The sequence below is a fragment of the Leucopleurus acutus genome, assembly GCF_964270905.1.
Source record: "Leucopleurus acutus genome assembly, chromosome: 13".
Lineage (NCBI taxonomy): Eukaryota > Metazoa > Chordata > Mammalia > Artiodactyla > Delphinidae > Leucopleurus > Leucopleurus acutus.
In genome coordinates this window covers 13,784,737-13,920,170 of record NC_139155.1, presented here as the reverse complement: position 1 = coordinate 13,920,170, position 135,434 = coordinate 13,784,737, and the positions used below count along the sequence as shown (strand labels likewise).

Below are 135,434 nucleotides of genomic sequence, written 5' to 3'. Positions count from 1 at the left end.
TGACAGAAGACTAGAGATGAACAAATGTCCTGATTTTAAAAATGAGAAGCCAGTAGATTTTATAAATGTGGATTCCCATCTAGTTCTCAGTTTATATAAAGCCTCTTCAAGTTGGCCCTTTCTGACCACCCAATTCAAAGTAACCGTTGTAATTCCCTAATCAGCCTGGTTTATCTTTTTCATGATTCTTACCAGCACTCATTTTCTTATTTTTTACTGTCCGTCTCTCTCACTAGACTCAGCTCCATAAGAGAAAATGTTGTCTATCCTTTTCAACCAGTGTCTCTCCAGTACTTGAAGAATGGTATATGGTAGGTACTCAACAAATATTGATTGAATGAATTAATGAATTGTTGAGCTTGATATCAATTCTATGCAAGTTTTCCAATTAGATTAAAAGAGTGATTATGAGGATAATCAGAAGTCCCCAAAACAGTATGAGTTTACTGAGACCACATTCTGAACCAACCTAATGTCCTTTTCATAGAGCCATTATATTTTGATCAGGAGAATTGTGTATTCTTGTGCATCATGAGCTCAGCAAAGTATCTGACTGTTTCTCTTAATGTCCTTCTTTATTTCCAAGGTAGAAAATATGGGTAAATAAAAGTGCAGATTAAGAGCTGTGCCATGTGCATATGGCCTAAAAAGCTCTCGGAGCTTGTATTCATATCTCTGGCTCCCTGGGCAGCGCCTTTAACAACAAACCTTACCATGTTTCCTAAGCCATTTGTAAATGTAGGGAAACGACCCCTTTCTAAGGATTATAAAGTCATTCACCATTCAACCTGTGTATTATGTATGGAGTACCTATGTTGTGCTAGGCATGGGATGCCATGAACGAGACCAACAGAGAACAGAGCTTGCAGCCAGGCAAGGAAACAAACAGGTTGAGAGGGAAGGGCTGAGGAGGACTTACCTTAATTAGGGTGATTACTTTGGAAGGCCTCTCTAAGGTGACATTGTACCTGAAAACTAGGAAGAATGGGCTTTAACTATTTTGAAATAGGAAGAGAAGAAAGAGCAGTATATGCATAAGCCTTGGTGTATTTAAGGAACTGGAAAAAGAAGGCCAGTGTGGCTGGAGCATTTTGAAATGAGATGGAGTATCAAAAGATGAAATTGGAGAGGGGTATAGCCAGATCACAGAAGGCCTTGAACACTATGGTTAGAAGTTAGAAAGGGAAGCCTTTGCATAGCTGAAGTAGTAGAATGACTTGATCCAATTTACATTTCGATTAGATATGCTTTGTAAGAATGCTTTGGAAAAGGGTATGAGTCTAGGCTGCAGACAAGCTAATGCAGCAATCTAAGCAAGAGATGATGGCAGCTTGGACAGAAATGGAGGGAAAAAGGCAGATCTGAGATAGATAGATATATATATATACTTTTTTTTGTGTGTGTGTGGCTGTGTTGGTTCTTAGTTGCTGCGCGCGGGCTTTCTTTAGTTGCGGCGAGCGGAGGCTACTCTTCATTGCGGTGCGCGGGCTTCTCATTGCAGTGGCTTCTCTTGTTGTGGAGCATGGGCTCTAGAGCGCAGGCTCAGTAGTTGTGGCTTGAGGGCTTAGTTGCTCCACGGCACGTGGGATCTTCCCGGACCAGGGCTCGAGCCCATGTTCCCTGTATTGGCAGGCGGATTCTTAACCTCTGCGCCACCAGCGAAGTCCCTGAGATATATTTTGAAAGTAGAATTGGCATGACAGGTTGGGTATGAAGAGTGAGGGAAAGAGAAAAACCAAGATGTCACTGAGATTTCTGTCTGGAATAATTTGAATAAATAATGAGTGATAACAATAGTAAGGAAGTAAGGTAAAGAACAAGTTTTAGGAGCGAATCTACAATTTTGTTTTAGATGTGTCAAATTCGAGATGTCTGAGAGTTACCTGTCTAAATATCAAGAAGTTAGTTATACAGGTCTGGATCTCAACAGAGGTCAGGATTGAAAATATAGATTATGGAGTCAACAATATTTGACTAAATCCATGGAAGTAAATGAGATGGCCCTGGGGAGAGAGTAACCGTGGAGAAGAGTATCCAAGTCTGGGACACTCCCATATTTGGAAATTCAGCAGAGCAAGAGGAACTACTAAGAGGTTCAAGAGGAGTGAGGTAGGAGGGAAACCAAGAAAGTGTGGCATCTTGGAAGCCAAGAGAAGAGTGTTCCAAGGAGGGTCAGTTGCTACTCAGCAGTCAGGATGACGATGGATCTGAAATCTGGTGGAAGATTAAAGTCACTGATGACTTCAGTAGTAGTTTCAGTGGATTGGTGGAAATAGAAGCCTGATTGGAGTGGGCTAAAGAGAGACAATGACTAGAGATGACAGCTCTTTCAAGAAATGTTGCCATAAAGGGGAGCAGAAGTACTGGTAGCTAGAAAGGAACATGAGGTCATGTAGGTAAGTTTTTTAACATAAGAAATTAGATCCTGTTCATATGCTGGTGAGAATAAGCCAGTAAATTGAGAGATAGTGATGATGCAACAGCAACAACAGGCAACAACTGCAAGAGTGAAATCCTTGAGAAGGCAAGAGGGGCTGAGATTCAGAGCACAAATGCAGGCTGGCCTCTTTTGTAATTGGAGAGAAAGCAGAGAATAGATACACTTGGAGGTAATTTGGTAGATTTAGTGGTGGGAAGGTTTGGGGGTTTCCATTCAATTTCTTCTCAGTGAAGTATGAAGCAAAGATGTTAGCTTGGCTGTCACGTGGAAAGTATTGGAGGTTTGAGGAGAAAGAAGGTAGAAATGGTTGTCTCCAAGAATGGCAGAGTGAATTGAGGGAATTGTAGGATTGCCAAGCAATTTTGAAAGCCCATTTTAGAATAGTAATTATGAATTTAAAGAAAGACAGTTAACACAGTTGTGGGGTTTTTTGTTTTTTTGTTTCTTCCAGACAATATTAACTGTTCAGGAGCAGATGTGAAGATACACAAAATAAAGTATAACCAGGTCTGGGTTTTTCTAGATGCATAAGAGGAGGAGAAAAGACAAGGACATTAAAGCTCTTGCAAAGAAATGATTACAGTGATGGACCATAGACTAAACTGGGAAAGGGGGAAAATGAGATACTGGAATGAGGGGGGAAATAAATAATCTGAGGGATGGGTCTCAGTAAAGTAAATATGTAAGTAAACTGAAAAGATACTTCCTTTGAGAGTAGAAATGGAAAGCAAATAATATACCTGTTCTACCTCCAGCCTTTAAAGTACAGAGGTTTGTGGGAACAAAATTGAAAAGCCTCCACTTTAAAGAATAGCAGGGAAGGTGATGTCTTAGGGGTAGTCAGCTTTCAGTTAGTATAAGATGAACGAGAGACTCTTCAAGAGAAGAGGTTGAGGAGGTAGATAAGAAAGTTGAAGGCACCATGAGTTCCCATGTGCCCAGTGGGTGGTGGGGAAGGGTTAGAGATTAAGTAACTTTAAGGAATGTTCAGAGTAGCTCAGGGGTAAGAGCTCAGGTCAGAAAAAGCTTGGGCTTCTGATGAGTGAGGTTAAGTGGGTTTGTGAAATGCAGTAGACTGACAGTCTCTGAGAAAATGGGTCCATTGGGCACCTGTAGTCTCTGAAAGTCAAAATGGTTCCTGATAGTGGCAAAACTTCAAGTTACTCACCATGAAGTATGCTAGCTAGGGTTTTCGTAGATATTCTTTATAAAGCTGAGGATGTTCCTCTTCTATTCCTAGTTTACTGAGTTTTTATCCTAAGTAGGTGTTGGATCTTGTCAAGTGTTTTCTTCTGCGTTTATTGATATGATCATGTGGTTTTTCTTCTTTAGCCTGTGAATGTGATGGATTTACATAATTGATTTTCAAATGTTGAGTCAGCCTCTCATACCTAAGGTGAATCCCACTTGGTTGTGGTGCATAATTCTTTTTATACATTGTTGGATTCCATTTGCTAATATTTTGTTGAGGATTTTTATGTCTGTGTTCATGAGAGATATTGGTCTGTAGTTTTCTTTTCTTGTAATGTTTTTGTTTAGTTTTGGTATTAGGGTAACATTGGCCTCATAGAATGAGTTAGGAAGTATTCTCTCTGTTTCTATCTTCTGAAAGAGGTGGCAGAGAATTGATACAATATCTTCTCTAAATGTTTGGTAAGAATTCACCAGTGAACCCATGTGGGACTAGTACTTTCTGTTTTGAAAGGTTATTAACTATTGATTCAGTTTCTTTAATGGATATAGGCCTATTCAGATTGTATCTTGGATGAGTTTTGGCAAATTGTGTCTTTCAAGGAACTGATCTATTTCATCTAGGTTATCAAATTTGTGGGCATAGAGTTGTTCACAGTATTCCTTTATTATCTTTTTAATGTCCATGGGATCTGTAGTGATGTCCCCTCTTTCATTTCTGATAATAGTAATTTGTGTCTTCTCTCTTTCTTTCTCTCTCTCTTTCCTGGTTTGAGGATTATTGGTTTCATTGATCTTTTCAAAGAATCAGCTTTTGGTTTTGTTGATTTTTCTCTATTGATTTCCTATTTTCAATTTCAATGATTTCAGCTCTAACTCCTATAATTTCTTTTTTTCTACTTCTTTGGATTGAATTTGCACTTCTTTTTCTAGTTTCCTAAGGTGGAAGCTTAGATGACTGATTTTATATCTTCTTTTCTAATATATGGATTCAAGGTTGTAAGTTTCCCACTTAGCACTGCTTAATGCTGCATCCCACAAATTTTGATAAATTTTATTTTCATTTTCATTTAGTTCAAAATATTTTAAAGTTTCTCTTGAGGTTTCTTCTTTGGCCCATATGTTATTTAGAAGTTGTTTAGTCTCCACGTATTTTGGGATTTTCCAGTTATCTTTCTTTTACTGATTTCTAGTTTAATTCCATTGTGGTCTGAGAACAGATACATCTAACTTCTTTAAAACTTGTTAAGATATGTTTTATGTCCCAGAATTTGGTTTATATTGGTGAATGTTCCATGTGAGCTTGAGAAAAATGTTTTCTGCTGTTGTTGAATGAAGTAGCCTACAGATGTCAATTATACCCAGTTAATTGATGGTGTTGTTGAGTTCAACCATGCTCTTATTGATTCTTATGCCTCCTAAATCTGTCCATTTTGATGGAGGTGTGTTGAAGTGTGCAACTATAATAGTGGATTAATCTATTTCTCCTAGCGGTTCTATCAGTTTTTGCCTCATGTATTTTGATGCTTTGTTATTAGGCACATACACTTTAAGGATTGTTATATCTTCTTGGAGAACTGACTCCTTATCATTATGTAATGCCCCTCTTTATCCCAGACAAAGTTTCCTTTGTCTGAAATCTGCTCTGCCTGAAATTAATATAGCTACTCTCACTTTCTTTTTATTAGTGTTAACATGGCATATCTTTCTCCATCCATTTACTTTTAATCCTATGTGTCTTTATATTTAAAATGGATTTCTTGTAGACAACATATAGTTAGGTCTTGTTTTTTGATCCACTCCAACAATCTCTTTTGATTGGTACCTTTAAACCATTGATGTTTAAAGTGATTATTGAGGGACTTCCCTGGTGGTCCAGTGAGTAAGATTCCGTGCTCCCAATGCAGGGGGCCTGGGTTTGATCCCTGGTCGGGGAACTAGATCCCTCATGCATGCTGCAAGTAATAGTTCATATGCCGCAACTAAGAGTATGCATGCCACAACTAAGAGTTCGTGTGCCACAACTAAGAGTCTGCGGGCGGCAACTAAAAGATCACACATGCTGCAACTAAAGATCCTGCATGCCGCAACAAAGATCCTGCACGCTGCAGCTAAGACCCGGTGCAGCCAAAATAAATAAATAAATGTTTAAAAAAACAAAATGATTATTGATATAATTGGATTAATATCTACCATACTTGTTACTGTTTTCTATTTGTTGTCCTTGTGCTTTGTTCATATTTTTGTCTTCCACTCTTTTTCTTCCTTTTGTGGTTTTGATTAAGCATTTTGTATGATTTCATTTTCTTCCCTTTCTTAGCATATCAATTTTACCTCTTTTTTTTTAAACTTATTTTAGTGGTTTTCTGAGAGTTTCCAGTATATGTTTACAGCTAATCCAAGTCCACTTTCACATAACACTAGAATGCTTCACGGGTAGTGTGGGTCCCTTATATTAACAAAATAATCCTAATTCCTCCCATCCCTTGTATCATTGCTGTCATTCATTTCACTTATATATAAGCATACATAAGCAATATATTATAATATATACATAAGCACACATATGTATATGATGTATACATAAGCAAACATCGTCGATATTATTTTGAAAAATCTTTATCTGTTAGATTATAAGAAAAAAGTTTTTATTTTACTTTCACTTATTATTTCTTCAATGCCTTACTTTATATAAATCTGAGTTTCTGACCTATGTTACTTTCCTTCTCTCTAAATAACTTCTTTTAACACTTCTTGCAAGGCAGGCCTACGGGCAACAATACCGTCACTTTTTGTTTGCCTGAGAAAGTCTTTAATTCTCCTTCACTTTTGAAGGATAATTTCACTGGTTATACACAATCCTAGGTTAGTGAGTTATTTCTCAACATTTTAAAATGTCTCTCCATTTCTTAGGAGAAGTCAGATATAGTTCTTATCTCTGCTTCTCTAAAGAGCAAAGATTTTTTTTTCCTCTGGCTTCTTTCAGGATATTTTTCTTTATCTTTGATTTTCTATAGTTTGAAAATGATAAGCCTGTATGTAGTTTTTCTGGCATTTATCCTGATGGGTGTTCTCTGAGCTTCTTGGATCTGTGGTTGGGCATCTGACATTAATTTGGTAAAATCCTCCATCATTATTGGTTCAATTTTTTCTTCTGTTTCTTTCTCTCTTTCTTCTCTCCTGATATTTCCATTATACATATGTTATAACTTTTGTAGTTGGGTTTTTTTTTCAGTCTTTTTCTGTTTGCTCTTCAATTTTGAGGTTTCTACTGCTATATCCTCAAGTTCAGAGATTCTTTCCTCAGCCTAATAATAAGCCCATCAAAGGCATTCTTAATTTCTGTACAGTGGTTTTTATCTCTAGCATTTCTTTTTCATTCTTTCCTGGATTTCTGTCTCTCTGCTTACATTGCCCATCTGTTCTTGCATGCTGTCTACTTTATCCATTAGAGCCCTTAGCATATTTATCATAGTTGTTTTTAAATTCCTAGTCTGATTATCGCAGCATACCTGCCATGTCTGGTTCTGATGCTTGCTCTGACTCTTCAAACTGTGTTTTTTGTCTTTAGTATGCCTTGTGTTTTTTTCCTGATAACCAGACGTGAGGTACTAGGTAAGAGCAACTGTTGTAAATAGGCCTTTAGTAATGGAGTGGTAGGTGACAGGGGAAGAGAAACATTCTAATGAGTCCTGTGATTAGGTCTTGGTCTTTGTAAGCCTGTGCCTCTGGACTTCGAACTTCGCAAGTGTTTCTCAGCTTTTTCCTCCCCTCTTACATGGGACAGAATGGCAATAGTGGGCTGGAGTTGGGTATTTCCCTTCCCCGGGTTAGGCTCTGATAATACCCAGCAGCTTAGGCTCTGAGGTTAACTAGTTTTTCTAAGGGCAGGCCTTGTTAGGAAGAACAGAGCACTCTGGTGTATTTCAAAATTGTTTCCTCTCCCCTCCCCCTGCCAGAAGCCCAGGAGATTTTTCTCTGACATCTGCTGTGAGAACCTGGTCAAGCTCCTGGAGGTAAAACTCAAAAACGAGTAGGGACCCCTCTATGACTGGGTCCCCCTGGAGTTTTTAACTCTCAGGCTTGTCCACTCTGGGCCTCCAGCAATTGATCAATTACAGTTGTGGTTTTTCTACCCCTGCCCTGGTTCCCACAGAGGTTACAGCTTGTGAGTTTCTGCTCTGGTAACTTGTGATTCCCTGTATTTGCCTGTCAGTCTCTCCAATGTGGGGGGCAGTGGTGTGCCCTGTGACCTCCCTTCTCTTAAATGGATTTAGGAAGATTCATTGATTTTTCAGTTTGTTCAGCTTTTTACTCATTGGGACAGAGTGGCAACTTCCAAGCTCTCTACATGTGGAACCGGAAACAGGAAGCAGCCCAGATTTTTTTTTTTTTTTAATGCAAAACACAGAAAAGAGGGTAAAAGTCATATGGGGCAGAAGGGGAGATGAGAGAGATTGGGCAGAAATGTTATTTGAAGAGAGAGTGGCCAAAAATTTTCTCAAACTAACAAAAAACATCAAGAAGGACAAGGAACTACAAACAGGATAGATTCAAAGAAAACTAAGCCTACATATGTTACAGTTAATGTGCTGGAAAGCAAATACAAGGAGAAAATCTTAAAAGCAGCAACTGCAAGACTGATAGTTGGCTTATCGACAGAAAACAAAGCAATTATATGTTTCAAATGCTGAAAGAAAATAACTGCCACCCTAGAACTTCAAATGAAGGCAATTTAAGATATTTTTAGACACTGTCCCCCTAGAAAAACGCCCCCAAAACAGAATTTCTTACCAGCAGACTCACACCAAAGAAAAACCAGAAAACGTTATTCAGGCCAAAGGAAAGTGGTCCTAGGTGGCATCTTAGAGATGCAAAAAGGAATATGGAGCAATAAAAAAGATAAATATGTGGGCAAATTTTAAAATGTCTTATAGGATTTAAAATATACACACCCAACAAAAAGAGCACAAGGTGGGGATGGGATGTGATTGATGTTAAAGCAGTCTAAGTTTCCTGCATTGCCCAGGAAATAATAAAAGTACTATTTTGCATTAGACTTTAACAAGTTAAGGATACATGTTATAATCTCTAGTTTAAGTAACCATTAAAAGAATGTCAAGCTTGTAGACAGGAAGAATAGAATGATTTTTTTAAATCTTTTTTTTTTGCATGTAATGGTTTCAAAATATATTAAGTAAACAATTACAGAACTAAAGGAAAAATCATCATATAATCATAGTGGAAGTTTTGTATGTTCTTAACCCACTCCTCTCAGAAGCTGACAGAGAACAAGCAGTTTAAAAATCAGGAAGGACACGAAAGATTTGAACAACACAATTATAAATTTGACCTGATCATCTTATGAAGAAGTCTGTTGCAAAAGACTTGTAGTTGCAAAATACACATTTATTTTCAAGTGTACATGGAGCATTTAACAAATGATGATACGCTGTGTCACAGAGCAAATCTTCTCAACAAGTTTCAAAGGACTGAAATCCTACAGAATATGTTCTCTGACCACAGCAGAATTAAGTTATAAATTAATAACAAAAAGGTAACTAGAAAATGCCAAATGTTGAAAATGTAAGCAATGTGCTTTCAAAAGAAACCATAGGTTAAGGAAGAAAGGGTAATGAAAGTTAGAAAACATTTTTATTAAATGATGAAAATTCAAAAATATCAAGCTTGTGAGACAAAAATAAAGCCATGCTTAGAGGGAGCTGTACATAAGCTTTAGATACATAGATTAGAAAAGAAGAAAGCCTTAAGGTCAGTTGTCTCAATTTCAAGAAGTTTGAAAAGAACTGCAAAGTGGAAGAATCAATAAAGATAAGAAATTATTGCAATAGAAAACTCAAAATACAATATGGAAGATGAACAAAGCTAAAAATTTGATTCTAATTAATTGAACTCTGATTAAACCCCAGCAAGACTAACCAAGAAAAAGAGAAGGCATAAATTACCAGTATTAGAAACTAAAAAGAAGAAACCCCTACAAACACTACATCTAAAATAGGAGATTTTATGAATGACTGTATACCAGCAAAGTTAAAAGATTAGATGGAATGAACATATTCCTATTTAAAGACAAACACACACATGAACTACTTACCAAAATCAACACAAAAAGAAATAGAAAATCTCTGTGTTCTATATGTATTAAATACAGTGAAATTGTAATTTAAAACCATGCCACAAAGAAACCCCAATGCCCAAATGGCTTCATCGGTGAATTCTACCAAATACTTAAGGAAAAAAATAACACCATTTATACACCCTTTCAAAGTTCTTCCATATACCTCAATCTTATCCAGCAAAACCCTGACACCAAAACTTGACAAGATCCAATTCAGAAAGGGAACGACAGGCCAATCTCTCTCACGAACATAGATATGAAATTTCCTATTATATTTGGGTGTCATTATGGGATAGTATTGCACCTTGATTTATCTGTGAGTGAACACTGATTTATCAATGGTTTACTTTTGTTTAAAAGGTTTTATAGGCAAGATGAGTGGAGGAGCAAACCATAACAGGGTAGGTAATAAAAACATTTGTATTTACTAGTAAGCTTTTACTGAAAGATTCGTGAAGTCTTATGTTTACTTAATAACTTTGCTTTTTAAGTGTTTGCTTTAGCTCTGCCCAGTAACTATTTTGTATCACCACGTGAAAAAAATTACATAAGCTGATTAATTCTCATTCTTGCGGACATTCATAAGCATTTCATTAACAAGATAGTGTCTATTTTCATGTGCCTAAATAAAGACCATTAAAATGTAATGCTATAATACTTACAAACCATCCACTAGAAGCAAAAATGATAGCCATATTTTTATTTTACCTTTTTGATTCTGAAAACTAAACAGTTCCTACAGAAGTGGGGAGTAGTGGGGATTTCCAGGGTGAGGTGTGCATTATCCATGTAAAATAATTTTCAAATAAACCTACGATGCCTGTATTTGTATAATGTGTTTTATTTTTCCCCAGTACAAATAAAACAATTCACTGTCACCTGATTACTTTTTAAAAATTGGAAATGTTTACCTTTAATAAATGTTAAAACATCTATTATTTAAAATGAATTTTACATTTATTACATATAACCAAAATTTAATTGTACATGTGCCTATAAATATGGGGCTTATAAAAATCATAAATAACACTTAGTTTCTGTAAATGATGAGCAATCTCTTTAGCTATAGTGTATGCATCCTTCACTTAATAGAGGAAGATAGTATTTGATTTAACTTACTTCCATGTTTCTCATAATAATGCTATTCATATAGGAAAGATAATGTCCTCAAGCTCATTTTAATGGATCTTGTTGATGACAAATGTATTCTACATTAATCTTTATAAAATATTTGAATTATCTGAGTGATAGCTCTGTAAATATAGAGAGTGTTTAAAAGTACTTTAATTTTTTTTCAATTAAACTTGTTTTAGTAGATTTAATATGTTAACATGGGCATTCTGTTGTTCAGAGTGCTTCCAAAACCAGCACACTCACCTCTGGGGCTTTCCAAGCAGAAGTTTTAAGTCCCCTAAACTTCTCTGAAAAAAAAAGGGGTTGATGTTGGAAATGTGCCAGGAGTAACCCTTGGTATTTCTCATAAAGTGCCACAGTGAAAGTACCCTCTCCCACAAGTCAGTTCCTTTTATCAAAATCATAATCTTACACACTACTGTTACCAGAAAGCCTGTCTCCACATTCAAGACAACAGTAGGCCAGATAAATATTTTTTAATCTGTATTTTTTACCATTCCTGTACTTACTTCATCTGGAGTTTTAACATCTGTTTACCAAATTTACAGACCTGTCAGTTAAAATGTAAAAGTACTTTTTCCTCAGTGTAAATAGCTTAGGAACATCAAAAGTTAAAATTATCAGTTTCTCCTTTTCCTTTTGGAACTCACCTAATGTTAAAAATTAGGTGCTTTAACCTAAGTGTCCATCAACAGATGAATGGATAAAGAAGATGTGATATATATTGTATGTATATAGATACATATACACACACACACACACAATGGAATAGTACCCAGCCATAAAAAAGAATGAAATAATGCCATTTGCAGCAACATGGATGGAACTAGAGATTATCATACTAAGTGAAGTGAATCAAAGACAAATATGATATTGCTTATATGTGGAATCTAAAAAAATGATACAAATGAACTTATTTACAAAACAGAAACAGACTTACATAGAAAACAAACTTATGGTTACCAAAGGGGAAAGGGGGAGGAGGGATAAATTTTGAGGATGAGATTGACAGATACAAACCACTGTATATAAAATAAACCACAAGGATTTACTATATAGCACAGAGAACTATATTCAACATCTTATAATAACCTATAATGGAAAAGAATCTGAAAAAGAATATATATATAACTGAATCTCTTTGTTGTACACCTGAAACTAACAAAATATTGTAAATCAACTACAGTTCAATTTTTAAAAACCTGAAAAATAAATTGGTGCTTAGTAAGGCAGAACTCACACTGCAGAGCCAGATAGCCAGGGGCTTGAATCCCAGCTCTCTCACTTTTTGGCAAGTGACCCTAGGGCAAGTTATTAACCTCTATGCCTCGGTTTCCTCATCTGTAGAATGGGACTAATGACAGTATTTTTTACAAAGCTGTTGTGAGGATTCAATGAATTTGTAAGTGTAAGGATGCTGTTAGTGTTTGCTACTATTATTGTCTCTCCAGAAACTTCCTCTGCTTAGGTAAATAAATGTTTCTGATTATTGTTTACAACATGGGATGGTATTACTCTGTAACTTGTTTCCTTTACTATTGTATGGAATTGCTTTGTCAAAGGATATTTGCACTTTTATTTTTTTTTAATCAACACTACCAGACTGCTTTCCAAAAAGCACAGAAGTAACTGGGCAGTGTACCAATCAAGCTGCACAGCAGGGAGTTACAAAGTAAAGCAACTAGCATGATTACAATAGCACAAAGGTGGGAGGGGGAAATGGAAGTATGTCATTCCAAGGTTTTTACAATATACCTGAAGTGGCAGAATTTTATCTGAAGGTAGACTGTGATGTCATAGATACATATTGTAAACCCAGAACTAAAAAGAACAAAACAAGAGGTATATAAAATAAGCTAACAATGGAGAAAAAACAGAATCCTAAAAATACTCAAATCATCCAAAAGAAGGTAAGAAAAGAGGAAAAAAAGGAGCAAAGATGGAACAAACAAAACAAATAGCAAGACTTAAACTTCACCATATCTATAATCACATTAAATGTGAATGGCCTAAACACTCCAATCAAGAGACAGAGATTGTCAAACTGGATAAATTGAAAAAGCAAGACCCAATTACATGCTGTCACTTTAAATAGACATAGATAAGTAAAATGACAGAATTAGATATACCATGTAAATGCTATTCATAAGAAAGGTGAAGGGCTATACAGTATCAAAGGTTTCAGAAACCAAAATTTAACCACCGATCAAGGAGAACATGTAATAATGATAAGAGGATCAATTCATCAAAAAGACATAGTAATCCCGAATGTTTATGCCTCTAATCAGAGCTTCAAAAACATGAAATAAGAAAACTGACAGATCAAGAAAAATAGACAAATCCACAGTTTTTGTTGGAAATTTCCAGTTTTCTCACAAATAGACAGAAAATCAATATGGGTATTTCAACCAATTTAACCTAATTGACATTTATAAAACACTTCACCAGCCACAGTGAAATACAGTTTTTCCAAGTGCACATGGAATATTCACTAAGATACACCACTTGCTGGGCTAAAAGCTAAGACAGGTTGATGCTTCTGGAACTCAAAACAATACATTCTATTGACCTGAGGACCAGTGTTTTCACACAGAAAAGTTATCTGTGCAAAGGCTTGGGTGTACGTGTGCATCCAGTATCCACCTGGCACGTGAAAGCTGACGTACTCCTAAGCACATGAGGCAGGGGGCGGAGACAGCGTGGCGGCTGACAGCTTGGAGGAGGCAAGAGGAAGTGGCTTCTGGCCGGAAGACTGAACGAGGGATATGATGAAGCGTGCTCGACGCTATATTGGGTTGATCCTTTCACTGAGCTCTATGGAATCTCCAATGGAGACCCTCTCCTCGTTAACTCTTGGTCGAGGTGCACCTACTTTGGGAGGCCCCGCAGTGGAAGCCTGAGCGCGGGCGCGAGGCGGGGGCCAGGCCGCCGGGCTGTCTTCCTTCCCCGGGAGTCCGGCCCCAACAGTCCTGGGATGCAGGCCGGCCGCGTCTGTGACCGTGAAAGACACCCGAAGGCAGGTCGCAGGCAAACCTGCGTACAGGGGTGCACAGTGCGGCAGAAGACGCGGGCGGCGGGCGCGGAGAGCACCCCAGGTCGCCCCCCGCGACCCTCACCTCCCGGCATCCTCTCCGTCCCCCCACCCCCCAACAAGGCGCGGGAAGCGGACACCGCCCGCCTCGTTCGGGCACCACCTGGCGGGCGGGCGGGCGGGAACAGGTGCCCGGCGCGGGGCGGGGCGGGGCGGGGCGGGGCGGCGCCGGGCGACGGTGGGGCGGGGCGGGGCGGGGCGGGGCCCGGAGGCGCCGGGGAGGACCGACCCCGAGGCTCCGGGCTGCCGCGCCGCCTGGGCAGCAGAGGCCGCAGAGTGGGCCGCCCAGCCCGCCCCTCCGCGCCATGGCCCCGCGCGCCCGGCGGCGCCGCCCGCTGCCCGCGCTGCTTTCGCTCTGCGCGCTCTTCGGCCGGCTGCAGGTAAGGGGGGCTGCCCCGGCTCCCGCTCCCCGCGCGCCGGGTCCCGCGCCCGACGCCTTCGCGGGAACTGGGGAAGGACGCGGCGCGGCGGCTGCCAGACGTCCCGAGACCTGGACGGAGCCGCAGGAGCTGAGGATTTGGAGGGCGGAGATCTGGGGGGGGGGGTGCGCGTTGGACGGTGGAAGGAGGGAACGGGCGAGTGGAGGGGAACTGGGGTGCAGAACGGGGAGTTGCGGGACCCCAGCACCCGGACACGGGCGCTTCCAAAAGTCCCACTTAATGGCAGGCTTTGGTGGTGCCGTTTATTCTCTAAACATTTCTGGAGTGTCTGCGAGGTGCCCCCGCAGTGTAGCTGCTGCGGAGGCAGCGGCGTGGACACAGACCCTTCCCCCACGAACAGGAGAAGCAGCGAGGGAAAAATTCGGAGCCGCGGACAGTGCCCACGTTAAGTAACCATCCCAACATACGATTTCTCCTTTCGGGCCATTTTGGACCCGCCGGAGCTCTCGGTCCTTCCCTCTAACTGGGCTTTACACGCTCTCCCCACCTCAGCTTCCCTGGTAGTCTGAAGACTAGAGCGATGCTCGCCTCCCGGGCGTGTGGTGAAACAGGATTTGGTAGTTTCTTCAGAAAGGCTGACATCAGATTTCTTTCTTATGCTCCCCTCTTTTTTATGTCTCCCTTCTCCCCTCCGACTCCTCTCTACAGTTTAAGGTCCACCGGCTCAGATTCTGGCCCAGAATGACATAGAATCACTTGTTCTCAGAACCCTCTGATGATGTTAGGACAAAATAGTGTTCACAGTTGGAGACACCAAGGGACCTGGGGTGCTTCAAGCCAGTAGGGGAGCCAGAAACAGCCCTGTCCTCCGTGCGCTCAGCCGGGATGGGACTGGGACGGGCCGGCGGGCACAGCGGGCAGTGGTTAGTCTCACTGGGGCCAGGCCCTGCTGGGGCTCCCAACCCAGGAGGCACCCGGGGCTCCCCTGGCGGCCCACAGGGCTGATAAAGGGCGTGAAGAGGTCTGGGGGGGGGGCCAGAACAAGAGCATCTTCCTATGTCCTGTTGTCCTCCCCACCCCAAGTCCTCTCAGAAGAGATTTCTTTACAAGATCACTCGGTACAGCTGCCAAATAAATAAAACCAGTTACTGGTTTTCTGCCCTCCCCGGAGGAGAGCTGTAGTGTAGGAAGCCCAGCACCACAAATACTATGAAAGCCTTGTAGGGAAGGGTAAATATTGGTGGTTTTCTGGGTTTCAGCAGTTTCAGATTTCCCTTCTCTGTAAAGACTGGCTTAGGCTCTTGTTAACAGCTTTCGGGGGAACAGCTCGAGACTCCAAGAAGACAAGGGGAACAGCACTTGGAGAACTGTGTTTGGAGTGAGGAGAGAGGGGGAAGCCAGCCTGGGATTAGAGCCTTGACAGAAATAACAGGAACGTGCTATAAGGCTGGAGCAGACAATTCTCAGGAAGATTTAGTCTATTTCGTTTCTACTTGTATGAGTCTCTAGGAATGGTTGAGGGCAAAGAAGGCGGAAAAGCCTGCTGGAATTTTTCATTTTAAACACTTCAGGTGTTGCTTAATTAAGTGTTCAACAGGTTGGACAGGGTGCTGCCTTATTTGAACCACAGGACTAGGGCTCCAGTGAACAGCTAGCCACCTGAGAAAGACCTGCTCACTACACAGTTTAAAAAAAAGCATCTCGGGGCTTCCCTGGTGGTGCAGTGGTTGAGAGTCCGCCTGCCGATGCAGGGGACACGAGTTCGTGCCCCGGTCCGGGAAGATCCCACATACTGCGGAGCGGCTGGGCCTGTGAGCCATGGCCGCAGAGCCTGTGCTCCGCAACGGGAGAAGCCACAGCAGTGAGAGGCCCGCGTACCACAAAAAAAAAAAAAAAAAAAGCATCTCACAGTGTTATTGCAAAAACTACATATGTACATATATGTGTAAAATGCAGTACGTTCTAACATGAACTCATTTGCTATCAAAGCATTTATTTCTCAGAGCTATCTTTCAGCAAGTGGTATCTCTCCCCCCCCCCCCCGCCTTTCCCTTTTGGCTACTTATATTATGTGCGTTTTTAAATCATACCTAAACAGGAAACAATCAAATGATATTGGGATGGCTCTAATCAAATGATGTAAGTTTGTGCCTCGTCTCCCCAGTGGAAATCTATTAATTCTGAAAGGTGGAGCTAGATATAATGTTGTAGTATTACCCCCCAAAGATACTGTGGTTACAAGCACTCTGTTCAATTACTGCTTCTTCGGCCAACCTGATCTATTAGTTCAAATAAAAGAATTGCACTGCCGATTAGTTACCACACACTGGGCGAGGCTTAAAGAACTGTTGAGTGTGGAGGATGGAGGAGGTATTGGTTTTGTAAAATAGTTGGCAAAAACAGCTTCTGGAAAGTGCTTTATCTGCAAGTATTGTATTTAGCTTCATTTACATTGTATTAAATCGATTTAAACTTACCTGGGGGGCTGTAAGTTTTGCCTTTTAAAACATCTCTGTGCTTATATCTCTCTGCGCCTGTGTGAGGGAATCTGAGTTCAGACATAAGAAGAGTATTTGCCTACAGAAAAAAACATTTAAAATTTTTATGTTGATAGTTCTGCTGTTTATTCCAAGTAAGAAACTCTAGGAGCAGGCTGTTTTCATTGAGGTAATTGATCACACAGCCATGTTTATCCCTAGATATCCAAGACCTAAGGGCAGATTCACCCCTACCCAGGCCAGCAAACATATTTGGGATGTAAAATCTTGTGCTGGTGAGAAACAAGGCGAAGACATAGCTGGGTCTTCACAGGTCACAGCCCAGTCAAGAGGATGAGACAGGTGAAGCTGTGATAATAATAACGCAGCCTATGATACGAGAAGCGCAGAGGGTGGTGGAGGAAGGAGGGAATATAGTTGGAGGAATCAGGGAGGACTTTTGGAGGAGGGGGCTTCTGAAGCGGTCTTCGGAGGATGGGTAGGAAATCAAGGGTCAGAGAGGGAATGATCCCAAGAGGCTGTTGTGGGGAAGAAAGCTTTCTATCTGAGAGGGTGGCGTCAGTGGTTTAGGCCTAAAGGAATCTTGCCAAAAAGAGAAAACCCACATATGTTTATGACTTTATAGATAGCACAAAGCCATCTGGAAAGCTAGCTTAATTCAAGAAACCCCATGACAGACAGGACACTAAACATTTATAGTTTTTGAGATAACACTTGTATGGCCCTTGTTGAGGTGGTAATGTAGACTAATCAGAAACAGATAAGCCGTAGGGCCCTGGAAGGCCTGTGGGGACACCCCGCAGAGGAAATCCCCTGGGTGGGACTGGGACTGTAGGGTAGGTAGGTGACCGCCCCTGCCCCGGCTGTCTTCCTGCCCTGCCAGCCCATCCTAGTGGGAAGACTTGGCCATAAGTTACTACTTCGTTTGGAGAATCACAGACTTGGGGATCAGTGTCCTTTTCGTTCACTTTGTTGATAAATGTTTCAAATGCCTTCCCTGTTATTTCCTTCCCACCACTTCCCGCGAAAATGGCACATCTGTAATATGAACATATTCTCCGTGTTGATAAGGAAATATGAGCTTGCTTTTTCAGTTATCTACCAGAAATTCATATGCCAGGAAAACTGAAACAATAAAGGTATGTCTTTGAAGGTCAATAAATCAGTGTTTTATGAGGCCATGAAAAGGGGAGTTCCAAACCAGGGCCTCCTTTTCAGAGTATTGTTTGAAGAAGGTACCACGTGAACTTTCTCTGCCAGATCAGTATTAAAATTCCCCCCATGCTATTTTCCTATCTTTGAAGCGCATGGAAAAAGATAGTGGTGTGTTTTTCCACACGGTGTGTCCAGAGGATGCTGTCTGGGCGGACTCCTGTGGATTGGATCTGCATCCCGCCCTGACAGTTGCCCTCTCTACGAGTGAGTCACCCCCCAGGGCATCTACCCTCGGGCCAGGTGGCCGCCAGGACAGCTGTGGCCTGGCTGCTGTCTCCCTGCAGCGGCCGCCCCCCAGCCCCCAAGGGAAGCATACCTGACCCCACCTCCCGGCCCCCAGAGCCGGCGTGGGTGGGATTCGCGCGCCAGGTGATTCTCCCTGCAAGCGCCTGTAAATTCTCCACCTGGTTTGTAGGAAGTTGGGCACCTAATCGTGTTTCCCTCTGGCTGCCGCGTGGGAGCTTTCTGTAGGACCCACTGCTAGGAACACAGATTAAGCTCAACTCCTCCTTTCTATCCCCCAAACCCAAGCCCCGAGCCTGAAGAAACCACGAGAGAGACAGTGGACTGCAGCAAAACAGAAGAGCGGGTGGGTCTGAAGTTCTCAGTGCGCATTTGAGGTTTAACACTGAGTGGGCGGCGGGCTTGGTTACGCGCAGCCCAGCGGTTCCTCTGCCCTGGTTCCGAGAGGCGCCGTCAGGCTGCGTCCTGCCCGCGAGCCCGGCGGGCGCGGCTCCCTGGCGCCCTGCCCTCCCTCTCGTGGGCAGCGGCTGCTGGCCCCGCTCATCGCCCGGCAGCCGTCTGAGCGCGTCTGCGTGCACGTGTGCTAACCTGCTCTCTGTCTTTGTCCTGTGCGCCACCGGCGCCCCCCAGCCTGGGATTTCTGTGGGCTGCCACGTCCAGGGCACGGCGCTCAACAGTGAGAAAGAGGACTGCGTTTGTGTTAGATGTGCTCGTTTAGCTCAACGAAGCGAGCGCCTCCTCCAGGTGGGCCGCCCTGCAGCAGGCTAAGGAGACGGAGAGCAGGGGCGTAGCCCCCGTCTCCCGGAAGCGCCCGGCCTAGATGCGTGCAGACAGAATGCGGTGGGACACTCCTGCCATCAAGAGTGCTTTCAGAGTGTGGTGGGCGCCCAGGACAAGAGCGCTTTAACCGGCCTGGAAGTGCCGGCGGAAAATACCCCCTTTTCCTTACTGTGCGGTTGTGTGTGTCCAAAGCACAGAAAGAGGGGCAAGGGGGCAGCATGTGGGCTAGGGGATCAAGACTGGTTTGTGCTCTGCCTGGTTGGGGGGAACGGTGGGGAGACCAGACCGAGTGCGGCGTTTTCAGGCGACTCGGAAGAGGACAGTGTTCCTGGGCTCCAAGGGCAGGTGGGGGGCGGGGCCAGCACTCAAGGGCCTTCTGTGCAAGGAAAACAGGTTAGATTATATCTCCGTGTATTGTGAGCTGGGGAGGGACGTGGTCAGATGTGGAGGTCATGGGGAAGGGTGCCATGGCGCTGGGGGGAGGAGGGGGTCCAGGGCGTGGTAAGGAGGCCACAGCCCCTGCTTTGGGGAAGAGCTGGTACAGGCTTGAATCGGGTCAGGAGGGTGGCAAGAGAAAGAAGTGCAGGAGCGATTTCAGAGCCAGCAGGCTGTGCTGGGCGCCGAAGATACAGGGCAAAGGATGTGGTTGGACCTATTATTAAAAAAAAAAAAAATGTGGTAGATGTCAAAACAGGACAGCTGACCATTTGATTGTATTTTTTCACAGTTTATTAAGGAAACTTCTGTCTTAGTCCAAATCAGAATCAAAGCAGGTTCAGGTTCAAGTAAAGAAGGATTGTTTTTTCCCCAAACAATAAAGAAGGTCACAGTTTAGGATATGGAATCGCATCTGCTTTGGATTATCTTACTGGGAGGCAAAGGTCCTTAGACCCCACTGGGGTTAAAAAACAAGCTAAGAGCCCCAAGGCATTGGCTCTGCAGGAAATTTGTGTGCTCTGCAATTCAGAGCCATTTCCTGACCTAAAGGTGTCTTTGAATCAGAGGTTCAGGATGTAGGCAGAGTTTTAAAACTCAGGACTAAAGAGATAAGCAGTCAGTGACCCCCACAAAGAGTCCAGCATCAGAGCTGGTGTGGCCTGCACCGTGGTCTTCCCACGCTGGCCTCAGATAGGTCACCTGCCCCCAGCAGAAGCAGTGTTTACCTTGGACCCACAGCTCAGCAAAAACTTTTTGCTTGCATGAGACACCTTTTCCTGGTGGCTATTAGTGCCTCAGCTGAGTGTTTCCCTTCCTCTCTGCCCACCCCCGCTTCTGCTCCCCACTGCAAAAAGTCCTAGGCTAGCAGGTGACACAGAGGCCCGTCTGGCACAAGCAAAGTCAGAGAGCTGCCAGGTTTCCAAGTGGTAGGAAGAACCGACTGCAAAAACTACCCTTTCGGTTCATCAGAGTAATAATAACTCATTACATTTCCTGTGCAGTGTTGAGAGTACAAGAGCCACTTCCTCCAGCTACCAGAAATTTGAAGACTTTCCATTAAAAATGAGGAAGAAAAACTCTAACTTTTTGTGAATGTGATGGTTAAACCTGGCAAGCAGGGAGAGTGGACATGTGCTATCTCACAAATCCTATTAGCACTGCAGCGTTTGCTAGCCTGGGTTCTCGTTACCCACCCCCAGAATGGGAAATGAGCCACTTTTCTAAGGTTCTGAGTTTTAAAAAATATTTGTTCCTTCTTGGAACATACTTAGCAACTAACTTAGAAGTGTATCCTTAAGTAGCACAAACAGCCACCAAATTCATATCCAGTTGAAAAAATATCTGTCGAGGGTTCTCAATTTTGTACCCAAGGTAGAAGAACAGGATCATGTCTGAAACATTCATGGGAATTGAGAATCTGTTCCATTTTTCAAGCCTTGTAGAGATTATTCACACCCACCCTTGCTACTCCACTACATTATTTAACAATTCCCAGTGGCAGGAACTTCCCTATAGCAGAATCTAATACTGTGTCACAATTTGACACAGTATTTATGACTCAAATTTATTCTTTCATGGGGGTAAAGATCAGTTGGCCAACGTCTTCTTTATTTTTGTGTTTCTCTCGTTGAAGATTGTCAGCCCACTACTTCCCCTTGCTCGGGTTATTCATGCTACTTCCTTTAACCTCTCTGTCAGCCTTTTTTCCTTTCAATTCTCTGGACCCTGGTTTTGCACTTCCATAAGACGCTCTGGAAAACGTCAGACTTACCCCACAGCCTGTGCCCGGGAGAGTTCCCCACCTAGTAGGGAAAATAAGACAGCCCCCTCTTCAGTCCTTGCAGTTAAGTAGGTCTAAAGCTGCCGAGGGCAAGACGCCGTGGGAGCGCAGAGCGCGCAGCGTTGCCGTGGAGAGCTGGGCAGGTGGCGCCTGTCTGGGCCTGGAGGGACAGACATGAGTCTGAGGGCAGAGTGAGCAGGGGAAGGGGCAGAGGTGGGACAAGCAGAGCCAAACAGGGGAAACTCAAGTCCTGTCCGTTTGTCCGGGGCCCAGAGCTGGCCAGAGACCAGGAAAGGCCAAGGCCAGCTGGGGATGGGAGGGGTGCTGGTTAGTCACGGACAAACCTCAGGAGGGTGTTGGGACTCTGCCCTGTGGAGGGGGGGCCCTGGACCCAGCATCCGCAGCTGGGAACTTGTTAGAAATGCATGTTCTCGGGCCCCACCCCAGGCCCACTATATCAGACACCATTTAACCACCTCTGCAGGGGATTCCGACGCACACTCGAGTTTGAGAACCGTTGCTGTAGACGTGGGATTCCATAAAAAGATTTTGAGCTCAGCTGTAAGTTAATATATGTGGTTAATGTACTGAAAGCACCTGCCTCTTGCTGACTCCGTCCTGTGTGCCAGGCATGTGCTAGGTGCTTTACATAGATTTTCTCTAATCCTCACTCCACCTTGCCAGGAAGATGAGAAAAGTGAGGCACAGAGAGGTCCAGTTTGCACAGCTCATAAGTGGCAGAGCTGGAACCCCTCCCACGTGTCCGCCCAGTGGCATGGCATTAACCCCTCAGGGAAACTGCTTATGCAGTCGCCTGTACGACAGGTAAGCAGCAGAGAAAGAAACTTCCAGGACGTGGTGGGGGGGTGGGCAGAAGCAAGCTCTTTTAGCGTTTTGGGAAATAGCATAACCAGTTTGCATTCGTGGGGCTCGGCTCAAGGAGGTACATTCATTGAGGCCTTTCTGTTGTTAACTGTCATTGAGCAGAAGGAAGAACACTGTGACTTTAAGGCTGAGTTTAAACAGGCACCCTGAGCAGTCTCAGCATAGGGTCCATGTGCCAGTTGGTCCCTGACTCAGGAGGAAAAGAAATGTGACATTTTGAATCATCTTTGCCACTTCCTGAAGCAAAGGCATCTCTGACTCCTCTATGCCACGCACACCCCCATCAGAAATAAACTGTACTGTACCACTGACTATAGCCCTGCTCCTGCGTTTGTCAAGATAGTTCACAGGCCATGTTTATCCCACTTCTGCCACCTGCCAGGCTCTGTCCTGGACAGGGTGGGGTGGGGGGAAAGTGCCCCTTCTGATGGGCTTAGGTTTTCTCTGTCCCAGTTGGGATCCCTGTGACCAGGCCATTGAGGTCCTACTTAGTTGTAAAATTACAAATAACCAAAGCACTAGAATGCACAACCAGTCATATATTTTTTTTTTTAGGAGATTGCAAGTTCTAGAAGGAGGACTTTTTTTGGGGGGGCGTGCTGCATTGGGTCTTCGTTGCCACTTGGGCTTTCTTTAGTTGTGGCGAGCGGGGGCTACTTTTCGTTGTGGTGTGCGGTCTTCTCATTGCGGTGGCTTCTCTTGTTGCAGAGCACGGGCTCTAGGCACACAGGCTTCAGTAGTTGTGGCTCACGGGCTCTAGAGCGCAGGCTCAGTCGTTGTGGTGCGCGGGCTTAGTTGCTCCACGGGCATGCGGGATCTTCCCGGACCACGGCTCGAACCCGTGTCCCCTGCATTGGCAGGCGGATTCTTAACCACTGCGCCACCAGGGAAGCCCACAACTAGTCATCTTAACTGCATGGAGCAGTCCTCACGGGCAAGGGAATGCAGGTGTGACCGGCACCCGGCTCCTCTGTGCCTGAACAGCGAGTCCAGGGTGGCCTGGTGAAAGGGGCCTCATCCAGTGTGAGAGGCATTCTGTTCCCAGCACAAGGGACAGCATAGGAGGCTGGAGCAGCTGTGTTGTGTGTTGATTAGGCGGACCTGTGTTCTATCCCTATTAGAAAAGACAATTTGAGCCCAGGAGGAGATTTCTGATCCTCATTTTGCAACCCCTTTCTCCCAGGGTGTCTCTAATTTTGCCCCCAGTTGGTGCAACCTTTCCAAGTCCATGCTTGGGAGTGTGAATTTGATTCAGAGCTAGTAGGAAACCATCACAGTTTTCTGTAAAGGGAAGTTATAAGATCACAACAGTCCTTCAGGAAAAGTTATTCATTAATTTACCTAGAATCCGAGCATTTGCTCTGTGTCTGGCACTGTGCCAGTCGGCTTATCACTAACTATCTGAATGGGCTGCCTTGTCTCTTTGTGAGGAAGCAGAGATATGAGGAAGGGAAAGCCTCAAGCATGGTGCCTGGCGCGCAGTAGGTGTTGCATGAGGCCCACTCAAGATAAATGGTGTCTGTCTCCAGTGATGGGCGAGGTTGTTCTCAATGTCCATTACGTAAATGGAGACAACTGTACAGCGTTTGGGAACATGAGAAAGTTCTGGCTCTCGGTCTTTAATGTAATCTCTGACCTTGCTACTCAAAGACCAGCAGTGTCAGCATCACCTGGGAGCTTGTTAGAAAATCTGCATTTTAGAAAGATTTCCCGTTGATTCTTTTTCACGGTAAGGATCGAGAGGCACTGCTCTGTGAACATGGCAGTGGAGGAGAGTCAGATTCCCGTACCTGGCACAGTGCAGCGCTTAAAGGTACCGAATAATTTTGAGTGGTTGAGTTTGTTTTATATATTTTTTAAATTCTTTATTGGAGTATAATTGCTTTACAACTTTGTGTTAGTTTCTGCTTTATAACAAAGTGAATCAGTTATACATATACATGTGTTCCCATATCTCTTCCCTCTTGCGTCTCCCTCCCTCCCACCCTCCCTATCCCACCCCTCTAGGCAGTCACAAAGCACAGAGCTGATCTCCCTGTGCTATGCGGCTGCTTCCCACTAGCTATCTGTTTTACATTTGGTAGTGTATATATGTCCATGCCACTCTCTCACTTCGTCCCAGCTTCCCCTTCCCCTCCCCATGTCCTCAAGTCCATTCTCTACGTCTGCGTCTTTATTCCTGTCCTGACCCTAGGTTCATCAGAACCTTTTTTTTTTTTAGATTCCATATCTATGTGTTAGCGTACAGTATTTGTTTTTCTCTTTCTGACTTACTTCACTCTGTATGACAGACTCTAGGTCCATCCACCTCAGTACAAATAACTCGATTTCGTTTCTTTTTATGGCTGAGTAACATTCCATTCTATATATGTACCACATCTTCTTTATCCATTCGTCTGTCAATGGACACTTAGGTGGTTTCCACGTCCTGGCTATTGTAAGTAGAGCTGCAGTGAACATTGTGGTACATGACTCTTTTTAAATTATGGTTTGTTTTTTAAAAAAGTGTAGGTTAGTTGTGGCTGAGACAAGAGAAGATGAAGCTCAACTGTGTTAAAAAGAAAAAAAAAAAAAGGGAAGAAGAGAGACGAGTTCAAACAAGTCCAGGGATAGCACTAGGTGTGGGGTGTAAAGTCTTGAAAAGCAAGATAGATGAAGGGTGCCGAGCGTGACAGTGATTATTCCGGAGGCCAGGGCAGTGGTGCCTGGTGCCCCAGCCACCTCGACGGGGAGGGTCCCCCTGCTGCATCTCCCCCCAGGTCCAGAATCCTGTGGGCACCTGCTCAGTCGCCAGCACTGGCTTATCCTTCCGGAAGCTTCGAATCTAGTTGATGTCCTTGCATGTGGCCCTGTGAGGCCATCAGAGCGTGTGAGATGTGGGATACATGAGATACATGGTGGGATACAGGAAGGGTGGAGGGTCTCGTGGGTCAGAGTCCCCGGGCAGGGCTCCCCAGGAGAGGTGGGATGGGCCAAGTCAGGAGGGAGGGCTGGCGTTTGGATTGGTGATAGAGGCGGGGAGAGCCGAGCAAAGCATGGGGACAGGGTTGGCACAGGAGCAGGCGTGCTTAGTAGAGTGGCGTGTGGGTGGTCAGCAGGCACGGGGGACGCAAAACCAGGTTAGGGGGCTTGGAATGCCGGCGAGTTAATCAAGGATCCTGAGCGGGGGGTGACCCTGAAAGTGGTGTAGGGCCGTCTGTTGAAAAATGCTGGGGACAGGCGACTGGGGGGAGGGGCGGTGTGCTGAGGGCCTAGTTGCAAGCTTTCAGTCTACCAGGAGGAGCAGACACACGAAAGACAACCGTAGAGCATCAAAGGGATTGGGACAGGAGACAGTCCTGGTGGATGTGAGATCATCTAGCGCAAGGGGCTAACCAGTCCAGGTGTGAGATCTGAGGTTAAACCAAAGTGGCCAGTGTGGGCAAGGTCATGTGTCAGACTGGTTGACTTAGGCTCCAGGGTTGAGTAGGATGACACGGGTTGGCTGGACGAAATGGAGCGCGTGGAGGCCGGGGGCCGCAGTGTGTTTTAGGCCTAGGATCCAGGGCAGGGCTGCTGAGGAGACAGTAGGAGGAGGGGTTGGGGTGAGACTGAGCACACGTGCGGGCCCGGGGAGCCTTGCTGAGGCGCTGGACTTCATCTTGGTCTTGAACGATCTCTGACCTTGCCACTCAACAACCAGCAGTATGAGCATCACCTGAGAGCTTGTTAGAACTGCAGGGTGAGGCCCCACCCCACACCTACCCAATGAGAATCACCTTTTAATGAGATTTCCAGGTGATTCTGTGCACTTTTAAGAGGCGGGCGGGGGGAAGTCTAGTCCCTGCCCCGGCCACTTTGGGGGCTAACCACCTTATTAGCTTGGTCCACCCCCAGTATGGAGGCAGAGCCTAGGAGGGTCCTTGGCATCCAGCAGACCAGCACACGCTTGGAAGCACAGGGGCCATTAGCGCTTACTACAGGAAAGAAGAGAAAGCAGTTCTCATCTCAAATGAATAAAAGTTAAAAAAAAAAAATTCAAGAATGGCCAAAAAAAAAAAAAATCCTTTCGCACTAGGAGAATAAAGGGGCATTCACTGGAGCCTGTGGGGTGACGATGTGAGGACAAGGCAAACCCATCCTAATTACTGTGTTTAGGAAGCTAACCTTCCTTGGACCTTCATTGCAGGTAGCTCACAGCTGCAGACTTTTCTCACCCTTTATCTCCCCGGAAGACAAAGAAACTTGCAATTAAAGTTTTGACGTGCAAAGTTATTTCTTCATTTTCCCTTAGGCCCTATGTTTTCTTGTCTAGGAGCAGAGATAATAAATACATTGGGAGGAAAGTAAGAAGGAGAGTTGAGCAAAAATCAGTAGACCTTTGATATGCTCCTGTCTAAATAAGTGCAGCACTTCTTTTCTTAAAGGAGCTTATCTGGAATCAAGGTGGTCAGAGAAAAAAAATACTGATGGGGCCATAAAAAGCAACTTTCAAGACAGCTCATGAAGTCAACCGTAACGTTTGCTAAATCGAAAAGGTGAACATACCCAGACTTCTAATAGGCCACAATTACTCTACATTTTTAAGGGTTTTTTTTTCTTTTTTTTTAATCAAACCTGACCTGAGTCAGATTTTTTTCTCTGTATAATATCTATTTTTTTTTAAATCTGGTGGCAAAACGGTGAAGACAGCAAATTTTATGTTATGAGTATTTTATCACAATTAAATGTAAAGATTAAGGGCTTCCCTGGTGGCGCGGTGGTTGAGAGTCCGCCTGCCGATACAGGGGACACGGGTTCGTGCCCCGGTCCGGGAAGATCCCACATGCCGCAGAGCGGCTAGGCCCGTGAGCCATAGGCCCGCGTACCGCAAAAAAAAAAATGTAAAAATTAAAAACTCTTATGGCAAATATTATATTTCCTGCCTGGTGATAAAAATAGTATGAAGTGCTTATTATTTAAAACGTTATGTCCACTACGAACCTAAAGTCAGTATCACACAGTCCTGGAGCTGCAGGTGCATGTTAACTCACGATCTGGGTAAATTATGTCATCAGTTGTGTGAATTTATACTCCAGCCTCTCCTCGCTGCGCTAGTCACACAGGCCTTCCTGCTGTTCCTGGTCCAGCCAGGCACACACCCTCCCGGGGCATTTGCAAATGCTTTTTTGTCCACCTGAACTACTGCTCTACCTGACACTTGCTATTAATTTGGCTTGTTCCCTCACTTCATGCAGGTCTCCACTCAAAAGATCATCTCATCTGATGAGGCTCCCCCTCATAATCCCATTACCTTACTTATCCTGTTTTATTTTTTTCATCGCAGTCATTCCAACCAGATTCCGTTACATGTTTGTTTACTGTCACTCTTCTCCCAAGAAGTACAATGTAAGCAAGGACTCTCTCTGTCTAGTATCTGCTGTATCCAAAAAACTTAAAATTGTGTCTGGCACATAGGATGTGTTCAGTTAACCTTTGAGGAGTAAGTGAATGCATATTTAATTTGTTCCACTTTTAGGTTGTAAACTCACTGAGCACATCTTACTTAAATGCTAAACCTCCTTGATTGTTTTCTAGAGAGCCATGCAATGATGCCGTTTAGACTGGGAAAGTTTTTCTTAAACAGGAAAATCAAAGATTTCTTTCAAGTTGGTTAAAATGAACCCAAGGGTCCTACAGCCCTCTAATAACCATTCCAGTCCTATATAATAAGTCAATGCTGTTGACAGCTAAATTGAGTCCTGTGAACAGGTCCATGCAAAATGAAATTACCCCATAAAAATGGGCAAAGGACTTGAGTGGACATTTCTCCAAAACTGGCCAAAAGGCACATAAAAAAGATGTTCAGCATCGTTAGGCATTAGGGAAATGCAAATCAAAACCACACTGAGAGACCACTTCATACCCATTAGGATCGCTATTACCAAAAAAATGGAAAATAATGTGTTGGTAAGGATGTGGAGAAATTGGAACCCTCCCGCATTTTTGGTGGGAATGTATTAAAATAGTACTATGGAAGAAAGTTTGGTAGTTCCTCAAAAAGCTGAACATAGAATGACCATATTTGTGTGCTAGTGTTCACTGCAGCACTACTCACAACACAGAAAAGGTGGAAACAACCCACGTATCCATCAACAGATGAATGGATAAACAAACATACAATGGAATATCATTCTTCCAGAAAAAGGAATGAAGTTCTGATACATGCTACAATATGGATGAACCTTGAAGACCATGCTAAGTGAAATAAGCCAGACATAAAGAGACAAATACTGTATGATTCCGCTTATATGGGGTACCTAGAATAGTCAAATTCACAGAGACAGAAAGCAGAATAGAGGTTACCAGGGGCTGGAGAAAATGGGGCATTATTGTTTAACTCCAGGGTTCCCAGGTGGAGGGGAAAGTGGGGAGTTACTGTGTAATGGTTAAAAGAGTTTCTGTTTGGGATGATGAGAATGTTCTGGAAAGAGACCATGGTGACGGTTATACAACATCATGAATGTAATTAATGCCACTGAATTGTACACTAAAAAAATGGTTTAAATGACAAATTTAGTTTTTTTATATATATATATATATATATATATATAATTTTTACCCCAATAAAAACAGTTTTTAATTAAAGTGCCCCCAAAGTTTTTTTGAAAACGGGTTTTCAAAGGACTGGCATTAAAAGACCTAAATTCAGTGTTTCACGATGGAGACAGCCCTTTCTCATCTCCCTGAGATAAGCCGCTTTCTTTGCTCCTCCTGCAAGATCCAGACTCCCTACCTTGTTTGTTCATGCCAGCTCTTTACATGGCTATTCCTTCCATAAGACACCAGTCATTCCCTCCATCAGACACTGTTCATTGCCAAAAGGAGTTCACACCTTCTTATTGGCCCTTCTCGTTCCACCATTGTTTGCAGTACACTCCATGGTGCTGCTAAAAATGACCGCCCTTCTACAGCTGCCTCTTCCCAGGACCCCACTCCCCTGCCTCCGCATCTGCCCCAGGTCTCCCACTGCCCCTCCTCTCCCCCTCCACCAGCCCAAGCCCCATTCTTCACTCCTCTGCCCTTGCCCCTGTCCTCTGGACTTTGTGCATCTCCCTCTGTGATTCCTTCCCGTGTATCCCAGGCCGGGTTCCCTCCCCTTCCCAGTCCGTGGCCAGTGAGGGTTACATCCAGGGACTTGGTGGAACTTGATCTTTCCAGTGCACCAGGTCTTGTATTGTCCTGTGGGTCTCTATCTGTTAGTTTTCTCTCCTCTATCTGCCTGTGTCCTCTGCTGCGACACACTTTGAGAGGGTAAGGATGGACTCATTCCCTTTCCTACACAAGCCAATCCCTTGCACAAGTATTGATATATGAGAGCTCAGTAAAGACAGCTTTGAAGATGTGATGATAGCAGAGCTTTTTAAGAGACTGGTACTTTGTATTATTAAACCCTAGACCAGGCCAAAATTTGTCTTCTGGTCATAATCAAATGAAAAGGCATCTTACAAGATAAGGCAAATGACTCAGTCAAAGGAATGACTGGCCTTACTCTAGTGTCTGCATAGTGAGGAAATCAACTCACTACCCCTTCATGGGGAGTGGTCTGTATGTGGGGAGGGGGTTGATTCATATTAGTGGGTTTTCAACGAGACCAGCAGGAGTTGACCAGCTGTGATGAACACCTTCGAGTTGGAGTTCTGAATACTCTTTATCACTGGAAACACATTCGTAAAATGCATTTTAGAATGCCCCCAATCCCTTAGTAGCAGGTCAATTATTTTAATAGTATTCATGATGGTCATGATATTCTTCACATTCTTCTCAAACAGACACATCTTTTCATATTGTACCAATCAGAGAACAGTTGAGCCTCACTTTTTTTTATAGGTAATTTATTTATTTTTGGCTGCGTTGGGTCTTCGTTGCTGCGCACGGGGTTTCTCTAGTTGCAGTGAGCAGGGGCTACTCTTCATTGCGGTGTGTGGGTTTCTCCTTGTGGTGGCTTCTCTTGTTGCGGAGCATGGGCTCTAGGCATGCGGGCTTCAGTAGTTGTGGCATGAGGGCTCCGTAGTTGTGGCTCTTGGGATCTAGAGCAAAGGCTCAGTAGTTGTGCCGCACGGGCTTAGTTGCTTCACGGCCTGTGGGATCTTCCCGGACCAGGGCGCAAACCCGTGTCTCCTGCATTGGCAGGCGGATTCTTAACCACTGCACCACCAGGGAAGTCCTGAGCCTCACTTTCAGCAGCAGAATTTTGTTTTCAAGAGCTGTGTGTATTTGTCATATATGGCCTTTATTATGTTGAGGAAAGTTCCCTCTATGCCTACTTTCTGCAGGGTTTTTATCATAAATGGGTGTTGAATTTTGTCATCTCAATGGTGAAAAACTGAAAGCATTTCCACTAAGATCAGGAACAAGACAAGGTTGCCCACTCTCACCACTCTTATTCAACATAGTTTTGGAAGTTTTAGCCACAGCAATCAGAGAAGAAAAGGAAATAAAAGGAATCCAAATTGGAAAAGAAGAAGTAAAGCTGTCACTGTTTGCAGATGACATGATACTATACATAGAGAATCCTAAAGATGCTACCAGAAAACTACTAGAGCTAATCAATGAATTTGGTAAAGTAGCAGGATACAAAGTTAATGCACAGAAATCTCTGGCATTCCTGTACACTAATGATGAAAAATCTGAAAGTGAAATCAAGAAAACACTCCTATTTACCATTGCAACAAAAAGAATAAAGTATCTAGGAATAAGCCTACCTAAGGAGACAAAAGACCTGTATGCAGAAAATTATAAGACACTGATGAAAGAAATTAAAGATGATACAAATAGATGGAGAGATACACTATGTTCTTGGATTGGAAGAATCAACATTGTGAAAATGACTCTACTACCCAAAGCAATCTGCAGATTCAATGCAATCCCTATGAAACTACCAATGGCATTTTTCACAGAAATAGAACAAAAAATTTCACAATTTGTATGGAAACACAAAAGACCCCGAATAGCCAAAGCAATCTTGAGAAAGAAAAACAGAGCTGGAGGAATCAGGCTCCCTGCCTTCAGACTATACTACAAAGCTACAGTAATCAAGACAGTATGGTACTGGCACAAAAACAGAAAGATCAATGGAACAGGATAGAAAGCCCAGAGATAAACCCACACACATATGGTCACCTTATCTTTGATAAAGGAGGCAGGAATGTACAGTGGAGAAAGAACAGCCTCTTCAATAAGTGATGCTGGGAAAACTGGACAGGTACATGTGAAAGTATGAGATTAGATCACTCCCTAACACCATACACAAAAATAAGCTCAAAATGGATTAAAGACCTAAATGTAAGGCCAGAAACTATCAAACTCTTAGAGGAAAACATAGGCAGAACACTCTATGAGATAAATCACAGCAAGATCCTTTTTGACCCACCTCCTAGAGAAATGGAAATGAAAACAAAAATAAACAAATGGGACCTAATGAAACTTCAAAGCTTTTGCACAGCAAAGGAAGCCATAAACAAGATATAAAGACAACCCTCAGAATGGGAGAAAATATTTGCAAATGAAGCAACTGACAAAGGATTAATCTCCAAAATTTATAAGCAGCTCATGCAGCTCAATAACAAAAAAACAAACAACCCAATCCAAAAATGGGCAGAAGATCTAAACAGACATTTCTCCAAAGAAGATATACAAACTGCCAACAAACACATGAAAGAATGCTGAACATCATTAATCATTAGAGAAATGCAAATCAAAACTACAATGAGGTATCATCTCACACCAGTCAGAATGGCCATCATCAAAAAATCTAGAAACAATAAATGCTGGAGAGGGTGTGGAGAAAAAGGAACACTCTTGCACTACTGGTGGGAGTGTGAATTGGTACAGCCACTATGGAGAACATATGGAGGTTCCTTAAAAAACTACAAATAGAACTACCATATGACCCAGCAATCCCATTACATTACTGGGCATGTACCCTGAGAAAACCATAATTCAAAAAGAGTCATGTACCAAAATGTTCATTGCAGCTCTATTTACAATAGCCCGGTGATGGAAACAACCTAAGTGTCCATCATTGGATGAATGGATAAAGAAGATGTGGCACATATATACAATGGAATATTACTCAGCCATAAAAAGAAACGAAATTGAGCTATTTGTAATGAGGTGGATGGACCTAGAGTCTGTCATACAGAGTGAAGTAAGTCAGAAATAGAAAGACAAATACCGTATGCTAACACATATATATGGAATTTAAGGAAAAAAAATGTCATGAAGAACCTAGGGGTAAGACGGGAATAAAGACACAGACCCACTAGGGAATGGACTTGAGGATATGGGGAGGGGGAAGGGTAAGCTGTGACAAAGTGAGAGAGTGGCATAGACATATATGCACTACCAAACGTAAGATAGATAGCTAGTGGGAAGCAGCCGCATAGCACAGGGAGATCAGCTCTGTGCTTTGTGATCACCTAGAGGTGTGGGATAGGGAGGGTGGGAGGGAGGGAGATGCAAGAGGGAAGAGATATGGGAACATATGTATATGTATAACTGATTCACTTTGTTATAAAGCAGAAAGTAACACACCATTGTAAAGCAATTATACCCCAATAAAGATGTAAAAAAAAAAAAAGCTGTGTGTAAAATATATTTCTGTAAAGTGAATTGTAGTATTTTGGACACTCAGGGAGTTTTCTATTTAAACCCTCTGATTCTCTGTATCCACTTCCATCATGACTTAGACCACATACCTGGCTTGCATAACGTGGGGTCTTCACACTCTTAACATGTTCCACAGTTCAGTGTTCTCCAGGGATTGCGTGGGGTGATCTGCTGGGGTTCACAGGAGATCCCCAAGAGCTGCTCCTTAATTTTATCTCTTTAATTGATAACATACTATCTTCATAGGTGCCTGTGTAATGTTCTGAAGTATGAAATGTGAAGCTTTGGTTTGTGCAAAAGAAAAACAAGTCTGATGTTTTCTCTGTAAACCTGTAAGCTTGAAATTCTTTCTCTTGAAATTCTGAGTTTTTCTAAAATGAAAATGTCTAGAAGGGCATTTGGTCATAGCTCGATTCTGTCCCAGTTGACAGAAATCACTGACAGAATCTAGCAAACACTTTATCAGCAGAACCTTTGAGTAAGCTCGCTCCCTCCCCAGCCCGGCTTCCGTCCCCATCACCGACTGAAGCTCCAGACAGAAAGCCACTACCATGACTCGGGCCACCTGCCACCATTTCAGTCTCATGAGAAAGCACTTCTTTATGTGAAGTCAAACATGCTTTAAAAAAAATAAGCTTTTGGATTAAAAACATGTTTCTCTGGGAATTCCCTGGCGGTGCAGTGGTTAGGACTCCACACTTCCACTGCAGGGGGCACGAGTTCTGTTCCCAGTCAGGGAATTAAGATCCCGCAAGCCTGGAGGTGCAGCAAAAAAAAAAAACCCCAAAATCATGTTTTTCCAATTGCCCAGCTGAAACACTCTGCCGTCAGCTTTTGTCATCAGAGCCGTGTTAAAACTAAACAGGGATGGTACGCTCAGGAAAATTGCCAGGCCTTCAGAATTTTTCTACGAGTCCCTGGTCTCTTTTCCACCCTCTTTCCTTTTTCTGTCCCACTCCTTTCCCTCCAGCCCCCCACCAGGGAACGATCTGATAAAAGTAATTGGTGTTCACCGATTCTGCCCAGGTGCCTACAGTAGCATCCCCCCTACCGAGCACCAGCCAGGTGTGCGCCCCTCTGCTGAGTAAGTGAGTGACGCAATTCCCGTCCCACCTCATTCCCCCAGCTACCTGCTAGAAAGGTCCTTCGCTTCAAAGTGAAAAAGCAGAGCCTTCATTTTTCCTGAGTATTGCCACTTGCCATTGATACATCATTTTCCATGAATGATACCGTCTCATCCTCACTGCGGTGGGATGGATGCAATTATTTGCCCCATATTACAGGTGAATAGACTGAGGCTTAGGACTAACTTTTTTCCCCCTTGTCCTCAAATTGTAGAAATGTAGACAGTTTTATTAAAGAAATGTCAGGCATTCTTCTATCCAGGCCAATCTGGAAGCTCAACTCTAAGAGCTGCCCTGGTTGGAAGAATCCTGTCCTGAAGTCTGCCCTGCCCTAACCGACCAGGGGAGCTACCTGGCCAGGCAGCTTCTTCCGTCTTCACCAGCGCGCTGGTACCATGCTCCCTTCTGCCTGTGTCTTTCTGGCCCTGGCCTCTGCTCTGCTAAATCCCTCCATTCTGGCATGTCAGACTTTACTTCAGTTAGTGTTTCATTCTTCGGACCAAACTGAGCAGGTCCCCTAGAACATCTCGGTTGAAAGGGTCTGTGTTTGGATTCACTAACTGAAATGTTTTGAGGGGAGAAACTTAGACCTCGTCTCTGGCCTGACTGCTCAGCCAGCTAAAAACAGACATTCAAAGAAATGGACAAGAAGGAACAGCATTTGTTTGTCAGTTCCTCTGGCCTGTGACTGAGACCTTTTGTTTGTTCGCTGTTCATTTATTTCTAAAAACAAAAGCCTTCAGATAGAAACGATTTCCTGGTGTGAGACCCTCATAGTAAAGCCGCTTTCTTGGTGTTCTCGGGAACACAGGTCACTAGTAATTGATTTCTATTCTATTCTGGATTAGAGCACTTTTCATTCGTGACTTTCTTTTTCTTTTTTTGTGGTACGCGGGCCTCTCACTGCTGTGGCCTCTCCCGTTGCGGAGCACAGGCTCCGGACGCGCAGGCTCAGCGGCCATGGCTCACGGGCCCAGCCGCTCAGCGGTATGTGGGATCTTCCCAGACCGGGGCACGAACCCGTGTCCCCTGCACTGGCAGGCGGACTCTCAACCACTGTGCCACCAGGGAAGCCCCATGACTTTCTTTAAGGATATTTTTTTCAAGGGCAGCAGAACTATTAGGTGTTATTTTCACATCCAGTAGTTTCTCTCTTAAGAAAAACCACATCTTTCAGTTGACTGAAACATTCAGTCAGAACGTAACATAACATTCAGAAATTTGATACCACCTTTACCTAATTTACAGCCAAATTCTCAAGTATAGTCATGGGTGATATTTTATAAAATGAAATCTATGGAAAATCCCTCATTTGTTCATCTGGGTTGGGTTCTTTTCCCCTTGGTTTGACAGAAGGAGCCAAGCTTCTTTCTGTTTTGTTATGTGTCAGCATGAATTTTTAGTAGAACAGAAAAGTAATTTTAGTATTCATAACGGCTTTCACTACAATTGGGTTGATTAACAGCACGAAAAATAAATATTTAAGTCAACCTTCCCTGCAGGATTCTGAATACAGACCCTCCGGTCTCTGCAGCTCAGCTCACAGAAATGTTTCTTCAGCTTGGGGTTTCTCAGGGTTAGACCCAACATGGCATTACACTGGGAAATAAATCCATGCAGCTTTATAAAGACGATTTTGATGTGCAATTTATGATCTCCCTCCGGCCTCCCAAAGCCTCGCACGGACTGTGGACATGCTTATTCCAGAAGAGTTTGTCAGCCGTTAAAATTAAATACCAGCCTGTATGCCCTGAAGCAAATACACACATGACACAAAACACACAAGAAAGTGAGGCAACAGATGGCCAATAAATCAGGTGTATTGTCTTGCCATTTTAACTCCTTTATTTAGACTTTCCAAGGAGTTTAGATGAGGGAAGGAGAGGCAGGGGATGTAAAGGCTATTTGCCATAAACAGACTCTAGTGTTTCTTACACATTCAGGGGAAGTCTGTGAGAAAGCAGAAGTTAGTCGATGTAAACTCTGGGGGCCCAACATGACTTTTGTATTTCGTTGATTAAGAACTGTGGTCGGTAGGACATGGCTGGTTTTTTACGAGACTTCTAAGTACCATGCATGAATCAAATCGTATTCCCCAAAACACAAGCGCTGCAACAGACCTGGTTTTGAATGTATGTGACTGTATTCTTTATTCAACAGATAGACATTTTAGAAGTGGTTCTGCTTTATTTGCTTAATGAAAACAACGATGGTTCCAAAGCTCTGTTGTCTTAGAGGGAAACAGGTCAATCCTGAAGGCAAACTAGACAAAAACGTAGGTAACTCAAAGTTTGTACGTCTCGACTCGGTTACCAAAAGCCTTCTGTTGCTACATCTTGGGCAAAGAGAGGAGACTGGAGGTGGTTGACAAAATCGCCCGATGAACTGAAAATCTGCAGCCTTCTGCTGAATGCCCCATTCCCTGGGAGGTTGCTTCCAAAACACTGAAGCAGGAACATGTTTTTATCAAATTACTGCCTTACTAGGATTGCTACCAATAATAAGAGCTACTACCTCATAACTGTTGAGAGCTTGGTCTTGGGGGCTAGAGTCAGGCCCAAATTCTGAGCTGTTGGGAGGGAAGGGCCGGAGGACCAGGAGGGGCTTGAGCAGCCTGGAGGCTCTCCCAGCTGCTGTTGAGATGGGAGATGTCAGAGCTAGAATCTGTAGGAAAAAGAAGGGGTCATACCGTATGCTAACACATATATATATTGAATCTTAAAAAAAAATGGTTCTGAAGAACCTAGGGGCAGGACAGGAATAAAGATGCAAACATAGAGAATGAACTTGAGGACACGGGGAGGGGGAAGGGTAAGCTGGGACGAAGTGAGAGAGTGGCATGGACATATGTACACTACCAAATGTAAAATAGATAGCTAGTGGGAAGCAGCCGCATAGCACAGGGAGATCAGCTCAGCTAGGTGCTTTGTGACCACCTAGAGGGGTGGGATAGGGAGGGTGTGAGGGAGATGCAAGAGGGAGGGGATATGGGGATATGGGGATATGTATGGCTGATTCACTTTGTTATACAGCAGAAACTAACACACCATTGTAAAGCAATTATACTCCAATAAAGATGTTAAAAAAGAAAAAGAAGGGGTCAGACTGGGAGGGGCTGAAGGGCATTCGTTCATTCACATCAAAAAAACGCCAGTCTGGGGATGTATTTGGCAGGCTATCCAGACAGAGGGAGGCTGGTGTCAAGGAGATCCAGCTCAGGCTAACCGGAAACCGAGCCCAAGAAGGTTGGATGTGGGAGCTTGGGATCCAGGAGGCAGGCGGGTAGAGCCCTTCTGGCCTGTAGCATGGAGGGACAAGTCCTCAGGGGATCAGCAAAAGGTGACAGGCCAGGGTGTCCAAGATCTGGACTTCCTAATAGTTAAAATGTGGGGACTGCAGTGCAGAGAGCAAACCACAGGGTTCCTGGACGTGGAGCTTAGGATCAGAGTGAGACCAGCACAGGGCAAGCTTTACATGCTATGTGAGGTCTGGGGAGCTGCAGATCCTCTAATAAGAAGGTCATCCTAGAGCTGCAGCTCTGCCAGTGGGGGAAAAGAAGCAGAGAGCTTCTTAGAAGCAGAGAGGCAGAACAAGAGAAGGAAAAAACACAACAAAGGCACATCTTGCCTTCTGAAGGTGTAGGCCTCCTACAGAGAGTTTTCCAGATTGTTTATATTTACCCACAAACCACATTTCTTTAACCATATCTATGCATGTATGTTGCCTTTTGAGTCGTATATTTATTGCCATTTTGAAGGTTTGAAGGTGTGCTGCAAAGTATCTGATGTAACTCAAGAATAAAGTAGGGTTCAGTTTAAGCTATACCTTAAATTAGATTAATTCCATAATTTTCTGCCTCACCATAGCCAATTCTCCCAGTAGCAGAATTGCTTCTGCAACTTAAAAGATCTGTAATCCTAGAGCTGGGTCAAACAGACATATCAGTTTTGGAGTGATGAAGGTGTTCTGGAGTTAGCAGTGGTGGTTGCACAGCTTTGTGTATATACAAAAAAAACAAAACACTGAATCGCACCCTTTGAAAGGGTGAGTTTCATGGTATGTGAATTATATCTCCATTTTTAAAAAAGAAGACATGTCCAGGTGTAAAGTCACAGTAAGCTCCGGAGACAGATATGGATTCTAAGGAATAATCTGTGAAAATCTGTTTAAGAGCTGAGACATCTGGTTACCTCTGGAATCAGTAGCTTCCCCATTTTTGCTAGGAGGTATTACGCTCCTGGGTTAGATGGTGGATGGGTTGAATGAATCACTGCCGCTCTCCTAAACGTGTAAACAAATTGTCCACATATTCAGGTCAATGATGCTCACCAGGTACCAGGATTTGGAGCCCAGGGCACAGCCTGTAGCACCTGACAGACCTTCTAAGCTGCTGCTTGGGGCGAGTCCTTTTACCAAATTCCCCTAAAGAGAAGCTGTGTGTGTAATACAGACAAAATCTGTGCTCATCTTACAGAGACTCTTGCAGCTTTCTTATGGGTCAGAAGCCATCGACCTTTATCTCCCACCACACGTTTCTCTTGTTTGCCTTTGTCATCAGCATCGCAGGAGCGCTCACATATCATCAGGCTCAGACAGATCCTGTTTGTGAGACAGAAGTTGCACTGACCGAATTCAGCTGCACCGTTTTGCCTCTGTTACTGTGCCAGGCGCAGAGAAACAGATTCCTATAAAAACAAAGAGAAAAAGAGACCCGAAAGGAGAGGTGGGGTGGTTTCTGTTACATCATTCTTCCTAATGTTCAGTGGGCTCACTGCACTGTCCACCAGACCCTGTCACGTGGTGAATGCTCGGGGAACATCAATCCATGTTATCAGGGGTCCACAGAGAGTGTTAGACAGGTCTCGGAAGCAAGTCCGAATACAACCTTCCTGGCATACCTGGCTCCAGAAGCACATTTGACATTCTCATCAGCCTCAGAGTAACTGTCCCTGGTCCCAGCCCTGCCGGAAGCCCTTTACCTGGCCTGGGGGAGGTCGGAGAGGTCCATACTGGGGGCATACTGCACACCCTACTCAGCTAGCCTGGGGTTTTCTGGGTGTGGTGCTCTCTCTAGAAAACTTCCTTCATAACTGAGGTACTGTGAGGATGCACGGCTTCTTCCAAGCTACACTATTTCTACACCTCCCATCCAAGCCTTGAATAGGCAGGTGAAGCCCTCTGATTGCTCTGACCGTCCTTGGTCTCGTCTCCCGGGACTCTGCTGATGGTCTCCACTGCCAGCCCCACCCGACGTGCCACTTCAGGCCTCAGTATCCCTGTTTGAACGTCTCATACTCTGCCAAAGACGGCTTCCTTGCCCTGCCCTCCACTTCCACGGGCCAGTTCCTTTTTCCTCATCTGGCTGAGTTCTTTTTTATCCTGTGAGCCTGTGCTCACTTGTCACACTCCTTGGGACACCTCCCCTGGCCTTCAGCTGAGGGAAGGACCCACCTGGCTCCATCATAGCACACACCCTGGTGTGCGGAAGTCCCTTGAGGGCAAGGTTGTAACTTTGGATCCCTGGGACCCAGCAGGAGCCGGACCCTTGGTACGCACAGTGTGAAGAATGTGCAGCTGAGCCCAGTGCTTCCATTTCATCGTTCAGTTCATCGCTCCACTGCCTGCCTGTCAACAGGAATGTGTGGTTTTTTTTCTGACACTGAGAAAGCTGATAAAGAAAAGAGCTTTTCTGTGGCAAACTGATAAGAATCTGAGTGATTGTAGGGGACTTGGCTTTTTGTTTTGTTCTGCTTAGATGAGCAGACTTGGAAATTAGTATTGGTATTAGAATCATACAGAAAGGAGACAAGGTTCAAAGAGCTGAAGCAGCTTGTCGGGGATCCCTCAGCCAGCGGGCGGTCGGTCAGGGCTCCTGGCTGTAAGCCAGAAGGCTTCCTGTAACCCCTTGCTGTCCCACTTTTTCAGATCCTCTGCATGTTTAAAATTTTAAAAGGTAAGTGGTATTAAGCATCTTTTTAAAATCAGAGCTAGCTTGTAAGACCACCGTTGGCCTCCCCTGGTATAAGACACATGTTAAGGGGCCCCATTCTGTCCTTCTACAGTTTTATGACCAAAGTGGACTGAGCAAACCGTCCACCATGTGATGACACAGAAGTGGGACCAATTTTGTACGTGGGTTGTGTAAAGCGGTTTTCAACCTTCTGTGTACCATTTGTAAATTTCCCTTTCATCCGGCCTATTACCAGGAGCATGACCGAAATTGTTTTAAATGCTTAAATGGATTTGGGTGCCAGAATCATTGCTTTTGTACATTGTTTGGGAGAAATGGGCTAGAATGGGAAAGCGACATCTTTGGGAGGGGGGTGGTATTATGCAGAGCAGTTGTTTCAGGACTGTTTACGGCGATTTCTTATACTTTTCAGAAATGTGAGTCAGTAATTCACTTTCTGTTTTCTCTAGAAAGAACTTGTGCCTAATCTCTACCTGATGCTTACTTTCTCTTTAGGTGACTTTTCAGATCACCTCTCCGTGTACTAGCGAGAGGCATTACGAGCACCTTGGACGATGCTGTAACAAATGTGAACCAGGTTTGTACTTCTAAACCTCCTGTCATTGTACTCCAAAAGCGGGTGGGGTTCTTTTTTTTAATCTAAGGAACCATTTCTATCCTGCCAGACAAAAAAAAAGAAATCGGGTAGGCTTTTTATGGCGGTGGCAGGTAGTGGTGTTTGTCACTCTGAAGACAAAAACTTTTCTCTCAGTAGATGAAATCTCCTAAAAATCAAGCGCAGTTTCAGAAACTGGTACTTGAATTAAGTACCAGCTTTCCAAAACGCTGTTTCTTGAGAAGGCAAGATGGTTTCTGAAACTCTGTTTTAGAAGTTTGTGATTCAAACTCTCAAAATATGAGATACAACTCTTACTTAAAAGTATTATTTTGCGAAATCCCCTGGCGGTCCAGTGGTTAGGACTCGGCACTTTCACTGCCAAGGGCCCAGGTTTGATTCCTGGTGGGAGAACTAAGATCCTGCAAGCCATGCGGTGTGGCCAAAAAAAAAAAAAAAAAGTATTATTTTCACAGAAATTAGCGGAGGATGGGGATGGTAATCTATCCTAGAATCACTGCTAAAACTTGCCGAAACCCTGTTATAACTCCTCCCCACAATACCTGCTGAGGGGTAGAAGGTGGACTGGTCACCACTTCCCCAAAGTTGTTCTGCCAGAAGGTGACCAAGTGTTGCTATGGCCTCAGTGAAGCCCCAGGTCCAGAGGGTCCTCACTCACTCGCTGTTCTGGGGAGAGGAGGAGAGCTTTGAGGAAAACGTGCTTACCTTATAACAAGATCCTTTAGATATTTCAGCTACAAATACTTTTTGGGTTCGTAGAATGAAGATCCAGTGATTTTCATGCGTGCATGTGTGTGTGTATTACTCTCTGATCAAACTAAGTTAACCGTGAGCCCACAGTATACTTGGGACAAAAGAAGTTAACTATCCAGGTTGACAGTAGAGGGGTTTTGAAGATGGGAGGGGAGAGGTGAGAGGAAGTTCCTCTTGCTTAGCCCCCAGGGAACCCCTCAAGTTCTGTAGGCACCAGTTTGAAAACCATAGTTCTTTTCCTGAGTCAACAGAGGTTTGCGGTGGAAGGGGTGATCTTTTACTTAGAAGACCTAAAAGACTGCCGTGAACACAGGCACAGCAAACCCAGGAGAGGTTATCTGAGCCAGCCGGGAGGCCTGAGGAGCCATCGCTGTGAGATGTGGTCTTATCACATGTATCAGTCTACCTTTGGGGGATGTCCTGGGATCATGGTCATGTAAGGGGTCCAGTAGATTCGTGCTTGTTTTTTTTGTTTGTTTGTTTTTTGGCCACACCCCGTGGCTTGCAGGATCTTAGTTCCCTGACCAGGGATTGAGCCTGGGCCCACAGCAGTGAAAGCACGGAGTCCTTACCACTGGACCACCAGGGAATTCCCAGATTGGTGCATTTTTGTTGATTTGTTGGCTTTTTTGGGAGGAAGTATTTTTGATTGGTGCATGTTTCCCCTTCTAATTTAAGGAAAGTTCTTGTCTTCCAAATGCACTGCTACCTCTGAAAGCGTCTGTCTGCCCTGTGGCCCAGATGAATACCTGGACACCTGGAATGAAGAAGATAAATGCTTGCTGCATAAAGTTTGTGATACAGGTGAGTCAGTCATGTCGGGGGCCGTGTGGATAAATGATATTTTTAGATACAGCAATACTGTCTCTTTTAGGGGCCATGGGAAGAAGTTTTGACCACAGACCCCCAGAAAGATGTGCTTCGGATCCCAGAAGGATTGTGTTAAAATTCTTCATGTAGAACTTCTGTTCTGGAATAGTTTTGTTTTGTTTTGTTTTTATTGAAGTATAGTTGATTTACAGTGTTGTGTTAGTTTCAGCTATACAGCTATACAGCAAAGTGATTCAGAGATATATATATATATCTGAATATTCATATCTCCGATATTTCCTGTAAAGGGGTTATTAGATCTAGAAGGCTGATCAGAATCTGGGTTTTTCTGCATTGTTTTTGACAAAACTCCTTCAAAGGTGAGCATAATGTGGTGATGTCAGTACTCACAGAATAGCTGCTTCTCTCTCTTTTGGGTGATATTAGCAGCTGTTGATGATCATGGCCTAGATCCATTTTCATTAGGGGCTGCAGAAAGGTGATGTTCTAATTCCATCATCCCTTCTTCCTTTATTGGCTAGAATGCTTTCTAAAGAGAAACTTCCCTCATCAGCAGGTTGTTAACCCTGAAGTACAGTATATACAGGAAAGGCAGAATGAACGCTTGTAACTTTATTTACCACTTTTCAAAATAATGACTTGATCACCAAGTTGTCTCCAAAGGAATTGTATGAATATTATGAACTCGTGCATTTACGTCTTTGAGGTGTTTTAATCTATTGCGGTTACTAGTTTTACTGGTGCTTGGATTATCTCACCTCTCCCAGGTGGCCCCCAAGTCTTTCGATGTGGACCCTGGTGTCCTTCTGAGCTCTCTTGCTCCCAGCCTCACATTGGACGTTTCCTGCCCTAAAGGTGGAATCAGCCATTTCTCCAAGGGTTTCTCATTGCTTTCAGCAGAACATCTTATTTAGCAACTTCAGTCTGGGTGCTGGGAAGCACTCATTGCTACTGGATTGATCCTTGTATATAGGTTTGTTTGTTTGTTTTTTCAGTAGACAGAACTAGGAAATAAGTATTTTTCTAAACATTGTAATTTTTCTAAAGTGTTAGAAACAGCTGGGAGACTTTGTCCAGAGAAGGTAACATGGAAACTCCATTGAGCAGAAGCATCTGATCAAGTCTTTTTTCTTTCCCACTGCTTAGTAATGAGCTTGACTCATTGCTGTCTCTTGGAAAGAAAGATTCACTCTGTCTACTGCCAAAATTGATTAAAGCCCCAAACCTAGCGCATTAAGATATTTTAAAATATGTCAAAATTGTTCATAACCACACAGGCTTACATGCACTTACTTTTATATATATATATATATATATATATATATATATATATATAAATTTATTTATTTTATTTACTTATTTTTGGCTGTGTTGGGTCTTTGTTGCTTCATGCAAGCTTTCTCTAGTTGCGGCGAGCGGGGGCTACTCTTTGTTATGGTTCGCGGGCTTCTCATTGTGGTGGCTTCTCTTGTTGCGGAGCATGGGCTCTAGGTGCATGGGCTTCAGTAGTTGTGGCTCGCGGGCTCTAGAGGACAGGTTCAGTAGTTGTGGCGCACGGACTTAGTTGCTCCCCAGCACATGGGATCTTCCTGGGCCAGGGCTCGAACCCGTGTCCCCTGCATTGGCAGGCAGATTCTTAACCACTGCGCCACCAGGGAAGTCCACATGCACTTACTTTTGAGTGGGATACTGGAATTCAAATTTTCCAAGGAAAATGACACTTGTTCGTATGTTCCAGACAGTGTGTCCATGTTTATGCAAGTTGGTCTTGGTGCTTCAGAGCTGACCTGGGCCTTGGAGAGTGGACACAGAAGGGAGTGGAGACTTCTCAGGTTCACCCAGCTCTGGTCTGAAAAGAATGGGAACAGGAAGCATTCCCTCCCTGCTGGTTATAACTTGAGACAGAGAAGGAGGGAACAGGTTTCTGGTTTCTTTGTTTTCTCTTGGAACTCTGTCCTAGGCAGTTCAGGCTACTATAACAGAATACCACAGACTCAGTGGCTTAAACAACAAATATATATACAGAACAGTTCTGTAGGCTGGAAGTCTGGGATAAGGGTGCCAGCATGGCGGGGCTCTTGGTGTGTTCCCTATTGCTTGTTTCAAGACAGCCACTTTCTTGTGTCCTCACGTGGTGGTGAACGGAGAGAGAGCGGAAGCAAGCTTTGTGCCGTCTCTTATTATAAGGACACTAATCCCATTCATGGGGGCTCCACCCTCATGACCTAATCACCTCCCAAAGCCCCCACCTCCTAATATCATCACACTGCGGTGTGTGTGTGGGGGTTAGGATTTCAACATATGAATTTTGAGAGGACACAAACATCAGTCCATAACAAACTCTGATAAGTATTCAGAAATATAAAGTACAAGGGCTGTTTGGACAATCCAGGTGAGATGGGGATGTATAGGAGGAGTAGGAAGTCTGTTTTAAAGAAATGTTAGTGTGTTGTTTCATGTATGCATGTGTGTGTGCAGGTAATTCTTGTTATTCATGGTAGTTATGTTCTATAAAGTCACCACAAACACTGAGCTAGCAAATACTGAACCACCACTCCTGGGTGGGTGAACATAACCTCATTTTGTATGTGTTTCTGTTTAAAGACACCTTATTTAAGAAATATTTTGATTCATTAACAATGAACTCACAATAAACAGCCTTGAACAAAGTTTATCTAATGCATGGACTTTCTCCAGAAGACACATCATGGCCTTCTTGGACTTAGAAACACTCGACAGCACTTCAGCCCTATGCTTGGGGGCCATTTTAAACAGTGAACTCACCAATAAAAAACACAAAAATGCCAAAAATAGGACACTAAATAGACCACAAAAAGGACTCTGATTTCCAGTGTGACAGCTAAAACTAGAAGGCAGTGTCACCCCGTTTGCCCTTGGCTGGGGACATCCACGTCCAGCCGGGGACTCAAAATTTTCGCTGTTCTGCATGTGTTGGAGGATAACTGCAAAAGCACCAGGAGTTATTGATTTGGGGGTTACGATTAAGTTTTAACTAGTAGGCGAAATTGCCAACATGAACCAGCGAATAATGAGGGTCGACTGTGTGTGAGCATTTACCTCTATTCCACAAAAACTGGAAAGAGCCAGGAGGTTTGAGATAAGAAGAGAAGAGCGCTTTGCTATGTGTTGTGAGAAAAGAGACAACTAACGTGTTATCCTCAGTTTTGGGGGAGAGATTAATTTCCAAGTTTGTCACCAGGCCCAACCTCCTTACTTTGCCCGTATCTAATCCCACAGTGACGCCTGTTTTCAGGACTCTGAATAATCCTGCAGTCCTGTGGGATCCCAAGATGAATCCCCAGTCTCCAGAAACCCAGTTCTCTTAGGTCTGATCTAGCATTGGTGTTAAGAATGTTTATTACATTTGAATTTACTAAAACTCAAGAAGCTGTGAAGTTGATTATTTTGCATTCGTCAAAATAGTCAATGATCAGAAACTCCCCAGGCCTTAATCTTCCTACCAACATGAAAACTGACTTTTCAAAAACCACAAGACTCTTAATTATTGAGAGAGAGAGAAAAAAAAAACAAACAAACAAAAAAACACAACCTTCTGGGATGTTTTACTGCCAGCACAGGAAGTGTGAGGGGGAACTTGGGAGTTCCTGAATCCCGGAGTCCTGAGTGATTCATCCGTGCGCTGCGTCCGGGGGGGTCTGGGTGGTTTGGGGCTGGTGGTGCTGGAGAGCGAGTGGCACGAGGTGGAAGGTGTGTATCCGCCCTTGCTCCCGCTGCCTCGCCGCCCTGTCTTTCTCTCCCGCAGGCAAGGCCCTGGTGGCCGTGGAGCCCGGCAACCGGACGGCTCCGCGGCGCTGCGCCTGCACCACCGGGTACCACTGGAGCGAGGACTGCCGCTGCTGCCGCCGCAACGCCGAGTGCGCGCCCGGCTTCGGCGCCCGGCTCCCGGGTACGAGCCGGGGTCCCGCGTCTGGCGGCGCTCCCAAAGCCGTGCAAGTACCCCCAGGCCAAAGCGGCCTCTCAGACGGCTTCCCTGAGTCATGACACTCTTCGGGACCAGAGGGCGCTGGAGGAGGCTGAGGGTTCCCTGGGAACGGACTGCAGGTTGTGCGCCTCCGGGGGAATGTGAGAGCTCGGCCCACGCGCTCTGCTCAAGGCTCCTCCTTTTGAACCTTCCCATGCCTGTTAAGGGGGGAACCGGATCATGCAGGGGTCCCCAAACCTTTTATAAAACATGTGCACCCTCTTAGGAGAATTTTGAAAAGCCGTGCACCTCCTGCCAAAATTTTAAATAGACAGCTAAACATTTTTATTACAAATTGAAAGAGTCGCTTAAGGACTTAGTTTCCAGGGAATTGGAACAGCAGTAAGTTACACTTTCTAAAATATTCAGCGGAATCAAAACATGGGATAGCAACTGAATAGCCATCATCATCCATTTAAAAATGCACTGATCGTCTTTACCTGTTGGAAATTTTATATAGTTCTTTTCTCTCCTTTGATTTGTATCCATTTCACCTTCCCCACAGAGTTTTATCCTAATGTATTTTTAGGCTGAGGGAGGGCGTTTATGCTAATCACCTTTTCATACTCTTTCACATGAAAAAAAATGCACCTATTTGAAATTCTAATTTTTAAAAATTTCTTGTGACTCAGGGTTCTAAGTGTAAAAACATTTCTTCTGGACTGAGTTGTTACTACAGTTATTATTATACACAGGTGGTCCAAAAGATGAATATATTATATTTTGCTATATTATAATTATAAAAGTAAAACACAGGGTTGGGAGAATTAAAAATATTATTCATTTCATTTCATGTGGAGGAAAATGTCCATCACAGAGTCTGACACAGTCAGTCCTTCAATTAAACCAGACAGGCTTTCTCGTGGGAAGAAGTCTGACGATTTTTTAATTACTAAAATAAATCTCCCTATGACAGCCTGCTCCCTTCTGAATTCTGGTTCTGAGATATAGGCAAGACCCAGAGCCTTTCCAAAAGTTTGTTAGCTGCATGAAAAAAGGTGCTGGTAAAATAAATAAATAAATAAAGGTGCTGGTCCCTTTCTGCTTTTTTTTTTTTTTTCTGGTCAATGTCCTCTCTGCTTTGCTCCTTTGGAAATGGTGCATTCTTCAGCAATAGGTGGAGGGTAGAGGGGGTGACGTGGATGACTGAAAATTTTACCCCTGCCTTGCAGTATATTTGAACTCAGAACAACTGAACCTGATCCCAAACACCCCATATCTGTTGTCACGCCCTTGCCCTTAATAGAAAGGGAAAGACAGAAGCTGTAATGAGGTGCTCTGAATGCAGGAGCTTTTTTCCATCACCAGTATTTTGACTTGTTGCTTTGTTTGGCATCTCAGAAGCTGTGATAGGATTTGGAGAAGGTATGAAGTGTGCCTTCTTTTATAACGTGGGAGTGTGATTGTGGAAGGAAAAAAGAGAAAGGAGAATGTGCAGGATGCCCCCAGCAGGTCAGTGTTACAAAGAGCAGAGGTGAAAGTCGTGTCCCTTCAAGCTCTTCGTGCCTTGCAGCCCCTTTAGGAAGTCGCTTTGTTTTTAAGGGTTACTCTTCCAGAGGGTGTTTGTCTTTTGAAAAGCTGTTTGAATTAATACGAGTGACTAGATGTTACATTCACCTTTGTTGATATCATTTCAAGGCAAATCAAATTGCTAGAGTAAGGGGTGGGTACCCTACTAATTGAGGCAATTGCAGAAATCAAGAATGTACTTCCCACTTGACTTTGGACAAAGAAAATGTAATTCCTTACTTTAGGGTTTTATTCATGAAAATAAACCACAGAAGTGCTACTAATTTCAAGAGTGATTTGTGGTTTTGGCACAAGCCAGTTGCTTATTATGATATCACATGGTAGCCAGTGTCCTTCTTTACTGGAATTACCAAAGGGTCATCATGTGTCAATTGCAGTAAAGGTAATAGACATAGGAAATCTGAGACATTTCCTATTTTGATAATGTAGTTCATGTGGAATATGAGAGAGGTGAAGACAGCTTACTAACCAGGATCAATTCCTGCTTTCAGTGCTGTGGCTTAAGGCAGGGGTCCAAAATCCATCCCCCCACTTTTGTTTGTGTAAATAGGATGTTATTGGGACACAGCCTCATCCATTTATTTTTAACACACTATCTGTGACTTCTTTCACACTACAAGTAATTTGCAGAGACCGGAGGGCCTGCAAAGCCTAAGATACTTATTGTATGGCTCTTTATAGAAAACTGTTACTACCAACCCTTGGTTTAGGGGAAAGAGACCTATAGTGTAGGTTGGTTCATTTTTTTTCTTTTCTCTTTGTTTTGTTTTGTCAACACTCCGATACTTAGACTGGTGAGAGTATTGATCAGAAAAGGTCAAGACAAGAAGTTTCCTTTAAAAGCAGTCAATGGGCTGCCATTCTCTGTACCCAAAGCCCCAAAGGGGAGACAGGGGAGAACAGACAGGTGCTTGATTAAAACAAAACAGATAGCAGGCTCCCTGGCCAGGAAACAAAGGATCGGTGACCAGGACGGTGGCTTTGAGCGGTAGAGGGTCTGGACCAGAGAGCTGGATCTAATCCAGATCTAATCCAGATCTGGCGTTGGCGCCCTGACAGTAAGCCAGTTCCCCTCTGGACACAGTGCTGTCACCTGCTGTGGGGTCTCGGGCCCTCTGAAGTCTGTGAGGACTTCAGCCACCGGCCGCAGGTGGTGAGGGCAGGAATGGGGAGGCAAGAGACAGGCGGGGCGCTTCTGATCTCTGGTCCTCTGGACCATCCTCCTGGCCGATCTCTAAGTGTCCTCGTTTGTCTTGTGTTCTTTTGTCCGTTGGTCTTTTTGACAGTGCAGCTCAACAAGGACACGGTGTGCGAGCCCTGCCTCGCAGGCTACTTCTCCGACGCCTCTTCCTCCACAGAAAAGTGCAAACCCTGGACCAAGTAAGTGACAACGAAGGAACCCAGAGGGTTTGTTGATTTTAAACCCAACTCAGCCTCTGCTGTCTCGTCTGTTTTGAAAACAGACTGATTCCGTGTGATGAGGCTTCCTCTGGAAGCCAGGTTCACAACAGAAAAAGTCTGTCAATTGGGCCTGAGGGCCGTAAACCAGTGCAGCCAATCTTCTCCCTGTGTGTGACAGGAGCTGTGTATTGCTTGTTAGATTCAGTTTGACTGAAGCTTTGACTTATAGTTGCAGCTGCTTTTTCCCTTTTTCTAACCTTATTTAGTTGCAAATTACTTAACGATGCTTATTATCAGTCCCACTTTTCCCAGCTTCCCAGCATCACTGGTTTACTTGTACAAAGATGTGTGTGTGTGTGTGTGTGTGTGTGTGTGTGGTGTATGTGCAAATAGAAGCCTCCTGTTTAAATAAATGTTTACACACTTGGGGTTTTTTTCCCGCATAATATATCCTGAAGGAAGCTCATTCCATATTAGTTCACTTAGATCTTTGTGGCTTTTTATAGCTACATAGTATGTCATCATAGAGATGTACCATAATTTATTTAATAAGCTCTCTATTGATAGTCATTTAAGTGGTTTGCAGTCTTTTGGAGTAGTAACTAAGTTTGCAATGAATCATCTTTTCTATATACTATCTCACACTTATGTGAGTATATCCAGAGTGAAATTCCTGAGTCCTTTCATGGCATGCTTGTTGTTGAATACTCATAATCAATGTCATGATTCTTTTAGTTCCCAATAAATGAATTCTCGTAAAATATTTATTTTCTGATCCACTTATCCAAGTTTTATTTTGAAAAGATTTTCTGTGTTTTCAGCTTCGAAAGGGTATTCATCCAAAGTTTATCACTTAGCCATGGTAATTGAATTTGGAATCTTCTTTACTGAAGCCACCAGTCTTTTCTCTTTTGGACCATGCTCTCAGAGTGGTTCTTAGAGAACACTGGCAGTAGTTACTATTGGCTTTGTCCACCTTAATGATGTGTGGCTAGACACTGGCAATTCAAACATCCACAAAGACCTGGTTCCTCTCCTGAATGAGCTTGCAATCTAAAGGGATAGGACCTTTTGTAGTTTTAATAAGAATATAAAACCAAAGCACTTACCTACCTTTCCCCTCACAGCTGTACCATTCTTGGAGAGACAGAAGCACTTCACGGGACCGATAAATCAGATGTGGTTTGTAGTTCTCTTCCACCTACAACACCACCAAATGGTATGTTGAATAGAGCAGGTTGGTTGGGTAGATGTGCCCCAGTCTAGTCAGCTCTTCTAGATTTCTCCGGAATTACATGCTGTATCCAGAGGCGTCCATTTCTCCATTTTCATCTCGTCCTATCCATGGTCAGCTCAGTATTTCATTTTTATTAGTATTTTAATTCCAGATATGTTGTTTATTTGATAATTTTCTACTGTGGAATGGATAACTAGTAATTTATTCGTATGTGCCAAAAAAAGGAATGGATAACTAGTAATTTATTTGTATATGCCAAAACAAGAAAGAAAACTGAGGTGCAAACATAAATTAAAATGCCCAAATGTGATAGGATGGTGGTGGTCACAGTGGTCACAGTAGGGTGGGTACCTATGGGAGATTTTGGTCACCAGCCAGAGTTAACAACTTGTTAGAAGATAGTTATCATTATTTCTGGAACATCCTGTGGATCAAATCAATCTCAAGTACAGTTTTCAATGATTGACAGAAAGTTGACAGTTAATGGCGGAAGCTGCTTACCCGGGTGAGCGAGATGCTGTGAAGGTGGGTCCAGGTATCACAGCACAGGAGGAGGCATAAGTGGCAAGAAAACCTTTCTAATGAGGCAAGAGAACCTAGGCCACAGAGCGATGGGGTTGATGAACATTGACTAAGAAAATCAAGGCCTTAGCTTTGACATTTTGGCAAACGGGAGAACATCAAAGCGTTCTGGGTAAGAAATTGCACAGTCAGAGCAGCATTTATAAAGACCATTAAGAGGACATTCAGAATAACTGAGGGAATAAAAAACTGTCTTAAAAAAAACAGAAGGAGAGGACTTCCCTGGTGGCGCAATGGTTGAGAATCCTCCTGCCAATGCAGGGGACACGGGTTCAAGCCTGGTCCGGGAAGATCCCACATACCACGGAGCAACTAAGCCCGTGCGCCACAACTACTGAGCCTGCACTCTAGAGCCTGTGAGCCACAGCTACTGAGCCCGTGTGCCACAACTACTGAAGCCTGTGCACCTAGAGCCCAAGCTCTGCAACAAGAGAAGCCATGGCAATGAGAAGCCCACGCACTGCAACGAAGAGTAGCCCCCGCTCGCCGCAACTAGAGAAAGCCCGCGTGCAGCAGCAATGCAGCCAAAAAAAAAAAAAGACAGAAGGAGAGGAAAAGCAAGAGTCCGGAAACCAGGTCATGTAAACCAAGAGCTTATAATATAAAGGTACTAGCATTTAAGTGATCAAGGGGGGATGAAACAAATGGTTGAGTCCACACTGTGTTGTAGATGAAGTACCTGAAACACTTTGCAGGATGGCTGTGGTTCTGTTCTCATGACCAGAAAAACCCTGGTGCCATGTTATTTGGAAAGAGATTTGATAAGGGGCTTCCTTTTGCCTCCAGGGCCCATCCACCTAGACAGAGTGAAGTGTTCTGTAGGTAAACAAAGATGATGGATGGTGTGCTCGTCCCTATTAGAGTTGTTCTAAAGTAGAAGCATTTAAATATGGTCCTGGGCTGGCCCCTCAGAGCCAGCAGAGGCAGCCGGCAGGACCGGGCTGCATTGTCGATTTCACCCTTCTGAGCGGGAGCTCTTCCTGACAAACGTACAGTCAGGGCCGGGGACCTTCCTATTGTTCTTATTTCACACCAACACCCTTGATTCTGGGGTTTGATTGAAAGGGTTATGGGTTTTTTTTGGGGGGGTTGTTGTTTTTTTTGGGGGGGTGGGTGGTTATGCGGCCCTCTCACTGTTCTGGCCTCTCCCGTTGCGGAGCACAGGCTCTGGACGCGCAGGCTCAGTGGCCATGGCTCACGGGCCCAGCCGCTCCGCGGCACGTGGGATCTTCCCGGACCGGGGCACGAACCCGCGTCCCCTGCATCGGCAGTCAGACTCTCCACCACTGCGCCACCAGGGAAGCCCAGGGTTATGTTTTTAAATGGAGAAAGTAAAAATAAACAGTCTTTAATGCCATTTTTCTCATTTTCTTCCAACACAGAACCACAGATTTACTTGCCCAGTTTAATTATACTGCTTCTCTTCATATCTGTGGCATTAGTTGCTGCTGTCATCTTTGGTGTTTACTATAGGAAAAAAGGGAAAGCACTAACAGGTATTGTGTCTATGGTGGGTTTTGAAAATGAATCTTAAAGCCAATAGATACATTTCTAGGTGTATGCTTTGAAGAGGCGTATATTGCCCTCCGACTGCCTCTGGTGATCTGTTTAAACTAAGGTGACACACGCTTTATACCTAATTCATTGTTCTCTGGCAAAACAAACGAACAAAAATCCATTGTGCCTGTTTGTGTATATGCAAACAAAAATATTCTAGGTGCAGGAAACCAATGACTGTTGTATAGATTATATAGTGTCAGATATACAGAGGTTGCATTTATCCTAGAACACAAACATTTTTAATTACTTAAATTTAATTACTTAATTAAAACAGAGGCAAAATGTTCAGGTAAATGACAGATGGAAAGTTTTGACTGGGGTGTTACCCTGATAGGTGAATTTAAAATTCTGAAAATAAGTGGTCTTATATTCAGTAAAATGCAGGTGCTCATTCTTAGAATGAATAATCAAGTGTCGTCTTGTTTATTGGGAATAGTTTTTCCACAAAAAAATAATTGTTTGGTAGTGTCTTTTAACATCACATCCTGTTTGACTTTTATACTACAAAGCTACAAAGTATAATTTTTAAGAAACTGTTCAAGGCTCCACTACATTTCCTAAACCTAGTGCACATCATTGTCTTTTGAAGCACCTGTGGTCTCACCATCCTTTCCCATTTTCAGTTGCTCACTTGTTTGTCCACCTCTGCTTTGCTGTGATTCCATCAGTTCTCTCACAGTCACATCCATAGACTTCATGAAATCCTGCATATCTTAGTATTTCCATTAACATTCCATTGCCTAATGTAACACTGGGCAATCAAAAGATTAAAGAGGGAAGATGGTGACTGACGATGCCAGTGTTAAGCAGAGAGTATTTGAAGAGGAAAAGTTAGAATTAACTTCTTAAAAAGTCTATCATTATTGAATATTGTTATTTAATGCAACGTCACCTCCCCAGCATCGGAACTGGGGATTTGAATAATGCATGTTCAGAGATGCTGATGGATTGCTCACTCATATAGCCATGTTTTCATGAGATAAACGGACTCCCAGTATTTTATTCTTTAGTTTTTTTCTCTGTGATAATCTCTTTTGGCCATATCTTACCAATGGCAAAGGCAATGGGCCTGCCCGTCACTGAGTCGGGATGTGTGACTGTCAGCTTTCTCTTCATCCCTTCATTTAACACATGTTTTTTGGCCACCAGGGACTGAACAGACTCTGGGGTCTCAATACTGAGCAACACAAACAGAGCCAGTGCCCTCATGGAAGAAGCTTCTCTGTGAGCAAGGCAGGGATTGGCCCATAGAATGAGGCTGAATGTGGAAAGGGAGGTGCAAGAGCTCCAGGGGTGACAGAGTTGTCTGTCCAGCCTCAGGTTCGGCCAGGGCCTCCCAGGGCGGAGGCAGGGGACCTGAGATCTGAAAGACAAGTTGCAATGAACTAGCCCAAGGGGAGCTAAGGAGAATCAAAAGCATTCCATGCAAAGAGAATTGCATGATTGGAGGGAGCAGAGCAAGTTGGGGGGATTGGACGGTTAGCGCATGGAGCAGAAAGTCAGAACCAGTGTGACATGAAACTGCTAAGAAATGTGCTCCCATCCGGAGCAGAGGGAGGCAGAACAACCCTGTGGTTTTCGTATTTGGCTATTTTAGTAATTAAAACAAATTTGGGGGGTACAGAAAGAGTGGATGCAGACCCACCAGTAAGGAGGGCTTTTGCAATCAACCAGGAGAGAGATTATCATAGTAGTTATGAGTAATTACCACCTCTGTGTACAAATGTTATTTTTAGTATCATCTGTAATTGTCTAGTCCTGATCCCTAAAAGGAAAGAGCTGCAACTTTCCTTTTATTTGGAGTATCTTTATTTTTATATAATTTTACAGTGATAGAAAATAAGCACAAATAATAATGATGATAGTCAAAACTGACATATTAAATATTTATCATGTGCCAACACTGCTCTACATATTTTATGTGTCCTAAGTCTCCACAGCAGCACTGAGAGGGAGGCATCATTATTTCCCCCGTTTTATGATGTGGAAACTGAGGCTCAGAGAGGTTAAATAGACCAGGCAAGGTCACATAAGAGGCATCATTACCTATTATGATGACGTCATTATCATCCAGTGGAAAATGGACAGCCTCTTAGCTTTAGTCTTTATAGTGAATTCAACATCAAACATTCAGTGGAGGTGGGAAAAAATTTTATCTTTGTATTATATACATTCATAGATTTTTTTAATTCATAGAATTGACCTTTTAAGTTTCATCAGTTCTATTTTAAAAAGTTAAGGAAGATATACTTTGTACATGCCACAGAACATATTCTTCTTTCTTCTGAGAAGCAGCAGGGTGTAGGGGAAAAGGATTCGGGGCCCGCTGGAATTCAGTGGGGCCTGACACAGCATTCTGGCATGCACTTTACTTTTATCATACATATATTTGTGCTAAGTCCCCTAGACCCACGTCACCTTTGTTCCCCTACAATACCTAACAGGGTCCCTAATAGTCAAAGAAAAATTGCTAAGGGCATGAGAATGTCTATAGTCAAAACAGTAGCTCTGACAGCCCTCAGATGTGCCTGAAGGTATTCAATGGAACATTAGGGCATCATGTTTGGCTTTACATAGATCAAAAATTTCTGTGTTTAATAGGAGGAGGAAGATGGCTTTAGTCTTTAAATTGGTTGATTTTCTTTTAAATGTTTCACTCTCAGATTTGCAGACGATTTTGTTTAAAGACAATATTGATCTGACATAGTGGTCAATAATACTGAATTAGAAATAGGAAATAATAATATGAAGCGCTTATCCTTACTTTGTTTTTCTAGCTAATTTGTGGCACTGGGTCAATGAAGCTTGCGGCCGCCTAAGTGGAAATAAGGTAAATTTAAAAGTCTTAAGTGCCTCCTTTAAGTACTGTTAACAATTTGAGGGAATTCCCTGATGGTCCAGTGGTTAGGACTCGGCGCTTTCACTGTCAGGGCCTGGGTTCCATGCCTGGTTGGGGAACTAAGATCCCACAAAACCGAGTGCACGAGGCCAAAAAAAAAAAAAAAAATGGCTGATATAACTATTATTAGTCAAATATTGAGTTAAATTGTGAATGGGTACTTCGTTGAGAGGATGGAACCTCAAATCCCAGGACTGATCCCCACAGAGTAACCCAAAGCCCAAGTCAGTGCTCATCCTAAATGCTGTTTTCTTTGTATTTCATTCCATTTCTGTCATCTCTCTGCCCATGTATTATTTATATTATTATTTTAGTGCCAATCTCTATTGCCTAGAACAGATTCCTAGGAGGGAAGAGCAGTCACATTCCTGTACTCTGTAGTTATTTTGGTGGCTTTTAATTTTGGTATAACTTCAGAATTGTAGGAAAGCAGTGAGATAGTACAAAAAACTTCCACCTGCCCTATACTCAGATCCACCAATTGTTTATGTTTTCACATTGCTTTATTATTTGCTATCTGTACGTTTGTATATGCATATTTTTTCTCTTGAACCATTTTTAAAAATTTTATTTATTTAATTTATTTATTTTGGGGCTGCATTGGGTCTTTGTTGCTGCGCGCGGCTTTCTCTAGTTATGGCTAGTGGGGGCTACTCTTCGTTGCGGTGCGCGACCTTCTCATTGCGGTGGATTCTCTTGTTGCAGAGCACGGGCTCTAGGCGTGCGGGCTTCAGTACTGTGGCTCACGGGCTCTAGAGCACAGTCTCAGTAGCTGTGGCGCATGGACTTACTTGCTCCCCGGCATGTGGGATCTTCCTGGACCAGGGCTCGAACCTGTGTCCCCTGCATTGGCAGGTGGATTCTTAACCACTGTGCTACCAGGGAAGCCCTCTTGAACCATTTTAGAGTGTGTGGCAGACATCATGTTTCTCTACCCTTAAATACTCATGTGAATTTCTTAAGAACCAGGACATTCTCTTATATAACCATAGTACCTTTATCAAAATCAAAAAATTTAGTAGTGGTACAATACTATTATATATCAATAATTTACATTTGATCTTAAAATTTCATTAATTATCCCATTATATCCTTTAGGTCTAGGTTCTTAGGTATAAAGATATATACATTTTTTAATTTATTTTTTTTTTATTTTTGGCTGTGTTGGGTCTTCGTTGCTGCATGCAAGCTTTCTCTAGTTGCGGCGAGCGGGGGTTACTCTTCGTTGCAGTGCTCGGGCTTCTCATTGTGGTGGCTTCTCTTGTTCCGGAGCACGGGCTCTAGGCACGTGGCCTTCAGTAGTTGTGGCTTGTGACCTCAGTAGTTGTGGCACACGGGCTTAGTTGCTCTGTGGCCTGTGGGATCTTCCCGGACCAGGGCTCAAACCTGTGTCCACTGCATTGGCAGGCGGATTCTTAACCACTGTGCCACCAGGGAAGTCCCTAAAGACATACAAATTGTAAACCTTGAGCTCATACTGATTTCTCCGATTCTGGTCCCAACACTACAGAATTTATTGTAGTCTTTCTTTAGCTGTATTTGAATCTTCCCTTCTCCAACAGTAAGAAACCCAGCTCCGATTATTCTCAGTATATTTACTCAGTTCCAGAATACACAGAAAGTAGTTTCAGAATCCCTAAGCCGTACCACAGCAAAAAGCAAAGCTACTAACCAGAGTTCAGTATTTGTTTACAGGGTTTTTAAAAAATTTAGATTGAGGGTATAGACAAAATCCTGTGTTCTAAAGTTATTTGGGTCAGCTCTCCCCCTTGCTTCAGTGTAAACATGCTATCCCATTGGAAATGCAGTTAGATTCATCTGATTCTGGTTGTACTCTATCCGAGGGTTCTCCCCACCCCCTAATCTTAAATAACCCAAATAAAGCGACATAGTGAGTATTCCATCTGTACTTGTTATGGTGGAAATAATTACTCTAAGCACCATTTTCAGCCACGTTTAGCAGACCCATGTTCTAACGTCGCTGGATTAATGCTCTGCCTTCTGAATTCAAATCAGCAGGAGTCCTCAGGCAGCAATCTTAGCTGCACTCGTGTGGAAGCCCCTAGTCAGCGTGAAATCTGTGAGGGTGTCTTACTGCTGACTCTGGAACAGAAGATGTTTTCTGAAGATATGTGCTGTCCTGACAGTGGAGGTGCGTGTGCAGGTGGTGGTCCCTGTGTGCCGGGAGAGGATGCCGGGATGCTCACCCTGGTCAGCGAGATTGAGGGGGACCCCTTCAGGCAGATTCCCACGGAAGACGAATATGTGGACAGGCCCCCCCGGACCCCAGACTCTGTATTATTCTTCAATCAGCCTGGAAGCACATCCACACCGCCTTTCCCTGAACCCCTGGAGGTGGGAGAGAATGACAGTCTAAGCCAGTGCTTCACAGGGACAGAGAGCTTGGTGGATTCCGAAAGCTGCCACTTCGCTGAGCCTCTGTGCAGGACTGACTGGATTCCTATGTCCTCCGAAAAGTACTTGCAAAGAGAAGTGGAGGGTGGCAATTGCCCCCACTGGGCAGCCAGCGCCAACTCTGCAGATGGCTGTGCAGGCTGCAGGAGCCCTGCTGGGGAGGACCGGGAACCCCTGATGGGTTGCCCCCAAAGTGGACCCTTGCCCCAGAGCGCCTATGGCATGGGCCTTCCTCCCGAAGCAGCTGATGGGGCAGAGGCGGGAGGCCAGCCCATGGATGGGGCTGAAGCACGGCTTCCCAGCTCCACGAGGGGAGGTCCTGGCGCTGGAGGCCCTTCCAGTGAGCAGCCCCCTGCATCAGGTAAGTGACTCTGCTGCTTTCTCCCTTCTGAGCAAAAAGGCCTGGTCTCTGTGCAGTATCTGGGGACAAGTGTCATGTGCCGTTCAGGAAAGAGGGACGCTAACGTGGGAAAAGTTCAGCTCGAGCATTTCCTCCTGGTAAGCCTCTTTACAGGCTGGGTTTTGAGTCATTCCACATGTTGGGTTTGTGGATTGTACCCCTGGGACTCTCTCTCTTGGTTTATACGTGCCCCATGCCCTTGTGCATTCAGGCTTCTCACAATGGGATTAGACCTCAAATTGACCCCTGAAGACAATGCCAACATTGACCACAGGACTGGCTGAAGGCAAGGCGTTCCCTCAGATTTCCAGGTTTGGGTTTTTTCTTTAAAGCGACCTAGGCCTCAAATTTCCCCCTAAAAAAGCTCTTATAAATTTCAGGACAAGAAACAAAATTGTTTAGTTCATCGTTGATTAATTAATATTTATTGAGTGTAGCTTGTTGATTCTGGGCCAAATTAACGAGGCAGTGGCTGTCCTTTGATGCTTTTTATGAGAAACCCCTTTTATAAACACTGCATAGGATATATTTATGGAACCAGGAGGATGGCTTTACAATTTAAAATCATTATAGAGATTTATTGCTGCACCACTGCTTGAGCGTGAATAGCCCACCAGTTGTAATATTATAACTTTTCTGCGAAGGTAGAACAATCCTCTGTTTTATTATGTAGTTACAGGGAACTTTTCTGCTGATGGTGAGGGCTTTCTCTGGTTCCGGGGATTATTTGCTGTATTACGGGAAGGGGGTGGTCAGGGATCTCTGAGAATTTTCTGAAAGCTATAGACCCTCTCTCCAGAAAAATGAATATATGCATATGTACTATTTAAGGGGCTTCACAGAATCCTCCCAAACTCTAAAACCACAAAGCCCGTTCATGGACCACCTTTATCCTGGGATGCTTTTTCTTTTTCTTTCCTGCCTCTTTAGTTAGAGCGCCACCGGGTCTAGCAGCTGGTCTTTGAATTATTTTATAACCTGAGGTAGCTCAGTCGGGCCCTAAATGGAGACAGTTTTGCCCCATGCTAATGGTGGCTCCTGCCTTATTGGGTAGAACAATGAATTTGAATCTGTTCTCCAAGGTCTGTGGTTTTGCCGCAACTACACAGATTCACTGAGGTGTAAATTCTCTCTCAGTTCTCAGTCCAACTGAAAGGAGGAGGTGGGCTTGGGGATATTTTCCAAAGAACTGATGTGTTTTTCCTCCAGAAGACCTCAACTTATTTTTTCAAAGATTTTAAGTAATTTCCGTGTCTAAAAGTTTGGCTCTATGGTTCGTTTGTATTGTTCTCTTTCTTTTCTACGGGTTAATTTTCTTCCCACTGGTTGCACACACAGAGAGAACACGAGTATTTGGGGGTGTGGGGAGGAGGGAGGCGGAACCTCAGTTTGGCAGCTGCCACGTCTTGTGACGCTGCCAGGGGACAGACCTGTTTTTCAGTTGCTAACATCAGGAAGGTGATGTTTGCTGCTGTGTGAAAAGCAGCAGCAGTTCTTGGAAGAACAGCACTGGCCAAAGTGAAGGAGACCAATTTTTTCGTTGTGTCAGGAAACCAAAAAGGCGGATCCGAGCTCTCCTATAAGGAGTTAAAGCAGTGCCCATCTCTGCTTTTTTTATCTTTTTTTTTCTCCAGCACTAAACATCTAGGCATGGAAAGAAGAAGGAAAAAAAAAAAAAAGCGTGTCATCAACTAAGTGGTATTAATTTGCAAAAAGTGGACGCTGCTTTTCCGGTCTTGATCTGGCGCTCAGCCGTGTAAAACACCCGTAGAGAGTTGCCAGCAAGGGGGCCAAGTTCATGTTCGCCTGAGGAGTAGCAGCCAGACTGATTTTTGAGGCTGTGCAGGTCTCTCCATAATTACTTCTACATAAACAGGCCTTCTGATTCCTGGTCAAAATAGCACTTTCCCATTATTGCTTTTTTTTGGTCATAGTTTATCTTCTATAAAATGTGTGAAAGAGGATGGAGCTTGGGTGGGGTTAATTCTACATGATCTCCTGAAAGCCACTGTGCTCTCAGGACTTGAGGGAGGTGACCTTTTTATTGGCTTTTGGATTTTTATAGGTATGGAAGAAGAAAAAAACTTACAACCAAATCAAGTGGTTTCTGCAGAAATGACAGGGTTGGGCGCCACCTAAGTGGGGAAAAGCATCTCCTTTGCACCCAGCTTCCTTTTGAAGAGGATGATTGTTCTTCAAACAGCTCCACAAGCCTATCTTTCAAAAATAATACCCGACGCTAAGTTGGTGTTAGCAGTGTCACAGCTCTTAAAGCACAAGGAGGGTTATCAGCAAAAACCAACGAAAGGGGAAAACATACTTGTGGTTTTGTTTTGCGTAACCATGTCTTGATTTACGTCTTAAATTATCCTGATGACATGACGGTGGTTACCTTGGTTATAAGCCCTTTCACCTGGAGTTTGGAGAATTCTGTATCTAGAAAACGATGTCACGTGAAGAAACAACTTCTTATGATTAATGTATCACTAGTTGGCCTGTGTCTTGCTTCTGGCTCCTGAGATCACTTAATTGGTTCAGACACTTCTGAACTGGAGAGAGGTGTTTGTTCCCAGGGCCCACAACGATTCTTCATGAGCACCAGCTACATGATTCTCTATCAAATCTTTATTGAGGGTCCACTGAGACACGGAGACTTGGAAAAGCTTGGAAAACAAGTAGGGATTGGTGCTAGGGAATGGACAACACAAAAAGAATCAATAATTTGAGAAAGCAATGCCCTCCATGGCCAGCCCCCCTAAACTGCAGCCTCTTCACCTGCTCACCCACCTAAGTCTGGCCAACGCCAGCCTCAGCCATTGTTAGTGGGAATCTCTCACTTTCCAGCTACTGCACTGTAACAGGCCTCCTCAGGTGTGGCCACCCTGTCCCCGCACGGTCCCCTTTTCCAGAGCACCCAGCTCCTCCTGACCTTCAAGTCCCAGCTCAAATGCTGCTTCCTAAACCAGGGATGCACGTTGGCTGCCTGGGTGGCCACTCTCCCCTTCCATGCCCTCGGCAGCCCCTCGTAATTCGTCTTGGCATCTTTCTCACCGAGCCCAGCACACTCATACCTTTATCAACAGCCATCTTCAGGCAGCCACGAACAGTTAGTTGGTAGGAATTGCCGTGACCTTCACCACTCCCGATCTTTCTAGTCTCTCCCATGGCAGCTTATTCAAAGTATAAATGAATAAATGTTCATAAGCTCATTCATTCATTCATTCATTCCTCCATCCATCCAGTCATGAATAACTAAAGGAATAAGAGCCCATAGCTTCCTGTTTGTTCCCTAACTCACTCTCAGCCTCCTACCTCTTCGGTCTGTTCAGGGGAGCAGGGGGCCAGGTAGGGGATGGAAGGATGGCCGCTAGCTGTCCTGGGCAGACTTAGGTGTCCTGGGCAGAGGCGGCAGAGATGGCAGAAAAAAGGATGCGCTGGTCCATCCAAGTGGCATAGACGTACCTAGGCTAATGCCTGGGAGCCAAGGGCACTGGAGTATCAGGGTACATGCCTGACTCCCACGTCCCCCACCCTTGGTCTCCCATCCCTGGGCCTCACCCTGTCCTGAAATGACTATTCTTGACCATCCACTTCCATCCTGAAAGACAGATAAACGTTCTCTTCCTCAGTTTTCTTCTCCTTCCTCCCCACCCCCTGAGCAAAGGACAGTCCTCTGTTTCTAACTTTCTTCTCTCTCCTGTTGCAATGCCATCCACTAACTTGTGTTTGACTTTTAGCTAAGTATCATAAGGGCAGGTATTAGCTCACAGATTCTATAAGTTAAAAATATTTTTTAATTCAGTTATTTAGTAATAAAATTCAGCATTCATTGATGCTAAAGGTCAATGCATTATTTCAAAATATAAGAAAAATTTGTTCACTGTATCTTTTAGTTTAGCCCTACTTCCCTTCCTTCTCTTCTAATTTTGGAAGGGTTTCATTTGTCAGCCATTCTAAGTAATTTTCAAGCATGATTCAGAATGGAACTATTAAATACTGTTTCCCTTCCCATATCATCATAGACCCAGTTTCTTCCAAATGCCTGAAACAGATCTTGCATTTCCATAAAAAGGAAAATCACATGAGAAGCATATGGGTTAAATATAAAATAAGTTTTTAAAAAATTCCAAAAGAACCCAATATAGCCTGGGTAATTTGAGTGGATTTGTGTATATTTTTAGTTCTTTTCCTTGGAAGAAAATCTACATGACAATTGGGTGATATTATTTGCTATAGTTCTTGTGATTTAATATTCATACGTACATTTTAAACAACATAATAAGCCTTTGAGAAGACAAGTATGCATTACCTTGCTTAAAAAATGTAAATTGTGTCAAGGATTGAGTTCTTAAAAGGAATTTTGTTCTCTCTGCCGGAGAAATAGGGATTCCACGGGGCCTGCTATGCAAAGCAGGGACTTAGCAAACTATAAACATCTTTCTGGTCATGATGAGATACTTCATTTATTCATTGTTTCTGTTGACTTAAAATGCTATTTTTAACTCTCTCAAGTGACCTGAAAATTCTTCCAGGTAAGTCACGTTAAATATTAATGTTAAGCCAACCAACCCATTTTAAATGTTAGAAACTCTTCAGATTTTCTAATTTAATAAAAACCCTCATGTCATGCTAATTCTCACATCATCCTTTTGGGTAGCCTTCACATAGAAGTCTATCAATCCCCTTGTGTTCAGAGACACATTAAGCCTGTTCTGACATCCTGAAGGTTGCATTTTTATCAATGACATTATAGGTATTAGTTACCAGGTGCTGGCTAAGTGCTTCGTGTAGGTATTACCTTCCCACTTCCTCACAGGAATCCTATGGGCAAGTTCCTCGCCCAGGACCACACAGTGAGTCAGCGATGAAACCATGACTCAGCTCTCTGATTCTGAAGCCTATGCCTTCAACCATGGCACTGTCTCCCCATAAATCAGTGCCAATGTTGCTGATTTCATTTGTTTACCATGTGCTGGAGAATCCTCAGTGTGGTGTAGAATAAGGGCAAACTCAGGCTGGGATCATTGGCTCCTCAGGCTGAGCGCAGGGCAGTGGCCAGGCCAGGCCCAGAAGATTCCATGGGAAGGGGCGCTAGTGTCTGTGCAGGAGGTGATGGCTACTTTGACCTCTGAGTCCCCTTTCTTCTGCCAGTTGTCTCAGGAAGTTACTGTTTTCACTGTCACCGGTTCTTTTGGAAGGAAAGCTCTTTCTTCCACATGCCTCCAACCCCATCTTTTTATGAAAGTAAAATAAAACTAAAATAAATGCCAGAGGCAGCTTGCTGGGGAAAGCTGGCGGAAAGCCAGCTCCAGAGAGTAGGGAAGAGGGAAGTGACGGGCCTGGCTTTGCTCGTATTCCCAGAGGTCTGTGGACTAATGGGACCTATGAAAGCCTTGAGCCTTCTTAAGGCATCTTGGACAAGCCTCATGCACCCCATCCCTCCCTTTCCACATTCCCCCCTTAACCAGCCACCAGCAAGGGAGAAGGTCTCCCCTGACATCAGAACGTCCTGGGGTTTCCTTGGCTCTCAGTGGAGAGGGCTACCCCTTCCGGGCATGTACCAACTGTGGAAACCCCGGCAACCATGCTGATGAGGGGGCCCGCAGCACCCACCTTGCTGACATGGGGTCCTTTTGACTTGCCATCCCAGGGCCTTGCCCTCTCAGGTCCGTTCACACAACCGTGTAAAACCCTCTGAAAGGCAGAAAGCTGATTTCAAGGAACGATTGTTTGTAAACAAGGACAGTTCAGGACTGAGGCGTAATACAGGGTAAGGATATTACCAGCTCATTCAAAACCTTGACCTACTCTAGTGCTACATTCAACTAGCTGCTGACTTGCACGATGAGAAATGAGATGGTGGGGGATTTGTGTAGAATTACATAGATGAGTGTTCAAACCAGAGACAGTCAGAATGATGGATTATTTCAGCAAAGAAAATAAAAGTTGGTTAGATTGCTAGAGGTAAGTGCCCTTTCAGTCTTCAAGGTATTTTGAAGTCCTTCAACAAGACAGGGATGGAAAGATAACATGACCGCTCAGTACGTTTCCTGAATCTCGTTTCCTGGGGAGTTGAATGAGCACAAACATTACATTCTGGGAGTAATAATGCCAGCATTGCACCTGTGAGAAATTCTGTGCTACTTCCCAAGCATTTTCAAATCCACTGTCTCGTTTGACCCTATGCCATCCTGCTGGCTATTCACACATTCATTTATTCATTCATTTATCATATGCCTGCTCTGGGCGGCTGCACGCTGCCAGGCTAGCTGGGCTTGAAAATTGATGCTCATTTCATAAAGAGCAGACCGAGTTGTTAGGTAGTTTGTCCCAACTCCACAGCTAGTGGAGGCCGAGCCAGGGCAGGACCAGAGCTTTCAGGGTCCTGCACTCTCCCCTGTCCAACCCCATTTCTGTCCCTCCTGTACTCGGGCAGCCACTGAAACCACCACCCTTTTAGTCACCAGTCATGCTCTTCAGAGAGTGAACCACCACTCTAAGCTGCTAAAACCTCTTTGCTATTGAAGTTGAGACAGGTGAGACTAGGATGCCATGGATGTTAGTAGATTACTTGCAGGTGAGTCTGTATTGTGATGAGGCTGGAGAAAGAAGCCTGGACAGTTTTCATCCCTGAAGCCATGTCAGTCAGTAGAGGGGGAAAAAGAAGCAAGCCTGGAATGCTCACATGCGGAGGAACTACGAGCTGGTGTTTGTAATGCAGCCAGCCTGGCACAGAGGGAGCACGCAGTAAATTCTGGATTTGAGGTGTTCCATCACTATTAGTATTATAATAGCGATCTAGCTTAATCTTAATCTAGCTTCACTTAACCATAGATTAGCCCACATCCCCCTAACCTCTGTAGAGTGACCTGACGGAAGCCGACAGCACACTGATTACTCACAACTAATGGGTCACTCTAGGACACCCCGCACCTTCTGCTCCCGCCCAGAGAATGGCCGCGCTTACTAAAATCCATAGATCTGCCCAGTCTTATGAGTGTGAGCTGATCCTGTTGTGATTTAAAACTTTAACTGTTGCATTAACTGGTTAAAAAAGAAAAAATGAAGTTGATAAGCATGAGAATTATTTCTATGAAACTATTAAGTGCTTCAGGAAGATTCAGAGAATGAGCTGCTAAAATCTTTTTGCTGTTGAAGTTGAGAGGGTGAGGTGATGAAAGGTTGAGGCAATAAAACTCTAGAAGGATTCTGCACTTAGACTGCTTGGCAGCTGGCTTGGTTCTCAGTTCACTTTAAAGAAACCAAAACGAGATCGGAGGCAAAGCCTGACAGGTATAACTGATACAGTCAGCAGACCTTTTCTCAAAGGGACAAGCCTCAGTTCTCTATCAGAAAGTGGGTGTTGAAAGTTTTATAGCAGGTGGCAAGTGGCTTGAACACCAGGGAAACATATCATAGAGTCCACGTTTTAGGAGCACCGGTGGGTAGCCTCTGCAACTCAGAGTTTTACCGAACGTTGAGTTCTTTATCAGTAGAGAAAATTAGATCGGCAAATGTGTCTGCAATATTGAAACATGTCCAACTTATAAGATGTTACCTCCAAAAAGAGTAGCATTAAATTAGAGTATCAGTGAGGGGGGGAGCGGGAAACAGAGCAGCACTCCTTATAGCTGTCTGCCATCTGCTACAAAGTTTCCAGAGCCCAGTGAAAAGTGAATATATGAAGCTCCTTGTGCAAAAATTAGTAAGAATTTCAAGATGATGACAACAGAACGTTAAACAAGCACGGGGCCCTTCTGAGCACAGGGCCCTGTGCGACTGCACAAGTCACATGCCCCTGAAGATGGCTCTGCTGTCACTTACTGTTACTGGCAAATAAGTAGAGCTTTTTAAAGTTTTGTCTGTACCAGTTTACTACTCTCATAAAAGTCAGTGTGAATGGAACAGACTTGGACTTGATCGAAGGTAGTTTTTGTCATTAATTGTACTTTCGATGAAGAAACACATGAAGAATAAAATTGAGAATCTCATACTCTTTCTAGGTAGCTTTTCTTTACATCCTATTTGTCAGGAGTTGAAAGGCCTTTTTTTGGTCCTCCCCTCCCTACTGTGCCCCCCGCAAGAATAATACTCTTGATCCAGTCTGTGGATCGAAGAATTATGAAATGTTTAAATATATTTCTTAGGAAAAAGGGTTTGAGTTCCATTTTGGAAAAAAAATAGAAAATAAGGATATTGATCCTATAGAATATATCAGAAATATATTGTTGACCATGAGGTAAAGGCATGGAATGAAATTTCATTTTTTTTTTTTTGGTTTTTTGGCTGCATGGCATGTGGGATCTTAGTTCCCTGACCAGGGATCAAACCCATGCCCCTTATGTTGGAAGCGTGGAGTCTTAACCACTGGACTGCCAGGGAAGTCCCCTGGAATGAAATTCTTAAGAAGAAAAGTTTAACACAAAATCTTGATGTGTAAGATAATGGTTTAAAAAAAAAATGGATTTTTATCTGAGTTCAGACAAACTGAAGATTCTGATGAGGAAGGTAAACAACAATGGAGGCATGATGATGATTTGTTGGAAAATAAAATTTTAAATGATGGAGAAATTATATATACCATGACATAAATAGATAAATCCATATGAAGAGGACAAAAAAGATATTAAATTCAAGACCATAAATCAATCACGCAGTGGCTAGCACTGCCCTGTGTGTAGGTTTACAAGATACTGAGAAACAACAGAACCATGTTGTTCTTCAATGTTGTAATAATAAAAAGCTAAAGGAATTATACCAAGAAAAAAATCATACTTTAAAGCAACTTAAATTTGCTGCTCTTATTAAATAACATTGGTATTTTTTTATTATTTTTAAACAGTACATTTTAAATTGGAATATGGTTTATGGTACACACATATTATTTTTGATTTCTCACTTTGACTTTTTCTGTTAACTAGTGATCCCTCAACTAGGAAGACTTCTCCTGTGTTAGTTATTACGCTCATTCATGCTGCTGCTGCTACAGTAGAGACCTTATATCAGCTCTCAGTTAGCAGTTGTTGAGTTACTTGAAAAAGTCATTTACAAGTTCACCTCTTCAACATCTTTTGAAACTTGAAACATATAACTTGCATTCACACATTGATTTTTTAGTATAGGGACATATGTGTTGGCTGAATATAGTTTCCTGAGCCTTTTTCATGTTAAGCACACCATCTTAACTTCCAGGCGTAGCAAGTCTGAATGCAAACTCCTTCTGCATTTTTAAAGTCTCTTTTTCGCTTTTTCTTTTTTTTTTTTTTTCGCTTTTTCTTTTAACAGCTGCCTTGTCCACGCCACCACACACCAGTCCAGCAGCTTGCTGATGTCTTTTGTTTTGCGTTTAGTGGCTCACATTTATTTGGGTCCTTGCAAAGCATTCAGTTTTCTTAGAAACATTTGCCTTTTTTTCACACTTACTTACATTTCGCAACTTTACATAAAGACAGACCTTGGAGATACTGCAGGTTCAGTTCCAGACCACCGCAATAAAGCAAACACCACAATAAAGTGAGTCACACGAATTTTTTTGGTTTCCCAGTGCATATAAAGTTATGTTTACACTATACTGTAGTCTATTAAGTGTGCAATGGCATGTCTAAAAAAATAATGTACATACTCAGTTTAAAAATATTTTATTGCCGGGCTTCCCTGGTGGCGCAGTGGTTGAGAGTCTGCCTGTCGATGCAGGGGACACGGGTTCGTGCCCCGGTCCAGGAAGATCCCACATGCTGCAGAGCGGCTGGGCCCGTGAGCCATGGCCGCTGAGCCTGCGCGTCCGGAGCCTGTGCTCCGCAACGGGAGAGGCCCCAACAGTGAGAGGCCCGCGTACCGCAAAAAAAAAAAAAAAAAAAAAAAAAAATTTATTGCCAAAAATGCTAACCATCATCTGACAATGCCGGGTTGCCACAGACCTTCAACTTGTAAAAAACGCAGTATTTTCAAAGCACAATAAACCCAAGAGCAAGAAGACAAGGTACACTTGTATTTCATTAGATTTCCTAATAGGTTCAACTAGTTAAAAACAGACTTAAGGACTAACTTGGTAACTGGTGAGAGCAGAAAGACATAGGCATAATAGAGAGTAGACCTGTAGCATAGAGTATGCTCGATGTTATGAACACCTATGTTTTTTAAAAATTTTTATTTTATATTGGAGGATAGTTGATTCACAATGTTGTGTTAGTTTCAGGTGTACAGCAAAGTGATTCAGTTATACATATACATATATCTATTCTTTTTCAAATTCTTTCCCAATTTAGGTTATTGCGAACGTTGAGTAGAGTTACATATGCTATACAGGTCTCTGTTGGTTATCTATTTTAAATATAGTAGTGTGTATATGTCAATCCCAAACCCCCAATTTATCCCCCTCTCCACCTTTCCCCTTTGGTAACCTTAAGTTTGTTTTCTAAGTCTATGAGTCTATTTCTGTTTTGTAAACAAGTTCATTTAACTTCACTTAGTATGATAATCTCTAGGTCCATCCATGTTGCCGCAAATGGCATTATTTCATTCTTTTTAATGGCTGAGTAATATTCCATTGTATATATGTACCACAATGGATTTTCTTTATCCATTCAACTGTTGATGGACATTTAGGTTGTTTCCATGTCTTGGCTCTTGTAAACAGCACTGCAATGAACATTGGGGTGCATGTATCCTTTCCAACCATAGTTTTCTCTGGATATATGCCCAGGAATGGGATTGTGGGATCATGTCTGTGTATTTTAGAGGGAATGGAGAACATGGGTCAATCTGACTAGTTAGTGAATGGAATACTAGCTGTACTTGCCCAAGTCGCTTGGGGGAATTAATAGGCAAATAAATCCCTGCCACCACCCATCTAGGAACACCCCCAATACAACTGCCAACGGGAGAAGGAGTGTGAGTCACAAATCCTCCCTTGTGACTTTCAACTTGTTGCTCATATTTGAAATCTCTATTTTCATTGAAATCCCTGTAATGGGCCACTGTGCTTGTCTCAGGATCTCTGAAGGTACCCTGTGGGTGCAGGGAAGGCTCCTGGTATTTCCTGTATGCTGTTGGTATTTCAGTGAGACCATCCAAAATATGCCTTCCACATTTGGGAGAAATCTCTTCATGGAGAGTAATGACAGAAACGATTTTATTTGTGTAAGTTATTATTAAGCTTTGTCACAACAGAGAAGAAAAAAAAAAAAGATGAGATTAATAGTGAGGCACTGTTTTTATGTTCACCTTCCCTGGTCAGACTGAAAGATTCTGCTGGTGATGCTGAGTGTTGGGGCATTTCTGCATCTGCTTGGTTTGTGGCATTTATTTTCACCTGGGTCATTTGTAGAGCATCAGTCTTTGACATAGGAGAATAAGAGGTAGTAGGTTTCCTAACATTTGTTGAACTTTGTTTGTTTTTCAAAAGGCCCACTAATTAAAGACTGGCTAAATCCAGTCACCCACAAAAAGTGATGACAGAACCCCCTGAGGACAAAACACCTCCCAGGGATCGAAGGAAAGAGTGATTTGTAAGATTGTTTTTGTTTGGTTGGTTGGCTTTTCTCCATTTTAGTCTTGTGAATCTCTCTTTTTTCTAGGAGTTTGAAAAAATGTTAAGGAAATTAATTTCTGCTAAATACTGAGCCCGGGTGGCCCCATGGCCCACCAGGGCTGAGCTTAGGGACCTCTCCAGGGAGGGTGAAAAGATGTGAAAGAGTCTGGTGAGAGAGGAGGCTGGGCTGCGGTGGGCTCCAGGGTCCTAACAGGCCGCAACCTTCGCTCCAGCCTTTGCTTCCCTTCCTGATGCATTTGACCATTGCCGAACCACTGGCTGTGTTTGCTGCGTTATCCATCACGTGCGCACACCCTTTTGCAACATCTGAATCCCGTCCGTGATTCTGCGATGCGGGCGGGCTCTCCTGCCAGTGTCCCCCGAGGTCATTGTGGCCAACGACAAAACCTGAGGATGGCCCACTGTCTTGCTTCTCTTCCCTCGTCTTCTTTCTCTCTCCCTCCCTTTTTCCTTCCTCCACCTCAGTCAGGCCCGGTGAGACGGCAAAGGAAGGAACCACGGGGAGTGCCCCATGCATTTTAGGGGACGGGTGGGTGAGGAAGGGCCGCCCGTGAGAGGGCCGGGGCGCCAGCGCCCCTCCATGCATTGGGAAACTTTCCTCTCACAAGACCAAGTTCTCGCCCAGAACTGATGACTCACCCTCTGCGTGTTCTCTCTTCCTCTCCCCTTGTAGGAAATGTGACTGGAAACAGTAACTCCACGTTTATTTCCAGCGGGCAGGTGATGAATTTCAAGGGCGACATCATCGTGGTCTACGTCAGTCAGAACTCGCAGGAGGGTCCGGCGGGGCCGGGCGGCTGCGCAGGGGAGCCGGTGGGCCGCCCGGTGCAGGAGGAGAGCCCGCCGTGCTGCGACTCGTTCGCCGGCCTCGGGCCGCGCTTCCCGGACACGTGCGCCGGCCTCGAGGTGGGCCCGGGGCTGCAGGAGCGAGGCGCCCCCGGGCCCGACAAGGCCTCGCGGCCAGTGCAGGAGCAGGGGGAAGCCGAGGCCGGCGCGCCCGAGACGCGGCGCTGAGCAGCCGAGAACCCGCTGCGGTTGCAGCCGGGCGGGCGCGGAGCTGCGGGCCTTCCAGCCCGCCCTCCGCGCCGCGCACATCGGGAGCCGCGTCTCCAGCTGACGACGCCGCCGCGCACCCGTGCCTGGGCGGGGCTGAGGGCGGGGCCTGGGATGGGGCGGGGCCGTGGCCCCAGAGGTGTGCCGTTGAGCCCCTCCGTTCGGTACACCTGCGTCAAATGACCGGACGTTCTTTATCCATCTTGTTCTAAATAGAATCGGGGACTTTAAAAACAAACAAGCAAACAGAAGTACATTTGTTATTACTACTCACTTCCATCCACGGTCACGTGTCTACTAATTGCACAGGTACACGTTGCTCTCTTCTGTTACTCCACTTTTTACCTCCTTCTAGTTTTTCTTCTTCCACTTCCACCTCCCATTATTAGTTCGTCAGTAGTTTGTCTCTTTACGACATCTGTTTTTAATGGCCGTCCTGTTCTATTTGGATCTGTATCCCTTCCCCCACCCCGTCCTCCATGTTTGATATTTGTATTTCACTGTCTCTCATAACGTTTCTCTTGATACTGTCCGCCCTTTTTTCTTTTTACTATTTAACGATTTTCTTGAAAGGTCTCCTAAGGGTGATGGTCTTCTTTATATGTTTTCTTTTGGTCCCTTCTCACAAGTAGATGACTGTGTTTTGGTGATGGCGGGGGCGGGGAGAGGTGAGGAGTCTGTAGTAAGCACTTTTGGAAGAAGGCTAGAAATGTGAAGCCTGGGGGGAGGCTCAGAGAACAAGAAGAGGGACTTTTAGCTTTCGAAAACTTTTCTGAGTTCTCAGTTTTCTAAAGGAAGGAAAAGGGGAAATCCCATTTTCACCCTGAATGTTTTTTAAGTTTGTGTCAATTTCTAGGCAGCACTAGGTTGCAATTCGTGTCTGCCTCCTTTACTCCATCTCAAAATGGTTCATTTCCCCCGGGTGAATGTAGTACCCTTGCCAGCAGAGGCAGTCAGGTACTTGGGAAACTAAATCTCAAAAATCCAAGTTGCTGCACTTGGCATTCTTATTCTTGATGTGTCCCTGGAAAAGGTGTGGAAAATGAGTAGGACATGGGATGGCCTGCACACACGGTGAAAGGAAGGTGCCAGGAAAGTTCAAGAAAGGAAGAATAAAGTTGTGCATTTGTTTTCTTTCTAAACAAGAATAGCATAAATGTGTTTAGGCAGTAGGCACCATTTTCTTCCTAAAAAATCGTGTATCTGTAATTTAGCCTTGTAGAAGTGGAAAACATTCTTATTATTTTCCATGCGTTTACATTAAAAACCCAAATCCTTATATTGTGAACTTAAGAAAACTTATCATAGAGGTGCTTTTCTCTTAGCATCAGTGCTCTTGTGAGGAAACATACAATGTGAGTCAGAGTGAAAGGAATTACCTAGGATGTTTCATCTGTTGTGGCCAGTGAGCATTTGTTCTCCTCAAATACTAAAGTTAAAATATCTAAGCACATTAAAATTAATTTTGCAGATCTGGTTGGTTTTAAGAATGGTGATAGCAGTCACTGTCCAGACTTTAATGGCCACAAATGCCCACCTGAAGGGAATGAATGATCGTTGATCACTGGTTTCTCCCTGTCGGTTGCAGGTCTCTTAGAAATGCTAGAATAGTAGCCATCAATTATGACTTTTAGTGGAGAAGCAGAGGTGGTTCTATAATTTATGGGGCTTCTTAGCTGACAAGAAAAACTGCAGGAAATAACTGTGTTGCCAGGATGATCCGTTGGTGGGAATTTACTGTCTGTGCTGCCCTTTTAGTTCACATCCATCCAAAGAGAGATGTTATAAAAATGGAAGAAGCCATTAAACCTTTTGACATATTAAACAAAGTATAGTTCACAAAAGAGAAGGCTGAGCTAAAGGCCCAAGTTTCTACTGTGACTGTCATCATCTCACTAATACTTTCCTTTTCTTTCCTATAAAAAGGCACTAATTTTTGACATTTTCCCAAACTAGAGATAACATAAGGATGCTACAGTGAATGTTAAAGTATTTTGAGATCCTTAAATAAAAGGTGCTAAATAAATACATAAGAATCTACTTTCAGAAAAAGGTAGTATTCTTTCCCATGCTGATCCCTACTAATTCTATATTGATCCAAAGACAATTAAATGATAGGAGGTATATAGCAAATATAGGTCTGTGTCTGTGTATTATAGAGATGTATATGACAAATGTAAACAGAATGAAATGAAGACAATAATGAAAAACTGGGGAATGTGATAAAGAGATTATTAAACATATTTGATGATAAAAAATTTTTTTCACGGCTTGTTTAAACAAAGCTTTTTGTGAAATAATGATCTGACTTCTTTCTGATCTCTATGATGTGCTGTGGTATCAAATGTTGGTTATATGGTGTCATTGGTGGAAACCTCAACAAGAGTTGGGACAGAAAGTGCCTTTTTTAAATAATATATCTACCATTGATCTCATAAGTAAAATTCTTTAAAATGTAGGTTGGCTAGGCAGTGAAAGAGTTGAAACGGAAATGGAGTCTAGTGTTTTCTACCCACACGTAATTCAGCTATCAGAAGTAGGAAGAATTAATTTCTTCTCTCTGCCTGCAAGCACAAAGAGTAGTTTGAATGTGAGATATTGGAACCTTCCTATGGCAAAGGAAAAGAGGGCTCTTGCTGTGTAACAAGCTACCCCAAAACTCAGTGGTTTAAAACAATCACCATTGATTTAGCTCCCAGCCCTGTGGGTTGGCTCAGCTTGGTTGGTTCATTAGGCCTGGAGGAGCCCAGCTGGGCTTGCTGACCTGCGTGCAGTCTGCAAGCTGACTGGCTTGGGGAAGGCTGGCTGGACTGAACCCTGTGCACGCGGCCCCTCACCCTCCCAGCAGGTTGCCCTGGCCTTCTTCTCATGGTGGTGCCTGGGTTCTGAGAGCAAACAAAACCATATCAGGCTTTTTGAGACCTAGGCTTGAACTGGTGTGCTGTCATTTCTGCCACATTGCTGTTGGCCAAAGTAAGACACAGGGTAGCCAGATTGAAGGGGTGAGTACACAGAGTTGCAGGGTGACACTGAGAGAGTGGTAGATACAAGGAGGGGAGAATGGGGCCCTTTTGCCATCTCCATCACAGGAACATTGTTCATAATCAAATGGTGCTGGGGAGAGTGCAGCTGGGAGCAGGAGAGGAACGTTTCCCAGCCCCCAGTAAGTGCTTCCTTCTCTGGTGACCAGACGCCTTTGATGCAGAGTACAGTCAGTTCCTACAAATGAGTACTGAGGTTCCTTCCAAAGCCAAACATCCATGATGAGGGAACTGGGTCTGTGGTACTATTGCATTCCATTGGCACAGATCGTGGAAAAGTGACGATTTGTAAAATCAAGAAAACTGGTGAGACACTTTGGGTAGAAGAACCTGCTACATAAACAAATAAACGATGTCGTGTTCACCCTTTAGGCTGATTCAACAAACAAACTCTTTATGGTTGGGTACTGGGCAAAAGGGTGAGCTTGAGCAGAAGTACTGTCTTTGGTGGAAGAGGCATAATTTTGACATGTTTGCCCTTTGACCGTCTCTGATGGCACATGACTCTCCTTGGCCATCTGCTTTGGGGAGCTCTGGGGTGCTCTGGGCATGAGTTGCATAACCTTTTGTGCGAAAGGGTAAATCATTCAAAGTCCTAAACATTCGGTTGGTGAGTCGTCATTTTTATTTAATGTGCTTTTGCTGCTTGGGCCCCAAGCATCCTTGAGAAAGGAGATGAAGATAGCTGCAGAGTCCCAGGGAGTCTGGGATGTCCTAGATTTCTGGGGAAGACTGTGGACATTGCTGTGCTCCAGGGCATAAGGATGGGTTATCTGTGGAATTCCTGACTCCCCAGGGCTATGCTGGTGAAGAGACTACTTTGCAACTACTAAAGCCTTTCCAAAAATAGGTGGGTAGGACTTCCCTGCTAGCACAGTGGTTAAGAATCTGCCTGCCAATGCAGGGGACACGGGTCCGAGCCCTGGTCTGGGAAGATCCCACATGCCGCGGTGCAGCTAAGCCTGTGCGCCACAACTACTGAGCCTGCGCTCTACAGCTCGTGAGCCACAACTACTGAGCCTACATGCTACAACTACTGAGCCCGCGTGCCACAACTACTGAAGCCCGTGCACCTAGAGCCCATGCTCCGCAACAAGAGAAGCCACTGCAGTGAGAAGCCCGCGCCCCACAACGAAGAGTAGCCCCCACTCGCCACAACTAGACAAAGCCCACGTGCAGCAACAAAGACCCAGTGCAGCCAAAAATAAATAAATAAATAAATTTATTTAAAAAAAAATAGGTGGGTATCTGAAATTGAGCAGGGGTGGGGTCAGCAGTGGGCACAAGCTTGTAAGGTGGTATCACTGAAGCCAAGCTCAGAAGTGCAGGGGAGCCACATATTCTGGAAACCCTGGACCAGTGCTCCCATGGCAGCTCCTGCTATGGAGCTGAATTAATATAATGAAACGGGTTATTCCTTCCTTCATAACTTTATTTAATTTAAAAGAATTCTTTAACCCTTTCAGCCTACATTATGGCTTGATATCACTGTTTATAGTGAAAATTTCTCTAAAAACCTTTTTGTATAGAAATAGCTATATTTATAATTTAGACTCTTTAAATATTATAGCATAATACCCTTGAGATCCATCCAAGTTATTGGGTACATCAGCAGTTAGTTCATTTTTATTGCTGAGTAGTATTCTGTTGTATGGACGTACCACCGCTTATTCACCCACACTTGGATTCTTTCCGGCTTGAGGCAATTACAAATAAAGCTGCTATAACAATTTGTGTGGACATGTGTTTTCATTTCTCTTGGGTAAATACCCAGGTGTGGAATTGTGGGATCATATGGTAAATATATATTTAACTCTATAAGAAACTGAAATTATTTTCCAAAGTGGCTGTACCATTTTACATTCCCTTCATTTCATCAGCAGTGAAGGAGAGTTCCAGTTGCTCCATATCCTTAGCAGCACTCGGTAGCATCAGTTGTTGATTTATTTTAATTTTAGCCGTTCTAATAGATGTCATTGTGACTTTAACTGAGCATCTTTTCATATGTTTATTTGGCCATCTTTATCTCTTATTTGGTGAAGTGTGTGTTTGAATCTTTTGCCTATATTTTAATTGGTTTGGTTATTTTCTTATTGTGTTTTGAAAGTTCTTTATATATTCTGAATATGAGAATATATAGGTTTTTAGGGCCTTTTATTTCAATGACAAAGAAACCATGGAAAAATACATATTTAAAGCTTTTAGAGCATTCTGAAAGTATATTTAATACCGTTAGTAAAAAAGTAAAGATGTCGCAATTTTTCATTTTATTAAAAAATTAAGGTTCAGGATATGTATAGCAGTAACATTTTTTCAGAGTAAATGTTTCTACAATAAAACCTCTCTTCACAGTGGGACTCGCAGTGGCAGGGCCCAGAGCCGTCGCTTGCTCTGTGGGCTGCTATGTCCTATAAGGCTTTATGGACTACATCAGTCACGCTTCTAGGGAGCACATTCACCCATGGAAACTGTGAGTTTTGTGTTTTACATGCTGGTATAAATGTCTTTATTTGGTTGGAAACGTGGAATGTTTTTCTATTGATATTTTCTGATTTCGTCATTTTATATATTAATAATATTATAATAATGAGGTGCTGGGAGAGGGAAACCATGAAAACAAACTCCAAATGCCACCGTCACCTATGTCTGGAAATAGAGGGAGCTGGTAGCCATGGGATAGACTTTGTTATCATGGGAAAGGTTGTTTGGTCTTATGAAGTTAAGGCCAGTTGGTATCTGTTGGCTGGAGTGTGATGGGATCCGTTGTGCCCTGACAGAAATGCTCCACAGTTGCCCTTGGTCTGCAGAACTAGTGGAGGGGAGGGGAGTAAGGCCGGGCTGCATGGAGACGTTCCACACTCAGGAGCTCTGGGAAGGGCTAGGAGCATCCATGTGGGGTCCCCTGGGAGAAAGGACACCAAGGGCTCTGAGGAGTATTGGGCTGGTGCTGAACAGCTGGGGCTGACAGGTGGACACTCCTGCAGGCCCAGCCACGTCCCACTCAGCTCTGGGGACAGTGGCTGAGCGTGAGCGAGGTAAGTCCAACATTATCCCTGGAGGCTCTCCTCCCCTCAACAGCACACAAGTATCTATAAGTGTGGGGCAGTGCTCGACGGTGACCAGAGGCCGTGACAGACCACACCTGAGCTCACTAGCTTTTCTCATCTTCTCTGGGGTATTTGGAAGGAGACCAGTTCCCCTTTGGACCAAGTAAGACCTTGGGGTTCTTGGATGCCCGGATGGAGAGGCTCTACCTGTGAGCTGTTTGACACATGGGGGCTCCAGCAATTAATAGGAAAGAGAAAAGAGATGCAGCTGTGTTTATACTTGCAGCTGGTGAAGCAGGCATGCCAGAGATGGACAGATAATGGAAAAGAGGAATCAGGACTTTATGAATTTGACCACAACTACCCCAAAGAGATCAGAACCTTTCACATGGACTCCACAGCCCCCGGCCCTCCAGGTTCATCCCACACCGCCCTCCTCCATTCCAGCTGCAGAATGGTGCAGTCAGAGAAAATAGCATGTGCGAAGGGGTAGGATGACTTCCCTCTGAGATAGACTGGGATGGTATTAGTAGCTCTTTTTTTAACCAATCAGAAAACAAGGACAATCTAGATGGGGAGAGGCCATGCCATGGAGCGGGGGTCACCGATGAGAATGTGTCAGAACCAGGGAGTCTTGTCTCTCTGTGTGTCTGTGCCCCCCCCATCCTCCTGCACTCTTCCTTTCCAACTTCCCTGATCTCTTCTCTGTCCCCTAATTCTGTGTCGCTTTCTCCCTCTTTTCCTGTGGCTCAAGCCATTCTCTGACTCTCTGACTCTTCCCCCAGGCACTTGGTCCGCTTCCCCTTTTCCATCCTTCCATGTGGCTCCCACATTCCTTATTGTTCCCTCAACGCCTCTTCTGTCCCTCCCTGCCTCCTGGGCCCTCAGAGCCTCCCCTGCCCAGATTCCTCATGTCCTGTGTCCAATCCCTGCTCTGGTCCCCTCTGCCAGGTCCTCCATTTCCCTCCTCCACCCTGGGACTTCGGGCTGCAGAGGGTGCTGTGCTGAGGTCTTCTTGCTGAAGCTAAACCTTCTACCCATCACTCTCTAAGAATGTGACTTTTTCTTGGAAATTACCCGTTTATTCCTCTTGCACCAGTGAGCATATTGCTTTCATGTCAAGCCAAAGTCCAGATCCCACCTTCCTTAGGAAAGGACCCCTCAGTCACAGAGGTGGGGTTTGGACTCGAATCTCGCCATTTCAACCTCTTGCTGCGTGTATGGATCCATAGCGTTGTGTTTTATTTATTTTTTTTAAATTAATTAATTAGTTTATTTTTGGCTGTTTTGGGTCTTCATTGCTGCGTGCGGGCTTTCTCTAGTTGGGGCGCGCAGGGGCTACTCTTCGTTGCGGTGCACGGGCTTCTCATTGCAGTGGCTTCTCTTGTTGCGGAGCATGGGCTCTAGGCGCACAGGCTTCAGTAGTTGTGGCACACGGGCTCTAGAGCGCAGGCTCGGTAGTTGTGGCGCATGGGTTTAGTTGCTGCGCGGCATGTGGCATCTTCCCGGACCAGGGCTCGAACCCGTGTACCCTGCATTGGCAGGCGGATTCTTAACGGCTGCGCAACCAGGGAAGCCCAGCATTGTGTTTTAAATGGTTGTTTAAACCCTTAAAGTCTGCTCGGTGGTAGTGGAAACCAACAACTATTTCTGACTGCCTCAAAGTCAAGCTTGCACAAAGGAACCCACTGTGGTGAAATCAGGTCAATTCAGGGAGGGATTTCAAAGACGAACCTTAGATGTTGGAAGGGCAGGAAGGAGGCAGCTCCAGAGATAGCCCCTCTGTTCTTGCCCCCTCACGTTCCCCCTCAGACTCAGCTTCTCTCTGTCTCCCTTGTAGCTTTGCTATGCGTGGTGCAGGTAATAGCTGCTCTCTTCCCAAATCTTCAGTGCCCAAATCCTTTCATTTCCAGTGTCCACTATCCACTGGCCAGATGTATTTGTGTGTATGTGTATATGAGTATAGATAAACCTTATAGATATAAACTATACCCAGTTTATACATAAGACAGTTCCAAATTCCATGAGATAACACTCTAGGTATCTCAACACAACTTTCCAACCAGAATACCATTCATAGGTCACATGGATCAGTCCAATCAGTGGCCAAGGAGGGCCACTAACATAAAACAAGGCACTTGTTTTACGGGACAGTCAGGCCTGTGGGCAGAAGTGTGTCCAGAGGAAGATGGAGGATGCTGGACCCCTGAGCCATGTGTAGCCCTAACTGCTGAGGTCTGATAACATGAGCAAACACAGTGAGGACAAGATCATTATAGGACTTTCATTCTCTTCCAATTTCTGTTCTATCAATAATGACTCAAGAAAAGATAACATCTTTCTAGTTGGAGGACACAATTTAAGGTTCTGCTCTGAAGACGTTGGTGGGAAAGTGGGACTATTTAGAAAAGAGTTCTTCGAGTGCCTTCCTTTTTAAAATAAGCATTTTTATTAAGCCAGAGCTGGCTATGTTTCTGAAGGTAAGGTAAGGATAGAGCAGTAATTCCTAACAATATATTACTCAGCCATAAAAGAAGAAGGAAATTCTACCATTTGCAACAACATGGATGGACCTCTAGGGCAGTATGCTAAGTGAAATAAGTCAGACAGAGAAAGACAAATCCTGTGTGATGTCACTTGCATGTGGAATCTAAAAAAGCCAAACTCACAGATACGGAGACCAGAAGTAGCTGCCAGGGGGCTGGAGGTGGGGAAATGGGGAGATGCTGGTCAAAGTTACAAAATCCCAGTTACAAGAGGAATAACTTCTGGAGATCTAATGTGCAGCATGGTGACTCTAGTTAGCAATACTCTATTAAATCCTTGAAAGTTGCTGGGAGAGTAGATCTTAAATGTTCTCATCACAGAAAATTATGTGAGGTGATGGAGGTGTTGACTAAGTTTACTGTGGTAATCATTTCACAATATACATGTGTATCAAATCATGACGTTGTATACGTTAAACTTAACGCAATGTTATATGTCAGTCAATAAATCTGGGGAAAAAATAATTCCCAGTGATAAAAGAAACAAACCTTAGGCGCCGCGAGAGTTCACATGTCAGGACTGAGGTGCAGTGTGACAGCAGAGCCAGGGGCCCTAAGCTCTGACCAGAATCCTTGCCCAATGCTGAGCTGTCATTTGTCACTAAGCCCCGGCCTCTCACACTGACAGCGGACTCTGCTCTTGAGAGTCAATTCCTGCTGTAAATAAATCCACTTGTGGCGGCCACCAGGGGAGGGGCAACAACAGTGATCACTGACAATCCTCTTACAGGAAGACAAGAATGTGGGTTTGACCCACAGTAAAGAGAGAGCCTCACCTCACGTGGGTTATAGGTAACATCTGGGCAAATAACTACCATTTGTTGAAGCCACCTGCAAAGTTATATACATACATATATATATATATATATATATATATATATATATATATATATATATATATAAATCCCATTTAATCATCACAGCAAATCCAAAGTGACTATTGTTATCTTTACAGTAGAGAGAATAGGGTCAGTGAAATTAATGAACTTCCACAAGCTCACAAAACTAGCGTGTGGGTTTTACACCCAAGCCCCAAGGTTTGTGTTCCTGCCCACTATTATAATGACTTTGTGGATTGTGGTCATATTTATATCCACTCTGTTTTGCTTCCTCTAAAGTGTTCTGTTTTGGGCTATAGCAAAGTTATGTACACTAGAGTAGAACTGATGCGGGTGGAATAAATCAATGATGCGAATATTTTTTTAAAACCCCAAACCCTCTTATTATAATCAGACTTAGTTTCCCAAATTCATTAGTGAGCCCTAAAACTTTGCATTAGACACTTGGCCCTATGTCCCCAAAGGGATCCCTTTCTGTGAATAAGATGATGTTGGTTTTCCTTTTTTCGCACCTAGAGCAAGTGTAGACGCGCAACGTCGGAAGGATGAGCAGCCCCGCTGACGGCAGCTCATGGGCCCTTGTCTGGGATTGTATCCACTGGGTGAATGCTGCAGGGCCCTATACATCTGTGTCAATGACTGTATATTCATTACAGCATTTATGATAAATAATGAAACAGCCCCCATGGCATGGTTGAGAGATCTTTAAAGTCGAGCAAATACAAACTCAGCAGTTATCTGACGCTTCATATCTGCGCATCCGTGGCTGGTGCGGATGGTGAGCAGATGTCCACGGGATAGAGGACATCTTCCAGGAGGGGCAGATGGTGGCCTCTTTTCTCCAAGAGCACTTCAGTCAGTCAGGGCCCTGTCAACCTGTGCATCTGTCTCCTGGTCAGACGGAACAAAGCAGCTATAGCAGAACATCGGGGCTAGTTATTTGAAGAACAGAGGACCTGCCCACCTTCCCCACACTTGTTTGCATCAAGAGTGTTCATGGAAGCTTATTTAGCATCAGCATGATACTTAGGAAGTCACAAAATGACTGGTTTTTAAATCAGTTTTATTGAGTCAGTATCATTTAGTACCTGCAGTAAAATTCACCTTTTCTAGGACTGCGGTTCTGTGAATTCTAACACATGCATGTCGTCATGTAACCACCACCATAATCAAGACAGCATTTCCATCTTTGCAAAAGTCCCCCCTTGCTCCTTTGTAGAAAACTGCCCACCTCCCACCAGCCCCTGCCATCTGCAGATCCGTCCTGTGTCCCTAGAGCTTTGCCTTTTCCACCGTGGATGGAACCATACAGTGTGCAGCTAGTTGAGTCTGGGCTCTTAGCACAGTGTTCATTTTTGCACGTATCAGTAGTTTGTTCCTTTTTATTGCTGAGTAGTATTCTTTTGCCTGGATATAGTTTGTTTATCCATTCACCAGTTGAGTGACATTTGGGTTATTTTCAGTTTGGGGTAATTGTGAATAAAGCTGCTATGAATCTTCACGTCCAGGATTTTGTGTGGATATAGTTTTCATTTCTCTTGAGTAAATAGCTAGGAGTGGGATTGTTGGACTCTCTGGTAAGTGTGTGTTTGCAATATGGCAACGTATGAGAGTCAGTTACCCACCCTCCCTCCTCGCCAGCACTTGGTATTGTCCACAGCCTGGCTCTAAACACAGTTTCAAATATTTACTAATGATGAGCGGACTTTGTATTGTTTTGTTTCCTAAAAGCAAGGCTTCTGAGGACTTTAGATCTATCCGCAGAAGTTAATAATGAGGTAAATTATTCTGGGTAATTGCACTCTTAAATTATGGCTTTTTCCCTCTTATTATGTAATTAAAACTTTTGCAACCAACATCCTTGATACCCATGCAGTAAGTAGTCTAGCAATTGCTCCTGTGTTCAAGGGGTATTTTTTTTTTTTTTTTTTTTGCGGTACACGGGCCTCTCACTGTTGTGGCCTCTCCTGTTGCGGAGCACAGGCTCCGGACGCGCAGGCTCAGCGGCCATGGCTCACGGGCCCAGCCGCTCCGCGGCACGTGGGATCCTCCCGGACCGGAGCACAAACCCGTGTCCCCTGCACCGGCAGGCGGACTCTCAACCACTGCGCCACCAGGGAAGCCCCCAAGGGGTATTTTTAAACATTCAAAATGAGGTTATACTTTCATTAAAAGGAAGCTTTCAACTTCCTTAATGCTGTTTTGAAAAGAATGTGAAGATTCCTGTGCTCTGGGGAAAACTGAAACCATAATAAGAACATTGGTAACCTTGGACTGTTCTCATTTCTCTTGTAGGAAATGGCTTTTTTTTTTTTAAAGCTAGCTGTCTATATGATACATGTGGATTATCTGCTTCCAGAATTCTGCACAACCAATTTAGAATACATACTGAGTTGTCCCCAATTTGCCTCTAATTCCCCTCATTGCCCAACTGATTTTTTCCTAGTCAATCCAGGCATGCTACAAACAAATTTTAAATAATCAGCATTAGTGCAAAGGGAACATAATTAGAGAATCAACACTTGGTAATCAAAATAATTATGTAAACCAATATTAAGACAGAGACTCACAGCTTGAAGCAGTCACCATCTTTGGAGCATGGATTGGGCAGTTCTTGGTTACCCAGGGAAATTGAGAGTAATGTGCTGTTGTGTCGGCCGCAGGGTGACAGGGAAGCACGTGGAGAGCCACCTGGGCGGGACTCTCCCTTCCCCCTTGGCAGCAAGTCACAAGCCAAGCGAGCATTATTTGTAAAATCAGCACTTTACAAATAAAACATGGAGCCTTCTGTGACGATTTCAACTAATTGTCACTGGTAGAACTGTCGAGTGTTTGAATTACTAGGTAGGCAAGAGGCTCCTGGTTTAGTCTCGCCAGAACGGCCTCCAGATGGGCCCGTTGTCTTCAGGCCTGAAGGGCTGACCCGCGAATTGTCAGTCAGGTTCTGCCTGTGAACTACTGAAGCCCCACAGAAGCTGAGAGGGAGAAGATGGAAGTGTCACAAGTGGCTAGAGTGCTCACCATATCCTTCAGAATTCCAGCAAAATTGTTTCCTCAGTGATTGATCCCAAATAAGACAGGGAGATGTGAGGAGAGGTTGGCACTAACGTTGATTAAGCAACTACTATGTGCTAATTTGTGCTAGAGTCTGTTTCATGAATTTTCAAATTTAATTCTATCAGCCACTCCCGAGGGAAGTGTTATCTCCCATAACTACATATAGCTGGAGAAATTGAGTCTCAGCGGGGTTAGTTAACTTGCTCATGTTGCTAACTAAGTGACAAAACTCAGTGCCACCAAATCCGACTCTAGAACTTGTTCGTTTCCCACCACCCCACAACTGCCTCCCCGAAGACCTGACAGCATCCCTTCAAAAACCTGCCTTCACTTGGTGTCCCAGGAATATGCAGGATGCCCAGTTAACTTTTCAGATAAACAAATACATTTTCAGTATTTGGATGTCCCAAATATTGCATGAAGCGTGAAGATTCTAAAAATTATTCCGTGTTTATCTGAAATGCAAATGTAACTAGGCATCCTCCATTTCTATTTGCTAAATATAGCAACCCTGGCTCTCAATGATGCTTTCAGGCCATAATGAAGATGCCAGTAGTCCGCAGGTCACTCTTCACTGTAAAAACATTTTTTCCTGTTGTGTATTTTGGGTGGTGGAGTGAGAAGGATGGGCTGTAAGGGAGAGCTCCATCACATGTGTGAAAATAATAAGCGTTTCCCTCTTTAAGGATCACAGAACTATGATTGGGCTGGAAAACGCCGGGTTGGATTTCCATGATCCCCACGTGCCTAGTTTAGAGCTTTGCAAAGTTTGTTTTTGTGGAGTCCTAGCCCATGAGCGATTTTGTGGAAAAATAACTTTGGGAAATGCTGCATACGGGACCCCCTGGGAGAGTCCTGGGGCACATTAGATCATTGAAGGTCCTGAGAAATCCTATAGGAAAGACTGCTATTAACTTTCTGAAGCTGAGAGCTTCTCAGTCTCTCCGAAGACAACAGTTGGAGCCCCTGCCTGTGGGATGACTGGAAACCCAATCCTTCCTCAGGAGTGTTTCTGAGAGTGTTTCTGAGAATCTGCAAGGAATATGTGTACGTATACCTTTTTATTTTGGGGGTCTCAGAATGGAGGTGAGCCACTAGTACTCTGTTGCTAACACCGAGCTTACACAGTCTATAAATCCTTAGAGGTGTCAGCTCTCTGGGCTGGGCTGTCTCCACCTACACGTCACCTCTTTCCACCTTGTCACCTGCTTGCTCAGGCAGCTGGGCTCTGCCATATTGATTTGTCCTGTGTGTAGACACTAGCCTGCTCCTTTATTCCCCTTTTCCAGCACAGAAAAGACAGTCAGCCTTGGAAACCAAACAACTCCCAGAGCCAGTAGTTCGGTCGCCTCACAGTGTTCCCCATCAGTGGAGTGCTGGTAGATAGTTCACAACTGGATGGAGGGGGCTGATTTCTCATCTTTGCACTTCCCATGGTGTACATCCCACCATGGCCAATTTCAAGCTGCCAACTGTGATGTCATTGAATGGAAGTTGGGAAGAGATGTATGGTAGCACACCCTATATAACCTGATACATTATTTCCACCAACTGACACATTAGACTTCGAGAATACAGATAATAGAAAAAGTAGTAAAATAATTATGAAGTGATGAGCTCGAGTATTTATTAACTTTGTTTCTAATATAATTTATTTAGTTACACATTTACATAATTTAATTTTTAATGAAGGTCATGTTTATCAATTAGCTTACAAAATTCCTGAGAAGCTTACAATCATCTACTGCAAGTCCACACAGCCGGCTCCGGCACACACACTACTGCCTCTTCAAGGTGACGTCCTCCTCAGCCTTCAGCCTGGCTCCATTTTGCATGGCCTGTAATTCCCACCACCCACCCCTTCCACTTCTCCCACCTCCACCCCAAGCAAAGGAATGCTCTTGAAACCATCTCTGCCCTACCCAGAACCCAGGCTCAACTGCTGCCCCCAGAAACAATCTGCAGAGTAGTGATGACAGATTCTTATATTACCTAGAGGTCCTTTTATCTTGAGCTACCCTATTTCAGAACAGGATATTTACTCTACTTTCCACAAACAATCAGTGTATTTTTCCCAAAGCAAAAGAATCATCTGCCTCCAAAGATGACTTCTAGCCTCTAGCAGGGAGTCAGCACAATGGAGAACCATTGAAGCTTTGGAATTTGGGGGTCACTTTTCCCCCCCAGGATATCAAGGACTTCAGGATCCAGTCTTAGATGGGGCCCCAGGTCTCTCACTCAGGGATCCCTGTCCTCAGAAACTATGGAAAAAGGCTTTTCCCATATAGGAGGCCCATGGGGGTGTTGTAAGTTGAATTGGGTTCCCCCCAAATATGTTGAAGTCCTAACACCTGGCACCTATAAATGTGACCTTATTTGAGGAGTGGGAGGTTCCTGCCTCCTGTCTTTTTTTTTTTTTTTTTTTTTTTTGCGGTACGCGGGCCTCTCACCATTGTGCCCTCTCCCGTTGCGGAGCACAGGCTCCGGACGCGCAGGCCCAGCGGCCATGGCTCACGGGCCCAGCCGCTCCGCTGCATGTGGGATCTTCCCGGACCGGGGCACGAACCCGCATCCCCCGCATCAGCAGGCGGACTCCCAACCACTGCGCCACCAGGGAAGCCCCCTGCCTCCTGTCTTACCACTGTGGACTGCATGGCTCCAAAGAATGTAGAAGCCCACCCAGGACTAAACAGATCCCTCCACATAATTAACCCCGGGGTGGTTCTGTCCTGATCTTAACTTATCCTTGATGTGTAACCCATGCAAATGGGAATTCACCTCTACTCCAAATGTTTGTCATTAGCCGTAGACAGCCCTCTTCCTCCCCGCCCCCCCATTGCCTCCCAAATAAATCACTTCCCAGAAGGGGCCTCAGAGTTCTGGAAGTCTCAGGATTTAAAATAGTTGACCTTGGAAAATCTTAATTCAGTTGATTTTTTTTTTCATAGCAGATGTTATATAAATATTTTATTATTAAAGATATTCTCAATTTGCATAAATGTTTATACCATGTTAAAGGAGATGAGAAGAGAAATGATATAATTACTGCAAACTAATTTTACTAATTATTCAGAGTGTGACATAATCAGTGGTTTCAAAAGAGCAGAGAGAGGGAATTTCCTGGCAGTCCAGTGATTAAGACTCCACGCTTTCCTTCAATGCCTGGTGGAGGAACTAAGATCCCACAGCAGTGTGGCCGAAAGCACAAGAAGAGCAGAGAGAGGCCCCGAGTGCCAAGCGCTGAGGATTCGGGGTGCATGGGGGACCGAGCACTGGGTGTGTGAGGTGGACGAACAGCCAGGGTCCTTCACCGGCGAACACAGGAGCTAGTGGTGTGGCTGAGCCTTTCCTGGTACCAGCTCCCAGGCCTGCAGTGGCCCCCTGCCCCCAGTCTGGGTGGCCAGGCCCAGCACCCCTGGAGTTCTAGGAGGACATGGAACTCCTGAGCCGGCCTAATAAGCTCAGAGGAGGTCGTTGACCAGAAGCCACCGGTTCTTTCCATATATTGCATTTGATTATTATGTCTCAAGTCCTTTTTATTCTATTTATCCTATTATAGACTTTTTTTTAAAATAGTGCCATTGATTTGTTTGGAAATGAGTCGTTTAGCCTGTAGAATGTTGTACATCCTGGGCTTATCTGATTCCTTCCTCGGGCTGTCATTTAACTAGTTCCTCCTACTGTTTCTCCTGTAAAATAATATTTACAACTAGCGTCACGATTAGATTCAGGTTTAATTATTTTAGGCAATGCCTGGGTGGTGGCATGTCCTACTTATTGCGTCTTGTCATGAGATACGTTGTGTCTGACAGTCACGTTCTTCTGATGCCTGTGTTCTAGATGGAGAAGCAGATTCAGCTGGTCTGATGATCGCTCCATTAGAAAGACTCTTATTTTTTTTTAATGGGAATGTTTTATTGTCTTTTCCTTCTAGTCAGCAACAAATATTCTAAAGGAGGTAAATACCTCAGAGAATGAGGAATCTGTATAAGGCAACTCTAAGTAGTCTGTGGTCATTTTTTTCTTTTGTATTTATTATTTTTTTATTGAAGTATAGTTGACGTACAATATCATATAAGTTACAGGTGTACAATATAGTGATTCACAATTCTTAAAGGTTATGCTCCATTTATAGTTATTATAAAATATTGGCTATATTCCTCGTGTTGTACAACATATCCTTGTAGCTTATTTTATACCTAATAGTTTGTACCTCTTACTTCCCCACCCATGTATTGCCTCTTCCCCCTTTCCTCTTCCCACTGGTAACCACTAGTTTGTTCTCTATATCTGTGAGTCTGCTTCTTTTTTGTTATATTTGTTGTATCTTTTAGATTCCACATATAAGTGATATCATACAGTATTTGTCTTTCTCTGACTCACTTCACTTAGCATAATGCCCTCCAAGTCCATCCATGTTGCTGCAAATGGCAAAATTTCATTCTTTTTTATGGCTGAGTAGTATTCCACTGTATATATATATATATATATATATATATATATATCTCCACATCTTCTTTATCCATACATCTGTCCATGGACACTTAAATTGCTTCCATATCTTGCCAATTGTAAATAATGCTGCTATGAACATTGAGGTGCATGTATCTTTTCGAATTAGTGGTTTTGTTTTTTAGAAAGCCTTTATCTTTACGACGTTCTTTCATAGAAGTGTCATCTCCTGCCCTCAAAGGCTCACCTGCTGGTTGCAGCATCCACCAGTGAGTGCCGCTTAGTTCTATTATTTCAAAGTGGCAAAATGGCGATTATCAAATTCTATTATCCCCTCTAAAGTTATCGGCTAGAAGTCTTTTGTTAAAACAAAAAGCCTCTCCTCATCAACTCTTGGGCAAGAATCCATTTTAGTGCTATTCTTAAGTGTGTGATATTGCTTGATTAATGTTTACGAAGGTACCTCTAAAGAAAAGCATGATTTAAGCATACACAGCAGCAGAGTTGGGGGAGAGCCTGGCCTCTGTAACTGTGTGCTTGATGCCTTTCTCTTCTTCCTTGGTCTTTCCAAGGTTAAGTCCTTGGTTAGTGCTTCAAATTGCATTTCCTGCTACATCACTTTGGACCTTGCTATAGCAGTCGTACTATCTGATCTTTGTCTTTAAACTCTATGTCTTGATAGTTTCTCTCCTCTGCCTAAAAATATACAGTCGTTTTCCCTATTCTGGAAAAAAAAAAAATCCTTCTCTTGTGCTCTAGTGCTGAATTCATCAGCCTGGCATGAGGCTTCCTTCTGACCTGAGCCTCCCCGTCTCTCCAGCTTGGCTTCCCTTCGTCTCTTCTTACCCCTCATGTCTTGGCCCAAACGAATCATATTATCCCCCCAAAATGGCCTGTGCATTCTTTCCATCACTCTTTTATGCATACCTTCTTCTGCCAGTAACGTTCTTCCCAATGTTTGTCAACCCTACCTGTGCTCAAAGACTTGGTTCAAATGCCATGTGTTCATGAAACCATTCCTGGTGATGCTGCCAGAAGAAAACGGTCCTGACCCTGATCGGCCCAGGAAGTGTATGCCTCTTCAGGCTATAATCTATTAAACTTTTGAAAAGGATCAACTAAGTGAAAAACGGATTCAAAGAGACAGTAACAGACATACACAAAATGTAATGAGATAGAAAATACAGATTAAGGAATAAGGAGGATGTAAGCATACCAACTATTCTGGTGAACAGAGTTGCTGGGCTGTGGATGCATTTCTCAGCTTCCCAATAGCTTGAGAAAATGAGGGAAATGCTTAAATTCTGTGATTTTCATTACTGAAAGAAATCCCTTCAGTTCTGTGGTGTTCTGGGAAAATTTTCTTGGCCCCAGTTTCTGAAACAGACTTTCCAGTTGGCTTTATATAGGTGGTGTAGTGAAGAACATTTTATAGCAACTGCAGAAGCAAATTTCATATGACCATTTCCTATAGCAACATCAGATAAAAGCTAAGGCAATTAAGATAATCTTCTGATGGGCTAATCTAATATACTTCAAATATCGAGGCTTCTGGTGTTCTAATCTGATCAAAGGATAAAACTCAGAATACTTAAAGGAATAAATGGAATGTACAAGCTGTATAGACAATCAGCTCTGTTTATCACATTACCAATCCAGTGATATGAGCTGAGTGAATGCTAGTTTAAATTGAACCTATTGGTGAGAATCTAGAGTGCTTGTCTCCTGTATTGCTGCATGAGGGTAGATGCATATAATTTGGAAACCAAGTAAGTAGATGGTAGGGTTGATTACCCTCTAAGGGAGTTGAGAAGTTCATCTCTGTTTTCACTCAGATGGAAGGTCATTCTGCCTGTAATTAGCTATCCAGAAAGCCAGCAGTCCCCTAAAAAGGCAGTTTTTATTGGCTCCTGAAATTGAACACAAGGATCTCTAGAAAAAAAACATTTTAGGGCCAGGAAATTTTTCCGCATTAAAAAAAAAAAACTCCTACAATAATATAAGACTTCGGTGGTGTTCTCGTAGAACAACTGGTCCTCTGCAGTTTGGCTTCTGTCTGCCTCAATGGGACTGGCCCCATGCAAGCTTTCTTTAAGGAATTATTACGTACCATCCAATTATTCAACATTGGATTTTGGAGAATATCTGACAAAGATGATGATTTGCTTGCTTTAATTTATTAAAAAAAATTATTCTGAAAGATTTCAAAATACACAAAAGTAGAGATAATGTAACAAACCCCAGCTTCAACAATTATATATATATATAGTTTTTAATTTGCTTGTTTTTAATTATAACAGTACTAAGCACACATAATAAAAAAAATCAAAGAATGCCAAAAGACATTAAATTCAAAGTCCCTTCTACCTTCTACCCCAAGATAACCACTTTTACAGTTTCTTGAGTACCCTTTCAGAAATGTTCTGTGTATATATGTGTGTACACTTGTCCTTTTTTAAAAGTGTGATCATAGTGGGATTTATTTTAGAGTTTTTATTTTTTCCTCTTTTTTGGCCATGCCCTCGAGGCTTGCGGGATCTTAGTTCCTGACCAAGGATTGAACCCTGGCCCTTGACTGTGAAAGCACAGAGTCCTAATCACTGGACCACCAGGAAATTCCCATGATCATAGTCCCTCATAGTGTTTTTATATGTTTTTTTTTCTTTTATGCATAAGAAAGGTGTTTTTCACCTTTCTTATGCATAAAAAGGTGTTTTTCACCTTTTTAAACTAATAATACACCTTGGAGAGAAAGCCATATCTTCATGTATAAATGCACTTCATTCTTTTATTAATAACACTCTTATGTACTCCTAACTATGTACCTGCAATTGCTCATCTTTCTTTACATATTCTTTACTGTTAATTCTCACAACAGCTCTACAAGATAGGAACTATCATCCCATTTTATAGATGGGGAAACTGGGTGGGGAGGTAAAGTAACTCACCTGAAGTTACCCAGCTGGTGAGTGTCAGAATCTTGTTCTTAGCCGCCACACTAGCCTGCCTCTGTGTAACACAATGTTGTACATCTGTGTGGTATTCCATTGTGTGGACCTACTGTGCTTTATTCCTGTGGGTGGATGTTTAGGTTGCTTCCAATTGTTCTTGCTATCATAAACAATACTGCTGTGACTTCCACTTAAACACAGATATTTGAACTTGTATTTATTGCCTCTCCCCACTGAAACCCACCAATGTGACAATAAAAGTGTACACACACATACACACACACACGGACAAAGATAACAGGGAAAACAGATGAAAGCGCCAACATTTGGAAGCTGAAAAGCACATGACTGGATGCAGACGGTAGTTGACTGAGCAGATCGGAAAAAGTTGAAACCTTCACTGGTAGAGGGTGAAACCAAGAAGCAGGTCTGTTGGTGTTTGAGAATCCCAGAAAAGCTCAGGCGCCGGGAGCCTCTGAAAGAAAGGGTGCAGGTGGGGCTGGGTTTAAAATGTTTGAGATGATAACACTTTAAAATGTTAATAAAGCAGAATATAAACAGCCCTCCAAATCTATGGGTTCTGTATCCACGGAGTCAGTCAACCTCAGATGGAAACTATTCAGGGGAAAATATTCCAGAAAGTTCCCAAAAGCAAAACTTGAATTTGCTGGGAATTCCCTGGCAGTCCAGTGGTTAGGACTCCGTGCTCTCACTGCCGAGGGCCTGGATTTGATCCCCGGGCGGGGAACTAAGATCTCATAAGTTGCATTGCGTGGCTAAAAAAAAAAAAAGTCACCACAGAATTTGCTATGCACCAGCAACTATTTACATAGCATTTACATTGTATTAGGTATCGTAAGTAATCTAGAGATGATTTAAACTATACAGGAAAATATGTGTTGGTTACATGCAAATACTATGCCATTTTATATGAAGGACTTGAGAATCCAAGGATTTTGGTATCTCTGGGGGTCCTGGAACCAGTCCCCCAGGGATTCTGAGGGATGACTGTATTGTCATGTCTTTAAGGAAGGATTTCATAAAGAAGACACAAAAGGCACTAATCATTTAAAAAAAAAAAAAGCTGGTAAATTCAACTACACAAAGAATTTCTCTTCATCAAAAGACATCATAGGGGCTTCCCTGGTGGCACAGTAGTTAAGAATCTGCCTGCCAGTGCAGGGGACACGGGTTTGAGCCCTGGTCCAGGAAGATCCCACATGCCGCAGAGCAACTAGCCCGTGCACCACAACTACTGAGCCTGCGCTCTAGAGCCCACGTGCCACAGCTACTGAAGCCCGCGTGCCTAGAGCCCGTGCTCTGCAACAAGAGAAGCCACCGCAATGAGAAGCCTACGCACTGCAACGAAGAGTAGCCCCCATTCGCCCCAACTAGAGAAAGCCCGTGTGCAGCAGCAAAGACCCAACGCAGTCAAGAATAAATAAATAATTTTTAAAAAAAATTAAAAAAAAAAAGACATCGTAAAGAACACAAATGAAAACCAGAGTGGGAAAAAATATTTGAAATATGTGTAACTTACAAAGGACTAGTATTCAAAATAGGTAAAGGATTCCTGGCAATAAGAAAACAAACATTTAAAAAATAAACGTAAGACTTAGACAGGTATTTCCCCAAAGAGAAAATCCAAATAGTTGATAAACGTATGAAAAGCTACCCAATGTCATTTTTCATCAAGAAAATGCAGAGTAAAGCTACAATGAGAGATCATTACATACCCAACAGATTGGCAAATTTTGAACATTTCTAACAATAACAATGGTTGATGAGGAAACAAAGACACAGGCGCTTTTTACACTGCTGGTGGGAATGAGAGTCAGGAACAGTCACCAAGGAGAACAGTCTGGTGTTATGACAAAGCTCAAGGTACGCATCCCCCATGACCCAGAATTCACTACCAGCTGTACATCCTAGGGAAACCTTTGCAGACATGCAACGGGACACACGAACAAAGAGGGTCGGAGCGTCATTCCTCAAAATAGCCCCAAAGTGGAAACAACCCAAATGTCCGTTAACAATAGAATAGATAGGTTCTGGCATAGTCCTTCAGTGGGATACTGTGTGACAGTGAAAATGAATATACAATTCATACAATAATATGGATGTACTATATAAAGAATAGATAATAGGGACCTACTGTGTAGTACAGGGAACTCTATTCAGTATTCTATAATGGCCTATATAGGAAAAGAATCTAAAAAAGAGTTGATATACATATATGTATAACTGATTCACTTTGCTGTACCTCTGAAACTAACACAACATTGTAAATCAACTATTCACCAAAGAAACTTTTTAAAAATAATAATAATATGGGGCTTCCCTGGTGGCGCAGTGGTTGGGAGTCCGCCTGCCGATGCAGGGGACGTGGGTTCGTGCCCTGGTCCGAGAGGATCCCGCGTGCTGCGGAGCGGCTGGGCCCGTGGGCCGTGGCTGCTGGGCCTGCGCGTCCGGAGCCTGTGCTCCGCGGCGGGAGAGGCCGCAGCGGTGAGAGGCCCACGTACCGCAAAAATAATAATAATAATAATAATATGGATGAACTGCATAAAAAGTTTGAAAAAAAGCAAGACACACAAAAATGCAATATGATGCCACTTATAAATCTTTTGAAACATCTGGTAAGAGCTGAAAAATATTCTGATAACTTTATTTTATCTAGTTGAGCAAAACAGAGTCTAGAAGTCCCTCAGGGAAATACGTGGAGCCCAAGCTCCAAGCTGTGTCCCGTGGACATTTCCCAGCATTTCTGTGAATCCCCGATCTCAAGAGGTCTCCTGGCCCTCTGCGTCCAGGCTGGTTCATGCTAATCTGGCCGCCTGCCAGAGCTCTTCTCATGTCTCTGCTGCACCACCCTAGGCAAGAGCCCAGCGGGCTTTTATTGCCCAGCCCTTTCCCCAATGGCGCACGTGTGTGTGTGGCGCGCACCGGCACAGCGCACCTGCTGACATGTCGTTGGGTGGGCAGGAGGGTGGACGGGGCCCTGGGCTTAGACTTGGGGTCCTGGCGCCATCACCTAAAGGCTTTGTGATCCTGAGCAAGTCACTTAACCCTTTTGCACTTGCACTGTCACCCCCAAAACAAGCATATTAACAGAACCCACTTCATACTGGCTCTCGTGAGAAATAAATGAGGTGAACCACATAGGGTGCCTGGCACAGCCTATGTGCCTAATAAATATTCAGTATTATCAGCCCCTGCAGAAGTACAAATAACGTAAAGGAATGTTATCCGGGCCTCCAATGCTGGGGATTTCTCGCGGCACGGACTTCTCTGCAGCCTCTGTTATCTTTCTTGTCATGTCCGTGGCCACTCCCACTCCCAGCCAAGTCTTTCCCGACCGAGGCTGTGCTTTTCCAGTTCTGGACTTGCTTCGCCCCTAGCCTCCGTCTCAGTTCTGTTATTTCTGAGAGCAGTGCAGTCCCCTCCTCAGCCCCTGGCCTGCCTTGGCACAGCTCAAGGTACCCGTGTGCCCCTCTAAGCGCAAGGCCATCCTCTCCGGGTGACGACCAACAGGTGAGGCTGAGACGCTTCAGTCTCCCTGGCTCTCCGCCCCCCACTGCCCATCCCTCTACGTGGACTGAGCAGGAGGGAATTTATTTTCCCACGGAAATGAACGATGCCACTGCCCTTCTAATGGAGAGTCACCTCAGGTCTTAAATAACAAAATTTCCATTCTCGCTTATAAGTGAGCCGGTCCAGGTCCCTGTTGGATTTGCTTCCGCTGTCCTCTCAGCTAAACAGTTCCCGGCGGGGTGGTGAGACTTTGCTCCTTCTGCTACTGTATTTGCAGCTCTCGTCCTTCCGTCGCTGGGTGGCGGCAGTCTGTGGAGTCCAAGACTGGTCAGGCCTGAACCTGAACCTGAAGGTACACCTCCTCTTTCTCAGGAGGGCAATTAAACTGGGGGAGCGACAGAGGGTTCTTGTTACAGGAGCCTGGGAGCTCTGGTCTGGCCCACTTGGTACTGAGATTAAAGTGGCCAAACCACAAGGCATGTCTCTGCGTGTTGCTTTTTGGATTTTTTCCCCTGTAAGCTAGAAAAGAAAAGGACCTCAAGCCTTGGAGATAGGAAAATTCATTTTGTAAAATGCAGGCCTCTGGGAGCAGGTAATCATAATGTAGGAAGGCTGACCCGTCAGGGCGTTTGCTTTAGAAGCAACCATGCCCCGTCGCCAAGCAGGTGTGAATTGGTTCCACATTCAGGAGCAAAACATGTCCTATTACTACATTTTTTTCTAAATCAAATTAAACATGACCCCGAGCCTCCACTTGACAAGGGTAGTGAGAAATTCACTACCAGCCAGGTTATGGGATGCCTCTCTGCCTGCCTGGGGGACTGTGAGTCTGTCCAGAAAATGTGGGGAGAGGCCTTTGGTTTCTCGTCCATCCTTGACGGTGCTCTGGGTCCTCACAGGCTTACTGTCCCAGCTCCTGTGGCCCTCAAACGTGGGCTGCCGCGTTCTTACTGAGCGGAGCTTGCACACAGATGTCTTTAGTCTCGTGGTTGAGGGACTGGCCTTCTGGTTATCCCACTGGAATATCCCACTGGGTGCTGTATAGGAAGGGGGTGGGGGGAGAAGTGCACCCCACTCGGGCTTGGAAAATCTAACCCCTCTCTCGGGGGTCACGCCGGTGGTTCCTCAGCCCCCTCAACCCCTTGGTCAGCTGAGTAATGGTCTCCTAAGATGTCCACATTCTAATTCCAACCTGGGAGCTCCTCCATGGGTATCCATTTCTGGCTCCCATAGCCAGGGGGTGGGATAAGCCCTTTTACTCCCCAGGGCGACTCCTTAGAGATGTCTGGAGCTGACCCTTGTTCTAGGCCTCAGCACTGAGTTCAGAAACATCCCTGGACCAGGCTGTGCTAGCCTGAATCTGAGGATGCTGAGTGCACTGTGTACTGTAGCCTGTATAACTCTGAGACGGATCAGGTAAGATAGTTTCCGGCATATACGCAAATTAGGCTACATCATGCCTGCTTTAACCATATATAAATGGTTAGGTTTCCAGAGGTGTTGTGTGACCCTCATTCTCTCAGACCAAATGTGCACACCTTTCCCTGATGAGGACCTAATAATCTAAATCTGGGCTGTGGCCATTTACACCTAAATGATTTAAAATTAAATCAAATTTAAAATTCATTTGCTCGGTGGCACTAGCCACATTTCAAGTGCTCAACAACCATATGTGGCTGGTGGCTACTATATTCGACAACACAGGTTCAGAACATTTCCATCATCTCAAAGTCCTGCAGGACAGCTCCGATCTAGATGCTTGTACCTCCGTCTTTGATAGTATTTCTGATTTTCCACAGGTCCCCTAGCTGATCTGACCTCCTTCTTGATCCTTTAGAGATGAAATCCTGTTGATGTCATACAAACCATCTCTGAATCTGCTCTTGTCAGAAGTTTGTGAGCCTGTGATAACATTTGTCATCACAACGTAGACCATCATGCTTCATTTCTTAAGTGCTGGCATTTCTGACATTTTTGCTGATGTTATATTTTATGCATAACATTTCCTTTCTCAGTCACAGTGATGAATGAAAAATTGTCAAAATTTGGAGAAAAATGTACAGAAACTAAAGAGAGCCATTAGAGAGATGCATTAGCTCGAGGTGTGGGTACTGGCGACTTCTGCTGGCCGTTAGGCAGACATGGATATGAATTTGGTTATTAATGAGGGTATCATTTATGATAAAGGAGTTGTGACAGCAAGCGTTACAAGTAATCATAATATGCCAGTGTTGACTAGATACACCGTGATCGCTACAGCCAACATAACTGATTTCAATGTCTTCGTAGCTGGATATTCAAATAAATTGGTAGTTAATGAAGCCATGCCCATTGAAGATTTCAGTCTAGAGTGAAAAATCCATAGTCCTACTAGAAGGGGATCACAGTGAGGATTTCTCTCCCTTTTCTACCTATGCTGGAGGACTCCTATCAAAGCATCTCAGACTATAGAAATTGCCTTCTCCAAGTGATTTTCAGGGGGGCAAAACCTGTTCTCCTAAAACACTACTTTTAACTATTCAATTAAATCCTCCTTGAAATGTATTTTTGTTAGTCAAATAGCGGCATCATTACTGCCCAGGCAATTCCCCGAGGATCCCCATTAAGGATATTTCTGGGAGTCTTTTTCCTGAAGAGGTAACTCTTTAAAAGTTATGCTCAGACACCTAGAATTTCCCTGAAAGATTACAGGAGAATACTCCTGGCAGGGGTTTGACATTACAGCCCATGCTAGCCGGGCTAATAGTTAGTACCCATCATCTTATGCAGGAAGTGCTAGCATACTGTATGAATTTAAATTGAAATTCAGAAATATGGCTGGTGTAGTAATAAAAATATTTTGGCAGAAGCAATGTGGAGCCCTTGACAATTACAGCTGAGAAAATATAGTGAGATGGCTGGAACATCAATTACAAAATAACCTTCCAACTTGACATTTTTGGAATTTCATATTTTCCAGGGTTCCAAATGGGAAGACAGACTGCTCTAGTAGTCAGACTTATCTTTCAGTATATTCAGTATATTGAGAAGCCAAAGTTAAGGCAAAAACGTAGTACATACTGGACAGAGAGAAGCTAGCAGACATGGGTGGTGCTGGTTGACTGCTGTAGTAAAGGCAAATTCTTTGGGCCAAAGTTTCCAATCTTTTATGAGATATGAGATAATAGGAGGTTAAAGACATTAGATCAATCATTTATTCATGCCTTCATTAAATTATTTATATATTCAATTGATTATCTGTGGAAGAATGGAATTTTCTCTCCCCCTTACAGCCTGCCTTCCTTCTGCTCCTATCCCAGTGAGGAGAAGGTTTTGGAAAGACAGCTGAGCTAGGCAGACATGTTAAATATGATAATATATATTTAGTGGTCAATCTTAGCAAGAAGGGTTTGTCTTGTTCACGTCTTGCTCTGAGAAACCCAGAAAGTCTTAGGACTTATGCTGAGCAGGGCAGCAGGGTGGGATGGAGCTCTGCCTTCCTGGACGGAGCAGGATGAATGGCCCCCATGACCCTGTGGGCTGCTGCTGGGATGATGCCGGGATCCTGGGGAAGGGGCGGCAAAGGAAGGAGAAAAGGGAGCAGAGAGAGCAGGGACCCTCTCAGGAGCCCAGTGAGGAAGGCTTCCTATGAAGGGATACAGATGGAAAAGGAAAGAAATGTCTGGCCCCATCTTTTGGGCCAGACGGTTCTGTAACCAACACTTGGAAAATTACCGGGAATCATGAAAGAGGAAAGCTAGTGTTCGTGACAAGTATGAATTTATTCAGGACCTCTTCAAACATAGAAAAGGAGTAAGAATAATATAATGAAGGTCTGTGTAGCTATCAAACAAGTTCAATAACCAACTACATGTGGCCAATCTTGTTTGTTTTACACTTCAACCCACTTTCCCCCATCCTCAATGCATTATTTTAAAGTAAATTCCAGACAAATATTTCATCTGAAAAATACACCAGTTTGTATCTCTAAAGATAAGACTATTTTTTTTTAATTAATTAATTTATTTTTGGCTGCAATGGGTTTTCGTTGCTGCACGCGGGCTTTCTCTAGTTGCATTGAGCGGGGGCTACTCTTCATGGCAGTGTGCATGCTTCTCATGGCGGTGGCTTCTCTTGTTGCAGAGCATGGGCTCTAGGCACGCGGGCTTCAGTAGTTGTGGCGCATGGGCTTAGTCACTCCATGGCATGTGGGATCTTCCTGGACCAAGGCTCGAACCCGTGTCCCCTGCATTGGCAGGCGGATTCCTAACCACTGTACCACCAGGGAAGTCCAAGATAAGACTGTTTTAAACATACCATAATATTATCCCATATAAAAATAATAATTCCTTAATATCATCAAATGTCTCCAGTTCTCTTATGAGCTTTTAACGGTTTGTACAATCCAAGACCCAAACAAGACTCATACATTGCTTTGGGTTAGTATGTCTTTTATGGAGATTTTAGTCTCTCTCTTCCTCTTCCCTCTCAAAAAAAAAAAAGAGGGAAAATCGTCTTGCCATCTATTTATTTAAATACACTGCGTCATTTGTCCTATAGATTCTCCTACATTCTGAATTTTTCTGACTATATCCTCAGTGTCATTTAACATGTTTCTCTGTTCTCTGTATTTTTTGTAAAGATACAAAATATCTTTATAAAATTTTTGAAATATTGGCTGGAATTCTTCTTTAAGGAGTAACTTGCCCTTAGCAAATATTTGGTTACCTTAAGGTATCACTTATACAGAAAAGATAAGATACATACTTGATTCTCTCCCCTTATTTACCAGTTTTCAGAAAAATGAGTGGTGCCCTAGCAAACTTCTAAAGCGACCAATAGAAGCTTTTTATGAACTCATGGATTTTAACATAATGTATGTGTTTCATTTTATTAGTTATTATTCTTTTTGATGCTCAAGTTTTCCTATCTTTGGCCAGTGGGAACCACTTCAAACTAGTTTCTGTGCCCTTCAGGCAAAACTCGGTAGTCTGTGATAGCTTCCTTGATTTCTTGTATAAGAAGATTTTCCAGCGTGACTTATGCATCCCCTGACTCTGAACTGGAATCCACCATTCCCCAAGGAACTTGCTTCTTTTAATTGGGAAATAGTATTTAGAGACCTACATTTAGCACCAGGAATACTCATAGTTACTGGGTTGGTCATTGTTTTTTAGACCTTTTTAATGGAATATCTAGGAAACATTTTTTTTTAATTTATTTTTGGCTGCATTAGGTCTTTGTTGCTGCACGCGGGCTTTCTTTAGCTGCGTCGAGTGGGAGCTACTATTTGTTGCGGTGCGCGGGCTTCTCATTGTGGTGGCTTCTCTTGTTGTGGAGCATGGGCTCTAGGGCGCGTGGGCTTCAGTATCTGTGGCATGCGGGCTTCAGCAGTCGTGGCTCGCGGGCTTCAGAACGCAGGCTCAGTAGTTGTGGTGCATGGGCTTAGTTGCTCTGTGGTATGTGGGATCTTCCCGGATCAGGGCTTGAACCCGTGTCCCCTGCATTGGCAGGCAGATTCTTAACCACTGCGCCACCAGGGGAGCGCCTAGGAAACAACTTTTGAAAAGATACTGTACATTCTGAGTTCATACTGGTATTTGCCATTCAGAATTAGGATTACAGAATTTTTGCTTTGATTTTTCACATTCTTTTATACTGAAAATCTTGCTTCCTAATACCATTAACATAATTCCTTATTTGTTTTAGCCTACAAATATGTTCAAAATATTAGTTCAAAATAACAATACCACATCATTACCAACAATATGGTTACTGAAAATAAAATTTCTTTGTGGGTTTTTTTTTCCGGTTTTTGTTTGTTGATATTTAAGAGATCATATATATGTATGTGTATATATATGTATACATATGTTTGTGTATATATATATATATATATCATAATATAATAATTAGTGTTTTAAAGTCATTTGCAATAATGACTTTCTGTGTGATTAAATTATCAGGTCAACGTACAGTTAGGTTCAGTTGTTTCCCTTTACTTTTGAGTTTTTTTAAGCTTTTTCCCCATTTTGATTTAATTTTGCTTTTAAATTGTTAAATATATACACAGTTAAAGGTCATAACCCTAACACAAGGTATCTTTAGAAAAGTCTAGTTATCATTCCTGTTCCCACTCTTGCTTCCCTTTCTCTATAATAATATATTTTGGGGGGTTTTGATTTGCCTTCAATTTTTTTATATAAGAAAACATGTATCTGAATATATATGAGTGTATATTTTTTCATTCTTTGGCCTCTTAGAGAAAATGTTACCTATTACATACATTTGCTGCACCTCAGCTGCACCGAAAAATACCTCCCAGTCCTTTTCAGTACATAGAGAACTGCTTCGTTCTTTTATAGCTACACAGTATTCTAATATGTGATGTGCTTTAGTTTACTCAACTGTTTCCCTATTGATGGACATTTGGGCTATTTCCAGTCTTTTGCTTTTACAAATCGTGTTATAGTGAAAAGTCTTGTGCATATGCATTTCTTATTTTTGAGAGCAGATCTTTGGAATAGATTCCTACAAGTAGGATTGCTAAGTCAAAAGGTAAATGCATGTAGGTTTGCCAGCTATTGCCAAATCCTCATCTATAGGAACTGCATCCCTTAGCATTTCCGCCAGCAATGAGTATGTTCTCCCCTTTTGGATTTTTGCCAAAGGGAGGGGCAAAATAATCTATCAGTGAAGCTGAGTTTGTATTTCTTTTTCTATGATCTGTGTGCTAAGAATTTAATTCCAAAGAAGCAGGACTCCTTTTGGACAGTAACACCTTTGAGGTTGTCAAAGTAGAAAAATTTGGCTACATTATATGGTATTGAATAAAGAAGTTTTTCCTATAGCTGGGCTTGAATCGCCAAGCTCTCATTCAGAGTAGCTCAGCCACGGGGAGTTTATACAAAAGGAATGGCCAAAATGCACGGATTAAGAAGCCTCAAAGGGCTCTTTTGAGCAGCATGTGCCGTTGGATATCTTTGGAGGCATTTATACCCATCAAATAATCCATGGGCACTTTTTGAGAAGATTGAACCTGCTCTGGAGTTAGAAGTTCTTGGCACAATAAAGAAAACAATGGTTGATACTGAAGGATTAACTGGGTAAACAACATGGTGCTTTCAGTCAAAACTTTATGAAATTCTTCCTCTTAAAAGCTCCATCTTATCCTGTGTATGCAAAAGAACCCCAGAAGGAATATTCACAGAATATTATATATATTACCTGTTTGGATTTCAATACTGTATAAATGCTTGCAAAAATATAGATTTGCCTCTCCCTTTCTCTGTGTTTATTTTTGATCAATTTGGCACTCGGTGCTATACCGTGGATCTTTTAAGTGGGGGACTGACTTTACAGAAAGGGTCAATATCACATGTTTACAAAGAAGCACTCACTGAGGATTTGTTTCTCTTGCACTTAATTTTACCAAGTTGCCAGTTAGCATGCTACCAATTTACCGAGCATTCAGCATTTAGTGATGATCTTCTACGGTGCAGAACTGTGCTAGAAGCTGGGCACACGAAGATGACTAATGCCTGGTTCCTTCCCTAGAGGAATTTACCATGTGGTCTGACAGACTGACAGGTAAACACATAAGTTAGAAGAACCTCTGACATGGGACCGTTCAGAATGTATGGTAATTGTTTACATATATTTCTGCTAATAGAGTTTACTCTTTCTTAGACACAGCTTTATTGAGTTAAAATTCACATACCATATAATGCACCCATTTGAAGTGTACAGTTCAGGTGTTTTGTGTGTGTCTGCGCATTCACAGAGTTGTGCAATCATCACCACATTGATTTTAGAACGTTTTCATCATCACAAAATGAGGAGAAACTCCTCATTTTCCTCCAACCCACTCCCCAGCCCTAGGCAACCACTAATTTTATGTCTCTACAGATTTGCCTTTTATGGATATTTCAGACAAGGAAATGAAAATGAAGTCACACAATATGTAGTCTTTTGTGACTGTCTTCTTTCACGTAGCATATTTTCAAGGTTCATCAGTGTTGTAGTATGTATCAGTACTTCATTCTTTTTTGGGGGGGCAAATAATATTCCACTGATGGATATGCCATATTTTTTGTAGTTGTTTACTGTTCTTTTATTGAGGTGACATTTGTATACAATGAAATGTGCAAATCTTAAATGTGGCTATACCACATTTTGTTTATTAACTTAACAGCTGATGAACATTTAGGTTGTTTCCACTTTTTGGCTACATATAAAGTTGTTAAGAATGTTCACGTGCAAGTTTCTGAGTGGACACTTAGTGAAATTACTGGGTTTAACCTTTTGAGAAACAAGCTCACTTAGGGAAGGAGTGCATCTTCATATTCCCAGTATCAAGAGCAGTAGTAGAAATGTATAGTAAGTTCTCAACTCTGTGCTCAAAATTGGCATCCCATTGATTTTGCTGTGTTTTGAAATTGGGAGGGACCTTTGCTGTCAGAAGGCTTACGCTCTGGGTCAGGTGATCGTCCAGCCCATGGTTGTGATGTGACATTATACAGTTCACAGTTCTCCATCCTGTTTACATGGTACCGTGAGAACCTTTGCCAAAATCCACATACCTGAGCTCTGTGACTGCCCTGATTTGCTAATCTACTAGTAATCCTATGAAACGGGAAACTGTGGTTAGTTTGACCATGCCTAGAGCTGAAAACTGACCACTTAATGATAGAATCTAATCTTTAGCCTGGAATGAACACTTTCTTGTCCATCCTTCCCAGATTCCACCTTTCCCCTTTTTCTTACATGATGACATCGTACTTGTCATTGGGATTTGTCTTTTCTCTCTCATCCATCTGGTTCTTCAGACACCACCCTGCACTCACTTCCAGCACCCCGTGGCCAGTCTGCTCTCACTGTCTCATGAACTCAAGATGTTAAAGCTGGAGGGCCCCTCCCTCTCTGGGTTTCACATCTCGAAGCTTATTTTTATTTTGCACTTCCCAGTAGAAAGATCATTTTCCATGATACAGAAACAAAAGCACTATTGAGTAGTTGAGTTGAAGTTCTGAGTAGTTCTGTATTCCTTCGCCAGGTATTTACACCGTCCCTCAAGCGGGGGAGTGGTCTTCCTTGTTCCTTGGCTCTGATTGGTCAACAAAGCCCTCAGGATTGGCCACAGTATTTTTCACCAGCCCTGATCGCTGGAGTCTTTAGAATTTCCTGACTTGGTTCTTAAAGGTCCAGGCTCCTCTTGGGTGGCTGGCCAGAGGGAAGTCACCCGAGGACTATTTGCCTGTGGGCGCTGTCTTAGAATAATTTCTGTGGTGGGGATGCCCCCTTGTTTCTCTTTTCAGTGGGTCCTAGGGCTGCTCTCCTTCTTAGCTGCCACCAGCCCGTTTTCCCCAGGCTTCCTTCTCCCACTTGGGCACTGAAAGAAGGAGCCCAGCTGTACATCTTTCTTGCTCCCCTCCAACTCTAAATAGGCTTAGAAAATATTTTTGAAGCCATCCAATGCAACTTAGTGCCCGTAAGGGCAGGGAAACAGTCAGAGGAGGGGATTAAAAATAACAGAAAAATCATAAGAACGCTTTAACATCTATAATAGTCATCCTGGGAACCTAGTGTGATGAGATTAAATCTGGATCTGCTCTTTCTTCGTCCCCTCATGGGATCAGCAAGTCAGCTCTCCCCAGCCCCTCTATCCCTGTGTTCATTTGTAGGGACCCCCATGAGTCTTTCTTCTTATTTATACCTTCCTGCCTTAAATGAAAGATACAGATATTAGGCTATTTGGTTTACAAATCAGAAGTCCTCTCCAAATCTAATAACTTTTTTTTCATCTAGTTTAATTACCTTAATCAATATGTTCCCCTCCCATCTGAGGGCTGGCTGGGCAGCCATGCTGATTTCTGTAGACGCCACCCCTCATCATGTGGAATTCTATGAATACTCCATATAAATATATGTGTGTGTGTGATGGCTATATACAATTCTTCTTATTCACAGTAGTTTTGGTCTCTAAAGTCACCATGAATGTGAATTGGTGAAACCTGAACCATTGGTCCTAGGGAAAATACGGGCTGAGTTTCCTTCAAGCCTTTGGCCACGTTTTCTTTCATCAATGGGTCAATACATTGCTTTATGTGTGTTTCTGTTTGAAGACACCTTACTTAATATATGTTGTTAATTAATTACATTGAACTCACAACAGCAGCGCTGTAACTCGTGCCTGAAGGAAGCTTACCCAGCACACGTATTTTCTCCTTAAGGCACATCACAGCCTTCTTGCACTGAGAGGAACACGCAACAGCGCACTCCAGCACTACACTGGGGGGCATTTTAAACCGTGAAATCCACAAAAAGCACAAAGGTGTAAAACACGTGACACTAAATAGATGGTGAAAAGGACACTTGTTTACAGTGTGAGAGCGGAAACAAGAAGGCAGAGCCATTGTCTTGTTTCCCCTCAGCTGGGAAGGTGTCACATCAAGTGATGCAATTTTTTGACCACTCTGCACATCTGGGCAAATAACCGCAACTATTGATTTGGAGTTTACAAATAAATTTTAGTGAGCGTGCCAGTTTGCAGATACAGTCAGTCCTTCATATCGTCTGATTCTGATCTGCAGTGGGTTGAATCCATAGAGGCAGAACCTGTGCGGATAAGGAGGGCAAACTGTACTCCACCATTTCATATAAAGGACTTGAACATCCATACATTTTGGTAAATCCACGGGGTCCTGTAACCAATCCCTTAGCAGATACTGAGGGAAGACTGTACAGAATCCACGAATAATGAGGTTCAACTCTATACACACATGCACACACATACATATACATACACACATATACACACTCATACACACATATATACGCTCATACACACACACACACACACACACACATACACACACACACACAACTCCGAGGGCAGATTTCATCTGTCTGTGTTGCACCTACCATGGCACAGGCCATGGGGTTATGTCATTTGGTCATCAGTGTATACACTATACCTTGCCCAGCGCCTGGCACATTGTCCAGTGAGGTCAATCACACACCCACAGAGAGACTACACTCCATCTACCATCTACTCCAGGTCCATAAAGATTAGATGTAATTTTATAAAAAGCTACCAAGGCTATTTAAAGTTGCCCGTCACATCTTCAGCTTCATTAGATATATAATTTTTATTATTACAATTTTTACATTGATGTAGATCTTTATGGATCAAAAACACATTCACGTAGTTTCCAAGCTTATAGTGTCTATTGTACATAAATGGATTGCTGATGTCAATTCCACGTGGCATCACTGTGGAATTTTATTTTCACTTTTAATAAAGCTTAGAGAAACACTGTGGTGAACAAGGTACTCCATAGGCCCAGTTTTGTGTGTTTTGACTCATTAGTAGTCTGGTTCTGGTTCTATAGCCATTTGGATTTCTAGCACCCAAAGTGGGGAGATGTGTTCGCTGAGGGATTGGGTAAAGAGTTCAAGATCTTTCGGAGGAGAGAAAATAGTCATGTCTCCACCTAGCGGTCAAAAGTAAAATGTGGGAATGTTGAGATGGGTTTAGACCATTAGGTGTCAGTGTACGCACCTAAACTGGGGCTGCTTTTCTTGTGAGTCAAATGCTGGGGAGAGGGAAAAAAAAACTAGATTAGTCAAGGAAAATCCACCAGGATTACTGTGAAAAATATAAAGGTAGTCCAGTATGAGCTTTGGAATCATAAATTTGAATGTGAATTCCAGCTTCACCACTAAAGAGCTATGTGATTTGGGGCAAGATCTTAGTTACTCAAGTCTCAGCTTCTTCATCTGTAAAATGGGAATGACAACACCAACAGCATGATTAGTTTAAGAATTAAACAAAATAATGCATATAAATCAATCAGCACAGCGTCTGGAGCGTAGAAGACAGTCAGTCAGTGACAGGTATCATTATTATGTCTGTTTGAAAGGAGAGATAAAGTATTTCCCTAACACTTAAGTGTTGCATACATGCATGTGTTATCAGTAACAAGACAATACGGACTGTAAAAAATATAAGTAATGAGTGCTATATGCTTTTGTGCAGTAGGATCTATTGAATTACCTGTCAAATAGATAATGTATTAAATAAGAAGGAATCCTAGATAAAAAGACTGAGAGGAAAGTTTCTACATATTTCACATTGACTCTCCATTTCAATGGAAATGCACAGATTGTGTTAAATGGGTCATATTTATTTTTTTTACACCCACTAAAAATAAAGGGCAGTAAGCTAGTGACAGATATAAACTGGAAGGGTGTTCCCAATAAATAGTGGACACTTATTTCCTTTCTAAGGAAACAGCATGTCTTTAAAATATATTTCTGGGACTTCCCTGGTGGTCCAATGGTTAAGACTCTGCTTCCACCGCAGGGAGCATAGGTTTGATCCCTGGTCGGGGAACTAAGATCCCGCATGCCGCACAGCATGGCCAAAAAAATTTAAAAAATATATATTTCTAATCCTATCGAAATAATAGTGCATATCATGGTCTTATCTGATGTTGCAAACATAGCCTCATATTACAGAGGTCTGGATGGATGAGAATGTGGGAATTCAGGGAAAGAACCACCAGCAGCACCGAGGTGTCCCTGTGTCCATCACCTCTCCCTCACCCTTGTAACTGGCGTTGGTCTTGTGGTTTTCTGCCTGCCATTGTCCCTTCCTATTTATTGTGGGTTAAATGTACCCCTAAAAAGATATGTTGAAGTCCTAACCCCCGTGCCTGTGAATGTAACCTTATCTGGAAATAGGATTTTGCAGATGTAATCAAGAGTGAGTTAAGATGAGGTCACACTGGAGGAGGGTGAGCCCCAAATCCAATAGGACTGGTGTCCTCATTAGAAGAGCAGAAGAGACCACACAGAGCAGATGCCATGTGAAGACACCAGTGAGCACAGAGGGAAGATGACGTGAGGACACAGCGCAAGCACCGTGTGATGCTGAGGGAGAGACTGGAGTGATGTGTCTACAAGCTAAGGAACGACAGGGATGGTCGGCAACACCGGAAGCTGGGAAGAAGGCAAGTATCCTCCCCTAGCACCTTCAGAGAGAGCACGGCCCTGCTGACACCTTGATCTTGGACTTGGAGCCTCCAGAATTGGGAGAGAATACATTTCTCTTGTTTCAAGCCACCAGTTCATGGTACTTTATTAAGGCAGCCCTAGGAAATGAATACACTACTTCTAGCAGAGAGAAGTTCCAGAGTAGCTGGGTGGTGGGTGTTTATCTGAACAGTTTTTAATCCCCTGAAATTCTTTTTTTTTAATTAATTAATTAATTAATTTATGGCTGTGTTGGGTTTTTGTTGCTGCGCGAGGGCTTTCTCTAGTTGCGGCGATCAGGAGCTACTCTTTGTTGCAGTGTGCGGGCTTCTTATTGCGGTGGCTTCTCTTGTTGCGGAGCACAGGCTCTAGGCGTGAGGGCTTCAGTAGATGTGGCATGTGGGCTCAGTAATTGTGGCTTGTGGGCTCTAGAGCCCAGGTTCAGTAGTTGTGGCACCCGGGCCTAGTTGCTCTACGGCATGTGGGACCTTCCCAGACCAGGGATTGAACCGTGTCCCCTGCATTGGCAGGTGGATTCTTAACCACTGCGCCACCAGGGAAGCCCCTCCCTGCTGAAATTCTAACCTTATAAAAGTATAGTGAGCTGCCGCTAAACAAGAGAGATGAGAGGATTGAAATCATTTGTGTTCAGACCACATTAAGCAACAGGTGATGTGCAAAGAATCTAAACATTTAGGATCTTTGAACAACGCCAGCCCACCTGTGTGGGGAAGAGACAGGGGTTTTCCTCTCTTGATGGCTGAGAGCCAGCTTCTGCAGCCTGGGATGCCGGGTCACCTGTCTGCTTCTGTTTTCATGAGGATAATGCTCACTTAATCTTCCCATGCCTGATCTTTTACGAAAATTTCCAGGACATCGCCTTGTTCTCTCCTCTCCTTCCCTGCTACTTTCCCAGCTGCCTGGGACTCCATCCCAGTGTAAACAGGTCCACTCTGCTCCCCTAGTCAAGGGTAAATGGAACTCAAGCTACTAGGCTGTGAAGAGCCTCGCTCAATTAACGTCCAACTTGTTTAACTCCATAATATGTTAATTCAGCTTATTTGGATTTAGGAAGTGCCCAATCATCCTGCTGACACGGCGCCTGAAATAAGCAAACGTCAAGCCCCTTACACAAAAGGGACTCCCTTGGCAGCATGCTGCTGGTATTTGAAAGCAATTCCACTAGGTGGCGCTCCATTGAAGGTTGGGCCCAGGATCCTGGTGCTTCCCTCTCGGTGTCGGCAGGTAATGGAAGCAATCCCGGAATGAATGAGGACGTCCAGAAGGCAGTCCTAAATTGCTCTGACAGATGTAGAAGACGACGTTACTTACCCTTAATCTTCAGATTAGACAGAACCTCTGACTGCTTCCCTCATTGATAGCCTCCTCTGTGATCAAGTTCCTTCTACCTCCGTCCCTTGAAGGGCTCCGGATCAACACACAACCAAAGCATAAGGGCAGGTGGAAACAAGTGAATGGGGCTGCGGGGCTAACATAGGAGGTGATTCTCCATCCGGCTTAGCCTGGTGCCCGGTGGAAGTGGTTGGGTGGGCAGAGAAGGCTAATGTCAGCATCTCATGGGTGGATGCCCCCCGGTGCTGGCGAGCCGGCGAGAACCCTTTGTGCCCATTAACACCCTCTGGATCGTTCAGAGAGGGACCAACTGAGAAAGCTGGGATGTTTTCATGTGACGGGGTTAAGTGCATTTCCGGTTGGATCTGAGCCAAGTTCTTGCATCCGAAGTATTTAAACATGGAAGTCAGATGGGGGTCAGGCTAAAAATAAAAAGGACTAAAAAGTTTAACAAAACAAAACAAAGCAAAAAACTCTCAGTTCTCTGGCTGACACCACCGTGTACCTTGAAAGAGGCTTCCCCTTGTATCGACTATAGAAGAATTTGCGTTTCCTAAGCGACAGAGGTTCTGTCGGACACCAGCTTCCTGACATCCTTCCGATCCCCAATTTCCGAGGCTGTGAGTTGCCAAAAATAGTTCTTTTCTTGTGGTGCTGTGATGAGGCCAGGAAGTAAAACATGAAACTCCCTAGCAGGTCCTCAAGAAATAACTCACTCCTTCTCTCCCTGCTGCTCTTCTGAGAAGTTTGGAGGCTTTATAAACACAAGAGGTTGACATAATCAGTACACACCAATCACCAAAGCAAAGCCGCCAATACTCCGGTACAGATTTTTGCCCTACTTACAACTAGAGCAAATCCTGTCATCCCCACCTTCACCAGCTTCAATGTTGGTTGTTGGTTTATGAACAGTGGAGAGGGACACAGGGGGCTCCCTGTTGCCTTCCAATTTGCCAGCAGAATGGCTCTGGGGACAGAGCCAAAAAGACAAAGCAGGTGTGCTGACTTCCTTAGAATCATCTGAGCACTGGAGGCTCATGGCAAGTGCTCAATCTGCACCATCCCAGGGACATGGTGAAATAGACAAATCTGATATTGGGTACCTTCAATTTCTTTTTATGTACCCCTTTCTTTACTCTTTCATTGAAATTGCAGGCCCCCATCCCCTTCCCTTTTCTCCTCTATTAACACTTGGTCTCAGGAAAAAAATTGATTATCAGTAACCTTATGTCAATGGACATTTGTACACTGCTCTTCACTAGATGAGGTTTTCCTCATTTATTCACCATCAAGAAGGTGGTAGGAGTGTTCTGGAAGACAGGGACCTTCTGGTGTCCCTGAAATCACCCCCGAAGGACATGTCTGCCCTTCACTCTACGTAGGCTGTTGGAAGCGCGAATGTATTTCAGAAGCCCTTCCCCAGTAACAGGTGGAGGTTTGGAATAGTTGGATAATTGCTACTAGAATTCCTGGAAAATAGCAGCAAATATCCATAAATAAACATTAGAAATGAAACACACGTGCTTGGCATTTAGCATATTTTAAAAACACCGTTGACCAATTTCTTTCCTCTTTGCCAATCGTTAGAGTTGCCAAGTGGCTCTTTAAGATTTGACCTGGCCCCGCCTCTGCAATGATGAGACCAGCTCAAGGAAAACGCCACCTGAATTCAAACAAGCCAGATGTATATTTGTGCTTGCTTAAATCTCCAGATTTTATTCCACTGCCATGTTGAGCCCGTCAGGAAAGGGCAGCCTTAGGATGAAGGACACATGCTTGGCTTTGACAGCTGAGAAGCAAGGACAGGAATGGCAAGTATGGAGCTCCATGTGCCCGCATTCTCTGCTTCCTTTTCCATAGCAGGGGTTACTAATCCATCTCAGCCTTCCAATGAGAGCTTCAGGTGGTCCCTAGTGAGAGGGCCAAAGCCGTATCCCAGTTGTTAAATTCTCTAAGACAGTGCAGAGCAGGTCTCTCAAAAGAAACTACTGGTTGCCCCTAAAATTCCTCCCAACTCCATGTTGCCTTGGTGCCTAAAATTTTTTACAGATTAAAAAAAATCGTGGCTCAGAGAATGAATTGCCCAAGGTCATACAGCCAGTAAGGGACAGAGCCAGGATATCAAAACTAGGTCTTCGTTTTTAATAAAAAATAAACAAATTAACTTTAAAAATAAACAAATTAACTTTATTAAGTTACACTTCAGTCCTTACATTGATTTGTGTATGAAAATATCAAAAACTAGGTCGACACACTAGTAGATATAAAATAGATAACTAATAATAACCTACTGTATAGAACAGGGAACTCTATTCAATACTCTTTAATGGCCTATATGGGAAAAGAATCTAAAAAAGTAGTGGATATATGTATATGTATAACTGATTCACTTTGCTGTACCCCTGAAACTAATACAACATTGTAAATCAACGATACTGCAATAAAAATTTTAAAAAACAACAAACTAGGTCTATTTTATCCCTTAAGACCCTCACTTTCTCCACTGTATCCATCACACGGCCTTCAGTACGTGAGGATTTGAGAAGGCAGGTGAAGAAAGCATGCGAGGCAGAGGAATTAAATTCCTGAGACAGAAGAGAACAGAAGGCAGGCTGCAGGGCCAGAGATAAACCACCCAGATTTCACAGTCCTACCTTGGGCTGGTCTTGGTTTGAAATAAGAGAACCTCAGAGTGGAAGCTGACATTTCCCCCAGAATCAAGGCACCTGCATCCAACAGGATTCAGCAGACTTTTCCTTTAGGCAGCCCAGAAGAGAAGCAGATGGCAAATATCTGCTGTGTGATAAAGGGTAACCATAGAAATGTTCTGTTGTTGTTACAAAATTATATATTATTATTATTCTCTTGGTACGAGTGAATGTCACATTTAATGGGCAGAAACTCCTAGAATGTTATGCTTGTGCCAGTGGTGGACCGCGTGTATTTCACACCTGGAGTGGATTCTTTTTAACAACTCCCCTATCATACAACAAAGTTAGTTTTAGTAATAATCATGAAATTAAAGTATCTATAACAGCAGGGAAAGAAATGCAGGCAATGACATTTTTCTTTTGTTAAACTTCACATAAATAATCATGGTAGTTAAACAAATAAATGAATAAATAAGTAAATAAATAGTACATTACCCCCAAAGGGGAAAAAGTAAATACTTTAAAATTAGTCTCTTTTTTTTTTAAATGCCAACTACTTTATTCTTTTTTTTTGAAGATTTTTTTGAAGATTTTTTTTCTTTTTGATGGGGACCATTTTTTAAAGTCTTTATTGAATTTGTACAACATTGCTTCTGTTTTATGTTTTGGTTTTTTGGCCACGAGGCATGTGGGATATAGCTCCCCGACCAGGGGGTTGAACCCGCACCCCCTGCATTGGAAGGCGAAGTCTCAACCACTGGACCACCAGGGAAATCCCTTTTTTTTTTTTCAAAGAAAAGGTGAAAAACCCTTTGCCTCCATGCTGGTAACAAACAGAACGTTACAGTTTTTGTTTTTGAGACTTCCGCAGATTTGTCAACGATTTCATCAAAATTAATTGTGAATATTCACATTCAGTACACAACATAGCCAGACTTGTCAATCTAGTTCATAGTTGATTGAGGAATATTTTTCACTCATTTTAATTCCTGAAGTTTTCTCTCACCTGTAACAAGGGACATATAAGTAGTTGGGGAAAGTCTGAAGCATAAAGATAATTTTGACAAAGACCCAGCTCAATCTCATGTCACAGCAAATTCCAGAATTGACGATACAACCTCCTTCTTCAGAATCGATTCTAGCAGCTTTCAAAGGTCTCTGCAGTTGAAAGTTTTTCACTAAAACCCATCACCAGGAAACATCACAAATTTCTGTTGTATTTTGTTCTCAAGTTTCTCTTCTGCAAAAATCAGGGAAAGTGTCAGAATGACGGCAAACTGGACTTATTTGAACCACCAAGTACTTGTCCAGTTTCTGCCCACAGTGACTCGGGCTTCAAACGCTGCCCTTTCATCTGGCAAATGTAAGATTGACATCCTCAGTCATTTCTCCTAACATTTCTTCTTTATGATTTTCTTTGAATTTGATTTTCTTTTCTATATAAACTACATATATAGTTTTCTATATAACTGTCCATTTCTTCACCTTTTTTTTTTTTGGCAGAAGTAGCAGCCTCTTTCCAGTTTCTTCACACTGATCTTCCAGGAACAATTTTGAAGCATTGTGTACCTTGTTCAAGGTGGATTCTGACAGTTTGCAAATATTTTTGTATGCTTACATAGAACAGCAGAATTAAAGCCACTCAAGTTCGCACCTCTGTCTTCCATCACCCCCACTGTTAACGTCTCATGCCCTGTTTGGGAACAAACGCATGTAGCTGAGTCCTCTCCGGGTGACAGTCAAATTAACTTCCACGTGGAATATTTATTAAAGGATAAACAACACAAATGTGCTAATTGAGGCTTAAGTATATAATATTAAACTCCACAGTAACCATGGTTGTTTAGAACATAGACCAACAAAAGGTGATTTGGGGAGGAATCTGTATCATTAACATTTAGAATTGCCAGTGCATGGTGGTAATGAAAGGCAGACCAACTTTTAGACGGTTTTACTAGCGTTTTAAAATTCTCTACAGCAGGGGTCCCCAACCTTTTTGGCACAAGAGACCGGTTTCATGGAAGACAGTTTTTCCACGGGGGCTGGGGGATGGTTCAGGCGGAATGGGAGTGATGGGGAGCGATGGGGAACAGCAGATGAATCTCTGCTCGCTCAACCACCCTCGCCTCCTGTTGCGCGGCCGGTTCCTAACAGGCCAAGGGCTGATACTGGTCCACGGCCTGGGGGTTGGGAACCCCTGTTCTACAGACAGTGCTCCGTCCCCTTCCCCCTGCACCAGGCAGTCTCTTCCCACTTGCCTACCTTTCACCAGAAAATTCAGTGGCCTCACCCCTGGGGTTTGGATCTCAGGACCAACCCCTTCTGCTCCCACAACCCCATGACTTCTTACCGTCAAGCTAGTTTCATTGCACAGGATTCAACAGATTTAAACAACGGAAATCCCACACGTGGATTTTTTTTTTTTTTTTTTCGGTACACGGGCCTCTCACTGTTGTGGCCTCTCCCGTTGCGGAGCACAGGCTCTGGACGCGCAGGCTCAGCGGCCATGGCTCACGGGCCTAGCTGCTCCGCGGCATGTGGGATCTTCCCGGACCGGGGCACGAACCCGCGTCCACTGCATCAGCAGGTGGACTCGCTACCACTGCGCCACCAGGGAAGCCCTCACACGTGGATTTTTTCCTGCTTAAGCTACCACCCTTTCCCTGGGAAGGAACCCATGGGTATCAAAGTCCAGCTGGCAACCCTCTCGTCTCAAGGCTCATCTCCCAAAGCCAGCTCTTCACAGGGAAGATGGGCTTTCCCTCCAGCTCCCTGGACATTCTCTTTTTTCCTGGCATCTGGAAAGTAAGGTTCATGTCCCCTTTTAGCCACTCATTTGGGAACCTGGCAAAAACGACTTTTTCTACTTCTTCCTCACATGCAGACGTTTAACTTAGTAATTTCTAAAGCCCCTGATAGTGTCCTCTGGGGCTGGCCGTGAGGTCAGATGACCTTGGCCGCCTGTCCAGGGCGCCTGCAGACGGTGCCCACGTGGGGAAAGGTCAGGTCCCGGCACCGTCTCTCTCGGAGTGTTCCCCGTCCCGGGGGCACTGCTGACTTTTCAGATTATTGCGTTTCCTTGTTTGGCATCCTCAGAACGGTTGGCCCTGGAGACTTCCAGATGTCTCTCTTGAACAATCAGAGCCGGATTTCCTGGGCAGTGCCCTCCTCATGCAAACGTTCTTATTTGTCACGGCACTGCCCTCAGGTTGTGCAGGAATGATTTCTAAAAGATAACTCCCACTCTGTTCCTAGGCTACACGACTGCTCCATATATGCCTCACACCAACCCTTGTCGGAAGATAGGGGTTTATTTGCATTTTAGAGATGGGGAAACTGAGATGCCAATGGTTGAAATTACCCATGGGGGTGCATGCACCTGCCCTTAGGGACAGAACTGGGACTAAAACACTCCCATCCCCAATTTCTTATTCATTCATCCACCCCCACTTCAACGAGCTTAGCTCAGGCCTGGCCTAAGCCCAGTAATCCTGGTCACACGTGATACCTAGCATGCACTCAGCTGGAGAGTATAAACAGACACAGTGCCTTGCCTCTAAGAATTTACGATTCAAAAGTCAACTTGTACATTGAGTATTAAGATGTCTTTAGAAATAAGAAAAAGTAGTGATAGCATAGAAATAACTTGTTTCTATGACTTGTATGTTTTTATATCAGGACATAGAAATCTGTTACCTATGTATGGCAACAACATATTTAGGAAATGGTCCAAACAAAGCTATACACCCGGGATGACAGATTTGCGGCACGTGCCCCGAGAGTCCCTGGGGATGTTTGTGGCAGATGGTGACTTTATCGTGACTCTCTTCCCACTTAGCACACAGATGCAGCCTCAGAATCTTTCCGAACACAGCACTCTGCTCAGTCACACGTTTTCTCACCACATTGCAACTGGATTTGCCATCCCTGCTACAAGTTTTAGGTTTATTATTCTAGGAAATATGAAACGAGTGAAGTGTGGATGGTTGGCCCTTTCAGGCGGCTACTCCCTAGTCTACCTTACCTTCTCTTTTCCCATTCACACCTCCTCCCAGGCCCCAGACAAGTGCTGGAGTCAACAGATTGCAAGGAAATGCATAATCATGGTTTGAAACAGAAGTTACACACCTGAGATGTGGAAAAAATTTGCAGGAGTGCCAGCATTTCACTATGGAAATGATTAATTTGCAAGGTACTCCTTCCTCCCACCCCAGGCTCCGGGCCAGATAAGACTCCCTGTCACATGATTCTAATTGCCCCATCCCTTTGAGAATAGTAGCTTGAGAAATTATTTCTCAGAGGTATTTGCCATTTCTCAGAGGACTGCATCTTGAATACTGAGTCAAGTTGCTTAGAAATTGTTCATGGGAAAATTTCAGCCATAGGAGTAAGCGGTGAGGGAGGTACCAGCTATGTATCCCCTTCCACGACATCCTCTCTCCCTACCCGTTCAGCTTAGTCTCACTGTCAACATTAGGTAATTCCAGAGTTAAGGATCCTTGAGCCCTGTGCTGGGTTGAAATTTCACATTCCCCCAGAACCTCAGAATGTAATTAAGGTAAGGATGGAGATGATTGGGTTCAGGTGGGCCCTAAATCCAACGAGTGTGTCCTTATAAGAGAAACACAGGGCAAGGCCACGTGATGCGGTTACAAGCCAGGGAATGCCAAGGGTTGTGAGCAACTGCCGGGAGCCTGGAAGAGGCAAGGAAGCATTTTCCCTTAGAACCTTCGGAGGGAGCGTGGCCCTGCAAACATCTCGAGTTTGGACTTTTGGCCTGTAAAACTGTGAGAAAATGCATTTGTGTTATTTTAAGCCACCCAGTTTGTACTAATTTGTTTCAGCAGCCTTAGGAAGTGATTACGTTTTCCAAATGCTCTATCTGCTCCCAATTCTTTACTCGGGCTCTGCTCTTGGGAAAGAGGAAATCCAGACCAAGACAGTAGGTATAAATATCCTGAGATTACAGACTGGGGCACAGTTCTGCTCACGAAGCAGCTGTGGGTGCCAGCACCTAGCCGTTTCGCTGTAGCCTTCCAGAGCTATAGCCCATCCCCTAAGCGGCCTGCTCTAGAGCATCAGGGAGGCTGGATGCAAGCTGAAGGCCCACAGCAGCTTTAGGAGCTCGGCCAATGACTTGAGAAAGATGGGGGCAACCGTGGGCTACTGGGTGCTGGAAATAGGGTCATAGAAACGTAAAAACATAGGCTCCTTGGGCTTCCCTGGTGGCGCAGTGGTTGAGAGTCCGCCTGCCGATGCAGGGGACGCGGGTTTGTGCCCCGGTCCGGGAAGATCCCACAGGCCGCGGAGCGGCTGGGCCCGTGAGCCGTGGCCGCTGAGCCTGCGCGTCCGGAGCCTGTGTGCCACAACAGTGAGAGGCCCGCGTACTGCAAAAAAAAACAAAAAAACAAAAAAAACGTAGGATCCTTCTTGTAAGCAATGGTTGCAGTGAGAAGGACCGTTGGGGAAGTGGGGCTTAGTATCTTATACCTTGCCTAAACAGATCTTTAACAGGCTTAATCACCAGGTGCTCTATTTCACGTGTATGGTCATTGGTTGTGAGGATACAGTTAATCAGAGCATTTTGTCCGAGAAAACTGCTATAACAATTAATAGCTCAGAAGGCAACACAAAGGTACTTTTCTTTCTCTTGTTTGATATATTTTTCAAGGTAACATTTCTTACTATTTTTTGAGAGCTCCTGTGTGCAACCAATATTTTATCTTTAGGGGGAAAAATCCTCAAGCCGTCTTGCCTTTTCCTTAATTTACAATTATCACTGAAAATAATCGGAAAACATTAGCGACTTACATGCTGTATGTTTCCATAAGCTCAAATAACCAGTCGGCCAATACTCCTTCATCCCCTTTGGAAAAGAAAAATACCTTTTCCAATAAAGCAGTGTCCCCATGAATGATGATCTACATCTCCACGGCACTGTTTATTCCCCTCTGGTGGATGGGAGAGAGGCCATTTTCGGAGTACTGGTAGATTCTAGACAGGACAGTCACCTGGTGTCCTGTGCTCCCAGCCAGCGGGGGCTGGTGTCTGAAGACATCAGGAATGGAGGGATCAACAGAAGCACATGAAAAGGAGGACAGGACATCTGCCAGCAGAGTCTCTGTGTCCTTGGGTTGCTGCATTTTCATCCACCTTCTTCCCTGGAACAAAGCCCACCTATATCTGCTCATCTGCCTATTTGCTCCTAGTGCCTCTGTAAGGATGACTCAGAGGCACTGGTGAGCTGAAGACTTTCTGCAGGCTGGCATGGCAGCCATTCGAACTCTGTAGCCGTGATATGCAGGTAGAGGAAGGCCTGACTGAGTGGGAAGAGAAGGCAGTGAGGCCTCTGGCCTTTCCAGGAAAGGCAGCAGGTGATATCACGCCAGACGAAAGACAGATTGAAATCTTGGGGCTGCTCGCACCTCCTTTCTAGTAGGATCCACTGCCCATCCCACTAACAGAAGAGCTCCAGGAAAGCACAGAAAATGGCTGAATTATTGCCACCTGCTAAAGTGGGTTCAGGAAGGGCCATTGTGTATTCTCAAGATATGCACCAAACATATGCTTTATTTTCATGATTTCTTTATTTTTTTAATTAATGAATTTATTTATTTTTGGCTGCCTTGGGTCTTCATTGCTGCACGTGGGCTTTCTCTAGTTGAGGCGAGCAGGGACTACCCTTTGTTCCAGTGCGTGGGCTTCTCATCGCAGTGGCTTCCCTCTGTTGCGGAGCACAGGCTCTAGGCATGCGGGCTTCAGTAGTTGTGGCACGTGGGCTCAGTAGTTGTGGCTCACGGGCTCTAGGGCACAGGCTCAGTAGTTGTGGTGCACGGGCTTAGTTGCTCTGTGGCATGTGGGATCTTCCTGGACCAGGGCTCGAACCCGTGTCCCCTGCATTGGCAGGTGGATTCTTAACCACTGTGCCACCAGGGAAGTCCTTTATTTTCATAATTTCTGAACCATATTTTGATGAACTGGAGTGATTTATTGGTTACATTCCAAATAGAGGTTAATTTGCCCCACCCTGGGTTTCATATTGCCCAGGATGCAGTGTGGAAATTCAGTCACTCCAGAAGGATGGTACCTCCCAAAAAGTCAAGAGAGACTCCCGGAGCTGCCCAGGAAACTGCCTTCGTATAGGGTGGGGGGAGGGGACAGGAGCCCCATGGGGGAGTGACCATGACCTAGTCTGAATCTTGACCCGGCTCTCCTACTAACTAGCTATTAACTACTAACTAGCTGTCAGCTGCGGAAACATCCCTCCCTTGGGCTCTGGTTAGCTCGCCTGCTGGAAGGGCAAGCCGTCCTGTGAGTCCCCAGGTGCCAGCTATTCCTAATATTTCCTGATCTTGAAACCCTTTAAGTATCCAGGTTACCCTCAGACCACTGGATAGAGGCCCAGTGGTTCTCTTGGATGGTTCAAAACCTTCCTAGCCCTGGAAAGCTCATACATGAGAAAGAAAAGAACTGTATAGCTGGCTGGCCGCCCCCTCCTAAATATTAAGCCTGAATAGCCACCTTCCTGAGGAGTGGAGAAAACAAATCAGTTAGAAATAAGGGGTGACAGTTCAGGTCAGGAAAGAATTTGCAAGGACAGCTTCAGCAGGGCTGTGAAAGAAGATGAGGCCTGTAGATTTCCTCTTCATAAACTGTCACAAAACTAGAGCAGCAAACTAATAATCATGTTGTCTATGGCATGATTCTGTCAACTGCAGCTGGGAAGGGGAGGGAAGAGAAAAATGCTACCCTCGGCTTCCAATTATGCTATGATAACTGTTTAAATTTTATTGAGTAAATAATTATCTCTGTGGGTTGAACAAAAAAACACAACACAGCATAACACCCATTAGTCATCTGTCTGAGGTAAGGCTTAAATATATATTTAACATATGCGTTTTTCTATTCAGCGCCTTGATGCAGAGCAAGGCCTGAGCTATTCATACCTCCAGTGGGTAAATGACTAGTCCTTTTGATACATTAGGTTTTTGTTTTCATCTCTTATTAGAATTTTTGTTTGGGGTTTTTAATTTATTTTGAACCAAAGGCCACAATGGAGGGGAACATACAGGTTTCTCAGTGTGACCTAGGTGAGAACTGGGTGTGTTTTGTAGAAGAGATGCAAACCCAGTGGGGTTTCCCTGGGTCCAGCTCACAAGGAACCAGGGAAGTACATGAATGTGCCTGGAACAAGAAGAGAGGCAGACAATAGAGCTTCAGACACACTGGTTTGTTATTTAAAGAGTAGTTTGAAGCCCTTTTATAATGTCTCTGCTGGGCTGAAAACGAAGGCTTTGTGGACAATAATAGCAGATGCAATGTCAAGAGAAAGTGGAGAGGTGAGCAGTATTGTTCCCTTTCGATTATAAGTCAAATCAAAGCCTGTGTGTGTGGTTGATGTCGATTCAGCTGTTGGTTTAAACCACAGCTCTCTCTCATTAAAAAAAGAAGGAATTGATCGTCCTCTGGGGGCGCTGGCCTCCGATGTAAGGTTTCCTACTCTGGAGTTGCTCTTGGTCATGACCACATCTGGGTCTTCTTGCCCAGCTGGTACAGGTTTAGGGAATTTAAATTGCCATGGCTGGAAATGGGGCTGATAATGGGGACTTGGGGCTAAAAAATAGTAGAGACCTGTCTGTCCTAGCCCAGTGGGGGGCTGTGGAGACTCTGGCAGAGAGATGCTGGAGAACGCAGAGACGGGGTCCCTTGGTGAAGATGGAAAAGTATATGTTGTCAGGACAACACTCCTTACAGAACCCCTTCCTCCTGGTTTGCTACTAAGCTTAGTTCCTCATGGGAAAAGAAGGAAAAATATATAGGTTTTTGTGCTTTCTTCACCTTTGTTGACGAAGCCATCTAGTTCCAGTTTGAATCTTCTGAAAGTGTGCATTGGTGGCTGTGGATGCCCACCCAGGTGTTCTTTACCTGGCCCGCGCACCTGTCCCCCAACTGCTCGGGGCAGCCGGGAGCCGCCTTGCCTCAGAGGCTACCCCCTACTCCCAGGATCATGCTGCCCTTGCCAGCAGCAGCCTGAAGAACTGCCAGGGCACAGTGGCAGGGGCACAAAAAGCCGGTCCCCTTCCATCAAGATGGCACAGCTCTGCCCTGCGGCTTGTGTCCCAGAGCTTTCTTCAAGTTGAATGAAGTTAGATCCCAATCATTCCTTGGAGAGCTTTGTGCAGGAGGTCATGGTGGCCTGGACAAAACATCCCGGCCTTCAGGACTAGAGGCCTGATTCTCTCCTTGGTGAGGGAGCTGCTTAAGATTTACTCCGACTGTGCTGGGAAAGTAGTATCTGCCCCGTATAACCAGCTGACCCCAACGTGCCGCTTTCTAGGAGAATGGTCCTGGGAGTCGAGGGAAGCAGCTGACGCAGGGAGAACAGCACGGTCTCCAAGAAAAGACTTGTTACCAAAGCCAGAGCTTAAGGCAGTAATAACAACTTTGATTTATAACAAGAACTATTTGTACATAATTACTAAAATCTTGATTGCACATTCAACAGTACACTTAAATTAGAGGCAAACCAAATCTGGTAACAGAATCTTATTGCAAACAGTCACCGTTTAGCCCTTTCCTGCAATAATCTGGGATTTTGTAGAGCACATTTCAATATACTGAGCATTGCCTTTGACGGCCGTGGTTCATCCTCATCCTTAAGGAGCTCCTGGTTGAAGGCAGAAAACAGTAAACATGATATAATGGCCGTTCTTTAAGTACAGACTGAGATAGAAACAGGGACGGGAGTGCAAATAAATCAGACAGAAAAAGTCAGGGAAAACATCAAAGACGAAGGACTAGGGGAAGGAGAGGATTCCAGATACAAGAGAAGGAATGCCAGACAAGCCGGGATGGAAGGAGCTTGAGGGTCACTTGCGAGCTGCATTTTACAGTTAAATTCAAATTTAAATTCATAAGCACTGACTGCATATGGACATTTAAGGTGTGATTGCCACCTGGCATCATCCCTTGCTATCCTGCGAGGCCCCAGGACCCGCCCCCTGCTACCTCTTGGACCCCCGCCCCGTCTTTCCACCCATACAGACCTCTTTTCCAGGAGGTCAGATTTATCCAGTGCATCCCCACCCCTACCTCTGGGCCACGATACTCACGGTTCCTTTGGCCTGAAATGCCTCCCCCCCACCCCAGTATTTTCATGGGCTGTTCCTTCATCTCTTTCAAATCTTTACACAAATGTCAGTTTCTTGGCGGGGACTTTTCTGTCCTTCCTATTTAAATACAGCTCTACTCACACCTGGCGTTCTCTATCCTTTTCCCCTGATTTATGGTTTTCAAAGTATTATGCTGTGTATTTTATTTGTTATCCATTTTGTAACCTGTGTGTGGGCAAGGGCTTTTGTCTGTTTTGTTCACTGCTATACTCCCCTGGCCTAGAACAGTAATTGACTTGTGGTAAAGATTCAATAAATATTCAAGGATTAAATAAAAATAATCTCTTCAGCTCTACTCATTTTCTCTTTTACCTACTCAATTGAGGTGTGTTTTGTTAACTTTTATATTTTTTTCAATTTTCAAATTTACTTTTTTTCCCATAATCTTCCTGGTCATTTTTTAGTCTCTTATTGCTTACTTATTTTGTGATTCCTTTGTTCCACCTTTAAACATTGATACATCGTTATTTTATATTTTTGTGTCCGATTAATTCATTAACCTGAAGGAAGGGAGTTTGATTCTGTGGTTCATAGTTTCTGCTGATTCTCACGCATGGTGGCCTGTTTGCTTGTATTTTTCATGTTGGTTGATTCTGAGCTCATTGGTTGATCTTAATCTGGGGGACTCCCGAGGGCCTAAGATGGGGATGCTTTTATCCAGAGGGGACTCAAGCATCCCAAACTAACTCGAATCTCCGTTTCCCTTCCCCCCCATCCCCTTTCACTGCGGCCTTAGCTTAGCCTGATCATGACGGCTAACCCTGGTGGCCGAGCTCAAGACAACTCTGCCTTCCTTATTGGCTTGTTCCCCAGTGTTCCCACTCTGGGTTCGTCTCACTTTTATTCCCCCTTAACATGAGCCCCACAATGCAATAAAAACTCTGTTGTATACGGGAGTTAGGTGTTGGATAGGATACAGTACTGCTAGACTACATCTCGTTTGTCCTTCTCCCAGGCACTTCCATTGAATTCTAAGCTCTAGTTGGGGTGGTGCTGAGACTGTCTCACGCCTCTTGGTTACCTCTCAACACAGTGCTTCATAAATAGGAAGTGTCCCATTTATAACTCCTGGTGTGTCGGCTAACGTTAAACATCAAACCGGGCAAATCAGCACGCTTCAGTTGTGCTCCTTTATGTCAGTGCTCTAGTTCCACGTGGCATGGCCTTCCCTAATTGTTTGAGCTTGAATTATTCTAAAGAGCTTCCTCCCTTCACTCACAAGGATTAATGCAATATGGTTGGTACAATCTCACCCGCCACCTCCGAGCCTGCTGCCAGCCGTGGTTTGGAGTGGCTGGGCCTGCATCCCGGAGGCCTGTTTGTTTGTCCTAGTATTCATTACTACTTGGCTCTCCTCCCACTGGCTGCCAGTGCAGAGTTATTTATATCAAATCAGGGAAGCCTTGGTGAGCTTTGCCGTGGTAACTCACATCCTCAGAATGCCTTGCCTCCCCGAAGACTTCACACGTGGTATCCTCGCAGGAAACCCCTACCCCCTGGCCCAGGGGGATCTCCTGGCTTCCCTGGGAAGTGGCAGCTGCTCCGTCCATCTGCTCGGCCGATAGGGCCTTTGCATTTAGATTAAGAGCTCTGGCCCACAAAACATACAGTGGAACTTATCCAAAGAGGTTGTGTCAGCTGAGTCACGGAGAATAAAATAGCATTTAAACTGCCGTCCTGGGGAAAGGAGAGTGTCTCCCAGGAGTGGAGCTAGAGTGCTGAGTCACGCCTCTCAGCCCAGTGTTGTCTGCTCTGTGTCAAACTGTCAAAGCTTCCAGAAGGAGACACTGTTTAGAAGCCACCAGTCTCCCCCATCCCAGGCCTGCTCCATGAGCTCTGCAGTTCTGAGACCCACGTGCATCCCCTCCCCGCTCCCCCCCTCCCCCCTCACCACCCGGAATGATCGAGGCTCATCAATGTCACATTTCTGGCTTTAGTTCATCAGCCCTCATTTTCTCCCAACCAGTACAGCTTCATTACAGTCAGCGTTTCACAGTTAGACACAGGATAAACCCAAGCGAAGGTCCTCGGATGTCTGGCAGCAATCTAACTCAATTAACAAATTAACACGAGTCTACAGGCACAGATCGCTCAAGAAATTAGATCAGCTCTGAAAGAAACCAGGCTGGGGGGAGGGGAGAGTCGATAATCATTTTAAACAAAACGGAACAGACCATTGACGGTCAAATCCATACTCTTGTTGGTGCTCGCAAGCAAGCAGCATCAGAGACATGACACTGGGGAAAGGACCAGTAGAGAGAATGCATGGCTTGGCAAAATTCTGTGCTGAAAATAAAATTTCAAATCAAATTAATTTGCAAGTCTGCCCCACACCATCAAATCACAATGCAGGGATGCTGCTACGAGGAGAGCTGCTTCATCCTCTAGCCTCTGGGAAGGAGTTTCTGCCAGGGGAATATTGACATTGCTCCACTAGCCCAGTGTTGAAATTCAGAGGGTGCAGAGAGGTGGCCAGTGTGGGCGGCAAGTTTCAAAACATTCGTTTTGAAACACCCACGGTGCCTAGCATCACAGGCTCTGTGGCAGACAGAATCGTCGGTGCTGTTTAACACCCATGGAAGATTGTTCGGATTCTCCCACTAGGAGAAGACTATTCCAGTTCTAGAAGAGCAAAACTGGCTTCTTTTTCTCTTCAGTGCAGCACTTGTCTCAGTGCATTGTAATTGGTCAGTTTTCCCTTTGCTCTGAAAGATTCCCTCCTCGTTCTCACAAGATTAGTCAGAATAAATATTACAATTTGGACTTTAAGCTTAGAACAACCAGAGGTTAACTATCCCATCATTTTCCTTTCTGGAGAAAAGTAAATAGATTGTGTTTTGTGAGAGGTTCTCCAGAACTTGACGACGTTCTTTGATAGAGAAACTGTTCTTGTAGACCAGCAGCTCATTCCAAAGGTGAAACCTGATACGTAATTTTTATTCATTGGTGAACCATTTAAAGGGATGTATTTCATTTGATTTTTATCATAGAATATGAAAATATCAGGAATAAAAAACCAAAACCTTTGAAATTTGATTAACATTACCTGTTTCTCTCCTGTTCCCAAGCCTTCAATATTCTGCTCCCCCTTTTAATTATCGGCAGTTGGTCTTACTGCTCCACCTAGAAAACAGAAGTTTGTTTCTGATTCCTTCTGTGTCCGCCTCCCCTAATCTATTAGGCTGCCTGCATTGGTCCCCTCTTGCTTCAGTTTCCTTCCATTACTCTGATGACCTGTCCTTCCTCCCCATACAAGATATCCCATCCTCTCCTATCTACTCAAATGTTTGCTTCCATGAGTCTCTGCTCTCTTTTGAGCACTGGGTCCTTCCCACGAGCATACAAATGTGCTGTCATATTTTCTCTTTTAAAAAACCCTCCTGACCCCACGTCCCCTTCCAGCCACAGTCTCACTACTCTGCTTGCCCTTCACCTCCTTTCTTCCCATTTTCTGCTAAACCCACTTAAACCAGCCTTTTGTTCTCATTACAACAGTCAACCACTCTTGTCTAAGTCACAGTATGGTCCCCAACGCCAAAGTCCATGCAGTATCCAGTGTCTGAGTTGAGGGTGGTATCTCTACCAGGCCAGTTCTGGGAAATGTTTTGGGGCATCTTTCCTGTTTCAGAAGCCATTGTCCAGGCCTGGTTCTCTAACCTTCTGAAAGATGTCGGCATCCTTTTAATAAATTCTATTTGGGATTACATTAGCTAGAGCTGGTTTCTGATGTTTGTAGTAAAGAGCCCTGAACTGATTCATTGGGGGAGCTAGACTGACTTGGTTCTGTGGAGTTATTCCTGGAATACAATGATTTGGGGGATTCCTCCAGGCTCCGCACCACCCGGAGGGGTGGAGTTGTATTGTAGTTCCATCTGCTGAGGGCTGAAGAATGGCCTGTTACCACCATCAAGACAAACCAGCCTCTCTTCCCAATGGTGCCTCTCTTCCTCCATTTCAGGATTGACCATGTTTGTTCTGTCTAGATTTGGCCATTCAAAAATGGGGCAAACAACCTAAAAATTAAAGTGAGCAAATGATACGAACAGGAAGGGGTTCATAGAAGCAGCACCAATGGCCAATAAACACATGCAAAGATAGTAAAATTAGTAATTAGGGACATGCATTTTAAAACCCATCAGATTAACAAAACTAAGTCTGGTACTACTGAGCTGATGAGGTGTGGGGCAAGGGGAACTAGAAGATACAGCTCTCTTGAACAGCGAATGGGCAGTAATTAGAAAAGTTAATGCTGTGCAGACCTTTTGACCGCAGCTGTATAGAAACCCGAAGGAACTTGCGCAAGAATATATGTAGCATCGTTGTTTTTAATGATGATAAACTAGAAACCACCTAAATATTCATCCTTAGAGAGTGGATGAATGGTATATACATACAAAGGAGTATTAACAGCAGCAAAAATCAATGAACTTGAGCTACGTGTTCAACATGAATAAGTTTCACAGACAGTATTTGGAACAAAACAAGATACAGAAAGAAGCATTCAGTATCCTTGTAAAAGTTAAAAAAAGGGAAGAAATGCTGCATTTCGTTTAGGGATACAAACGTGCAGAGTAAAGTATAAGATACATGGGCATGATGGACACTAAATTATGAATAATTGTTATTTCTGGGTACAGGGGTGTGAAGGTGGAAAGAGGAGGTATAGTAATGAGCAGAAGGCTTTTATGTTGAACAAGTTGGGTTGTGGGTTCACCTTTTTCACATATCTGAAATATTTCATAGTAAAAACTTAATGAAACAAAGGGATTAGGAAGAAGGGGTCAGCCAGAGAGGGTTTCTCAGGTCACTCAGGGGCAGCTACGGGTTTTGCAAACAGTGATTTTTCTAGAAGTTGCCTCGGGATTAATTTGGCCAACATTTCCACCAACATCACCCCGTTTCCTGTTTCATGAACTAATGATTCTATTGATATGAAATCTGCCTCCTGCAGCTTAAATTACATGATTTGTTGAGAGGAAATGTGAGCAGCTAACAATCACTTTGGTTCATTTCATCTTCTCCTTTCCATCTCTTTCCTGTTATGGATTGGATTTGTTTTGGAGAAAAAAAATAGGTAACTGATTTCTGGCAGTGTTTTCTTCTTTCTGAGTTCTTGGTCTTGTGCTCACTAGCCTTCTCCAGCAGCAGTGGAAGAAACAAAGCATTTGAATAAAAGAGGAGGTAGGCTGCTGTTGCGGGCTTATCGACATCATTGTCCTGTAACAAAAATGATGGGGGGCTTCCCTGGTGGCGCAGTGGTTGGGAGTCCACCTGCCGATGCAGGGGACACGGGTTCGTGCCCCGGTCCGGGAAGATCCCACATGCTGCGGAGCGGCTGGGCCCGTGAGCCATGGCCGCTGAGCCTGCGCGTCCGGAGGCTGTGCTCTGCAACGGGAGAGGCCACAGCAGGGAGAGGCCCGCGTACCGCAAAAAAAAAAAAAAAAAGATGGGAAAGTTCCATAGCCCATCCGTATCAGGACAATGGCCTCTTTCTCCATGAAGAGTCCATCCATAGGCTGGGCAGTTGTAACTTAAGGGTAAGACAACACTAGGATGTGGAAAGGACACAAGTACAAACTCTCTGGAAGTGAATTGCTCTTTATCAAATCCTTTCAAATGCCCATGCCCTTTAACCCAGCAATTCCACTTTTAGAACACTAACCAAAGGAAACAGTCAAATGTTATCAAATATTTGTGCCCCCAAATTACAAAACAAACCTAAAGTTCCCAAACAAGGGCCAGTTAATAAAATTATAGAAAATCCAAGTAATGTACAATTAAGCAGCCATTGAATATGATATGCATAAGAGTGACAGAGGAGATATAACAACAGTTTAATTGGAAGAAGCAGGATATGAAACTATAACTACAATATCAACTCTATTCTATACATTTATCTACCATCTGTCTACGCAGATACGTAGGAGAAAATCAGAAATAAAATATATAGGACTGTTAGCAGTAGTGATCTCTGGGTAAAGAAAGGGATCATAGAAATTTTAAAATATACTGTAATGGTTTTGCCAAAGTTTTATACAATGCCTATGTATTACTTTAAAAATTAGGGGAAAAGTTATTAAAAGAAAAGCACATTGGATTGAGAAACAGGTAAACGAGGTGGGTTAGAGAATGCTCTTCCACAATTCTCTTCTGGGTCTCCTTGTTCCAGGCTGTAAGCAGAGACCTTAATATCCCTTCCTTGCCCTTGTAGGGAAGCCTGAACTGTATTTGAAAAGATGCTGGAGACTCAGTGTGGACAACTTTGAGAGTATAAACTCCAGAGAGATCCATTCATGGTTGGGGCAGTTGGGGGGGTCCCCAAAATACGGTGAGTTTTACCTCCAGGAGCTTAATCAGCTTCCTCCTGCTTCCAGCCCTGGGGAGGGAAAAAGGGACCATTCTAAAACACACCAGAGCATTCTGTTCTTAACAGAGCTTCTGCCTTCAGGGGAAACTAGTTAACCAGAGCCTAACCAACTGACCTGGGGAAGGGAAATACCCAACTCCAGGCCACTCTAGTCATCCTATCCCACTTAAGGGGGGAGAAAAAAAGTGAGATACCCTTGTGAAGTTCACAGTCCAGAGGCACAGGCCCCTGAAGACTGAGACCTAATTGTAGGACCATTGACCATAGCCTCCCCTCCCCCTGCACCTCACCACCACATTACGAAAGGCCTGTTCGGGGACTTCCATGGCGGCCAGTGGTTAGGACTCATCACTCTCACTGCTGGGGCCCCAGGTTCCATCCTGGGTTGAGGGACTAAGATCCCACAAGCTGTGCAGTGCAACCCAAAAAAAAACAAAGGCCTGTTTACATCAATTCCTTTGACCCAGTATATCATGTCTGGCTATCAAGAAAAAACTGTAAGGTATGCCAAAAGGCAAAAAAAAAAAAAAAAAAAAAAACCCACACCATTTGAAGAGACAGAACAAGTATCAGAACCAGACATAGGTATGTTGGGATAATCAGACTGGAAATTGTGAACAGCTATGATGAATGTGCTAAGGGTTCTAGCGGATAAAGTGGACAGCACGTAAGAGCAGGTGGGCAATGTCCACAGAGAGATGGAGATCCTAAGAAAGAACCAAAAGTGGACAGCATGTAAGAGCAGGTGGGCAATGTCCACAGAGAGATGGAGATCCTAAGAAAGAACCAAAAGTGGACAGCACGTAAGAGCAGGTGGGCAATGTCCACAGAGAGATGGAGATCCTAAGAAAGAACCAAAAGTGGACAGCACGTAAGAGCAGGTGGGCAATGTCCACAGCGAGATGGAGATCCTAAGAAAGAACCAAAAGTGGGCAGCACGTAAGAGCAGGTGGGCAATGTCCACAGAGAGATGGAGATCCTAAGAAAGAACCAAAAGTGGACAGCACGTAAGAGCAGGTGGGCAATGTCCACAGAGAGATGGAGATCCGAAGAAAGAACCAAAAGTGGGCAGTACGTAAGAGCAGGTGGGCAATGTCCACAGAGAGATGGAGATCCTAAGAAAGAACCAAAAAGAAATGCTAGAGACTAAAAAATCACTAACAGAAATGAATGCTTTTGGTGATCTTACTAGTAAACTGGATATGGCTGAGGAAAGAATCTCTGAGCTGGAGGATATGTCAATAGAATCCTCTAAAACTGCAAAGAGAACAAAGACTTTTAAAACCAATATTCAAGACTGTAGGACAACTACAAAAGGTATAACATAATGAGAATATCAGAAGGGGAGGAAAAAAGGTAGAGGAGAAATATTTGAAACAACGACTTGCTTTACCAAATATATTGACATTGTTTCCTCAAATTAATATCAGACACCAAACCATAGATTTAGGAAGGTCAGAAAACCAAGGAGGGTAAATGCCACCCCCAAACTACATCTAGGCATATCATTTTCAAATTACAGAAAGTCAGAAATTAAGGAAAAATTCCCGGACTTCCCTGGTGGCGCAGTGGTTAAGAATCCGCCTGCCAATGCAGGGGACACGGGTTCGAGCCCTGGTCCGGGAAGGTCCCACATGCCGTGTAGCAACTAAGCCCGTGCGCCACAACTACTGAGCCTACATTCTAGAGCCTGTGAGCCACAACTATGGAGCCTTTGTGCCACAACTACTGAAGCCTGCACGCCTAGAGCCCGTGCTCCGCAACAAGAGAAGCCACCGCAATGAGAAGCCCGCGCACCACAACTAGAGAAAGCCCGCGTGCAGCAAGAAAGACCCAACACAGCCAAAAATAAATAAATTTATTTTTTTTAAAAAAAGTGCAGGAGAAACAAATACCTTCTCAGACAAACAAAAACTGAGAATTTGTTCCTAGTAAACCTACTGTGCAAGAAATGTTGAAAGAAGTTCTTTAGAGAGAGGGAAAATAATCCAGGTCAGAAACTTGGATCTGCATAAAGAAAGGACAAACATCAACACTGAAGGAAGAATAAGTGAAGATAACATAAACTTTTATTCTTCTTATTTTTAATTGCTCTAACAGTTAACATTTTGTTCAAAAAAATAATAGCAACAATGTATTCAATTATATATGCTTGTGTACGTGTATATATATATATTTATATACATATATACTTATATATAAGTGGAATGAATGACACCAATGATACAAGGGACAGGAGGAAAGAATTAGGATTATTTTGTTCTTATAAGGTACTCATAATACCTGTGAAGTTGTATAGTGTTACTTGAAAGTGAACTTGGATTCATTGTGGAAGTATATTGCAAGTTCTACACCACACGTCCAGCCTTCTGCAGGGGCATAGTTTATTTAACTGTCTGGTCCATCTTTATTACTCACGACACACCATCATACAAGTGACTCATACAAATTGGATGCAAAGGAGGGTAGTGTCATTTTTAATCCCTTTAATGTAATGTAATGGGGAAATGAATCATTTATCACAGCAGACAATTGAAAACCACTCAGAAAGAGTGTTCTCTCCTTCCTGAAACTTGGCAGCGGAAGGCTCATTCCCACAGTTTTCTGAAACCTTTGCATCTTTTAAATCTTTGGCGAAGGAAACATCAGATAATTTAAATAACAAAGTTTTGGGGTTCTTTTGTCTGTTTTTCGTTTTCAAGCTTCCTCATTAAGGGTCCTAAGAAACAAACTGAAAACGGGATGCAGGTGAGTTGGTCGTTCTGCAGCTGTCAGCATTTCAGGACTTCACTGCAGTGTGAAAAGAGAATAAATTACCTGCTAGCTACCCAGAAGAGAAGGCCCAAGTCTAATTCATTACCCATATTTAACAAATACTCTTCTCATCTCTAATGAGGACCTCAGAATATTTTGCAAAGGGAATTGAAACTTCACAGTGACCCAAGGGATAGACATAGTTCAGCTAAATTTGCAACAAAGTAGGGCAAAAAGCATAGGAGACGGGGCCAGGTCAGCCAGTTGGGCTCTCCAGCTTGGCCGGGCCCCTGCTCCAGCACCTTCCCAAGGCAGCTCGGCCTGAACGATCACACCACGGTCGCTCCGTGCAAGTATATCAAATATCACTACCCTGAGAATACGCTGTCTCTTTGAGGCTTGTCCTGGTCCCCGACAAACCCATGCTGGTCCTTGCACCGCTCAGGCTCAGCACAGGGAAGCAGCTCAACAGATGCCACTGTCAAGAGCTACCACACTGTCTTCAGGAGCACAGCCAAGATGACATTGTGGCAAAGCAGCCACTGGCTGCAGAGACTGATGCCACCGGTATTACGTGGAAGGCTCCTGCTGCTATGATAAGTTGCCAGCTTACCAAGTGAGGAGACTGGATCTGCTCCAGGCAAACCTAAAACCCCCAAAACTAACCAACCAACAGCAAGGGGAGTCATTAAAGCTACTGAAAGCAAACGTCTCCAGCCTTGTTGTTGCATTATGGATTCAAATGGCAAAGCACAAGGGTGTTTCCAAAGGGTTTTTGATTCAAGGATAAATAGTGGTTCCAGGAGTCTGTCCCTTCAGCGTCCAGGCCCGGGAGAGCTTCCAATAAAGAATCTAATAGGCTGACATGAGTTACACGAATCCAGCCGCTCTTTGCTAACTTTCATTGGCCAACTTCTTCCACCTTTTGTCAACGGGGTGTCAAAATGGGTGGACAGGCCCCAGAACATTGCATGTCACCTCCATCAACGCTGGGGCCGCTTTTGCTCACTGGTTTCTCCAAAAGATCTGTGTGGAGATGGCATGATGAGCTGTGCTCTCCACGGGGCTCCTACGCCTCCCCATCGGCCTTCCTGCCTCCCACTTTGGGATGCCTGCTGCCCTGTAAGATAGTCCCTCCCTCCCTCCCTCCCTCCCTCAGGTTTGGGGTGCGTGATAGAATTTCTTCTCCTTTGCATTCTGTCAGCAATTTGTTGGGTGTCTGCTGTGTGTCCAGTCCAAAGCAAAAGGAAAGACTTAGGTATACTCAGTTCTGGAAAATGTCTTATGTTACGTAGGTCCATGTATTTCATATAGAAGTATCCCTCAGTATTCAACTCTATTCACTTCCTGAGTTTTGGAAAGTGATAGCAAGAAATTAGTTCTCAAAGGGTGTTCTGTCTCCAAACAGCCCTATTTCCAAAAAGTTTTATCTAAATCATTCAATTCCTGAGTAATGAAAAATAAGAACATATCAGAAAAAGGAGGAATTGATAAGATGCTTCCAGAAGAGCTAGCAAACCAACATCACAGCACAATATTAGTTATCTCCCTAAGGCTTTATTTCCAATTTTTAAAAACATTAATTTGATACAGGGTCCCTCCCAGGAATGGATTTTATGTATTTGTTAAAAATGCTTTATTGTGTCAAATATTAAAAATAACCGTAACCGAAATATTTAATCTTTAAAAATAATACAAAATTCCCATGACCTAACAAACCAACCATTTCATTTGCCATATTTCCTACTAGTCTTTTTTTAATGTATTTCTATTTTATACATAACTGCACAACATAGATGGAATTTTATTGTCTTTCTCCCATTTTTACCTTAAATTGTAAGCATAAATCACAAATTTCCTATTTTTACCTTAAATCATAAGCATCTGTATAAATTTCATGCTTATGAATGTTTACTGATTCATGATATTCAATCTAGTAAATAAGCCATAATTTACCTACCATTATTTGCTGTTATAAATATCTGCGATCAAGATCTTAACGTGTGTATCATTTTTTCCTTTGGTGGAATATTTCCTTAGGAAAATTTCTACAATTAGGATTATTGGTCTAAAGGGTCTTTTCAATATTATTTTATTATTTTTGGTAAATTAAAATGTGTTTTGTTTGGAAAATTTCACAACAGCTTTTGAGGTCATGGGGGCACGAGGGTGTTGCAAAACCCAAGGCTGGTGATACTAGTGGCTGGCGTTGAGTCTGCTCAAGCTATATCACTGGCATAAGGACATACCAGGCTGACCTTTACACACAAAGGAGGGTTTTTAGGAGGCAGACAGAAAAAGAGACTCACATCCAAAACAATACAGACATGGCATACAAATGACTAGACTAGCAAAATGATCTTTTGCCTTCATTGATTTTTGTTTTCTGCTATTGTACAACATGTTATGAAAATAGAGTTCCCAGCTTTCATTTACCTGTGACTCATCAGAAAATCTTTTCAACTATGTTCAGAGCCAGCAGTGGGCCTTATAAAAACAGGCACTCAACAAATATTTGTTGAATTGAATTGAAGGGAACTGAATTTTTATAATTTAAAATTTTTCTGATTTTTGCAGTGGACATATAGCGTGAGCAAGAAATAGACCACTGTTGTTGTAAGCACAGAGATCTGGGGGGTTTTTGTTACTGAGCATAACCAAGACACTCTGGGCTGATATACCACTTGTCGTGTGCTTTCTATGAAAAATGGCTAAATGTACAAAGGTATTGCATCATTGTTTATAGTTGCAAAATAAAAGAAACTGGAAATTATTAAGTAAAGGATGCAATTCCACTCAATTTATTATATAATCATTAAAATGAATGTTTATAAAGACCTTGAAATTACATGGAGAATTCTTATAGTGTAAGATTAACTTTAAAGGGAAGACAATATAGATACAGATACATAAAAACATGGTTAACATTACATTAAAATTTATACATATGGAAAAGAAATAAAAACAATGCAACAAAACAACGATAGCTTTAAATCTGAGAGAACAGAGTTGAGTTTTGTCCATTTTTCTACTTCTCTTAATTTTTTAAGTGTCTTTTTTGTTTGTTTTTTATAAATTTAGTTTATTTTTTATTTATTTTTGGCTGTGTTGGGTCTTTGTTGCTGCATGCGGGCGCAGGGACTACTTTTCATTGCGGTGTGCGGGCTTCTCATTGCGATGGCTTGTTGCAGAGCACGGGGTAGGCGCACGGGCTTCAGTAGTTATGGCACGCGGGCTCAGTAGTTGTGGCTCATGGGCTCTAGAGCACAGGCTCAGTAGTTGTGGCGCATGGGCTTAGTTGCTCCACGGCATGTGGGATCTTCCCGGACCAGGGATGGAACCCATGTCCTCTGCATTGGCAGACGGATTCTTAACCACAGTGCCACCAGGGAAGTCCCTTTCTAGGTGTTTTTAAAGTGCGTGTCATTCTTTTTTTTGGAGATTATTTTATTTTATTTATTGGAGTATAGTTGCTTTACAATGTTGTGGGTGCATCATTCTTATAATTAACAAAACTTTTGCAAAAGACCACTTTCCTTGGGAACCCATTTTTTTCTTATCTACTTCTTTTATAGTTATTTCTTCAAGAAATGTTTATTATTGAGCACTTTCTATGTGCTTCTTATGGTTCTACACACCAGAACACAGTTGTGAACAATACAATAATGTTCCTGTTCTCATAGAGCTTACATCTAATGGAAAATTATAAGCAGAAAATTTCCATAATAATCACTTACGTCAATCATTTTGAGACTTCTTGGAAGGAAAGGAAGGAGAGCGGTATCTATATAAATGGGAAATTGGACCTTGTTTTTTCACCAGATGTTTAAAGATCTGGGTTATTCGTTTTCTGTTTTAATTAAAGTCATTTGCTAGCACTTTTAAAAAACTGCAATCACTCTTAAGAGTTGTGTCTATGTTTTGCAGTTTTACTTAATAATTGTTACTAAAATATACAAAATAAGTTCCAATCAGAATATTGCCAGAGAGTAACCAGTGTTCTCATCAAGATACCGACCATGGACATGTACAGTATGTGACAGGTATACATTTACTGGAATCCAAGTTTCACAGAAATGTTCAGCTTGATTCTCTGAACTCAGAATCAAAAGCTAGGCTCAAAATAGCAGAAAGACATTGGCCCACTGCTGCAGGAAATGAGGGTAACAGAGATTTCCTCTAGCTCTTAGGGCTATCTTCCTATGTTCTCCAAAGCCAGCAAGGAAAATTGCTCTGATTAACAAAGTTTTTCCCTGAAAGATGTATAAAACATGTAGGAATTAAAAATTAAAAATAATTAGTGGGATACTCAATCTGGTTTTTAATAACTTTTATTGTTTTACCGATTATAAAAATAATATATGTTCTTTGTAGAAAATATGAATGATGCAGAAAATTATGAAGAATATAAAGCTCATCTGTAATCCTGGCCCAGGATTAAAGATAACCACTGTTATTATTATGGTGAACCTGTATGCAACCTTTCTTCTAGAGCAGGGGTTGGCAAGCTTTTTTGGCATAGGGCCAGATAATCAATATTTTAAGCCGTACAGGCAACTACCCACCTCTGGTTAGTGGGAGAGCAGATGTACACAACACCTAAATGAACGAGCGTGGCTCTGTTCCCACAAAACTGCGTTTGCAGAAACAGGCAGCACCCCTGATTTGGTCCTGTCTACAGTTTGCCGACTCTCTATTCTAGAGCATTCAGTCTGGAGAGGGGCAAGCATGGACTTATAAATTCGTATTTCCCCTCCTGCCCTTGACATTTCCATTGCCATCATCCTAACAGAAGACTCATCACTGTTCTCCGTGTTCACTGGTCAACATTTACTGAAGGCCTATGGCTATGCATTTGCGCCTAGAACACGTTAAGGGAGGACCCCC

At 43.6% G+C, this 135,434-nt stretch overlaps 1 protein-coding gene across 1 annotated transcript; it reads left to right on the top strand.

The window, feature by feature from the left end:
• Positions 1 to 14,300: 14,300 nt before the first annotated feature.
• On the top strand, positions 14,301 to 70,730 carry TNFRSF11A (TNF receptor superfamily member 11a; the record flags this gene model as incomplete). Its single annotated transcript, XM_082852918.1, has 10 exons — positions 14,301 to 14,375; positions 40,434 to 40,515; positions 41,986 to 42,111; positions 45,923 to 46,066; positions 48,958 to 49,051; positions 50,200 to 50,291; positions 52,274 to 52,387; positions 55,229 to 55,281; positions 57,367 to 58,126; positions 70,390 to 70,730. The coding sequence occupies 10 exons, from the start codon at positions 14,301 to 14,303 to the stop codon at positions 70,728 to 70,730; spliced, it is 1,881 nt and encodes a 626-aa protein (XP_082709044.1).
• Positions 70,731 to 135,434: the final 64,704 nt, after the last annotated feature.